The 135,473-nt window shown below is 40.6% G+C and overlaps 1 protein-coding gene across 2 annotated transcripts; it reads right to left on the bottom strand.

The window, feature by feature from the left end:
* Positions 1 to 30,610: 30,610 nt before the first annotated feature.
* TLK2 (tousled like kinase 2) lies at positions 30,611 to 129,830 on the bottom strand. Of its 2 annotated transcripts, XM_033090905.1 has the most exons (22): positions 129,651 to 129,829; positions 128,084 to 128,166; positions 93,875 to 93,946; positions 92,986 to 93,055; positions 91,926 to 91,969; positions 91,119 to 91,214; positions 80,730 to 80,897; positions 72,876 to 72,971; positions 71,549 to 71,641; positions 67,139 to 67,249; positions 65,504 to 65,640; positions 59,924 to 60,076; positions 56,557 to 56,623; positions 55,461 to 55,558; positions 53,780 to 53,861; positions 50,014 to 50,105; positions 44,205 to 44,294; positions 40,837 to 41,006; positions 39,504 to 39,642; positions 35,697 to 35,808; positions 33,686 to 33,793; positions 30,611 to 31,708 (listed from the first exon to the last, which is right to left on the bottom strand). In XM_033090905.1, the coding sequence occupies exons 1-22, from the start codon at positions 129,784 to 129,786 to the stop codon at positions 31,535 to 31,537; spliced, it is 2,391 nt and encodes a 796-aa protein (XP_032946796.1). In that variant the 5' UTR covers positions 129,787 to 129,829; the 3' UTR covers positions 30,611 to 31,534. The 2 variants fall into 2 exon arrangements, with proteins under 2 accessions (XP_032946796.1, XP_032946794.1); XM_033090903.1 differs by lacking the exon at positions 91,119 to 91,214 and having other exon boundaries at positions 129,651 to 129,830.
* Between the last annotated feature and the right edge of the window lie 5,643 nt (positions 129,831 to 135,473).

The following is a 135,473-nucleotide window of genomic DNA, read 5'->3' as shown; positions in this document are numbered from 1 at the left end:
GGCCGATCATGGCAGCACACAGTAGCCCACGGAACACGGCAGCCCACAGCCGCTCACGCTGGCTGCCAGCCACTCAAGCTGGCTGTCGGCCACTCACGTTGGCCACCGGCTGCTCATGGTGGCGCACAGTAGCCCACCGCAGCACAGCAGCCCCTGGCAGCACACAGCAGCTCACGTGGACCTCTGGCTGCTCACAGCTGCCAAGCTCCAGGGAGAGCTGTTGTTCACAATCTTAGCTGTAGAGGGCGCAGCTCACTGGCCCATGTGGGAATAGAACCCAGACCTCCGGCATTAGGAACAGGGCACTGCAACCACCTGAGCCCACCTGGACAGGCCCAGAGATGTTTAAATGTACGTTTTGCAAATGTGATATGCTGTGTTCTAGGAAGATATTAAGGCAAACTCTGTCAGGGAATGGGTTAAGGGTGGGCTTTCACCTCCATCTAATAACTGCAAGAGAAGGGGCATGTGATGGGGTGGTGGGGAGTGGGAACGCGTGTAAATTCGGAAAGGTAACTTTCACCCTCCTCAGGGCTCTGCCTGGTTCCCCGGGTGCCCCAGTTAGTGTCTGCTGAGTGTGGCCGGCCCCTGGCGCTCTCTGGAACACAAATGCTCACCTGCCCTGACCTTCTCTAGCGATTTAACGGTGTTTGATCTCATCCCCTGCTGGCTTTTAAAATCTTCTCAGACAAAAACATCAGTCGTCTCGGTGTGTCCTTTCCCAGGCCTCATCTTGCTGGATGAAGGCGGGAAGCCGCCGAGCCCCGATGGAGAGGATCTCCCTTCTAACCTCTGGCTGGACCCGGCACCGTCCGCTCCCCGGCAGTCCCGCGGCCTCGCTCCCCTGCCCTTTCCCCACGTCTCCTCCTCATTTGCGCACCCCAGGGACAGGCATACCTTGACACCTCCCTACCTCACCCGTCCTCAGGACGTGGGGCGCTGGAACCCGCCTGTCCTCGGAGCTCTGAGGCTTCGCCCGCAGCTGCGCTTTCTGCTCAGTGCAGCCCCTGCTCGGCCATGCGCCCTCCCCGCGCGAGGTGGCACCCCTCCCCTGCGGCGCGCCCTCCCCCCACCGCGCCTGCTCTCGGCCGCACACCTCCCTCCCCTTCGGCCGCGCGCCCCCGCCTCGGCCATGCGCCGCCCTCCCACCCCGCCGAGCACCCTCTGCGGCGTGCCGTCCCCCACTCCCCACTCCCCCTCTCCTCAGAGCCCCGCGGCGTTTCGGCGCGAAGCCTCCCCCCGGGGTCCCGAGGTCCGCTCGGCTCCCCAGCTCAGCTCTGTAAACGCCGGGTCTGCGCGGCCCCCGGCGCCGTCTGCTAGCCCGCAGCCAAAATAAACAGCCCAAAGCCACTTCCTTCCCCGGGGGGCAACTTTCACAGCGACGGCCGGCTCCGGTCGCGGCAGGAAGTGGCTTTCTGAGCCAGCACAACCCAACCTCACTGACCCGACCGCGAAGGGCAGGACCGAGGAATCTGGTCCTTAGCTGGGCTGAGCTCTGCAGTTGCCACTGGCAGGGAGCGCGCGTGGGTGGAGGAATGTCCACGCCCAGGCGCAGAAATCACCTGCAGCTGGCAGTGACCACATCACCCACTAGGCCCACCTACTCGTTAAAGCTGATCCCGAAGGCCTCTGCTGAGCCACCCTTGTTTAATTTATCTGTGGGAGGGAGTCAGGAGCAGATTATTTCATAAAATCACAGACAGGAGAGTCCTCTGGGGCCCCCGCCATAGTACCAGATTAGGTGGTCCATACCTGGTTTATTGAGGATGGATAAATGAATGAGTGAGAGCATTTATTGGAGACACCTAGGCAAATTTAGAGAGAGCTTTTTTTTCTTTTAATTTAGTTTTGACAAAGTGGTTGAAGAAGTGGGTGGGGGAGGATGGGAGTAACCTAAAGCTAAAATATTAGAAACCCCCGCTACTGATCGCTGCCAGAGTCAACGGAAATGAAGGATCTCTTTTAGGCCTTTCTGTATTTTCTAATTTTCCACAGTGAAATCAGTATTTTTTTTTTTAATGTAGATACCCAGTCATAAAATAGAAATATGGAGGAGAGTATACCGAACTGGAATGATTTGTTTGTGAGAAATTGAGGTTAGAAGGATAAACATTCAATTCGAAACATTTTATGAACAATTTCAAGGTAACCGTCTTTCAAATAACAGAAAAAAAGGGTAGGTCTTCCCAACTCGCCGCACAGGGGTCCTCCATGACAAGCATCCCTTCAGGGCCCAGGTCTGTCCTCCGCCCCTCTATGCTCTGCTTGTTCACTGGTATAGTCTGGACTCATGGTAAATTTTTGTAGAATGATAGAATGAATATGAACTGAGGGATTTTAGACTTCATCTTGTCAATGCTTTATAACGTGGAAACTGAAACACAGAAAGGTTAGGTGACTTGTCCAAGAGTACTCCAACAATGGGAACCGAGACCTTTTCATAGTCCTGAACAGCAAAATACCAGTATTTGCTTATATAACTTGACCATATAATTTGTTGTCTCATATTGAGAATTAAAAGGGGAGTTAGTAGTAATAATCACACCACTACAAACTTGAACCAGAATTGCCCCAGGCAAACTAAGACATATGAGTTCTGACGATTAAGTTCGTGAACGTGTTGCAACGATGTTGCTAAACTTTTTTGATATCAGAGGGATTATTCATCATGAATTTGTACCAACTGGTCAAACAGTTAACCAAGTTTACTGCTTAGAAGTGCTGAAAAGGCTGCATGAAACAGTTAGATGAAAATGACCTGAACCTTTCACCAACAATTCATGGCTCTTGCATCACGACAATGCACCAGCTCACACAGCACTGTCTGTGAGGGAGTTTTTAGCCAGTAAACAAATAACTGTATTGGAACACCCTCCCTACTCACCTGATCTGGCCCCCAATGACTTCTTTCTTTACCCAAATATAAAGGAAATATTGAAAGAAGACATTATGATGACATTCAGGACATCGACGGGTAATACGATGACAGCTCTGATGCCCATTCCAGAAAAAGAGTTCCAAAATTGCTTTGAAGGGTGGATTAGACACTGGTGTTGGTGCATAGCTTCCCTAGGGGAGTCCTTCGAAGATGACGGTAGTGATATTCAGCAATGAGTTATGTAGCACTTTTTCTAGGATGAGTTCTCAAACTTAATTGTCCGACCTCATATGGTCACTGTGCACTTATAAAAAGGGACACAAATATGCTACAGGTTAATGTTTACCATGCCCTTGCTAGGTATGGATAGGTATGGACCAGGCACTGGATTCCAAGGCTTTCTCCTTAATCCTCTTGTTAATCCTCTCAGTGACCCTCAGAAGTAGGTAAAATTCCTATCTCCATTTGGTAGATCAGGAAACTGAGATACTCTGTAACCTAGAGATCAAACATCTGGATAACACAGTTAATAAGAGGCAAAGCTCAGATGGGAGGCCAGGGAGACAGGTTCCAGAGCTGAGCCCCAAACAACTGTTTCACATACTTGAACCTGATAACCCACAGGCAAGTTGTATTTGGCCATCACAGTGTGATGAAAATGAGCCAACATTTGAAACTGTAGCGATTCCAAGTAAAAATCTGGATTTCCAGCTTCTCCTGGAAATATTGGGGGGCCTAACAACATTAAGCCAGTGCGCCTACAGGGAGTCAGTCAGTTTCCCGGTGGAGGTGCCCATCTGGGAGGGAGCTTATCAGCTTTCCGCTTGCCCCAGTTCCTACCCAACCTTTTTGCAGCCCACACCCCAACACTGGGGTGGAATGAGATTGGCCATATGTTATGTTTGCACCTTGTTTTTATCAGAGTAGAGAAACATTCTTCAGTATTCTGATCTCTATTAAGAATGATCAGAGAGGGGTGGCCGGATGGCTCAGTTGGTTAGAGTGCAGTGCTCATAACACCAAGGTCGCCGGTTCGATTCCCACATGGGCTAGTGAGCTTCGCCCTCTACAACTAGATTGAAAAAAAAGAAACAATGACTTGACTTGGAGCTGAGCTGCGTCCTCCACAACTAGATTGACAACAACTTGACTTGCAGCAGATGGGTCCTGGAAAAACACACAGTTCCCCAATATTCCCCCCACCAAAAAAACAAAAATTAAAAAAAAAAAAAAAAAAGAATGATCAGAGGGCTACGTCTATTTTGAAACTAAAAAAAAGGGGGGATGAGTGCCTCTAAATTAGGCTTCACAATGTCCTTGTGACACACTGCATTCCTTTCACAAGATGTGTCTGAAACACAGCAAAATATGACTCTGGGAAAACATGACACGGTTCCTAATGAGCTTTTGCTCTGCTCACTGGCAATTCCCTGACCTTCTGATGGAGTGACATTCAAGGATGACTTGTTTGGTTCTAAAAGGAAAGCATGGCGCTCTCTGAAGTTAGCTGAACTGAAAATCTTTTTTGCTCGGGAACCTTCAGGATCTCCCTAAAACTATACGCCAAAGATTAAACACTTGCTGATCTCTGCAGTGACAGGCTAATGGGAACTTACACACACCTTCTCCAGAGGCACCATGGTGGAGGGTTGGGCAGTTGCTCTGGAATCTGGACCCACCCACATTCACGTCCCTTCTGGGGCCTTGGGCTGGCTGCCTCATTTCTGGGAGCCTCACTTTGGGAAAGACACTAATATGAGCCGTCTCATGGAGGATTAAACCAGAAAACATCTGAAAATGCCTGTAAGCACTCAGTAATGGAAGGCCACTATTGTTTTTTGGTATTTAAACAAGAGCCTTCGTCCTGATTGGGGCCCTGAGCTCAAGAATCTGTTTGTTTCACAGCAGAGAGCCTGGGAACCAGGCTTAGCAGACACTGCACTCTGGATAAAAGGAAACGATAAGAGGAAATACCGCCAAGGACTCAAGTGTTTAAGCTGCTCTTCAGAAGAATTAAAAGAAAAATAAATCACGGTCCAGATGCGGAGTCCTTCCCCCATTCCCATGGGTGCCTGGTCCCTGGCAACGATCATTTGTTTCTGGCCTCGGAACTTTTGGACCCCTCCTCAGGTGTGCCTGGAAAGGAGATGCAAGAAGAGGCCACGGGCAGTCCGTGTGTTAGGGAAAAGTTAGGAAATTTCCGGAGGGTCAGGGCAGCCTGGGGTATGCTGGTCTCCCTGCCGCATTCAGGTTCTGCAGAAGTAAACTCCAAGGGCAGCTGCAAAGGGAAAATGAGGTCACGAAATATGCAGCTGGAAGGGAGAATGTGAAAGGAGGTGGGGTAGTGCCTGGGCCACTTAGCATAGCAGATGCCCAGGAAAGGAGGAGGAGACAGAGTGTACATGGGACCCTCGCCGGGACTCAGGCAGTCACGCGGCATTGAGGTCCGAAGAATGGGAGGAAGGAAAGGGGTAAGCAGTACGGGCTGAGAATGGAGATCTAGCCCAGGAGTTCAGGTTCTGATTCTGCCATTACATCTAAATGACCTTAGGTGACTCTATTTTCTTACCTACAAACTGAATTATAAAATACCATCTCTGTTTCTTCACAGGCTCTTGGGGAGACAGACAGGGAGAGAGCTACGGAGAGAGCTACAGGAATACTAACAGGATCCTTTTACGGTCTCTCTCCCTCATTAAACGGTTCCTTAAGAGCAGGAGCTGTGTCTTACCCACTTCTCTCCCTGTTCAGGGCATACAACAGGTGCTTGATACATGTGTGTTGAACTGAACTAGACCAGGAGAGGTGGGAAGGAAGCTGCCCTGTGTCCTAAGGGACGGGTTTACCATCCTCTAAATTATACCTTCCTTTAAAAAAGAGATCTATGTATGGACAGTGAATAGAAGGGAATAAGGGAAACATGAAATTATTTCCTGTGCCAGGAGGTTGGGATTATCTGTAACTTTCTATTATATTATTATAATGTTTCTAGAGTAAATAAAACGGAGGGAAGGGAGACACAGGGGGCATCTTAAGATCTTTGAAGCAACAAAATCTCTCTGCATTTCCCACAGGAACCAACTCCGGGTTCAGTGTTTGTTGGCTGAGTTTCACTTGTTTTGCCCCCGAAAGCTACAAGGGGTCATAACACCCAGTGCCATCACCACCATTGTGATGTCACCCAGACCTACAATAGACTTGACCTACAAAGGAATGTCTGTACGGGTCGCCCCAGATTCCCTCTCTTTCCCCATCCTTTCACTCCCTTATCCCGATTTCTTCCATACATTTGCAGGTCTATATAAAAAAGTACTGCTCCCACAACCATCACTGTTCCTCCCTCTGATATTAGTTAAAAATCAATGTGGAGACTAGACGAATCGGGGGGAATCACTTCCTAAATTATAGAAATGTCCAACCACGATGCCATACACCTGACACTAATATAAAATAATACTGAATGTCAACTGTAATTGAAAAATAAAAATATTTTTAAAAAGTCAGTGGCCCGGTTAAGAGTGCGCAGGCTCTGGATACAAGGCTGGGTTTGAATTCCCCCTCTTGAACTAGTCATTGGACCTCATCATCCCTCCGTGGCCTCATCTGTTGGGTAGAGAAAATATTCCTCATGTTTACCGCACGTAACAATCACTGAGCACTCAGCCTGTGCCAGGAGCCATGCGGGTGCTCCCCACCCAGTGGGCACGCTGCCCCACACAGTGCGAACTCATGGTAGCAGTGTCCCCAGGGGGCAATCCTTCTGGAGGAGAATTCAACACCATATACCAAAAGCCTTCAAACACACACATCCTTTGACCCCAAAATTTACTTTTTAGGAGTTTAGCTTAAGGAAATTCTTAAGAATCTATGCAAAGACTTAGCTACACAGCATCCTTTACAGTAGCAATGACTGGGGGAACACGAATGTCCAACAATATGGTGTTGACTGAATAAACTGAAACACACTCATGTAATGGAACTCTCTGCAGACAACAGAAATTGACTTACAAGAGTGTTTAGACATGAATAGAGGTCCACAGTGTAACTTTTAAAAAAACTGAATGTATACTATGACCTCATTTCTATTTTCTGCTCTTTGTGTTTTCTACAGTTAATGTGTTTGGTAATTAAAAGAGGTATGACCTGAATGTCCACCAAGGAATAAGTTAGGGTATGTTCACGGGTACAGTGGAATCCTACACAGCCAATGGAAGCACTGGGTGGAAATAAATTGATGACATACTGGCTCATGAAAAAAGAAGGTTCGAAATCAGTACGAAAACATCTATGTAAAGTCTTACACAGGGCGGGGGAGAGAAAAGAGAGGAGACACAATTTGGAAGGATATTCTCCAAAATGTTATCAGGGCTGTTTCTAAGTGGTGAAGTTCAGGTAATTTTTCTTTTTCTTTCTCTCTTTCTTTTCTTTCTTTCTTTCTTTCTTTTTTTTTTTTTTTTTTTTGGTAACTTTTTTTCCATTATTTGAATTGTATACAGTGACTCTTTTTCTTACAATCACAAAAAGTGTATTCTTACCCTGAAAAAATACATATGTAACATTATCTTTTGGCAGCCTCATTCAAGTTTACTAACTGAAGCTCCCCACCAGCTCAGATGAGCTGCTGAGGGCTTAGGAAAAGGAGGGCTCGTCAAACAGAAACGTTGGGGGTGCATCGGAGGGAGAACACGAGCTCCCCATGAAGGGGAGAACCCAGTCCGACCCCAAAGGGCTTTGTAAACTTTACTAAAGAGGCAAAGTGTGTGGAGGAGGACGGGGAATAAAACCTAATAATTCCCAAATAAAAATTTTGAATGAACAACAAACAAGGGAAAGATATTTGTAACAACTATGGCAAGAAACTCATAGAAGCCAAGGAGAAAAATATAGAGACCCTGATCATTTTAAGGTGCTAAGACCTGAAGAGATAAGATAATCAAGGATACGAACAAACAGTTCACAAAGAAGAAAGAGCTACGTCTAATAAGCCCATGGAAAACGTGTAAAGGCACTTGGAATACTGGCAAAACTCTTATTTGCTGGATCTGAGTGTTGGTTACATGGGTGTGTCCAGTTTGTGAAAATTCACTGAGCTGAACATTTATGATGTTTTCACTTTCATGTGTTTACATTATATTGCAAGAATTAAAATCTTAAAAGCAAGGAATGGATCAACACAAAATAGAGACGGGCAGGGGGAACAGGGAGGGAGACAGAAGAGAAGTTGTGTTTACACATAAGTTATATTTACATTATTCTGTAGTTGATTAAGTGTGCAATTTCTTTAAAAAATGTACTGTACATCCTTAATTTAAAAATATTGCTAAAAAGGGCTAACCATAATCTGAGCCTTCAGCGAGTCGTAATCGTTTTGCTGGTGGAGGTTCTTGCCTTCAGGTTGATAGCTGCTGATTAACTAGGGTGGTGGTTGCTGACTGTTGGGGTGGCTATGGCGATTTCTTAAATAAAACAACAGTGAAGTCTACTGCATCGATCGACTCTTCTTTTCATGAACAATTTCTCTGTGGCACGCAATGCTGTCTGATAGCATTTTACCCACATATTTCTTTTAAAACTGGAGTCAATCATCTCAAACCCTGCCGCTGCTTTATCAACTAAGTTTACGTAATGTTCTAAACCCTCAGCTGTTATTTCACCATCTCAAGAAATCACTTTCTTTGCTCATCCATAAGAAGCATCTCCTCATTTGTGAACATTGTATCCTGAGATTGCAGCAATTCAGTCACATCTTCAGGTTTCACTTCTAGAGTTCTCTTGCTGTTTCCACCACATCTGCAGTTACTTCCTCCATGGAAGTCTTGAACTCCTCAAAGTCATCCATGAGGATTGGAATCAACTTCTCCCAAACTCCTGTTACTGTTGATATTTGGACCTCTTCCCATGAATCATGAATGTTCTTAATGGCATCTAGAATGCTGAATCCTTTCCAGGAGGTTTTCAATTTACTTCACCCAGATCCATCAGAGGAATCCCTACCTCTGGCAGCTACAGCCTTACAAAATGTATTTCTTAAATAATAAGACTTGAGAGTCAAAATTACTGCTTGCTCCGTGGGCTGCGGAATGGATGTTGTGTTAGCAGACCTGAAAACAACATTAATCCCATTTGTACATCTCCATCAGAGCTATCGGATGACCAGGTGCATTGTCAAAGAGCAGGAGGTCTCCACAGTGAGCTTAAAATATTCAGGAAACCATGTTGTAAACAGATGTGCTGTCATCCAGGCTTTGTTATTCCATTTATAGAGCAGAGTAGATTTTGCATAATTCTTAAGATCTCTATGATTTTCGGAATAGTAAATGAGCACTGGCCTCTTAAAGTAAGTCACCGGTTGCATTAGCCCCTAACAAGAGAGTGAGCCTGTCCTTTGGAGCTTTAAAGCCAGGCATTGACTTCTCCTCTCTAGTTATGAAAGTCCTAGATGGCATCTTCTTTCAATATAAAACTGTTTCAGCTACATTGAAAACCTATTGTTTATTGTAGCCGCCTTCATTAATTATCTTAGGTAGATCTTCTGAATAACTTGCTGCGGCTTCTACATCAGCACTTGCTGCTTCACCTTGTACTTTTATGTTAGGGAGACAGCTTATTTCCTTAAATCTCGTGAACCAACCTCTGCTAGCTTCAAACTTCTGCAGCTCCCTTCTCTCAGCCTTCATAGAAGTGAAGAGAGTTAGGGCCTTGCTCTGGGTTAGGCTTTGGCTTAAGGAAATGTTGTAGCTGGTTTGATCTTCTATCCAGACCACTAAAACGTTCTCCATATCAGCAATAAGGCTATTTTGCTTTCTCATCATTTGTGTTCACTGCAGTAGCACTTTTAATTTCTTCAAGAACTTTTCCTCTGCATTCACAACTTGGCTAACATATTTGGTACAAGAAGCCTCGCTTTCAGCCTTATCTCAGTTTTCGGCCTGCCTCACTAAGTTTCTGACTTACAGTGAGAGACCTCGGACTCTTCCCTTCAGTTGAACACTTACAGGCCATTGTAGGGTTATTAACTGGCATAATTTCAATATTGTTGTGTCTTAGGGGAAGGGAGACCCGAGAAGAAAGAGAAAGAGAAACAGCCCTGGTAGAACAGTCAGAACCCATACAACGTTTATCGATTAAGTTCTCATGGTTAGTGGTGCCCCAAAACAATTAGTAACATTAAAGATCACTGATCACAGATCACCATAACAGATATAAAATAATTAAAAAGTTTGAAATATTCTGAGAATTACCAAAATGAGACACAGAGACATGAAGTGAGCAAATGCTGTTTTGGAAAAACTGCACAGAAAGTTCTTCTCTAGACCGTGTTGCCACAACCTCCAATTTGTGAAAAATGCAGTATCTGTGAAGTGCAATAAAACAAGGCGTGCCTGTATACGTATTGCAATGTTCTCCGTCTTGGTGGTGGGTTCACAAATATTCGTCATATTATAATGAATACTTATTTGTAAAATAAAAGAAGACCACGCAGGGAACCAGACAGCTGTGGGCTATTATGAAGACCGCTGCTATGAAAAACTTGGCTTTTTAAAGAATATAATTTGGGTTCCTTAGATTGTCTACTAAATACAAAGAGGGAAAGTACCTAATTAGTTTAGTAGGGAAATCTGGTGAACGCTGCCTGAACCGAGTGATCAAAATGATCGTCACCATCCTCAAAAAAATTAAAAACAGAACTACCAGACGAATCACCAATTCCACTTCTGGGTAACTGTCGGAAGAAAATAAAAACACTAATTGGAAAAGATATATACACCCCTATGTTCATGGTAGCATGATTTACAATAGTTGAGGTGGAAGCAAACTAAGTGCCCAACAATAGATGAATGGAGAAAGATTTCCCCCCAGTCTGCATTATGTGTCTAAGATTCACCCATGCAGATGCACGTAGCTGAGGTTCAGTAGTTCACGGCTGCATTATATGTCATTGTGTCTACACTCTGTAATTTATTTATCCATATTTCTTGTGACGTGCATTTTTGTTTTTGCTTTGGCTATTATAAACAGTGCTTCCAAGCTCTTTCCAAACCACGAATGCTCCTCAGATCTTTCAGAAACGAGGTTAAGCATTTATGGGGTTATACCAGAAAATCCTTTCCTCAGGGGCCAAGACTGACAGCAAGGCTGTTTCCTGTTGAATTCCTACTCTACCAGGCTGGTTTGACTCAAGGCTGTTCTCTCTGCGGTCAGGCAGGTTCCCAACCCCACGTCTGAGATTTCAGAGCAGTCTATTGTTGCCATCTTTCTTTTAATGAACTTGAAAAATGGCACCTAAAATGAAATCAGTGAACCTTTGACTCTATTTATGTTGCTGTACATTTTGGGGGATTGCTCTCAAAATACAAGCGTTGGGAAGGCCTGGTTTTTTCACCACAGTGTCCTCAGCACTAAATACCATGCCTAGCACATTCTCAATGCTCAGGAAAACAAAAACAAAACTGAAAACAAAACAGTTAACTAAATGAGTATCAGTGACCAGGCATGCATTTTCCCTTCATTGTTACCGGTGTGTGCACATTACTTTGTGAGATTGTCTTACTGTCATAACTTCCTTCTTAGACATAGTTCCACATACTGATATTAGCTGTCTATTTGTTATGTAGAACTATGTAAATTGTCACGTTAAGATATCTTAGTCTGCTTAGCCATACTCTTACGGTTGGGTACTTAGACAGTTTCCAATTTGTTCTGCTACTACAAAGAGCACTTCTATAAACACTTCTTTCTCTTTGGGATTAACGCCTTATAAATTCCCAAAAGTGCAATCATGAGGTCAAAGGATACGAAGTCTTACATATCTAGTTTCTTACATATTGTCTGAAAGACTGAATCCTGAAAGACTGAACCAATTTATAGTGCGCCAGCGCTATAAACTGGCTTCCTCGGAGCTCGGCTAAGACCAGGTTTTCTGTTTTTACTAGTTCAATTATGTATTTTAAGAGAGTTAGTTTCTTTAATTTCTAGTGATCTTTGCACTTTCTACATGACAACTTGCCATCTGAATTTCCTTAAGTGTGATCACCTACAAATTGAAATCAAATTTTACATTAGAATCTAGCTGTTCAATAACATTTAAAAGTAAAGATTCCTTTTGCCATGAGCGTGTTTTTTCTGGTGTGTCTCACATTAAGTTCTTAAACAGTTTAAGTCCACTAGAATTTATTTCAGTCCATTGGACTTTTTTCTGTTTACTTTAATTCAGTGCCATATGTTTTCCATGACTGTGACATCATCTAAAACTCTGGAAGGATAACTCTCTCCTCACTGCCTTTCTACTACAAAGAAAAAATTCTCATCACAAGAAAAAAAGATTTTGTAACTATGTGAGGTGACGAATGTTAACTAAATGCATTGTGGCAATCATTTCACAATCTATACATATTATCAAATCATTATACATACTCCTTAAACTAATACAATGTTACGTGTCACTTAAGTCTCAATAAAAGGGGGGGAGGGGGCAGGGCGGCTCTTTGAAACACTTATCTACTCTTTTTTTTGTTTTGTTTCAGTATTTGTTAAATGCCACTGTGTTCAGGGCACTGTGCTGGAACCCACACAGGGATAAAAGGGCCCTGCCCCAGGGGTGCTTACAGCCCGGGAAGGGAGAAAGTAACTTCACCAGGTGGATGACAAAGAGATGAAATGCAAGAGGAGCTCTGGAAAGAAAGGCTTCCTCCAGTTGAGGGCAACTCAGGTATGAGCTGGGACGCAGGCAGACCTGTGGAACCAGGCGCTCCTGGTGGAGAGAAAAGCATGTGCAGAGGCTTTCCTGGGCAGACCCTGGGGCATCTGTGGGTGATGGCATGTAGCTCAATTTGACTTGTGGAAGGGGCTGGAGAGAAAAGCTAGAACCTGACTATGGAAGGCTTCAAATTCTCGATTCAGAAACTTCAAACTTTGTTCTGTTGACGCTTAAAGCTATCCTTCAGGATCACAAATGTGACAGCAGCGCTGGTTGAGGATGGAGGGGAAGACAGGAGGTGGAGACACGGATGCAAACTGCATCACAAAGGCCAGAGGAAGAGAGAATTTTCAAAAAAGTGCCCAAAGGGAAGCACTTTTTTTTTTTTCAAAGACAGTACATCCTTATAAGGAACACCGAGCACCATTAAGAATGTGGCAGCTCTACAACTTATCATGGAAAGATCTCCAAGAATATAAAAGAATAAAAATCATTTCTATTATACAGTATAAAATGTGGTCCTATTCGTCTGTGTGCATATGCATAAAAAAACCGGAAGGTTACTACTGACAGTGATTACTGTTCGGGGGTGGGTTGAGGTGAGAGGGGACTTCAAACTTTGTATTTTACTTCTAGTAAGTGGTCTGTTTTCTGCTGAGCACGCATTATTAAAACTGAGGCTATCAATAGCACCCATACACTACAAGGTGAGGCCTGAGTAGAGTCACTGAATTTGGTAATTTAGAGCCTAATCACTATGACAATTGGGATGCTAAGGTGACCAGTGGTCAGGAAATGGAAGTAATAGGACCAACTGCCCCCGTTTGCCTGGGACTATCTGGTTTTTCACATCCAAAGTTCAGAGTCCAGGAAAGTCTGCACTTCCTAAGTGAAGGTTAGCTAGAGAAGCTTCATGATGAAGAGAAGCGAAGAGAGAGGGTGGTTAAGGGTAAGGACAATTGAGTATGGGTTGTTTTGTTTTGTTTTTTCATGATTTAAATTTACTTCACAGAAAGGATGGTTACGTTTACGCACTTACAGTAGTTAGCCAAGTGTCACCAAGTGGTAGAGTTTAGACCTGCTTTGATTTTTTTTTTTTTAAATGTGGCTGTAGTTAGGACTTTGTATGTTGAGGACTGTGCTTTTTCATATTTATGTTAGTCCCTTGATATTCAGGTTTTCTCTTCCTAATAATAATAAAAATAGCAATTATTTAATACTACTTCCTAAGAAACGACGGTATCCAGCATGGTACCAGGCATGTATCTCAACCACATATTATCTCATTTTTGTGTATTTCTTACACTAATCCTACAAAAGGGTATTATTTTATTTTTTCCATTTTACAAATGAAGAAACTTGAGCCCCTGCCCAGGTCACACAGCTGGTGAATGGCATTAATTACTCCTGTCCTGATTTACATTTTCAGAGGACTGAGAGGAGACCGGGAACATTCCTGGCCACGCCCATTCCTGCCTCAGTCTACACTGGGGAGAACCTATCGCCTCCCCTTCCCAACACTTGCTCAGGATGTTGGGAAAGGCTGGGAAACTGGCTTCTTGTGTTTCCCTCAAGGAGCTCCAAGCCAACCATAGAAAAGCTTCTCCATGTCCTCCTAGAGGTGATCCTGGAGAAAGAGACAGATGTGTGACATCTAGGAGCTCATCTCCCCACAGTCCAGATGGGCCCAAGAGGCAGTGATCAGGACCCCTTGGTGTCCATCTCAGATCCTGAGTCTCGAAGGAAGGGGCAGAAGCAGCCAGGGAACAAGAAGGGAAGGGCATCCCAGGCAGAGGAAACAGTGTGTACACAGGCATGGAGGTCGGGAGGCAATGAAGGTTCTGGAAGGATGGAGCAGAGCATGCGAAGGAGAACAGGGGGAAGGCGTGGCGGCTGGGTCACCTGGGAAGAAGCTGAGGCTTCATAGCCGTCTTCTAGCAGCACAACCAGAGCTTTGGGGGCAGAATGTACAGAGGAACTGAAGTGGGGGGAGGGGCAGGGCTGAGGTGAGGCAGAGACCATGAGCCCAGCCCCTCGGATGGGAGGGGTCTGCACAGTCAGGGGCTCAGCGGAGGGGACAGAGCTCTGAAGAAGACGAAGGGCAGGAACTTAACCCCTGAAGTTCCACCTGGGGCCATGTATGAAGTTTGGGAGAGAGGGTGGCCAACCTAACCTGTCCCCTAAGGAGCCGGAGCTGGCTGATGCTGGCAGGTCTCCGGGGCCACAGAAGCCACCATGAGGCCTTTATCCAGTCTGCCTGTTTACTGACACAGCCCCTCGCTGAGGAGTAACGGGGAGGTGCAGCACCCAGGGTGAGTTCCAAGTGCTGGGTCACCACTCCGATGGCCCACCCCACCCAGATTTATAGGGTCCAGTCATGGGAAAGTGCCCTTCCCCATCTCATGAAGGACTAACCAAGGAGAGACACTTCCTGTCAGCAATGCCCAGGCCCTCCAAGTGCAGGGACGCCCTTGGAGGTACAGGGGGAGGTGACCTCCAAAGAACGGGCCACCATCATCCTTGCTCTGGGCCCTGCGCAGGCTCAGGAAACAGCCACTGCCCGACTGAATGAAGGATCATATGTATCCCCTGACCTCAGGGACGCAGGGATGCCAGGCTGGCTCCTCCTCTACCGGGCGCCTTCAGTCACTGGTTCATGCACGCCTCTTTGGGGCAGCACTTCAGATACCATGAGGACAACTAGTGGGGCTCTGTCCCTGCCACTTGGGCCCACTGGACTGGGGGAGAGACAAGCACCCAGACAGCGGGAGTGTAACAGAGGGCTGCCCACTCTACCCTCTTCCTGGAGCTCCTCTCAGGAGGACACAGCAAGATGTTCCAGAGGGCTTGGAGCTATGGGGAAAAGCCCATCAAGCAGAACGTTCCAGCTTTTCCTCACACACCCATGCAGGCCGAATTTTACGGAGACATAGTGTGGCCTGGTACTGAAGTGTTCAAGCTCAAAAGCCACACCTGGGCTCGAATCCCGCTTTTACCACTTCCGAGTGGTGTGGTCTTGAGCAAAGGACTTACCATCTCTAATCTGTGTGTAAAACGGGTGAGAACACCCTCCGAGGGCGGTGAGAGGTGTCAGAGCGGCGCTTGTAGGCAACTGGCACAGCGCCCCACACATGTTTTATAATGGTAGCCATGGCTGCTACCCCTCCCTCCCTCCGCGGGGTGCAATGGGGCTCCTATTTAATGCTTAAATTAGTGGTGAATCCAAATGAACACCCTTCTGAGAATTTCAAGGTACTTCTGAATTCATCTCATCCTCCCAAATCTCTGTACCATGCAGGCCTCAAAGGCAAGATTTCTCTAGTGTGAACAGGTGGGGACCAAGACCTGGGCTTCGTCCTTCCCAGCCTATACCCTCACCTTGCCCAGGTGAACCTGGCGGGAGGGCTAGATCCCAGTACCAACCATAGCTCAGCTGGGCACCACCCCGGCCCTGGCAGCTCACAGAAGGTGAGCGGGTTGGAACAAGGAAGATTGACTATTAGGGGTGGGGGTAGGGGGGTGGGCGGGGGAGGCTGGTAAGAGAGCTCTGAACTCCTTGACTCACCAGGAGCTGGGCCAGAAGTGCAGGTGATTTTTCTGGCAGATTCTGGCAGTAGCAGCAAGTACCTGATGCGCCTCCCTGTCCTTTAGACAGCAGAGTCTGTTCCCACAGGAAGGGTTCCCAAGTTTTCTCACACCTTGACCGCATCCCTGGGGCTCCTCGCAACCCTCTTTCCAACCCACACCTCATTCCTTTCCTCAGAAACCCACAGGGGTTCTCCAGGGTTCCCCACCACAAACTGGCAAGTCACCCTCCCATTTTGACCTCTCAGGAACCAGGGCAGCTTCCTCCTCTCAAATTACTCCCAAACCCACTCAGGAACTCTCCATGCCAACGCAGCCAACATCCTCATAATCCCCACAACAACCCAGCCCACCTTGCTGGTCTCACCCTCTCTGTTCCCCTCCTGTTCCTCCTCTGCAAAGCCTGGTCCCACCCAGCCTCCCTCCAGAGAGCCTTGGTGACTCTGCCCCAGTTTCTCCTGCCTCCAGCCTCCAGACATTAAGTATCCACAGCCCCAGACTTTCACTTACTAGTTGCATGACCCAAAGCAAATGATCAAACCTCTCTTAGCCTCTATTTTCTTATCTGCAAAATGGGCCCAACATTTTGTGTTCCTTGAGTTATTAATCAGAAATAAATAAGAAATTGCACATAAAGCATTTAACGTGGCTCTTGGCCATGAGCAGACCCCCCACCAATGGAATCCTGCCTCCCCAGCCTGTTAAGTGTTTCATGTTTCAGGGCCTCCCCCACCCCAAGGATGCATCTTAACTCTTCTGTACCTTCCCTCCTCCCCAAGTATTTGGCTCGGCATTGAACAGTGAATGTTACAAAAATGCAGTCAATACGGCAATTAACAAAGAGGTCTTCTGGCCACACACTTTGTAGGGCACCCCATGGAGGTGGAGAAAAACATGGACTCTGCCATCCCCACACCACAAGGACACCGCTGCCCCCAAGGGGCGCTGCGGTGCCGCATCGTTTCATCCCACAGGGCTCCCTATTGTTGGTCAGGAAGCCAGCTACACGCACCCGTGTCCTAAGGGTAAGTTTCATTCCAGCAGCGCTGGCCTGCCAAGCTGAAACGTATCTCCCACAAGCATTTCCTGGGGCCATTCGGCTCCTGCTGCTGGTAAGTTCTTCCCAGTGACTACCTAATTCACCAGGTACAGGAGTGGCCGAGCATTCTGGGCGGAGGGAACAGAGATGTGCTGGACAGGACCTTCAACAACCCCGCCCTCCTCTTCCTCAACTGCTGCCATGGAGACCAGGCCACCCCACCTCACATCTCAGCTTCTTCAGGGGTGATCGAAGCAATGCCCCTGGGAAGGGGGGCTACCAGTGTGCAGGGGCACAGCCTGAGGGAGGCACAGGGGGCCCTCCAGGCATCCTCCCTGACAGGGCCTCTCGCCAGGGATTTCCAGCTCCCTCTGTCAAAAGCTGGGGGGAAGGGGAGAAGGCCGAGTCAGCACTCTGGCCTTGACTGTCCCTGGGCCTGGCTTTCAAGTGTGCTCTGGGGCTCTGGAATGGCGGTCCTCCTCCACCCCACCCTGCCTGTCTTCCCAGTTCCTTCACAGAGGGGCAGGACAGAGACATGCAGGGGCAGCCTGTGTGCTTTGTCCTGCAGTGGGTGGGGAGTCACTGCCTGGTTTGTGTTGGTCCACACTCAATTCCAGGTGGGCCTGGAATTCAGCAGGGAGGGCTCTGCTTGGGGTGAATATGGGTCACACTGGCCTCCACCTCTCAATGGGGGCAGATAAGTGTTTTGGTGGCTTAAATCACGCCTGGTGGGCGGGCCAACCCAGCAAGCACTGGCTGTGGCAGGAGGCCCTACGCCCTCCTGGAGGCTGTCTGGACTTTGCACAAAATTGCAAACACTGCACCGACTGTCGCCTCTCACTCACCCCATCCCCACATTAAACATAAAGCAAGACCCAGGCTGGGGCTGTAAAGACCACACACCTTGGCAATTCCAGCTTTGGTTCCTGCAAGCCCTCCAGGAAGTGGATCTTTCCCTTTAACTCACAGATTCTTGGTGAGGGGTCCGTCTGTCCCCACACTTCACTGTTACTCTTTAGAAAGAGCAGCAGAAAGAGAAGGTACAGCTTAAGGGTTTTTTTTGTTTTGTTTTGTTTTCTGTTGGTTGGGTTTTTGCATCTTTAGCAGCTCTTTGGCAGCCCCAGATCTGTCCACTCTGGAGGGATGCCAGTTTGGTCAGAGCCGCCCACATAACACACACACACACACACACACACACACACACACACACACACACACGCTGGCCAGCCTGTTGCTGCATCCTGGTGGCACAAAACTGCCCCACAGAGCTCTGTTCAAGCAGTGAGGATGCTGCATGCCACAAGCCGTCCTTGAAGACCAAATGTGGAAAAGAAAATATAAAAACCCCGAGATGCCAGGAAGGGCACACAAGCCCTGGCGAATAATTCGAAAACAATCACAACGCATCAGTCCTGGGGAGAAGCAAGGAGACCGACCGGCCTGGAGTCTCCTGGAAGGAGCCTCCTGTTCCCCCGGGCGCGCCCTGCAGGTCCCTGGGCCCAGGGCAGGGCCGGCGCCGGGTGGTCCGGGAGGGCGGGCGCAGGGGTCCTCCCGGAGCCCGCCCTCTTCCTCCGAGGCGGCTCGAGACCCCTGGGCTCCCCTCCCCCGCCTCCCGCCACATCTGGTTCCACTCAGGTCCTCCCACACCTCCAGGCGCGCTCCTCCCCCTCTCCTCCCCCGCTTTCAGAAAAGAGATGATTTTTAAAAACCCAGTCACACACACACGCACACGCACACGCACAAGCACACACGCTTCGGGGGGTAAAAAAAAAAAGAGGGAAAAGGCGAGAGAGAGGCCCATTCCCCGGCGCTCCCCTCGCCCGGCCCCCGAAGTTGGCCAACTTGGCAGCGTCTTACCAGGGAGGGCGGCGGCGGCGGCGGCCCCCGGGCGGCCGAAGTGCAGACCCCCGAGGAGCAGGACGTAGCGCAGCAGGTGACCAAGCCAGGGCGCGGGGACCGGCCGGCGGGGCCCCATGCCCGCGTCGCGCCGCGCGGGAGACGCTGGGACCGAGGGCGCGCGGGTGCGGTGCGGGGTGGCAGCCCGGGCGCTGGGCTGTGATGACCGCCCGCGAGGGGCTTGCCTCTTCCTCCGGGCGGGACGAAGTGATGCCTCCCGGGGAGAGGAGGGGAGGAGGAGGGAAGGAGGCAGGCCGGGCGGAGGGAGGGCGGAGGGAGGAGCGCAGAACCCGGGAGGAGGGTGTGAGGGGCAGAGGGGATGGGAAGTGGGCAGCGTGGAAGGGATGGGGGAGGAGGCGCAGGCGGGCGCCGGGCTGGGCTGGAGAGAGAGCTCGGAGGGGGAGAGGGCGGGGAGGCGGAGAGCAGGGTTCGCGGGGTCGAGATGGACCCCGGCGTGCGGCTTTCTCTCGTTTCCCGTTTCCCTCTCACCCCGCCTCGCCTTCCCTCTCTTCTCGGCTCGGGCCCGGAGCCCCAGACGCTGCGTCACAACTCCCCGGCTGGCGCGGGCGGGGAAGCAACTGCAAAACTTTCCGCAAACTTCGCGGCGTGGCGGGACGTGGGCTGCGAGGCCGGCCGATCGGGGCGGGGGCGCGCAGTTGACCCAAGCAACCACACCCGGGCAGCTGGCGCCCCCTCTATCCCGCCTCTTTTTGTGGACGTCTCTAGCCGCCGAGCATCCGCTACCTTCTCGCCTGGGAGGACCCCTCCCTGGGTCTGGTGGGGAAGGGGCGGAGCCGAGAGCTCGGCCACCAGGACGACGATGGGGTGGGGGGTGTGGGGGAGGCAGGGCCCCTTTGCCATGTGCGGAGCGCAAACATTTGCAGGTCTCGTTTTAGCATTTGCGTGACCCCTGTGTCAGCGTCCCTGGCCCAGAGGGGTGTAGCGCTTTTGCTAGTTGGGGCTGTATCCAAAAAACTAAGGAAAATCTGTCCACTGGATGTCCCAGAAGACGGACATCATCACTCTCACCAGCAACCCGGCGGCTGGATGGTCGCAAAGAACCAAAAGAAAATCTCATAAAAGGGAAGACAATCCAGTTAGTCCGTCTTATGCAACAAGTCACTGCAGCGCAGAGCATGGATCCGGAATCAGCCTGGTGGAGTCCAGCCCCAGCTCTACTTCTGATTCCCTGAGCTTTCTTGGAAAAGTCGCTAGAGATCTCGGGGCTCAGAGCCAGACTGAGACATTTTAGAGACCCTAAATGCTGAGAAGATTCACATTCTCCCACCACGAGTAATCAAATAAAAACACTATGAAACTGTAATATAAATTTTATTGTTTCCTGTGCTGTCCACCTCGGTGCTATTTTTGGAAATAACAAACTCATTTTTTTTCTCCCCTTTTGTACTCTTCTTGCCTTGGGTAAATCTTTCCCCATCTCTGCAATGAGGGTTAGGGGTTAGAGATGCTTGCTTAGCTCTGTCCTTGTCTGCTGGGCTGAAATTCTTGGCAAGTATCAGCCCAAAGGCTGTCCAGCCCCCGAGTGACCCCTCAGTGAAATCCCCTCCGGTCCCCTGGAAAGACTCCCACTGTCTCCATTTGTCCTAAAAAATGGTTAGCAATCAGGCCCCAGAAGCCCCTGGCACCCCACGGCTAGTGTGGGCATGTCTGACAGAACCATGGCCCTTCTGGTGACTACTGCTCCACTCACTGCCCTCTGGGACACACCTTCTTGGGGTAGCATTTTCTGGGACCCCACAGCTCTGCAGTCTCTGACCACGCTGCCTCAAAGGTCATCCTCTTGGCCCCCTTTCTCAGTCCTGTTTTCTACAAGGGGTTTGAGGATTTGCCAGCCTCAGCTAAGCTGCTCACTTTCTTTCTCCCTGTCTTGAGCAGCCAAAACACAGGATGTGTCTTCTCAAAGTCAACTCACAGGCTTCCATCCGCTCGCTATCTCTGGATGTGCTGATCAGTCCTCACCAAAGGGACCCCTTTCCTCGGCAGGGCTCCCAAGGAGCCCTCCAGGTTCTGGAACAGGGGTGGATGGGCCTTCCCTACCAGTCTGAGTAGGTTTTGGCATTCCTCCCACCAGCAGGGCAGAAGCCAACTACCTGACATCACCAGTGAATGTCGTGGGTCCAGCAAGTCCACCACTTGCCGGGCACGCAGATGCTCATTTCTTCATTCACCCATTTAACAACCACTGATTGCTAGCTCTGTGCTAGTTGCTGGGGAAACAAAATGAGCAAACCAGGTCTCAGAAGAGTTTTGTTTAGTAGGGAAAATAGACACAATTTTGCCATATTCCAGGCAGAGAAACTGCCACTCAAGGGCTGAGGAGCACGAACCGTACGTTGTGCTAGCAGCGACGGACGTAGTGCTAGCAGGGACTGATGGACGTTTGCTCCTCTGAGGCCCTGATCTAGTCTCTGCCAACGGTGAGATTTCCTGCTCAGCATGCCAGGGCTACACATTGTATTCTGCTGATTGTCTGGGCCCATATCTGCGGCCACCATCTGTCTTAGATCGTGGGCTCACAGGGCTGAGAGCTGGGCCACGTCTGGGCCATTCTCCCTGTGGAGAATTCAGCCCAGTCCCCCACTGCTTAAAGATTACGTGTAGGAGCAGTGGGCACAGCCTGTTGACGTGTTGGGTGTTGGGAGGGCTGGGGCTTTCAGAGGGACCCCCACCCGACCTAGACTCGCATCTGCTTCCAAAGAAGGGCCAGTGTCCTCTGTACCCACAGCCTCCTCACCACTCCTGTTAGACTCCGTTGAACAGCCATTTATTAGTATCACTATGGGCCAGGCACCAGGAGAGGTGCTGGGGACTTAGTGACTCTATGGCCTGGTCCAGGGAATTTTTGCCAAGATCGGATTTGCTATGGTGGAATCGGTACCGAGAAGTACCTCTCCTTCACACACTGACCGTTAGCCAGCCCAGGTACTGCCCATCTGCCGACTGCAAAAAAACCAAGTTTAGTGGAAGGCGCAGACTTTGGAGTCAGAGATCCCACTTGGAATCCTGGCTCTCCCACTTACCAGCTTTGCGATGTTCGCTGAATTCCTCAAGCTTTGTCTTGCATTCACAATTCCTATTTGTAAATGAGACAGTGATGTAGGTGGTTGGATCTGCCGGCAGTTTCTGAGTGTGGGCTGGGATCGTGTCTCGTGAAGCCGAAGAATGGAAACACGGACCAGGGAGAGGCAAAAAGTTTTAAAAAGAGGATAGTTTGTTAGAGGCAAGAGAGGAGGTTGCAGCTCCAGAGAGGGATGGGGGTGGTCCCGTGACTGAGGCAAAAGCTCCTACTTTATACCTTCCCTTGCCTGTTTGGGGAAGGGGAGCTGTTTGGAGAAGGGAACTGGCGCCTTTTAATGAAATTCGTCTACCAGGTTTGTTCTGCTTGCCCATCCTAAAAGAATTAGCAAAATAACCCACTCTTATCTATCAGATCTGCTCTGTTTTTCAGGCCAAAAGGAATTTTATTTTATGATTAATCTCAGGGCCTTGTTACATTATGTCCTGGAGCGAAGGAGTGATTTCAAAATCTGGAGTTTTAGGATATGGCAGTCTTTTGTTTATTCCACCAGGGGCCTCCCTGTCTACCTAGGGATATGCTAACTCTCCTGTATCAGCAGCAGTGGAGAATTAAATGGGATGTATAAAGGGACGGCATGGCCCCTGGATAGAGCTGTTCAGGAATGTCAGGCTTCCCATCTTCTTTTGCCGTTTGGACATCAGGGTGTCTCCCTTGCCCTCCATCCTTCGCCCTGCCTGCCTCTCCAGCCCACCCCCAACCCCACTGTCCAGTGAGCTGCTCAGGCCACACTGGCGTTTTTCTTTGCCTGAGCGAACAACACAGCCTGCCCTCCTGTCTGAACCTCGCCAGGTCTCACTGTACACAGAAGCGGTATGCTGCAGTGTAACCGAATCCAGGTAGAAGCTTCTCAGTGCTCACTTTGGCTGGTGAATGAACGCATGTCTGTAAATAGCCCAGCATAGGGCAGTGGGAGGAGTCCAGGCCTCGAGGCTGGAGTTGAGTTGCAACTCCAGCTCGGCCATTCACTAGCCACGTGTCCCCAAGCGAGTCACTTCCCTTCTGAGTCTCCAGAGCCGTTTACCGTACCAGTTTGCTGTTACTACTTACTGTGCTTAGGGTTCCTCTCACATTAGTCTCCTCTTCCCTGGCTCTGGGCTTGGCAGCCTCTCTGGCAGGAGGGTGCCCTGGGGAGCAGAGCAAGGCCTGTGGACACCCCTGGCAGTGCAAGCCTACAACCAAAGCTTAGGACAGGAGAAAACAAGACAGGAAGAATGCAATCTGGTGGCCTCGTACTAGGGTAGCTAGGGTAGCAGTCAGTTCTTACCTGAGGCAACTAAAGGAGGGAGTGTGAACTCCAAGGGGTCTCTAAGATTTCCCCCACCCTCACCCTTTCCAAGCTCAGGGCTGGCTGGGCAGATCCTACCCTCTCTCCCCTCTGGGCTCGTGCAGCTCAAATCCTCAGCTCTCCTCCTCCCTGTGAGTCCATGTGCCCCCCCCGCCCCGCCCCCATCCTCTGAAGCACTGAGGATCCCAGAGAGACTGGGCTAAAGAGGGAAGGAAGAAGGCAAGCTTGGGATTCAGACAGACCCAAGTTTCAAAGTTTGGCTCCACCTCTTCCAGGTTGTATGGCACTGGGACAGTCAGTTAACCTAAAGGAGCTAGTTCTCCAGTCCACATTACTAGGGAATTTTATGGCTGGTCTGCCTTCTGCTGACTGCTCTGCCACAAATATTACCTCAGAAAAATTCTGCCCATTTTCCCTAGGTTGTTCTTCTCCCTTTTGTTACAGAACATCTAGAAGCTGCCCCCCCCCCCACAAGCCCCTAGAGGGCTGCTGAGTTTGTATCCACTCACTTTCAATCCAGGGCGTGTATTAGAAGGCTTCTTTTAAAGTCTTTTCTTTCCCAAGGAGTAGGAGAAAATGACCTCAGGACCCCTTCCGGGAAGCAACAAGTGCTGACTTCTGCCCCATGGGTCTTGGAGTTTGGACAAGGGCTCCCGGTTGGAGTCACACAGTAACATCTGCCACCGTCAGCAAGGACAGCCCTAGAGTAAGCTCAGAGCCACGGGGGCTCAGGACAGCCCAGGCTGCAGCAGGATCCTCACTGCCTCCCGTCTCCACTCGGAGGTTTTAGCAAGCTGGCCGCCACAGGCTCGGAGATAGGCAGAGGTTGGCCTGATGCACGGCAGAAGAGCAGACAGCAGAGCCAAGCTGAAGAACCAGTTGCAGTTGGGTGGAATGTAGTTCCCAGAACCTTCTAGTGCCCCACCCAACTTGTGCGGAGCTTGGGGAGAGGGGTGTCACATCGCCCTGTCTGCTGGATGGGGCCACCCCCAACCTGGAGTTGCAGTTCTGAGCCCATCCTTGCACTGAGGACGGGACTGAGCCAGGAGTCAAGGCCTCCTCTGGTCCACAGCTCTGGCTGGGCTGGCACTTCTGCCTCTCCCTCAGATGTCATCTGAGGCTGCTTCCTGGTCCCTGACTGTCTCCTCAATTCAGGAAGGGCAGGCAGGATGAGGTTTTCTCTAGTCTCAGTACTTGATCAGTCTTGCCAAGAGCCTTCTGTGGCTGACTGTGGCCTGACGGCAGGACGGGCAGGAGGTGGCGGTTCAGATGCAGAACCTCCCCTGACCCATCCTTCCCACTCTAAGCCCCTGCTGGAATGGAGCCCCTAACCAGAACAGGAGCCAGGGGCTGCATGCAGCTGGCGCCCCACCCCACCCCAGCTCCAAGAGGCTGGCCAGACCTCCCACAGCCCCCAGTGAGGCAGCAAGAAGTGGACTGGGGCACCAGTGGGTGGTGACCAGCTTTTTAAAAATGAAGTAAAACAAATAGCAGAGTGCATTGTATGTGAGCTAAGTTCTATTCTATGAAATATGTGTTGGGTTGCGGTGTTTCTTACCGTGGATTGTCATGAAAAACACGGCTGTTGAAGACCTGGAACCAGCTATGCAGGCTTCCTGGCTGTCCCTGAGCAAAGCCTGTTTCTAGGTGACTGCCCCGACCTACTCCTGTCCCACATCTAAAGTCCCTCACTACCGTCTGCCCGGCCCTACTTCTCCTTCTGGGCACCACGCTTCAGCAGGCCAAATTACTTGTCCTTCCTTCAGTTGGGCCCTGGGCTTACCCCCTGGAGGGGCCAGGTTTCGCGGTGCCATATAACCGCACACAAGTGATAAGGCAGAAGGAAAGGAAAGGTGTACAAGGCACTGTCAGAGCCGAGAGGCAGGCAGACTGCAGATGACACTTGAGTTATTTTCAAAGACAGTCAGATGGCCAAGTCTTGGAGGTGTGAGAGCATGGAGAGGTCTTAGTGTGACAAACACTTCATATAGGAAGAGCACAGCAAGGGTAACGGACCCGTGGCTGCAAACACTGTCCCGTCTCATTCTAGTTCATTCTGCCCATCTTGCAAAATCCAGGCCCCAAATCCCCAGGCGCCTCATCTCGCTTAGGGAATTAATCAGCTCCCAGCTTACATTTATTACATTCAGTTTCTAACTGATAACCTTCTTTAAAGCAAGAGCCACATCTGATGTACCTTTTTACCTCCCAAAGAATCTAGCCCAATGTAATATAAACAGAAGGCTCTCTATAGATGTGCTTTGAGTGGATGCATGAAGTTTACAGACGTGGCGACTGTAGCTATGAGCGCCTGGCCCAAGGTCACACAAGTTAGAGTTGTGACCTGAACGTAGTCCTCACTCGGGGCTCTCCTGTCATCTTGTTCTACCAGATTCTGACACGGGGCAGTTTTGTCCAGTGAATGTGGGCTGGGAAGCAGGGTTAGTGTGAAGGTTGTGAGTAGGATTCTGAGAATCTTGTAGATACAAAGAAGCAATGGCTCCAGGAATTGATTTGTAGGGAAGGACCTTCGCTTTCACGCTTGTCGGTGGCGTGCCCTTCTCACAGGGCACAGGGCTCAGGCCACGGCCACACTGGAGACGTCTCCCCAGGGGCCCCTGTGACAGGGAGGCAGCGTTAACTATACCTCTGCCATTTACTTTACTTTTTCAGCTTCGGAAAATATCCTTACATCTCCCACCCCCTTCAAGCCTTACAGCAATCACGATGAAGTTAGGACACACGAACAGGAAGATACAGAGCTGTCCAGGGCTGGGGTGGGGGGACATTTTAGCTTTCTCATCTATAAAGCAAGACGACAACATCAGATGGCTTAGAAAACCTGAAGCAGGAATGTTCTGGGAAGCCATGCCCCCGGGGAAGCCATGCCCCCATCTCCCAGCGAAGTTCAGTTCTAGCCCAGGACTGCTGCCCAGGCCAGCTGGGTCACCGAGTAGATTTCTAAGGGCTAGCCATGAGGCAGGGGAGGGACAATGACAGAAGCCTGGGGGAGTGAGCCCTAGATTAGGGCAAGATATGCCTCCAGCTGGGACCCCAAGTGCAGCCTTTTCCCACAGCAGTGTCTATACAAGGATGGCACTCAAAAGAATACACCTCACCCCATCCCCATTCAACCCTGCTTTACCTACCACCAGGCACCAAATCTCTCTGCGCCTATTTCCCCCTCTGTAAAATCAGTGAGATGTTTCTACCTTGCCTATACCTAGGCAATGAAGAGACGCAGCTGAGAATCTTCTCTGTGAAGCAGTCATCTAGAGCCCCTGTCCCGGCAGATGCTGCCCTCTGCTCCCCCCTCCCCAAGCTGCCTTCAGGGTGAAAAGGCTTGGGCAGAACAGGCCACCAAAGTTGCAGGCTGTGCCGGAGGCCCAAGGAGGCTGAGCTTACCAGTTCTCCAGGCCAGACCCATGGCCAGGGGTGGGTGGGGCCCAGTGCGCCAGCCAGTTGCTCTCTGACCCCTTTGCACCACGGGGTCTCCAGCCCAATGCCTCACACATACACACACACCCTTATGCTGACTCCAGCCTGTCTCGGGCCCCTGCTGAGCTCCCTGAGCACAATAGGGCCTTGTATTCCCTGCCCCCACCAGGTCCCAGACCTGCTCCCTGGCCTGTTTTCCCAGCCTCTGGCAGGTTCCCCCAACCCACCAGCAGAGCTCAGCAGCAGCCAGAGTCCCTAAGTACTCCCTCCTTAACCCTCCTCCTCTCCCTGCAACCTCTCTACACTCTCTCCTCCCCCACCCCTACCGAAGAGCTCCAGTCCAGCCCCAGGCTCTCTTCACCCCTGATCCAGACTGCCAGGCTGGATTCATAGCTCTCCAGTGAAAGAAAAATGTGATAAATGAATTCATGAGAAGGTACTGGTGAGTTGTTACATACTTTAAGGCCAAAGGTAAGACGCATCTTGAGTATATTGTTAGGTACCAAGGCACTTGTTTAAGGGATGTGTTGTAGGGACCCTCCTGGGGCTCCCCATAAAAGAGCTTAGGTATGACATCAGTCCTAGGACAGCCCAGAGCTTACATTTTCAGCCCTAAGACAGAAAATAAAACAGTCATCTCTCTTCTAGCTGGGTGAGTTTAAGACACGGCCCGATAGCAACCCTCTCCAATTGTCCCTCCCTTGCTGCAGTGGCTGATAGGAAGGTCACCAGGACTTGTGACTGACCTTCAGTGCTCAAGCCACTTGGGAAACAAGACAGCAGGGTGGGGCGGGGTGGCGTGGGGTGGGGGCGGGGCTGAGAACGTGCGTTTCTAACTGGGTCCCAGGTGACGTGGCCTGGGGCCAGCCTGGCCTGTAAGATGCTCCTTCCAGACTAGGCCGGAAGCAGTCATGGATCCAGGTAAGTGGAGACTGCTCACTTCATCAGACAGAGGTTGGCAATGAATCCCAAGCCAGAGGGGTAAGGCTCCCGAAAAGTCTGCATCACCTACCCAGGGCAAAGGATCTCCTGACAGCCTGGCAAGGAGAAAGGCTCTGAACCTCAACCAGCAAACTTGGGGGTTCCAGGACCAGCAATCTCACTTACTGGATCTTGTGATCTTTTTAAACCACATTTTTTGATTCCCTTCTTATGTGCCAGGCACTCTACATACCTTATTTCCACTTTTTACTACAACCATGCAAGGAACAGAGGTGGGATTTGAACCAGACCTAATTTTAAAGCCCAGGCTCTTAACGACTAGGCGATTCTGCCTTAAGAAGATAAGACAGAACAGCTAATTTTAGGAAGAAGGACTGCCCATACCCCAACTAGTAGTTTGTGTACCATGTCTCTCCCCACTTACCCCAGGCAGATTTTAATTACAGACAAAAAGAGCTTGGGCAATTAGAATGATGAGTAAGGGGGAAAAGATTCTCAGAAAGCAAAAAAAAAAAAAAAAAAAAAAAAAAAAAACACCAACAAACTTTGCCTTCTTAGAAGCAAGGAGCTGGACCTGCAGCTTGCTTCGAGCTCTAGGATTCTAAGATAACTATGTTTAAAGAGAGCTACTTGCTAAAGAAATGCAGTGCTCCTTGACTGCTAAGCTTCTCAGCTGGCGGAAATCCTGTCCCTATAGAACTAGTAGGAAAGGGAGACAAACCCTTCTAAAGAAGAGAGCAGACATACAGGGTGGCCACAGAAGTGGGGTGCATATGGCTCTGAATGGAGCGTCTCCATTTACTGCTGCCCATGTCACAACGGAGATTTCGGAGCCCATTTCCTTCCCCTCAGACCCCCATATTCCATCCCTTCCTGGGGCCCAGAGACTTCATCCCTGGTTGTGATGGCTGGGCCTTCCCTGTCCTGTTCATTACTGTATTCCCACCCACAGGCATAGTTGTTGGTACATGAGAGGTACAAAAGGTGTTGCACGAATCAATACTTTCTCATTAAGCCTGCGGTCCACTTGGACTCAGCCGCTGCCAGGACTCCCCTATCTACACCCCAGATGGTAAGGGCTCTGTTTGAAGCTGTAGAACTAGAGTAAAATCAAGAGGCTGGGAAATTCGCTTCTTAAAACTTATTTTAATATCATCCCCACCCCCCAAATTGGGACAGGCCAAAACAGTCTGGCTGGATTTAATTACAAATTAATACACATTTTTAAATCATTGTTTAAAGTAAATCAACATTGTGGCAATAAGGGATTATTCTTGGAAAAAGTGAAACCCATATTAACAAAATATGTTGTAGAAGAACCCCACTAGTGATTTCACTGGCTATTTAAAAGTCTAGTAAAGGTCACCACCCTGCATGTTCTCCGGGGCTGGTCCATGCAGTGCAGAGGCCTTGCCCAGACAGTTGAGCCCAGTCAGCTCCAACTTGGCCCTAGACCCAAAAGCAGCAAGGAGCGGGGGCACCCCTTCTTCAGGACAAGGGTAGAAGGGGTAAATCAACCAAGTCCTGCAGCTTCACTTAGGCCATGGGATAAAAGGAGGCAGGAAGCTTTAGAGGGAAGGCTTAAAGATGCAGCATTTAACTGTTAAAAAAATTTCAAAATAATTATACTAGACTATTTATTGAAAGAGAGGGAGGAAAAATAAGGAACAGAACTTAATATTTTGAGTAAGTTTAAACACGGTCTCAACTTCATCCATCCCTCTTCATGTGCAGACACCACCATCCTTTCGGCATTGTGCTCAATTGACCTTTGAGACCCCATGGGTAACCTGTGCTTAGCAGCTTGGTTAAAAAAAAAAAGCTGCTGCACACACATACACATGTATCATGTGTGCACATATATATTGCAATAAAATAGCTTCACAAAGCTCAGGGGCACCAAGGGTCTGGGGCTAACTTCCTTCCATTCAAAGTTCCAGAAGACAGAACCGACCCCCAAACTTCTCTTCGATTTGGAGCACACTATTCTCCCCTAAGATCGCCTGAAAAAGGGGAGGGGCAGATTCACAAAACAAACGAAGGTCCTAGCAAATGTGTCACCAGTGGCATTGTTTCACATGTAAAAGAAACACTAGAGTCATGAGTTAGTTGAGAGCTCTCTACCCTTCCTGACTTCCCTTCCCTGCCCAGGAAACTCGCAAGCCCGAATGCTGCATCTTTAAATATTTCTGGCGGAGCCCTCTTGCCACATATGTCAGTAACATTCCAAGCTGGCTACCACATGTTCAGGCTCTGGCCTCCTCTCTCTACTGCCGAGTGCTCTGCTGTTTCAAGGCCGTGGTGGGGCCACGCAGCTCCCATTTCAGCTTCATCTTCAGTTGATCGTACATCTTAGAAACAGCCAAATTTTTTTAAAAAATTAGTTCCAAAAAATGTTCATATTTGAAATACCTATTTCCCTTGAGATTATTTTTTAACTCCACTTAGTGAATCTATAAAGTGAGTGAGATAAAGTGCGTGTGCACATGCACACACAGACGCACACACCAGCACACACCCACAACACGTAGAGGACTGGAGGTGGTTTCCTGCCAAAAGACCTAACAGAGGAAAGCTTATGTGCTGATCGAGTTTTAATATCATGGTTAACAGAAATGAACACCGTTGAGCAAGCACACAGAGCCTGTGGGCAGGCACCCCTGACCCTGGAGCCGGGGCTCCCCAGCCCCTTTTCTGCCTGCCTTTGCAGCAGTTTCCATAGTTACTACATTCAGAGAATTCAAGAGGACTGCATGGACAGATGAACCTTTATTTAAAAAAATAGCACTTCAAATAAATTAAAAGGGACAACCGTCAAGTGTTCAAATTGTGAAGAAATAGTTGAAAACCTAGAGAGACCCAAGCTGCAGTCTTCTAAGCTCATTCTTTGTCCAATGGCAAAACCCGCACACCTCAGGATTCCCACTCCACGTTTTCCCTACGGAGACAAGGGAAGCAACGGCAAACGGGAGACCAGACGGAGGAGAAAGCTGCGTCTGACTGGAATGAACACCGCCCCGTACTTGCTAATACAGGTTTCACCTTATGACCAAATGTATTCTTTCAAAAATAAAAAAGGGGGGGAGGGAAGCTGCATGTTTTTAAAAATTGAAATTATTTAGGGATAAAACACTAACTCTAGTGCCTTTAACGGGCAATAGCAACTTTTTTCCTCTGAAGTCAAATACCATCCCCAGCTGAGCCTTTGTGCTACAAGCTTTTCAGGAGATGTTACCTAAACTTTATTAAAAGAAAAGAACAAGTTTAAATATAGACACTGGACTAGCCCAGTCTGTATTTTCAAGTCCACATTCTTCATCTGAAACACTGCATCAGGGACCCCCCTGAGTCTGCATGTTTTCAAGTTCACAGTACATGGAACCAGTTTTTCTTTTGAATTTTTTCCTCACTCAGAGCAGCCACATGCAGTGGCCGTTGACGCCGGAACCTCGGGCGGGGCCTTTTCCTACGAGGCCTGGCCAGAGCTGCCCAAGGCTTCTCCTCAATGAGAATCGATGCTGTCATGCTCTATGGATGGGAAAAAAGCAAGAAAATAAAAGCACCTGGTACAGGTTTCATGAGATCCATTCGGATTCGCTATGTTCCAAACCCGCTGCTGAATGCCATTTGTCCACTTTGTGTGCATTGAACAGTTTGTGGCCTAGGAGTGGGTCTCAATTCGAAGAACTGTTATTGGATGCCCCAGAGGTTGACGCAATAGCAGCTCCAGCAGGGCTACTTGTGGAGACCGACTTTCGGATGTGAGGCAGCAAGTAGGGGTCACAGGCCAGCTGCTGGACATCGATGCGGTCCTCCTTTCGGTAGGCCAAGCATCGTCGAATAAACGCCTGAAAGGAAAGTTTCTTGAAGAAGCCTGAAGCAGACAATCCTGGCGCCCCAAGAGGGAACCCTGAGGCTCTACAGCAGCTGCCAAGGTCCTTCCCAGAAACCACCAGGCAGACCTGGAGCAGACCAGGAAAGGAGACGCGCTGGCAGCAGGACCTCTCTGTGGCCACTGACTCCTTCCCAGATGGGGACGGCTGAGCCACTCCTGAGGGGGAATGGGGCATGGCTTCTGAATAGCTCTGCCCCCAAAGCACAAAGAGCAACACAAAGAACTCTCTCTTTGCCTTGGCTGGTTTGCATGGGCACAGTCTTAACTTCGTGGTCCTTCACGGTCCAAACCATGGGCTCATAGGAGCTTCCCAAGGAAGAGGGAATTGTAACGACAAACTACCACCACATGCAGGTGAGGAGACCGGCACTGACTAACACCTCAGTGTGTCACAGGTTGGTAAATGCTTTCCCTGTGTATCTCACTCGTCCCTGAAAGATCATTAAGCAAATGAGCAGGCACATACCTAAGTAGTAAAGGAAAACCTGAATAGCACTTATCACCCCAAGAGTATCACAAACTGAAGACCCACTGAGCGTGGGGTTTGATTCGGAATCCTAATTTACTACCAACACGGAGGTTTCCTTCACGCTGGGTATGAATGGCTATGTAGTCGCAGTTTCTACAACTCTTATCATAAAGGCCCTTAAATACATGGTCTTTTTCGCCAGACAGTTCTATTTAATCAAAGCCTTGTAATATAATTATTTTAAATAAATGAATCCATTTTAATCATCTAAAACATCACTGTCACCCAAAGTCCACACTTTACATGAGGGTGACGGTGACACCTCCATGCAGGCTCACTGATTGTAACAAATGTACCACGTTGCCGTGGGGTGTTAACAGTGGGGAAGGCTGTGTGTGCTTGGGGGTGGGGAGTACATGGAAACGCTGTACTTTCCACTCAATTTTGCTGTGAATCTAAAGTTACTCTAAAAAGTAGCCTATTTTACAAAAATCTAAAACATGAAATACTTTTCTCTGTTTTTCTGTGTTTAATTAACAAAACACAAAAGCATAAAACCAATCCTGGTTTTTCAAAATAAAAGATACCTACAGGGAGTTGCTTGATTAAGGCATTTGGAAGATAAAAACAAATTCACAGAAATGAGCACATTGATCTTTGGCCTTTAAAAACAAACCTTTCTTACTGAGATACCTAGAACTAGAGTTAAACAGGTTTCCTTGGGTTGGATATCGGTCAAATCAACTCCTTTTACCTTGAATTTCTCTCCACACAGCTGCCAGTACAGGCTTTTGAACCAGCAATCAGATCACACAGCTGCCCTGGTTAAAACCATCCACTGCTTCTCATCCCAGTTTACAGTCTGTCCTACCATTCTCCCCTCTGCTCTGCCCGCTCTGTGGACCTGCTACGCTCACACTCACATCTGAGCTTTACTTACGTCTCTCAGCTCAGAACATTCTTCTCCCAAATGTATGCATGGCCTCCACCTGCACATCATTCAAGAGTGCCCCAAACCTGACTTCATCACTGAGGCCTTCCCTGACCGTGCCACCAGAAAAGGGGTTCCGACCACTCCACCCCCTTATTCTGTTATGTACTTCATGACATTTATCACCATCTGAACTGTACCCATTTTTCGTTACTGTTTGTCTCATCCAGTGGAATATAAAGTCCTTACAGGCAGGGACCTTGTCTGTATAGCTCATTGTTACATACTCAGAGTTCCTCCTTCTCCACTCTCTGGAACAGTGTCTACTGCTTAATTGGCACTCAATAAATATTTATTGTGGGAGGAGAGGGGGAGAACAGGGTAGGGGCTGGAGAAATACACATTTAGAAGGAGGAAGAAGTTTTTAATGACTCCTGATTTTTGTACTGAATAAACCATCCACTACTACCCAGAGAAGTAACACAAAACCCAAAGCAGTCGTTTGTGTTGGCCAATGGATCAGAACTTACCTTTGCTTCAGGTGTTACTACTGGCTTTGGCGGAAACTGCACTTCAGTAGCTTTAAGAATAGTATTTTCTTGCAGAATGTCTTGCTGGGACTGGTTATGACCAAAAGGCTATCATATAAAAACAAAACAAACAAAGACTAACTAAGAACACAATTCAAAACCTCAGGGAGGAAAAGGAGAAGACATGTCTCAATGAGAACTGCTAGAAGGAGCTCCGGAGATGATCTCCTCTAATTCTCTCATTTTGCAGATAAAGAGTGGAAAGGCTCAGAGCTTAAGTAACTTGGTGACAGTCCAACATCTAGGTTAGGGCTGAGCCGAGAGCAGAAGCAGCACCTGCTCTAACATACCCCTGCTGAGCTTTGCTTACAGCAAAGAGAAGGAGATTTAGAGCAGGAACCTCTTCTGCCCTGAGTGGTACCCATGGGCTTAAGCAATACATATAGGTGCCATCAGCAGACACAAAACACACATAAAAAGAGATGGAAAAGTAAGAGTAAAAGGGGTACGGACAGAGTGGGAGAAAACTAGAGCTGGGGCTACTTGGTAGCTTCATCTGGGCCCCAAATAGCCATTTTCTAATAAACTCTTAAAAAATAAGTCCAGGCCTAATGTCATCTCTCTAGTGTTTCTACTGAGAGATCACAACCAATTCTTTCTAGATAACTTCTGCCACCACTATCAGCAGCACTTTCACATTATCAGAGAGCATAAACAATAATTAACTCCTACTTGTTCTGAATAATACCCCATATGAGAGAGGTGGGCTACAGAAACAAAGGAGGGGCAGCCAGATGACTCAGTTGGTTAGAGTGCGAGCTCTGAACAACAGGGTTGCCATTTCGATTCCCATATGGGCCAGTGAGCTGTGCCCTCCACAACTAGATTGAAGGACAGCGAGTTGGAGCTGATGGGCCCTGGAGAAACACACTGTTCCCCAATATTCCCCAATAAAAAATTAAAAAACAAAAAATTAGTTAAAAGAAAAAAAAGAATCAAAGGAAACAAGGGGAAGTGAAAGAGGAAGCTGAAATCTGAATTAACAGGTCGGCCGGGGGATTGTGATCAAAATATTAAGAGTCCAGGGGAGTTGCAGAACTCCCAAATAGCTTATACTCACAGCCTAATGGGGAGCATTGAAACATACAAACACACTAACAGCAGAAATATGTATATAAATGCACAGCTGGACCCTAATACATACATTTATAAGGTATTATACTCACAAGGAAAAAACAAATGTGAAAATTCATTAGGTATAGTTTACTACCTACGTTATTACTTGTTCTAATGATGTATCACCTTGATCAGAAGTAACAGACAATGAATACCGCCCAGTGTAGAAATATAAAGCATGCTTTTACTACTACTGTATTTCCCCGAAAATAAGACCTAGCCGGACCATCAGCTCTAATGCGTCTTTTGGAGCAAAAATTAATATAAGACCCAGTATTATATTATATAAAACCTGGTCTTATATTATGTTAGATAAGACCTGGTCTTATATTATAATAAAATAAGACCAGGTCTTATATTAATTTTTGCTCCAAAAGATGCATTAGAGCTGATGGTCTGGCTAGGTCTTATTTTCAGGGAAACACGGTAAAAGTTTTAACTAATGGGGTGGTTGGGAATAAAGAATACTACAGATGTTTCAAGTTTGGGGACCTTTAATAATGGCTCTTGGGAAGATTGTATACTTTAATAAGCTATTTCATATAATTCTCCATAACATATTATTAGAATCAAAACATATCCTGGATCTAATTGAGAACAGCAAAAAAATGTATGTTTTCCACAACCCAGCAGAATTCATTAGGTGCTCTAGAGTTGAAAATTTCTCCTACACAAAGCTTTTTATTAAGTCTATATTTCTTCATACCATTACTCTCAAGATTCCATTGTGTATAACCCAATGATTAGACCCCAGAGAACAGTCTACCCCATGCCACTGAGTACATGTGCCACCCAAGGTGGCAGTCAAGACACTGCATGCAACCTTCTCCCTTACCTTCCTTCCATAGAGACATTGGTAGAAGATCACACCCACTGACCAGACGTCAACTTTATTTGAGATCTTTGGTGGTTCTTTCCCAACCACAAAACACTCTGGTGGTAAATACCTGGGACAAAACGGAAATAAAAATCCTTAGAAAAATGACCGTATAAACCTAAGACATGAACAAAAAGGCAAAGAAGACAACCTTGTTGGAAATAAAAATATATGGATTTTAACAGCTGTGAAAGCAACTTAGACCTAATTGGAGAAAGCCAATGAAAAGACACTAACTTAAGGACACAGCAATGTCCTGTGAAGCCTTAAAACACATTTCTCAGTTCACCGAGAGAGGGGGATGTTCTCCCTAGTTCCTACATCACCCACCCCAGACTCCTTCCCCTGGGTTGTGCCTAATCTGTCATTCAACAAGTTAAAAAAAATCCAAAAGGTGTGGGGGGAGGGGAGCAAAAAAAAATGTGCATTCCCTTTTATGACAGCTGCATGAACAAATATTAAAATATAACCAGAGGTGATGTGGTTTTCCTTTCATGTTGGCTGAAGAAGATATCTGTGGAACAAATAACTATTTTTAAAGTCCCAATGATTTCAGGACCCAGTAGAAAACTAAGGGGAGCGGTTGTTCTGTCTTCTTAATGTAGCCTCTTTTGGAAATCTGGACTGAAAGTAACTACAACATATAATCAATGGTGACATTAAAGTCCATATTATCAAAGGACATTTCCCACTTTAAGGGCGATCAGGGAGTTATTAGAAGACTAACCAATAGTGCAGAGAAAGCTAAACAAACCTGTTAGCACAACTCAATCCTCATCTGAAGTCCTTCCTCCCCACCCACCCCTGCTTCCAAAAAGATCAGCGGACAGCCAACCAAATCAATTGCAAGGTATGGAAGATAAGTGCCTCCGGCATTTAGGAAACCAAACAAATACACTCTACTCATTGTGTAGAGTCACAGCCATGGCACAGCTGGAAGGCAGAATTCTGAAGATAACAGATCGATTTCTGCAGATTTCATGCTGGCAAAACCAATTCTGTGAAAAATTCTGTATTTTAGACCCTGCTGTGCTTTTAGTACAAAAAGCTAAACTTATAGCTTGAAGGGGACAACAAGAGTTGAGAGGCAGAAAATGTTCGGATGATGGGCTTTCTTCTTTTTTGTAAAAGAAATTTAGTTTCATGTTCTTATTTCTTATTAATTTTAACAGATATTTTGGATGATTAAGACCATTGAGCTAGATTATTTCACAATAAATACTTTCAGCCAAAACACACACATTGAAAAATGAATATATAGACACAGAACACACAAAGAGGGGGGAAATGGCAAAGAAATAAAAAATAGGAAAAATAATCTATTAAAAAAACAGCTCTTCCAAATGCCACTAAAACCCCCCTGAACCCTAGTTTTCATGGTTCTTTAATATATATAACTTAAATATGACCTTAGATATATAAAAAAATCACTTTCTAGGTCTCAGTTTGCCCCATCTGTAAATGAAGAAATAAACTAGTTCTTCACCCAAATAATGCTGAAAATAGTAAGCACTGTAATTCCCTATGAAGAACTTTGCGAGGAAGACTAGAAGCCAGGTCTATGACACTACACTAAATTGTGTTTAAAACACAAACATAGTTGCATGTTCCATCACGATAAAATCCTCAAAGAGAAAAGTGATTCTCAAGGCCTAGTCTACAGATCACTTACTTAAAGATAGTATTCAACGTAGAATAATTCTGAACAACCAAATACTGCAAATAGTCACTGAGAATTTGTTATGACCTCCTGTCCTATTTGTATCTCTCTGGGGCATCAGAAGTGGATGATATGTTGACGATGGTGATTATGACGTTTCTATCAATATGGAGACTTTTTAAACCTTCATAGAAATCCATAAAATTTAATTTTCTCAGGAGCCCTTCTCTACTTTACTTTTTACTATACAAAAAACCCCCAAAACCTTCAAATATAATCGAAAGTAGAAAGAATAGTAAACTGAAGTTCCAAGTAATCACCTAGCTTCAATATCTATTAACACTTGGGGAATCTTTATTCATATACACCCTTCTCCACTCCCCATAGATTACGTTGAAAAAAAGCAAATCTCAAACGTCACATAATTTTTATTTAAATTCCAACCACTGAATTTTTATAGCTTAGTAAATACAGCAATAGGTAGCAATGAGAAAACCAATTACACATGAAAAAGCTTCACCTCTTGAAAAGATCAAACTATCAAACAAAAAACTCAAATCCAAGTTCCAGCGAATTCATAGAGCAGAGGTGTAGACCTGTTTCCAGAATTTCCAACAGCGGATATTTCTGTATCATTTAGTGACAGGAACACTAACCCACAACAACCACCATAGTGAATAAAACTGTAAATATAGCATCTATTTTAAGCCTAGAATCTCAAAGTTTTAATTTAGTGACTGACTTTCACTATAGGTACTATCTCCATAAGCAATAAGGAGCAATGGAAAATAGCAATTTTGTGTGTTTTTAACAGGATTTGATCGATTTTTTAATATATGTAACTTAAATATGATGGGGCTGATCTTGTATGTTGTGAAAGACACCCCCTCTTCTGTCTGCTTCAGATCAACACCCTCATTCCCAGACAGTCACTATTCTACAGTCTCAAACATAAGTGATCTGATCATCTGACCCTGGGGTATAACGGAATGTGCCACACCTCCCTTAGTGCTCCTGGAAGCTTTCTTCATGTTCAGAACCACACTCCATGTGTGGCTTTGTGTTACCACCTCAGACGTGCAAAGGAAACTCTGTTAACACACATATTTGCAACCACAAAGTTAAATGCCTGAACTGCAGGTATCTTTTAGGTTTCGCACTGTCAAAAATAATACTCGGCAGAAGTAGAATAGGTCATAGAACAGGCAGGTAGAGCTAGCTGGGGAAGAGATGAGTGACAATAGATGGGAAGAAATGTGGCTCAAAACCTTTTAGAACATGCTGAGATGGATGGATAAATTTCTTGGCAAACTGTGCAAACTTTTTCCTGTTTAGATTTCAAGGGATGCTTTTTACATCCTGATTATTTTACATCCTCAGAACTCCTTAGTTCTTGAGAGTCCATCATCCTCAGGCAACTCTAGAAACAAATCCCTCATCCCATTAACAAACACATCAAGACACTTGCATTTGTACTGAAAAGAATTTAGAGCCATTCTTTTTTTTTCCTCCCTTTCTTCTGCCTCCAGTTCAAGCCGCTGTTTCTCAGTCTAATTGTGTAGAATACAGCTCGCTGTCATCTGTCTAATTGTGTTGGATACGGCTCTCTGTCATTGGCTGCCCACAGCAGCCCAGCTCCAGGGAGAGCTGTTGTTCACAATCTTAGCTGTAGAGGGCGCAGCTCACTGGCCCATGCGGGAATCGAACCGACGACCTTGGTGTTAGGACCTTGGTGTTAGGAGCATGGTGCTCCAACCACCTGAGCCACCGGGCTGAGGGCCATTCTTTATATACACATACATGAGCAACCTCGTTCTCTACCTAGTTGGCAGGGCCAACCCTATGGAGGAAACACTCAGCTCAAATACCTGGCCACACATAATCTCTCTTTCAATGGTTTTCAAGAAAGGAAAGAAAAATGAAGACAGATTACTATAAAGAGTTACTGCTAAAAGAGTAACTATTTGGGGAGGAAAATCTGTTGGGGTTTACAGCATTACTGCCTAAGCAGACAGGATGTAGATATTAATTATTAATTACCAACACTTCAGTGTAGCACAGCCACATATCCACCAGCCAACCTGGCAGATCTCCCGGATACCTACCAATAAGTACCAGCACCTTGTGACGTGAGCTCCATGCCATCCACTGAATTGTAGCTATCATCATCCATGATCTTGGAAAGACCAAAATCTGTGATTTTTATCTCTCCACACGCTGTACCATTTACTAAAAGAATATTACCTAAAAAGATAAAAATCTTCATGAGACTTACTAATTTCAGAGAAAAAGCCAAGGTAATAACAGACAAGAATGGGACAACTGAACTCTTGCACATGGTAGCAAACATCTAAATCCCTGGACTCTGATGCTGAGGGAGAGTCCTCAGTGTCTGGCTGCAACCTTCTAATTTCCAAGAATCACCTGCTTAATGTGCCAAAACCGCCACTATGAGCAGTGGAAAAAAATCATAACTCGCCAAAGTAAAATATCACTTGAACACTTGGTCAAAGATGGTGGGAAAGTTTCATCTGACCTTTCAGTAAGGATCTCTAAACCACCGTGTTCAGAACATTAGTTTCAGGGGAAAAAAATCAAAAGAAAACACAAGGGAATCCAAGATAGCACCACAGTGCCCCCTACAGCTCCTACTGCAGGAAAATGTACTGGATTCAGTGATGGAAAACCCAATCGTACAATGGCCATCCATATCTTTAACAATCACTTCACTGGAATGACATTTTGAGTCATGTGAGTTGCATTAGAACATTAAAGAAAAATGAAGAGTGAGATTTAATACGTAGCTACCAGAGGAGGAAAGCAAACTTAACAATTGTGCCTCACCAGGCGGTAAGCGGGTTCACCTTCCTAGCACCACACCTAAGCTGGTTAGAGCTGCCTACAGGGGTGCACACTCCCACAAAACAGCTGAGGGTGACAACAACAAAAAGTAGAGGGAAGAAGTCTAACTGCCCTCTAGTTTTTGCTGATGACTATCTAAGTTATACAGTAACCAAAAAGATGAAAAACTCTGTTCGGAATTTAATGAAATGTGAGATATACGTGCGAAATACGTCATTCATTTTGGGGCACTTATCAAAGAGACCTGGAGTAGAGGAACTGCTACGGAGTGTGAGTAATGGGAAAAAAACAAAACCGAGCTTGCCAGAACAGTTATTTCTTAATTGGACTGACATCATGAATTGTCCTGGCTCTAAAGACAAAGATACTGTTTCTCCAGAGCATTTACTGTGATCCACCCTCCTAAACCCAGCACTGCGTGGCCAGGACTCATTCCCACACCCACTCAAACAATCTGAAGTCAGATGGTATTAGGCCTTCTTGTCTCCTGCCAAATTCTCTAACTTTATAAAATTACAAGTCACTTATAAGACCACGGAAAAGCCACCAACAGTGTCTCCTAAAAGTTAGACATACCTGGTTTGAGGTCATAGTGTATGATGGGAGGTTTGATTTCATTTAAGTACTTTAAAGCATTCACAATCTGCATGATAATGGATCGGGCCTCTTTCTCCGACATTAATTTGTGCTGTTTCAGGTAGAAGTCCAGATCATTCCCCTCACAGTATTCTAATACCGTACAAAACCTAAAGACAAATAAACCAACATTTGACTGCGGGATGAGAGCAAGTAGATTAAGACTAACTAAACCAGTCCCACTGAAAACTTCAGGTAATTGGCTTCTCACTCCCTTCTTCTTTGTTCCTTAAAATACTCTTCTGTTCCTTATTCGCTAATAACTACCTGAGTGGTTTACAGGAAGAAAAGTGCTTCTTCGCTTGGTGAAGAGTTTCCACACCCCCCACGCGGGAATCTGCTGTGCTACAATACCTCTTCTTGAATCCAGACTATAAGAACTCTGACAAGAACTGGAAGGGTCTCCATTACATATCCACATCATGTTCCATTTCTAAACAAGTACACAGTTCTCAGCAAATATTTTCTACGCCCCTGAGTGCTGACAGTGAGGACGCCGCTCGGTTTGCCCAGGTCCCATGGACTGGTGGCATACTACATCCCCTGGCATTTTCCACAATATTGTACTACAATTTCTCTGCTAAACACAGATGTGAAAGAGCTTTTTAAAGTACAGTATCTGTGGTTCTAACAAATGTGTAATTACACAGTATGGATTTCCTTCCTTTACTTGTATCAATACATTAAACAGACCCAAATTTAACACTACACACCATTCGTGGCATTAAGGGTCACGTGTATCTTCCAAGGCAGTTATAAACTAAAGTTAGGTCCCTGAACTGTTTTGAGTATTCCTGAGATGAATACCTTTTAAACTATTCTGTTATGAGAATATGGGCGTATCACCCAGGGTCTAGCCAGGAAATAAAAAACACTTGAGTATTTAAAACAAAGAGGCTTTAATTCAGGGAACTGAACACATAGATGAGGAAAGATTTGAGAAGACAATGGCCAGAGATCATCTAGAGCAGGAAGCCATTAGCACCCTAAGGCCAGAGGGCCAGAGGGAGGAGATGGTGCAACCAGAACCCAGGGTCACCCAGGGAAACTGGAATCCTGGTGCGGGGGTGTCCTCCACCCACCACCATCTCTGTCTCCCCATTGGCTGAACGCAGCTAAACAACAACTGACACAGGAGCCTGGGAAACACAGTCTGGGAGGGCCAACTCATCTAAGATGGGGAACAGGGGGAGGTGAGGAGCAGACCCAAGAGCAAACAAGCTCAGGACTACCACTACGGGCCTCCGGCAATTTGAGGCCTTCAAAATACACTGCAAGGAAATGTGGACACTCAGTCTTATGGGACCCAAAACTCAACACAGCGTTATGCTTCCTATGAGACATACTAGGGCATGCTAGCACCATGTATGAGAATGCATGTCTGAGGTGTATAGACTCTGGTCTGAGATGCTGAAATCTGAGATACGGACTCTCATGCTTAGTGGATTTATTCTTTGACCCAAGTGCAAGCTGAAAATAAAATCTCACTTTTAATACCCAAACAACTCACAGAAGACTTTCTAAAATGATGGTGTGACTTATTGTTGATGAAAATACATCATACAATAGGAAGAACAATACATCAAAAATAGTACAGAAGCAGCTAATTTCTACAATTCGAAACAACTGATCATCTAAATCACTATATTTATCTTTGAAATAGTTTTTGCACTTATATTTTGGGGGATGGGGGTGAGGGTCCTACCTAGTGTTCAAGGAATTTCATCAAAACAAAACAGTAAAGCCACCCTGTGGAGAGCTGTTCTCTAACTAGATACTTTTCTGAACTCTACTCCATGCTAAACATACATGGTTATGCCTGGTGCAAGGGCCACCCTAGCAGATGGAAGAGGAGATAGTTCACATTTCCAAAGGGAATTACAGTCTCCTTTGGGGGTCATTTCTAAATGTGGGCAGTTCTCTGTGTAGCAATTTCTGAGACAGCTGCTGCCTGAAACAGGCCAAAATTCCTAGAATCTTCTGGAACGCTAAAAGGAACACTTGTAGACCAGACCCAGAGTATGTTTTCCTGACTCAGTTCAGACTCCTACAGAGAAAACATTTCCAATGCTGAACTATTTCTCAACTCCTAGATAAACCCAGCAGTGCTAGAGCTTACCTATACCTGGTAATGAAATACAATAATACCTACGATTATTAAAGATCTTAGCCAAGTCATTTAACTTCTCTGGTCCTCATATCTCTACCTGTAAAATGAGAAGGTTGGACTGAGATCCCCTCCAATTCTAACATCCTATAAGCCTATGACCTATATTTTAACACGCAGCGTTGGGGAATGCCTTTATTTATGTCACATTCAGTCTCATTCTATGATAAATCACAGTGCTGGTTCCTCTTTAAAAGGCCTGTCAGTGTTCATTAGAGTCTCCAGGGTGGGGCAGAGGCTCTCTTGAACAGTCTGCACTCACTGATGCTTGTCAAGTGGTATGCTGGCACCCATTTGTGCCAGTTTCTGAAAGCTGATAATTTTCAGGAGTTTTCTGAGCTGGTCATGAAGCCACTGGTAGAATGAATGGATAAATAAAAGGTGGTACTTCCATATAATGGAATATATTTGATCATTAAAAAGGAATGAAGTACTGATCTATGCTACGACAAGGATGAACCTTGAAACAAACCATCATGCTAAGTGAAGGAAGCCAGTGACAGAAGCCTACGTACTATATGATCCATTCACTGTGAAAGTCCATAATAGGAGATCTATGGACACAAAAAGTAGATTAGTGGTTGCTTAGGGCTGGGGTGAGGGGTGGAGGAATGGGGACATGACAGAAAAAGATATGGGGTTTCTTTTTGAGGTGAGGAAAATGAGCTACAATTGACTATGGTGATGGTTGTACGCATCTAAATATAGTAAAAACCACTGAACTGTATACTTGAAAAGGATGAACTGGATAATATGTAAATTGTATCTCAATAAAGCTTTTTAAAAAAATTAGTAGCTTGAAATTGGACATGTTGAGAGTATTTACGCCACAGAAACTGGCAAATACTACAAATTAGTCCCATCCCTCTCCCTACTATACTGGATGTTAAACATTTACCAGCACACATCCTGTGGCCAAGAGATGTCTTGCTGGCCCAAATCTGTATTCACACATGATCATTTGCCCATAAATAAATATATACGGTCCAGATTTTAAAGTTCTCTTTGCTAAACTGCACTAGTTAAATCATTATGCAAAAAGTAAAAGGGGTAAACTTTACTATTTTTTATTCTCCATGAGTAGTCAACACACTGCAAGAAAACAGTATTAACTGCTAAGCTAAAATGGCACAGCACTTACGAGTCAGTGTCCAGTGAAAAGTAATCATACAGCTTAACTATTCTGGGATGATCCAGTTCTTTGTGAATCCGGTATTCCCTACATGCATGCCTGTAAACAAAATGGAAAATTAATATTTGTATTTTGGCCTGTCTTTTGAAAACTCATCAAGGATACTTTTACATATTCTCTCATTTCTCTATTGTTTCCATCTACTCATTCTATTCATTCCATTCAGATCCACTCGGTCTCCTTATCTTTCTTCATCCTATTTTCTCTACTAGCATCTACCACGCTGTTCAGAAAATAGTAGGTGCTCACATATTTGTTGAATGAATAATGGATTTTTATCCCTTTCAAGTGCATTCTATGACAATCTGACCTCTTTTATATTTATACCAAATATCAGAGCTGTACAACAAATTATAAAGACAGATTTTTCTCTCTTCTGAAGCTAATACTTCATATCTATAAATGTTTATATCCTAGGGTTACATCAAGGGGATCAATTAGCATACAAACTCCTTGGATAAAGGATAAAGGCTATATAAGGCAAGTGCTTTGTATTTGTTTTTAAATCCTACTGCTTACAAAAAGAATTTAAAGGGCTATCAGCTTTTCTTTTTCCCAAGAAAATGTGAAATTGATAGAAAATTTGAAAGTATGGAAACCCTAGTTTTCTTAGAACAAGAATTTAAATACACGTATTAACTTTTTTTTTATAGTACTTTTCCAACTTAAAAGCATTTAATAAGATTAGGAACAAAAAGGTACTATATAACCTGATATTTTCATATATTAAATTTCTAAAATAATAATAGAACATGTTTATACAATATATTCATCAATAATCTTTTTTTTTAAACTTCCTCTTTTTTAAAAGAATTTAATTGGGGAATACTGGGGAACAGTGTGTTTCTCCAGGGCCCTTCTGCTCCAAGTCGCTGTCCTTCAATCTAGTTGTGGAGGGGGCTGCTCACTGGCCCATGTAGGAATCGAACCGGCAACCCTGTTGTTCAGAGCTCATGCTCTAACCAACTGAGCCATCCGGCCACCCCTCCGGAAGCTCAGCTGCAGCTTGTTGCCTTTAATCTAGTTGTGGAGGGCGCAGCTCACTGGCCCACGGGGGAATCGAACCGGCAGCCCTGTTGTTCAGAGCTCATGCTCTAACCAACTGAACCATCCAGCCGCCCTAATCATCAATAATTTTTAAAGTATGTAGTTCTTATTTACAAAGAGAGCAACAGGAAATTATACTTTAACTAACCCAGCACCATTTAGCTTGGGGCATTTTGTTATAAAACAAAAGTCAGAAAAGAAACTTTCCATAATATGGTAAAATAAAACTAAAAGTAATGTTTTCTGAAATTGGTGTATTCCAGCATATTAAAAATACACAGAAAGTATTCAACTAACAAAGCTGAGGAAACAATCAGGGGAAGGTGGAGGGAGGAATAAGAATCTAAAAGTAATTACATGTATTTTTCTCCAATGGAAACTTTGATTAGGCTTATTGTTCAAGCTGCCACTTTGGCAGTTTTTGCTTCTTTTTGATGCTTCATTTCATCAACTTTATGTCTTTCTGAAAAGACAGACTTGCCAGCACTTAGGCAGAGCGGTGTTAGAATACAAACTGTACTGGGACCAAGAAACCTGGCTTCCAGTCTGGGCTTTGTGACATCACCTCACTGGGCTTCACCATCCCTGCACTGGATTGGCAGTGTTAAAGGGGGCTCACTGGAGAGCCACGCCTCCAGAGCCCCTGTGGAGACACTGAGCAAATGTAACTTTGGCCTAACCCCCCATTCCACCAAAGCAGCTCCACACTTGTCCTTTTTCATATATCAAGATTCTGGGCTGGCCCGGTGGCCCAGGTGGTTGGAGCACCGTGCTCCTACCCCCAAGGTCGCCGGTTTGATTCCCACATGGGCCAGTGAGCTGCGCCTTCTAAGCTAAGATTGTGAACAACAACAGCTCTCCCCGGAGCTGGGCTATCGCAGGCTGCTGTGAGCCCCCGTGAGCTGCTGGCAGCCAGCATGAGTGGCCGGTAGCCATCGAGTGGCCGGCAGCTGACAATTGTGGCAACCGACTGCCTCAGCCGAGGGGGAGCGCAAGCTCATAATCCCAGCATGGGCCAGGGAGCTGTGTCCTACACAACTAGACTGAGAAACGACTTGAACCAGGAGGGCGGGGGGAAAGAAAGGGAGAAAAAAAAACCCATGTAATATTTCATTAAGTAAAATAAAGGTGATGCTGTTAAAAAAAAAAGTTTAGAAACCTATGGACTAAATAGATAACTGTTCCAAGTCATTTTTTTACTCTAGCATGCTATAACTCTGTAATTCCCTGCACTTTTGTTTTAACTTTTTGATTTTGTGCATTTCAGAGTAGAGACCAATTTCTCTGTCAAGGTACAGAAAACAGAGGAAAAGTAAAGGAGGTAAAACTCGAGAATCAAAGGAGGTGTCATTCAAACTCCTCCCCAACTAAGGGAATGTGTTGTGCATCCCTGAAAGCGCTCCCTCAACATCAGGCTCTAAGCCTCCTTCTCATGTTGCCTTAAGGCAAGGCAGGGGCCTGCCATGTCCCTCGTATGTTCAGCTTTCAAGTTGGCATCCAAGGGATTAACGTACTATACGTACAAAAACTTTAAGAAGAAACTTATTCTAAAGTATTAATCTTTTACTCTCTTACAAGTGGATACATATTTAGACTTTCAAGATGATTTTATCCTAAAAAGCAGAAAAGAGTATCACATAAGAGTATACTACCTAATTCAAATGCAATTATCTCTGCGGAAAGCTTTCTATGAACTTTTTCCTACTGTAGAGTTTTTATAACATGTTATTTTGGGGAGTTAAAGAAATCTAGTAATATCTATTAATGTTTTAACAATGCAAAAGTAAAACAATCAGTTTACTTTTTGTTTGTTTGTGGAAGAAGGAGGAAAGGAGGTGCAGAATAGAACTCAAAACTAAATAAAATAACAACTTTTATTGTCTTTAACCTTTTCCTTATTTTTTACCCAAATAAATGTCTTGATTCTAGATGGGACTGGAAACTCATCCTCACGAAAGGAAAAACAATCAAAAGGCCTTACTTTGCAGGGTTGGAGTAGCATTTTCATATTTTATGCTACCGCAAAGTAAAGTATACTACTTCTTAGTTTAATACTGAATTTTGAAAGCACTTTCTAAAATATGTTATGTGCTTCATATAAACCTCCTTTCAGTTAAAAGGAGTTAGTGACATTTTGCTAATTCACTATTACCTATAGCCTGAAATTCATCAGTATGATTTCATATCATTTAGCAAGCAAAATCTATCAAAGAAAGGTGAGAGTGCTTGACATTTCCCCAAGGATGAATGGAGGTCACAGTAACTTCGCACACCCACTCCCGAGGGTCAACTGGGAAATGGCTACTGTCCAGATGGCTCCACAGAGGAGCTCAGGCGCCCTGATCCCCACCTCGGGAGGAAACAAAGTAGGAAGGCACCACTGTGAACGGGAGCTGGGCTGGTAAAGAGCTCAGAAACATGAAGCAATCCCCTCCACTTGCTCTCTGACTCTGCCAGGTAGAGAAATGTGAGACAGCACCCAATTCATAACACTGCCCTGGCTTCCATCCCTCACTGTTTCAAACCGCTGGGGTGAGCAGAACACCGACCTGCAGTTACTACAGTATCATTACCAGAGTTCTCCTTAAGGTCAGCCTAACAGCTGGATACTGAGACTAGGCAAAATATGTATAGATTCTGGAACAGGAACTATCTTCTTGAGAAGATAGTCTTGGTTGACCTTGGTCTCGGTTGACCAAGGTTGAGCCTTCCTAGAGTCAACTGGTTTAGAGTGGTCAGTGCACACGATATGCAACAGGCTCCAGGGCTAGTGGGAGGGCGTTTTTAAAGAGAAGCATGCACTGCTCCAATACCTTTCGGCACCCTGAGAGTCTCAAAATAATGGGGACATTTCTCATTTACAACTGATCAGAACAACATGTGATTTCTTTCTCTGAAGTGCTCCTAGCATTCACTGTGGCCTGCCATTTGTCCCTGCATGTCAAGTGACCGGAATGCGCTTATAATAGTGTAACTGCCACTCAAGCATCTGGACTGCAGCTGCCTGTCCCGTAAGACACACATGCAGGACGCCACGCATAAACCGCATCTCAATTCCTTTTCCTACCTCTGCTGAGCCCTATTTCTCTTAATGCCACTGGAGCCTTCTCTCCCCGGGTGCTGAGAGCCACTGCTAATCGGCACGGACTAGGAAGAGTCCCTGCGTCCCTGGTGAACAATAGGTGGAAAGCAAGAGTTGCCTTGGTCCATGTCCCAATAACGGGTGATGATGTAGGAATGTTTTATTTTCCCCTTGAGATTAGAAACCAACTAAAAGGCTACTACATAGTCCACTGCTTTTTTTCCCTCCAAAGTACTATTTATAAGACAAAAACCAAAACTGCTTTTAGAGAAAGGAGGCGGGTTGCTTATATCAAAAGGGGTCATCTCCCAGCTGAGAATTTGTCAGCTCCCCAGGCTGAGCGGGTGGGGCTGAGTAAATGCCGACTTACCATCTCTACCACCATCCGGTTTAGTCATCCAACAAAAAGGAATGAATATGAAATTCCAGTAATAAAAAATGAACAAAAGACTAGAGCTGAAGTGCTTGCTTTCTGCTCTTTGATCAGATAACTAGAACTATTTGCATTATCTATGCAGCATAGGGTTTTTATTTTTACCTAAAGATATCTCTTTTTGGTAAAGACAAACGTGACTTTAATTTAAAAAAAAAAAAGCTGTATTTTCTCAATACACCTTTAAAATTTTTAAATTGTTTCATATCTGGTCAAGTTGAGATTTTTAAGAACTTCCTTTTTAATTCATAATAAAAGTTTACAATTTGATTTTTTTCAAAAAAGTCAACAGATTTGCAAGCACCCATTAATAAAGGTCCTAAATAATTGAGGGGAAAAAAGGAGGAGGCCGTTTCCTCCTTTCAGGGGTAGGACATGTCTAAATCAGTACTTGTACCTACAACAAGGAAACAATATTAAGCCCAGTGGGGATCCTAATAGCAAATTGATTCTGTGTGGCCTCCAAAGCAAATGAGCCATGAACTCCAACGGTGTGAAGCTTGGAGGGAAACAAGCAAGACCTGACATTAGTGGAACAAAGAAATTCACACTTTTCACACTTGCACGTGTGTCATAACTATTCATTCTAAATAAGTCCCCCTCCCACCCCCCTTACAGACGAGGGCTGCTACTAGTGGCATTTGAAGAGAGGCGAGCACAGTGAGAGGGACACTGAAGACCGAGAACTGTGAGAAGGGCAAGCTGTGCCGGAGAGGGCAGCATAGCCCCGAGGAGCTGGACAAGTTGAACAAGCACCACCGAGGCACACTGGTGCCTCCCCAGTCTCCTCCGTAATGAAATGACTGAAGCAGCTAACAAAGCCCCACCTGACGCCCCCCAGGGTCCCCAGACCACTGAGGAACACTCTCATCTGGTTTCTATAGACAAGCCACAATGATTTCTGAGGCTCTGTTTATTGTAGCAAATGCTATACACCCAATGGAAGGGGAGGGTAAGCGCATGGGCTTTAGATTAAGGGAAGTCTGGATTTAAACAGCAACTCAGCCATTTCTTAACTGTTACTCAAATTCTCTAAGTATCAGTTTCCTCATCAGTAAGATGGAAAATGTATTCACTCTCCTAGGACAGTTATGAGGATTAAATGACACAACAACAACGCATGGAAAGCTCTAACACAGCGCTCAAACTTCAACTATTACTATTAAACTTTGAAAAATCACTCTAGTATCACTTACTTGTGGTAATTCTCCTTTTTCTCATCTCTCCAGTTTTTATTTAACTGGTGAATTTTCACAGCTACATATCTTTGTTCTGTTAGATCAAATGCCTATAAAGAAAAGGAATAAATTATATTCTGGATAAATGTTAACAAGAATTACAGGTAACTGACTTGAAGCTTCTATTTAATAGATCAACATACTCAAAGTCCAAAATGCATTACTCAATAAAAACAGCAGCGGAAGACAATACATCACATACTTGTTTCAGAGTACCAACCATTTTCTTGAAACTTGTGATCAGATAAATTTAGAAGTCTCCAGACGCACTCGTACCAAGGGGTTTAGAAAATAAATCCAAGTATACACTACAAACAGATAGGTAGCCCTGCCTTAACAATCACTTCCAAACAATTCTCTTTCTGGACATCATCTACCCTTTGGGACCTTTCTCCCTTAGGTTGTCTCGTCTCTCGTCCCTCAGCTGACACTGAGACAGGCTTTAACAGTAAGTCTTGCCATTTTTGAAATGCTGAGGACACATAGATGTATTCAAAGAGAATACATCTCTTTGCTATGTTTGTTTAGAAAATAACCTTGTGATTTGTTATATTGTGTTTATTAAAAGTAAAAACAGAAACAGAACCTCCCAGAAAAGCCTTGCTTTTAGTCCCACTCATATATATGCCAGGTAAATCAAAAGCAGTTTTTGATCCCAACAGTGTCTGAAGTTAGTTACACCGAGTCACTTCTCCAGCACAGTCCAAAGACGGGACACGTTTTCCCCAAAGACCACCACTGTTGGCACATCTGCTAGGTAGTGCTATAACATGGGAGTAACCAATGTTTTTTTGAGGATGTTGGGTGTAAATCACAATTTGATAAAGTAAGTAGCATTTTACTACAATAGACTATTTCCCCTATACAAAAAAAATTTATTGAGGAACTCCTTTAGAATGAATAGTTTTTTTGTTTTTAAAGTTCAGATTAAAAACTTACTACTTCAGTTCCAACACTGTTACCACCCATTCACCAGTTTCCCCAAGTGTATGAACTGATAAAGGCAACAGGCACAGGAAACACAGTCCATGAATAGTGATAACTGGTCTACAGATCTTTTAACATGGAAGCTACCTCTAGGAAAGCACTGCATGCATGCAAGAGAGGGCTGCTTATAAAAGAAACTTCTAATTTACACCAAGTATAAACCAGTATTTTTAAAAATATAAAAACCACTCAATTCAAACAGAGTATCTTATTTCACAGAAACGGAAACTTTTGAACTCTATTTTTCTTACAGAGTTTGAAGTCCATCAGTAAGCATGTATACCATCATGCCTTTAGAGAAGAGAACCACTTCAAGCCATTAAAAACCAGATTAAATGCCACTTAATTTGTAAGGACAGTCATGATACCACAAGTCTCATTTTCTCCAACTACCACACCATATTTCTGAATCCAAGACACTGATCCTCCCTTGATTTAAGAAGGGCTTTTGGAGAGTGGAGAACAGCAAAAGAGTAACTACATCAAATGGATACATCACTGGAAGTAGCATTTAGATTTCAGAAATGTTAAAATGTTTAAAGACTACATAAGGAAAAAATGGGATAAAGAAGTCACTAACAAGTAACTGGGACGCACCAATAACCAATTTTGATGATTTAAAAGAAGGAATAGTGCCAGTTCTGAGTATATAGCCAAAAGAATTGAAAGCAGGGTCTCAAAGAGATGTTTATTTGCACATGCATGTTCAAAGCAGCACTATTCACAACAGACAAGAGGAAGCAACCCAAATATCCACTGACAGATGAATGGGTCAAGAAAATGTAGTACATTCATACAATGGGATGTTATTCAGCCTTAAAAAGAAGGAAATCCTGTCACGTGCTTCAATATGGGTGAACTTTGAGAACATTATGCTAAGAGAAATAAGCCAGTCACAAAAGATAAACACTGTGATTCCACTTATATGGGGTATCTAAAAATAGTCAAATAGAAACAAAAGGTAGAATTGTAGTTACCAGGGGCTGGGGGACGGAGAGTAGAATTATTGATTAATGGGTAGAATTTCAGTTTTGCAAAATCAATAATGTCTGGAGATCTGTTTCACAAAACCATGAATATACCTAACATATTGAACTGCACACTTAAAAACGGTTACAATGGTAAATTTCATGTGTTTACCACAATAAAAAAAATACCAAAAATAAAAAATAAACTAAGCATACGATTCAAGAATGAAAACAAAGAAAACCGAAGGATTCAAAGCAAGTTAATAAAATGGAAAACAAATCAAACAGTAGATCTGATCAACGAAATAAAAGTTGATTCTTAGAGGAGGGAAAAAAAGCATTGCCTAACCTCTGGTCTACCAGTCAAGAAGAAAAGAGAAATAACTAAGGTACGGATGATATTTTTAAATCAAGAGGAAATAAAATATTTTCCAGAAAAATTAAATTACCAACACTGACTTAAAGAAGGGAAAGAAAATCTGAATAGATCGATATTTGTAGAAGGAATTGAAAAGGTGATCAGTTTTCTTCTAAAATGACACCTACCCAGGTGATTTTATGAGTTTGCTCTAATAAATTTTCACGGAGCCAACAATTCCTATGTAATGCAAAGCATCCCAGGGCACGGGAAAAGAGAAATTTCACAACTCATTCTAGAATAACTATGACATCAAAGCTAGACAGTGCTACTAACGCACAAAAGACGACTATGGGCCAGTCCCACAGATAAAAAATATGAACAAAATACCAGAAAATCAAACCCAGCAGTACACTAAAGACAATAGTATAGTTCTGGCAATGGTTAGTGATAACTGCCCAACACTGGGAATGTACTTGATGCCACTGAATTGTACACTTAAAAATGATTAATTAAAATAATAAATTTTACGTGTATATCACAATTTTAAAAATTAACATAAAAAAAGAAGGGAAACCAGTAGACCTAGTTTTTACTATTTTTATCTGAAATGAAAACCGATTATCTTACACAAAAGAGTTCCCATATATAAACTCATAAAGTCATAAAATAAATCCTCACAGGGAAGGCTCCACCTTAGAAAAGAGAATTAGTAGGGCCATGCAGTAAAGACCACTTATAAAACCAATCCTGCATTTAAAGCCAGGTGCCAGAAACATCTAGAGAAATGTGAGGAGGCTGTGGCTAGGGAACATGTTCTGGGTCTGCAGCTGTATTTAGAACCGGCTGAAGTCCTGGTTTAGTACAAATCAACTGGAGGCGCCGCGGACTGCTTCGCTGGCCCTGCTGAAGCAAAGCACTCTGAGCCGGGCCACTCCTACAAAATGCCAGCGCTACTAAACACTCTGATTTAAAGATGGGAACACTTTTAAAACATAAAGCAGGTTTTCAAGTAAGAATTAACGGTAACATATCTATTTTCTTTAAAAAAAAAACTTTTTTATGAGAATAAAAGAAACACATGCTCATTTCTAGCAAATGCAAATGAGGCAAAGTACAGACCAGAATAAAAATCACCATAATTCCACTACCCAGAAATTAGTGGTTTTTCCTTCCTGTTTTTAAAAATTTAGTTATTTATTTTTCAACTCGAAAACAGGGCAAGATATTGTACCTTGCACAGGCACTGACGTTTATTAAAAGCACTTCTCCCAAAGATATAGGTTCTTCAAGTTTTTGCATTTCAACCAATAGATACCAACCCACATTTACCACTACTCTAAATGTTCTCCAAGTTGGTAACGACCAATAGTTTAAGTCTCAGTCTTTGGACCCGGTTCCTCATACTTACCTTGTAAACTTCACTGAAACCTCCTCTACCCAAAAGATGTAACAACAAATATCGGTCATTTAGCGTTGGATGATCTTTAAATCTGTGGAAACAGGGAATATATAACATCCGGAGGTCAAGGACTACATGATCTTCTGTATTTGCAAAATTTCCAGAATATCTAACATGTTACACATGCTTATAGGTGCTGCTGCTAGTTTGGCAATCAACACCAATATCGCTAATTCTGAGCACAGAGGTGAATTATACAATTCAAAGAGACAGCATAATGGCAATGAACAGCACTAGCTGTGGAGCCATGAGACACAGGTGCCAGTCTCAGCGTCACCACAATTAGGCCTGTGACCTTTGTCAGCCTCCCCTTTCTGCCCTGCTAGAAAGTGAAGGGAGTAGACTACACCAGATCAGGGATTTTCAAACTGTGCTACTCAGTTCCTCTGAATCATTCAAGAGCCACACTGCTCCCACCATTACTTAACTACATACGATAAAATTCAAAGATATTTTACATGGCCTTTAGAATAGATTTGATTATAAAGTGAGTCACAAGTTCTATGTGCATTCGCTTTCTCTCTGTAGGACAGAAAGTCTTCATGATATAACTGTTTCCCCATATAGGATAGTACCTTGCGCTGTTTTTCAGTAAGACAAAGAAATGAGAGATTCTGGTAAAAATAACTTTAAAAATATTTCTACTTAGCTCCTGATCTTCAACAGCCCCACTACTAATCCTGAAATTATTTTGATTTTAAGACAGTGACATGCCTGTGGGGAGAGACGACATGACTGTGTTGTAAGTGGTTAGCTCAGGGATCAGACAGATCCAAGTTTAATTCTGTTTGGTCCACTAGTTATGGGTCCCTTGTCAAGGTAACTGAATTTCTCTAAGCCTGTTCCAGATCCATGTATCAAAGATAACCTACTTCACTGGGTTATCCTGAAGATTAAATGACAGAACACAAGGGTACTTAACACATTAAGCCTGACACAGAAAGAGTGCTCAGTAAGGTAACAGCTGTTGCCAGCCACATTATAGAAAGCAAAGTCCATGGCTCACATTGGCCAAATAAAAATACACAAGCTGTACCTAAGTCAAAAAACTCATGTTTCTGAGTGAAAAAATTAAAAAATAGGAAGAAATGGATTATGGATAGAAGACACTTCCCACGCGCAGCCTACTTTTCAGTTTCAATCTCTTAAATGACTTATAAACACAAGTGAGCATTTATTTAAATTAATGTGCTGAACTTAAGAGAGTCTTGCTTAAACTCTCAACAGCTGAATGGCCTTTAAAGGTCATTCAGAAACTGGTTGTCATCTCAACCCAATAACCTTTCCACAACACTCCACTGTTACCCAGGCTTCTCTTTAGTAAGACTCTAGATAAATCTGAACATACAGGTATCCCAACCATTTACAATTACAAAACTACATTGTTTTAGTGACCTCTACACTTGGGTAAACATGTTATATGTATAGATATATATTTAATATATAAACCTAACGTATTTAAACTAAAGCAAATCATAATTTTGTTGGTAAACCGTATTACACCCTATAATAGGACTAAAATGCACCATGGAATTAATTTCCCAAATTTATATTAAAACAAAAACATCATTCAATTCATATCAGAAAGTGCTCATCAATTTTCAACCCAACATACCCCCAAATTGCTTACTGTGAATTATCTTCATTATGTATCCTTTTTAGTTCCCTGATATGTAGATTTCTAACCCTTTCTAGCCTTTCCAGCTCTGCCTGGATCTCTGCTTCTTCCTAAAGTGAAAAGGAAAGAAAAAGCTCAGAATACAAAAAATCCATTTCAAAAACAAGAGCAGATATTTCTCTCGTGAAGAACTAAAGGAAGATGTTTTGCATTGAAAATTTTTTTTAAGAACTAGAATTTTAGTCATAAAAACCAAGCTCACAACAAAATAATAAACAAAATTCAAACCATACAGAGGAGTACAGTGGAAAAGTAACAGTCCTCTGCTCCCCTGCTTCCTCTTCTCCATATCCACTCCCCTGATGTAACCACTGTTAAGTTTCGTGTCAAATTTTCCAGAAATGTTTTGTTATTTACATATAGGATGCAATCAAGTTTTTACAAAAATCAGGTTCTCTAACTGGTTCTGTTCTGTAAATATCAATTATACGTGGTGCCTTAAGTTCCACTCAGTTAGCAAGATCTGAAAACTCAGTGGGAAAAAAATAAACACACACCAATAGCAGTTTATTAAATGCTTATTGACCATCATCACTATAAGCAGCATCCACCAAAAATGTTTGAGCTGCTGAGTTAGAGATGAGCAGTCTACATGCAAGATGCTTCTGTGAACATTGTCAATAACAAATTCTGTGTAGGTGCCTGTGTGTTACAATCTGGTTGATTGATATAAGACCTTTCCTTCTTAGCCAGAGTTTAGGCAAAAGATAAGAGCTGCTATGTGATTTAAAATAGCATGAGTTTTAATAATTTCGGAACCATCTACTCTTATTGTATATTTGATTTTTACTATAAGGATAAACACTTGTGAAGCCTAATGAGGTCTACACAATTATCTACTGGTACATCACTGATGGGAAAAATACTCTTACTGGGTAGCTGTTGACTTGAAAATTGAAAGACATGAGTTCCACTATTAAACTACAAGATGTGACAGAGTAACTACTCAAGATTTCTGCAGGTATGTGAAACTATTATATTTGCCCAAATAACCAAACTACTTCAACACAAAATGTAAAATAAAAATTGCATTTCTCATTACACTTACCTTTTTAAGATGACCTAATCTGAGTTTGAAGATTTCTTCTTGTTCATGGTATTCTGCTAATGTTAACCTGGGAAATAATGGTAGAAATTTCAATAAATTACTTGAAATCACTGTTTAAAGAGAAATGTCAAAGCATGCTATATGGTATTAATATATTCAGTCTTTTAGTAAAAATGACTAAAAGACAGATTATCTTGCAGTCCTTTGACACAAAAAAACTTCTGTGATTTATCAGATGTGATATGAAAGGACTTAAAGCCAGAAGTCTAATTTGTAAAGAATGAAAAATGAGCTTATATTTTTACATTATTTATGAAATTAGTTTTGTCCCAAACATTACTCAAATGAAAATCCATCAGGAGAGGTGGCCAAAAATTATGTCTAATTCTTTTCTAAAGGGCAAAATAATAAGACAATGGATTTGATTATTTTTGATAACACTTAGACCTTGATACTATAATAACAAAAGAATGACATAGTGGAAAGAGTCCAGGATCTGGAGTCTGAGGAGTAGGGTGCAAAGTGTTACTTGGGCCATGAGACATTGGCGAAGCAACTAACTGCTTAAGTCTCAGTTTCCTAAAAATCCAGCAATACCTATCTAACAAAGCTGTCATGACTATTAACTGAGAATGTGAAAATAATCTATAATTTGTAAAATGCTATTTAAACATAATTCTCAAAGGACTGTTTTGATGGATAATCACTCATTTCATGTTCCACCAACCCCAATCACATGCTCATATCTCAAGTATGAGCATGTAAGATACTCCACCATCTTCTTCCTTTTCACATTCTAGAAGCATACACATAAAGTTTCAGATGTCCCTGTGTAGATTTATTCTAAATAGCAGGAGAAAGAAGAAACAGCTATCCTATCAACCAGAAAGGGCTACAAAATAGAGCCTTTGAGGTCTGACAAAAAAGAAAGTAAAAGGAATTAACAAGAAGAAATACATCCACTAGGGCTGTTATACCTATCCCTTCATAGTTGCAGAAATACTTATATCCATTACTTCATTATCACATCAGTAAAAATGGAAGAAATGAAAAATCACAGTTAAGAATTCTCTCTTCCTAAAATAGGTTCCGTACCAGGCAAGAAAAATGTGATTTCCTCCAATATTCCAGAAGACTGTCTCTGGCTTCTGGCCAAAGGAATGAGCCAAGTCACTGATACTCTAATTAAAAACTGGACCGAATGCCTTCTAGCTTGGATTTTACACAGCACTCCAGATGGCAACTACTTACTGCCACACTACTGGACTAAACTGAATTCTAATTATTGTTCTATGGCAAGGAAACAACCTATGCTTTCATTATTGCTCCTAAGCCAAGGGTTTTATGCACTGGCTTTAAATAATTTTCAAGTAATACTAGAAGGAGAGTCTCTTCACAGAATACAGGTGTCATGAAAGAAGGCGAGATCAGATTAATGTATACAACATTTGCCTGGAGAATCTTTTCAAATTTGGGCTTCTACTTGGATTTTCTGAAAGGAAGTATTTTTTATTTAGAATCTAGTTTTAAAATATTCAGGCTGTAAGAGTGAAGATGTTTCCCAAGGTTATTCACTGTGTATAGTTTTATCACTATACTTAACACAATCACTAGTTTATTCATTTGTGCTTTTCCCCTAAGTAAACTGTGAGCTCCTAAGGCTGGGGTTGTATCCTTCCGCTTTGTATCCCCAGTGTCTAGAACAGAGCTGAGTATATAATAAGCATTTAATATAGACTTACTAAATGAATGTCAAGGAAAAGGCTCCATATACCAGGTATGTATGGGGTGAGGATTGGTGTTAAGCCATGTCTCACTGGAATGAAGAAAGATACATTTCTGGAATGTAATGGACTTTTTAACAATGTGTGTAATACAAGTATTATTTTACTTGAGGTGGATTGTGTGTTAACACGTTTTTGTGAACTGATATGAAGACATAAAAAGCAAAAGATGTACTAGTCAATAAATTATACATTATTATTATGTTTTATTTGTGGCTATCTTTAGACCTGAAACTTATTTTCAATTAAAGCATCCCATAATGACAGGTTTACAAAATTTCTTTTTCCCTTGAAAAACCAATGTAGCCACTATAGATATACTGATTAGATATACTGATTACAATACCAATGACTGTTTCTATTAAAAAAGGTTTTTAATTTCAGATATCCAATTCAGAAACCAACTTAATGGCCAATCTCAATTCTTTACACATTGCCTACACTGTTATCTACAGAGCTTCCCCCACCCCCCTTTTAAACTTGAAAGCCTCTTAAAGACAGATGATGGCTTAAATGTCTCCAGGATATGCGTAAGAAATATTGTAAGTAGGTACATAATATATAGGTTTTATTTCCCATGCCAATTCTAACTGTTTGGCAGTTTCTGTCTAGTTGGCAAACGATAGCCAGTGGATCATTCAGCTCAGTCTGTTTTTTAAATAAAGTTTTATTGGAACACAGCCATATCCATTCATTATGTATTGTCTATGGCTGCTTTCGGGCTACAATAGTATAGTTTGAGTAGTTGCAACACAGACCCTCTAGCCTGTAAAATCTAAAGTATTTACTAGCTAGTCCATTATAGAAAATTAGCTTGCCAACTCCTGTCCCAGAGGAAGATTCTCTTAGGGGTCAAGAATTAGATGATCAAAAAGGGAACTTTGACATGGGTGGCGTTGGAAAGGGAAGGCATCTGTGTCTACCCTGATATTCTATCTGATATTCTACCCTGGCTGTTCCTGGTAGTGATGTAATGATTGCTGATGGGCAGCGATAAAGATGACTATACTGCAATTTAAGATGCTGGTATTTTCCTTACGTCCCTCAGAACAGGAGAAAAACACTGATGTCAAGATTGGGCTTATTGGGAAAACGTCCTTTTCCAAAATAATACCCATTTTTTTCTTAGCTTACTCCTAAATTTGTGGCTGTTAACTAAGTGCTCTTGAAACCAGTAAAGAAAGAGCATTCTTCAGTTGTACATTCCTCAGTCTGAGATAGCAGCCAGGTAATCCCCATAAAATGATACCAACATGCCATAACCGAGAACCACACATAAGCAATTATATCCTTTGAATACCACAGTGACATCACACTTGTTATAAGAGTAGCCAAAGAGCATGACACTACTTCTCCCTCTCATTCAAAACTCCCTAAATAAGATCAGGGCTAAGAAAATGAGTTAACTGCATATGGCTTTTATATGAGTTGAGCAAATCCATTAATGTAACTAAGAAGAGAGGTTAGTTAAGCTCTAGAAATCTCCATAATTTGTCTTTTTTTTCCCCAGTGGCATTCATTAGGACATTTGTGTTTTGGGGGAGAGTGTGTTATTTCATAGTTCACATCAATAGAGAACGTACGTTTCATTTTCAGCTCCATTGGTCTTGCTTTTCCGTTGTTTCTGCTCATTGGTTGCTGGAGGGGCCTGTCCCATGGCAGGAGGTTTCCGCTTTGCCAACATTTTCCGTTGTCTTTCTATCTCTTCCCTCTGTGAATTTATCCTTTCCTGTTGCCTAGAGATGTAAAAGATGTTGCACAAAAGAAGAAGGTCAAAACATTTTAACATGGCTATAAAATAAACACAAATACCTTTGTCGCCTGCATACTTGACAGACTTCAGAAAAAATAAGTCCTTTTAACTCAAGTAAAAATTTGACTTTAATTTCAGGTTGGAAGAGAAAAATAATTGGTGTAAGAAAGATTTTTGGGAATGAGTCCGTGCTTTAAGACACTAGTTATAATTATTCTTAGAGTAGAAAAGTGGTCAGGAAGGAACAATATCAAATTTCTACTGTGACCTTATTTTCTGATGAAAAAAGAAGAATTTTCTGATTCCTTTTTAAAAGTTAAGAAAACAACTCGCTGGTATGAATCTATTCAAGTAAAGAACTGTATTTATGCACGAAAAAAAGTACAAAAGGATCGAAGTGCCTTTTTATTTATTTTTGCATTAAAGTTTCCTCAAATTATATTTAAAAAGATACAAATTTGAAGGATGTGAAACAAAGTTAAAGATTTTCATTTATTCTAGTCTAAGTGAGCCATTACCATCCCAGGTCACTCTCGCTCAGTGATATGCTGAAACCTAAACTAAATTTTTTAAAAATAAGCACTTTCAGAGAAACACAATGAAGCCTTGCAAGCAGTAAAAATTCCTTAAGGAATGGTACATTAAATGAATTAATAAAAAACATATATAAAGACTCTTCAGACATCTAACACCATTACCAGTAGAGTATTTCCTAATAAGATGTCCAGCTTTTCCATAATAAACAAGTTTACAAATCAGGAGTCAATAAAAAATACCAATATAAGAAAACTACTTTCTCTCATGTATCCTACCACCTAACAGATAGTAAAGGTTTATAGATTTGGTATATAAAAATATACCCGAAAAAAATGGATGGATCTTGAGATTATAATGCTAAGTGAAGTAAGTCAGAAAGAAAAAGTAGAGAACCATATGATTTCACTGATATGTGGTGTATAAAACTGAAAACAACAAAAGAACATGACAAATAAATGAAGAAACAAAAACTCACAGACACAGACAATAGTGGTTACCAGAGGGTAAGGGGGGAGGGGTTCTAGAAGAGGGAAAACGGAGTCAAATATACGGTGATGGAAGGAGAACTGACTGGGTGGTGAACACACAATGTGATTTATAGATGATGTATTACAGAATTGTACACCTGAAATCTATGTAACTTTACTAACAATTGTCACCCCAATAAACTTTAATTTAAAAAATGTATATATACATATACCATACATATTCCCGGAAGTTCATTAATATCATTGTAATAGACTGAATTCTGGGAAGGAACATGCGTAGTCTAAAAAGATGAGGTAAAGCACCAATGTGCCATCAAGATGAGTAAACCACCTTGAAAGCAGGTCTCCTAACCCAAATACCTTAGGATGACAGCATGACAGCAACTCTAACCACTATGTTGATAACAACCACGTGAGAGACACTAAATCAGAACCTCACAGCTAAGCGTCTTCTGAGTTCCTGTCCCACAATGTGAAATAATATTTATTTTTTTAAGCCATTAAAATACATACACACACACACACACACACACACACACACACACACACACACACACACACACACACACCCCCAAGATTTGGGATTAACCATTCAACAGATTAAAATCTTTAAATCACCTATCATAGTTGACAGTCAAATGCTAGCTCCTTTTTCCATCTCTCTCTAACATGCTCCCCCATTTCCTTTTCTTGACCCAATCTTCATTTTTGTAGAATGACAGAATCTATTATTTTAAACTTATTCTACTCTCTTTCCTGAACACTGTAGTTGTCAAGCTCTAGATCTTTTTCACATTGAGTATGTCTTTCTTGGAAGAATGGCAGCCAGAAAAACAAGACTATATTCCAGAGTAGATGCCCATAATACAATTTATGCTGCCATATCTATAAGGGCAACACTGTAAGCAAAGTTAACTTTATCTGAGTACTGCAAATAACTAACCATTCATCTGATAATACAATTTCTGTGGCTTCAATATGAGCTGGGTCACTGACTAGATGTCAATTTAAGAGTAAGAATGGAAATTTTAACTTAAGAGTTTTTCTGCTTGTCTGAAAAACCTTGTAACTATCATTAGAGATATGTCTCACTCTCTAAAATATACGTATAAGAATAATTCATGGCTTAAAAGAACTCTGAGTTGAGACACACAATCTTTAGGTAAAATCACAATCTTTCTGATTCAATAAACGTTCCTGAGGAAAAAAAATTTACCTTCTCTGAACATGAGTTTTCCAATTAAAAATATTGGTAAAAAATGTTGTTAGCTCATTCCTACCCTTTCAGGGACCATGAGTACAAGGCATTCTGAATTGTCTGGAGATAACCAGAAAACACACAGTTTAAACTATAAGCTGCAGTAGGCTAGTGATGTGCTTTAACATTTTGTCTTTGAAGACTAACTGCTTTGGAAGATTGAGATTTTAGCAATCACCTTTATTAAACATAAAGGGAGAACCCATACATTTAATCTCACAGATTCACCAAGAAAATGGCCTCACAGCCAACATACACATATAAGCCATAAACAAAGGGTATACCGATGCAAAAACATCTTTGGGGAAATCTTAATCTGTACACTCTAAGAATGAGAGAGTTTGCTTAGACCTGAAATCTGATGCACCAGAGATCAATGCTGCATAGAATAAGGATTCCTGCATTCATTCCTGATATTCTTAAAACTACTTAGCTACTTATACTTACCAAGAACAGTTATCTAAAGATAGTCTAGCAGTGATACTTCATTACAGTTTATTTTGAGAGTACAAAGTCTGGATTATGTCGATAACTAACTTCTCTTAGAACAAGAACCGTGTCTTATCAACCCTTCTATCTCCAACACATATGACAGTCCCTTTTACACTACTGAACCTTAAATATGTTTTGTACTCCATCCTTCATCACCCATGGAAAAAGTGTTTCTATCTTTTACAGAAGTACTAATGACCTGATAAATCCATCTCACTCAAATCTAAATAACCCTATTTAAAAAGTCATCGCCTGCAAAAGAAAATAAACAATCAGTCTTCGGTACCATTACAGGTTGAACTGTATCACCCAAAGGATACGTTCAAGTCCTAATCCCCCAGTACTCAGATTCAGACCTTTGTAAATAAGGTCATTAAAGATGTCATTAGTTAAAATGAGTTCAGACTGGTTCAAACACACTTTGGAAAGGAAAAATTACTAACCTGGCCAAAAAATATTACAAATCTGATATGATTTTCCTATTAAACAGTCAATCTTCTGTTTTAGGGGATTAAAATTAATTCCTAAAAGAGCCAAGGAACAAAGTGAAAACAAAAGAACTGAGTTGAGGCTCCAGTTGAGACTGTATTTGATTCTCTGATTAAATTTTTAAATGTCTTGAGGTTTGTCTCTTCTAAGAAAATCTAGTACTGCTGCCTTGTATTCAGCTAACCCACCCACCAAATTATGTGTCATGGAGTTTCTTATATACAGAGAATTATCATTTGTGAGAATATCAGATATAGCATTTTACAACAAAAGAATTTCAATTTCTGCATTAAAATTGAGAAGGGAAATTAAAGCAAAACATTAGAAAATAAAATACCTATAACTAATAGACATCGACCAGAAATAGCTTCCCAAGAGATGGATATTCTACAATTTATGACTTAAAGTCATGAAAAAATGCTATCTACCTAGAAGGCGAGATCCTGGTTAGGAACCTTGTTTAGATTTCTCTGATTTGATGGCTCTACAGCAAACTCATCATTTTGTACTCTAACTAAGATTTCCAGAACCTTCTGAGCATCAGGCTGCTTATAGAATAAAAAGATAAAACAGTGCTAATATCAGCAAGAACTGTAACCACTTCTTAAAACTAATTACATTTTACCTCTCTATGCAAACCCACTATCCTTCTGAACCAAAGTCTTGACATTTTAAAGACTACCATCTAAGGAGTAACTATTGTCAAGGGCTGGGTCTGGGACTCAGTCTGAGCACTATGTGACTTTGAACAATAATGGGAATGTAAGTTATATCTTCTGATCCGATTCTAATGGAAATCAGATGGTATACCACTTCCAGGGCATTTGCACAACTTGGTCAGGGTGTTCTGAAGGGGGTGTCATATCCCCGGGAAGCACCCATTTCCACTGCCCTGGTGCACTTCTGCCATCACCAGCCACGTACGTATGCTCAGATCTCAGGGTGGATGCTGCTCTGGCAGCCTAACTCAAAAGGCTTTGGTTTCTTCCAATGTATGTATCGACTGGATAGCCTCTCATCACACCAAAATGCACATTCTTGAGGTACATTTGTGAGGCAAAAACACACCTAAACCAAGTTGGAGGTTCATGTATCACATATAAAGCAATGACTACCTATGTGTAATCCAAAGGTTTTAACAAAGTATGATTAAATAACATCAACATCTGCACTTTTCTTTCAGGCATAAATTTGTTATTTATTTATGCTTCATTACCATTCCAAACTAGTCCTATGGTCTCCAATGAGTGCTCAATAAGTTATTTCAGCCAAAAAAAAAAAAAAAAAGGAAGGAAAGGCAGTCTATGAAACCCTCCAACTCAGGACGATCAGCAGATCTAAAGTTTGAGGCCCCGTGATTAAAAATACAATGCCCCCAACCTGTCTCAGATGGAACTGACCCCCACGATTAAATATACAATGTCCCCCCATCCCCGTCTCAAATAGAAATGATGTAACAAAATAAATAAGATACATCAACCTGAAGATATTTTTTAAAGTCCTGAGTTAATTTCTACAGTCGGAATTTTAGGATTTCAAATGTTAATCCCCTCCTTGGGGTAAATACTTGAATGTTTCAAACCAAAGTCGTGATAAAGCCAAAGAGCCCTCGAGGTTTCAATTTTCCTAATAGGCACAGACAGTAGGGTTGGTCACCAGCCTGACCACTGGCTCAGTCTCCGCACTCAAGGAGGTGACTATCTCTGATGTAGGAATACTGTCTCCTTAGAGAGCCTCCATGACATCTCCTCTAAGGTTCTAGGGGTTTAGTTTGTTTCATACCTAACTCAGAGCATCCTGTCTTAGGTCCTTGCCATTTCATTCGTCTGTGGCCCCAGAAGAAGGCTCATCTGACTTCTCATGAAAATCCATTACATAATTAATTAAAAAGATAGCAAGCCAAGTCCTACATTTTTCTTCCTTAACTTCAGCCAATTCTAATTCTTTTAAGCGTTAATGTCGAATTTGTTTTTTAGTCCTCTGATTATTTCTCATTTCCCAGGACTTCACTTCATTCACTGCATTTTACACGTGTGGTGACTAAACCTGAATGAAAAGATGGTTACTACTACTAGGCTTATCAGTGACTACAATTACAGAAAACTTAAGAAATCCAAACCAACTTTTCAATTTTCAATTAACTTACTTGATAAGGTTCTGGAAAGCATAACCATCTGTCCACTGTTCAGTAAAAGAGGCCCCATGTCGGACAGTGGTAAAGTGGCCCAATCTCAAGCGGTCTTGCATGCTCTTATCTCTACACGCCATCTTCTCTTGTTTTGACTTAAGGGAAAAGGACAAACAGAAAATAATTTCATTTTCCTCTGAGAACTCAGATACAGCATTATGTTTATTTTCTGTACTATATTGTTCAAAGTGAAGTACAACTGGCTAAATCTACACTGATTTGAGGAAGTACCCCCAACATGTTAAATAAATTCTCTGTATTAATATCTACCTTATTTTTGTGATAAAAAAATGGAAAAAGGTGGTTTCATTCCTATAAAATTAATGAATTAAAAGATGAAGCAAAATTCCCCTCAGTATCTTTGACGTCAATAAAATAATCCACTTTACTTTCATCAGTGTTCCCTGTCATTTTAACAACATTCCAAAGATTTTAGCACAAGTAACCACCAGTCTGTCTCAAACCTCTAGCTTGTAATAATTTCATTAGGAAGTACTGCCATCTTAAAACTTTCAATATAAGATAAATAAGTATTGAGGACGTAATAAAAAAATCTTTCAAGAAATAGTTACTAATAATTATCAAAGGCAAGCTGCAACTAATCAATTTTACTATAAAGAAGATACCCGCCAATTAAAGTAATTGCATACAAGTATATAACAACTTTATTTTACAGCACAAAGCACTTAATTATCACATTATTATATACATAAATTATTCCAAATACCATTTCTGAAATGGAAATGTTTAACTACTGCTAAATGCTTGTAATAATAATAGAATACACACTTAAATTGATAGGATAAATGTAAGAATTTAGGGGTGCAACACCCCAAATAAACTCAATTAGGACAAGCTGTCTCTGTCCAATCAACACAATGTACAAGCAATGCACAAGCAGAAAGAATGTTCCAAATTATCACTCTGAAGGCTTGGTCCAGTTTCCATGCAAGAAAGAATTCTAATTGTCAAACCGTCAAAAGTCCTACTGAGACAGGTTAGTATGGTTGCTAGGTAGATGGGGGTCCCTGGTGGAATAAACAAAAAAGCAGCCATATCCTGAAACAGGACAGAGAGCTGGGAATACGCCTTAACGTTAACAGATAATCTCAAATCCCTTCTGGCAAGTTCCTTCTGGCCAGACAAAGGAGCAGATCTGATAGATAGAGATGGGTTGGTTGTTAATCACTTCAGGATGAGCAAACAGGAAAAAACCTAATAGATGAATTCTATTAGAAGGCTCTATCCCCCTTCCCCAAGCAGGCAGGGGAAAGTATAAAAGTAAAAGCCTTTTGCCTTAGCCAGTGGGCACCCCAATTCGGAACCCCCTCCCGCTCAGGAGCTGCAACCTCTTCTCCTGCCTCTTAATAAACTATTCTCTTTTAAAACTTTTTGCCTCTCCCTGGTCTGCGTGTCCATTCTTCAGCTTCACGAGACACGATCCCGGCCCACACCCAGAAACTGCCAGCAGATCCAACATCATTTACATCACTACTCTGAAATATTTTCCTCTCTGGTAAGGTAAGGAGCCACGACAGTGACACATATTAATCATCTGGGGATACAGAGTTCAGGCCACCATCCATCACTCACCTTTTCTATAAGCAGTTTCTTGCTCATTGTTACACATCGATTTAATCGTTCTTTGTATTTCTCTAGCATCTTTTGCTGTTCATCAATCTGCCGTCTCAAATCACAGTTGGCCTTCCATGAAAAACAAAATTTTAATTAGCTCCAAGGAAGACAGATTAAAACAAAAGCAGTTTCTAGGGGGTCCGAGAATCATTTCTGTTGTTAAAACAAAAACTAAATTAAGGGTCAAAGAAGAGTTAACTATATCTTTAGGAAAAAGGGTAAATATTTTATTCTCTAATAAACTTACCAGCTATTTGTTAAAGATGAATTCTGTTACTAGAAGTGAGCTTGTTTTTCCACTGATCATATTTTACTCCTCCTCAAAGCCAGTTACATTACAGCTCAATCTAATACATCATATATGCCTAAATTGCCTCAAATTGAAAGAAAACCCTACTATAAATAAGATGTTTAAAATACATACAAAGGGTGATTAAGCACTTTACAGCACTTACAGAATTAAAAAAAGCACATATATATAGTTCTTTATGTTCAATTGTTCTTTGTTTTTCTATTGTTTCCAAAGAAAGAGACATGAATTTACATGTTTCTTACCAGAGAAGCCAGGCACACCCATGCCCACATAAGACAGAACTAACAAACAAGTTGAATACAAGAGCCTGATTCGAGAATGCCAGAATGTAAATACACAGTTAATTTAGCTGTAGCCAGAAGGATGAGCTCAATACTTTGAAAAATTCAAGCCTTCTACAATAACAGAGAAGGAAAGAACCACTAACCCAAGGTCAATTTTGACTTGCAACTCCTGAATTTATTCTTGTGTTAAATAAAAGATCTCTCCTCTTTTGGCAAATAAACGCTACTTTATAACAACTTGCTTGAATTATGAAAAAAAAAATCTGGTATTTCTCAATCAAATGAAATAAGTGTTTCTGAAACAGTAAAAAGCACAAATGGAAGATATTACAGCACACTCAATTTTTGAGACTTTTCAGCTTCATTTTTAAAGTGACCGGAGTACAGCTGCCTCCATCTCCGAACTTCTCCTCTCCCCATAGGGATAGTTTCTTCCTATTAATTCTTCTTAGAGTTCTGTGGACCACAGTGTCAAAGGCAAAGGGCAAGTACCTCTGGGTAAATGTGATTAATTCACATTAAAGGATCTACAAGCCAAAGATTATGGAATGTTTATGTGGAATTCAATCTCCTTTTGAAAGGTGAACATTCCCTGGAAATTTGTACTCAAATGTATGGAATGAATCAATCAATCGCTGGCAGCTTATTTAAAATTTTAAGAACTCTAAATTTTTGTGGTTTCTAACACTAACAATTTTGTGTTCAGGTTTAATAGCAGCTGGCTAGCAGCTTCTGACAGCCTTACCCAACATCTCACCAAAATAGCAAAACTCAACGAACAATCAATCCATGCCTGCCTGAGAAGAGATGTAAAGCCCAGTGGTCATTGCCCCTGTCCCTCCACATCAGTAACACAAGTTCTAATCAACATGAAAAAATGGCAGCTGTCTTTCTGTGTTGTCCTTTTTGATATCCATTCCTTTGGTGCTGCTCAACATCAAAGAAAGACTACAACCTTCAGAAAATAAGGGAGCAAAAGGAGGATAGTGGTGAATAAAGGGAACATACTGCTTCCTGGGAAATGAAAGCAGACATTTTTTTTAAGCCCAAAAAGAGTACTAAATTAGGGTTCGAGTTTTTCATATACTCTATCTTCTCGATCTTAAGAGTCAAGCGATAAAAGACCAAGATAAGCCCACAATCTTTTTTCAGTCCAGCAGAGCTACTCTGGGCAAAAACCTGCTGGTACCGGAATTGGGCTAGGAGCATTTTAAACCCAAAATATATCTAATTGTAAATCTTGGCAATTCAAAATGCATCGAAGTGAACACAAACAGGAATCAGAGCAACCCAAACAGGTATATATGCTAACAGTGAAAGATGGAAGATTAAGTACTAACTCGAAACATGGTTCTCCTGATTCAAAGATAGAGGAAAAGAAACAAACGAAAAACAGGCCTAAGGAAAAATATTTCTAAATAAGGGAAGATCAGCTTGAAAATGATGAAAATGATCTCCCTACAGAAATCAGAAGAACATTTTAGAATACCACTTAACATATTCCATAAAATGCAAAAGGACGTGGTGTCTATGAAATAGGAGTCAAAAACCATAAAGACTGTACAGGATAGGATAAGAAAGTGAATTAGATAAGGGAAAAAAGCGGGTAAATTAAAAATGTAAATAATAAAATCAAAACTCACATGAGCTGCAGTAAACAGAAAACATATGAAGGACAAAATTAATGTTTAATGAGATTCAGAAGAGAAGGGTAGTCATATTAAATGAGACATAAAATGATAGAAATAAAGGTTAGAGATCAGAGTCCAAGCCAGAAACCAAGGTAGAGACCAATAAAAGATGGAAAAAGGCAAAAATTAGGTATAACCATACATTTCTAGAAAAAAAAAAAGAGAGACCCATATATAAATATGCACTGGCAAAATCTTAACTACAAGAATAAAGGGGATGGGATGGCGGAAGGGAAGAACCTATAGTCATCATGGAAAACAGAATACAGTGTTTGTTCTGGTGGTCATGGCCTTCTCTGAAACATTAAATGCTAGAAAAAATTTTTGACAAGGTGTGTGTGTGTGTGTGTGTGTGTGTGTTAGGAGGAGAAGGCCAACAGGTTATGACACAAAAATCGTACACACAGTGCAATCTATTATATGGGAAAGGAAGAGAAAGAATCTCAGCTCTACAAGGACATAGAAAATTTAACACTGATACAGCCTTCTTGAAAAACTGCTTAAAAATGTGTTCCAGTCAAACAAGAGATGAAATAAGACAAAAACCGATTAAAAAACATAAAATACTGATAATGAGCTTCGAAACCAGTTCAACAAACTTGTAACTAATTATTATCAATTTGGTCATAAAACTACCTGTAATTATGAGAATTATTCTTTTTTTGGTAGTTCTCATATAATATTTTCATCACAAGTACCTTATTGAGATAATGAATATTTCGACAGTTTCACTGACTTTCCAGTATAGCATAATATATGAGTACTCAAGAACAAGAGCAAAAAATGAACACTGAACATGACAAGTTATTAGAGGAAAATGAAGTAAAGATAAAAAGGGGAAAGTGAGATATCACTGGGGTGAAAAAATCAAAGTCTAGACGGTTGGAAGAAGACAGATCAAATATGGATTTCACAAATCAAAGCTTACAAATTCAATACTATACAAATCCTTTTGAAGGTAAAAGCCAAGTTATAAGAATTAGTCTTATATAAAATATTAAAAAAAATTTAGTGATAAGTCTAAAAAAATCAGATTTTACTAATGAAGATCAGGCTTATGGTTTAGGTATGTACAGTATTCCAGGTTTTACATAGGAGGGAGTCAAATATACTATTTCCTATTATGTTTTGATAATTACAGAAATAAAGGTAAAATTTTTTTTGCAGGGGAGATAATCACAAATAGAGTGACTTATTATCTTTACTATTAAACAGAACCCTTTCTTCAAACAATGTGTTACCCGATAAGAAAAACTGAAAAAAGCAAGGCTACAGACCCCTACCCAGCTGTGTTACGGGAGCCCTAGAGGTTCCTCTACAGAGCAGTCAGGGCCCCGTGGGGGGCAGTTTGAAAACTACCACATTAGTATAAACAAGATCAAACCTACCCCTTCTAAATCACCAGAGAAGAGAAAAATGGTAGCCAATTTTATTTATAAATCAGCAATATTTATGTATATATGCATTTATATATATGGCTCAAAAAATTACTAAAGAAAATGTACTAAATGTTTTATCTCGGTTACTGTAATGATGGGTGCCATATTTTTCAATATTCTCTAAATCTTTCATAAAGAGTATGTATTATTGTTCATACCAAAATTTTATTTTTAAAATATCATGGTATGTTTTCAAGTGGTTTCTTTTTAATTCCAGATTTCAAGTTTGTGTTGTAAGCACAAAAATCTTTAGATGAGTAGGGTATAAAAGATATAAACTACAAAACAAGGGTTGTGAAATAGTTTTAAAAATTCAAGAATATTAAAATAACTCCTTTGGAATGGAAAAACATTTTATACTTATTCCCACAGTTCCAGATGAAATATAATACTCTGCACATCTACATCACTAGTATATGTCTAGATATCAAAATTCTACAATATAAAATTTCCAATTTAAAGACAGTGCTTAGAATGTAGGTTTGATCCTGATTGCTACTCAGATTCCTTTAGATTAAAGGAAAATATCAAAATGTTTATTGTTTAACTTTGTTATTTGACCATAGTAATCATCTCTATGATATGCATATAATGTCAATCAGTGCTTGTTATAAAGTCTCTTACCACATTTTAATACTTACTCTTAACAAATCATCTATTCTTCCCTCTTTCTTCTCTAAGTCAGAATTCTTACTGTTTTCTAGTGCAGATATTTTTTCTATTGTGAGGTCAGACTATCAAGACAAAAAGAAAACAAATTTCGGATTAGTCTCAAAATACTACATGTCATCATATTTTTTTCATTACTTTTCTAAAAAAAAAAAAGAAAAGAAAGAAAGAAGAAGCACTTGCTAACACAAAGCAGCCTGGAATCATACGGCTGAAGCAATTAAATCGTCTTTCCTCACCCCATTCTGTAAGCCTTATATTCTGCTATAACTGCACTTCAAAAACATGTTAACACTGGAATCAAATATATGAATTCTTAAGCTACTGTGCATTGAATACAGAAACACATTACTCTAGAAATGAAAGTAACTTTGAATAGAAAAGGACTTCAGGAGACATGACCAAATTTCTAAAGAACAAACACGCCACCTAGTGGAAACAGAGCAATCAGAAGGGAAGGGAAGAAGTTACTACCCAAATGCTCATCTGAGTGTGTTCAATTGCACAAAGACTGGCAATTCAAATAAAATTAAAATCTGCTCCTGAGGGTTGTGCAGCTCTTGAGATTTAAGAAATCCTCCGAGATTATCAAGGCCACATAAGTGCCAAGAGGCTTGCAGAAAAGCCAGTGTACTATTTGGCTAGAGCAACATCACAAAACCAGTGATATATATCCACTATCCTTTTCAGGTGTTATCTTTGAATGTTCACAACATTCCCTAAATTAAAAAGAGTTTCTGAAGACTGTTTAAGAACAAAATTCTGTCGGTGTGGCACATGTTAAAGAAGTTTAGGTAGGTCTTGCCAAACGAGCAGGTACAAGGAATAAATGAACTCCTTTCATGAAGCAGTGAATGAACATTCAACGAAGCCTACTGTGAGCACTGTCCTAATAAGCATTTTGTATACATTGCCTGAGATAATTAGAATCAACATTTTACAGATGATTTGTACTCAAGAAAACCAAGGCCCAAGAAGATAAAGTGTAAGTTGCAGAGCCTGAATTTGAACCCAGACCTAGAGCTCTCCAAACAAATGCTCTTTCCTCAACACCATGCTGCAGTAAAAGCATTTCCACTGCAACATATCAGAAAGGGAAAGAAATACCTCAAAAAGTTAGAGCACCTTCCGAAAGACTTTAAGTACTCACAGTACACGTTTTGAATATAATAATACCTATAATGAGGTAAAGTCAGCGACATAAAGGGAAGACAATGAGAGGACTCGGAGATTTTCTATGTGCTTAGCATTTATTCCTAAGTAGATCTTTCCTTGTCTGTTTCTCAATCATCGACCTACCTGGGTCTGTCTGTGCTGGATGGAGATCTGTTTCTGGGAGCTGCAGGAATGCTCTGTGTTACCAGATCCTGTAGAAGAGGGACTGTTTTGTTGAGCCTGTAATAAAGGTATATCACCAATCACAAGAAAGTTTTGCATCTCTCTCAACATTTGTATGAATGCAAAGGATATTAACTCTATATAAAACAAACTCTATCTGATGAAAGGTAGAAGTCAGGGCCATGTAGCCAAAGAGAAAGGAAAACAATTCAAATGAGAAGCAAGGGCTAGACATGGTGGCTTGAACCACGTTCCTGTAAATAGCTTCAAGTGTCAAATGCTTATAAATGAATTTTTAAATATGTAAATTAAAGAAAATTAAAAGTTATTCCTGTAATAACAGGCCCTTTTTATTTATTTCAACATGCGTTTGTCAGAAAGACTGGCGAAGCATCCAATGCACAGGGCCTGCTAGTGACTCTAGGCAGAAAGTACTGTGCACTACTACTCAGAATATAGTAGGCCCCCGTCCACAGTTTCAGTTACCTGTAGTCAATCGTGATCTAAAAATATTAAATGGAAAAGTCCAGAAATAACCAATTCATAAGTTTGAAATTGCACGCTCTTCTGAGTAATGTGATGGAATCTTGTGCTGTCCCGCTTTGTCCTGTTCAGGACGTGAATCATAGTTTTGTCCAGCATCTCCATGCTCTACCCACCTATTAGTCACTTAGTAACTGTCTCGACTGCCCTGGTATTGGAGTGTTTGTGTTATTTTACCTAATAATGGCCCCAAAGAGCACAAATAGTGATGAATGCAATTCAAATATGCCAAAGAGAAGCCATGAAGTGCCTTCTTTATGTGAAAAGGTATGTTATGTATAAGAAAAAACATAATATCAGTACTATCAGTGGTTTCTGACATTCACTGGGGGATGTATTCTCCACAGGTAAGGAGGGACTACTGTAGTCTCCTAAATTTGCAAACATTATCCATGAACACACTGGTTCAAAAACCCAGGTTGATTTCCAATATTATCACTTGCTGTGACTTTTACATGCAATTGATAGGGTATTCTAAGGCATTTTTAAATTTATAAGGTTTAAGATTTAATATGATTCAACCATTCAGGAATATGTAATCATTATACTTCTAAAAGTTCTTTTAAAAGCAAGATTGCACCTAGCAACATAGTACAACCCATCACAGACACAATTAGGAAATACTGGATAAAACAATGAGTCAAAAAGAACATGAAAGAAAAGTTAAGAAATATGAACAGCCACAGAGACTCCAAAACTAATAGGCTTTCCAGAGGCAAGAACAGTAAAACAAAGTTTCCCTGAGGTAAAAAAACAAGTTTTATGAGTGAAAAGGTCTACCATATGATAAGCAACACTAATGGAGAAAAAAACATCAATAATGGCTAGACTTCAAGAACAAAAAAATATCATACGATCATCTCAATGTAGAAAAAGCATCCGACATCCTTTCATAATAAAAACACTCAACAAACTCAGAATAGAAGAGAACTTTCTCAACCCCAAAAAAGCCGTCTCTGAAAAACATTCAGCTAACATAATACTGTCAAAGATCATAGGCTTTCCCCGCTAAGATCAGAAACAAGACAAGGAGACCCACTTGAACCACTTCTATTTAACATGGTAATAGAGTTGCTAGCCAGGGCAATTAGCCAAGAAAATAGAAGGCATCCAGACTGGAAAAGAAGTAAAACTATCTCTATTCCCAAAAGACATGATTTGATATACAGAAAGTCCTGCCAATAAACTATTCGAACTAAAACACAAGTTTAACAAGAGTGCAGGGTAGAAGATCAATATAGAAAATCAATTGTATATTCTAGCAATGAGCAATCTGAAAGTAAAATGTAAAAATCTATTCTATTCGCAATAGATTCAAAAAGAATATTTAGAAATAATTTTAACAAAAGAAGGGCAAGATATGTACACTGAAAACTGTAAACATTACAGAAAGATATTAAACAGACCTAAATAAATGGAAAGGTATCTCACGTTCATGGGTTGGAAGACTTAATATTTTTATGCGGGCAATACTCCCCAGCTGGTTTGCAGAAATTAAAAAGGTGAACCTAAAATTCATACAGAAATGCAAGGGATCCCGCAGCCAAAACAATCCTGAAAAAGAACAAAGTTGGAGGAACCACACTTCTTGATTTCAAAACTTAATTACTACAAGGCTATAATAATTCAGACTGTGTGGTACTGGCGTGAGGATAGGCATATAGATCAATGGAGTAGAAATGAGAGTCCAGAAATGAACTCCTTACATGTACAGGCAACTGGTTTTTGACAAGGGTGCCCAATTAAATGGAGAAGGAACAACAGTCTTTGTCCTAGGACAACTGGATATCCACGTGCCACAGAACAAAGTTGGAGCCTCTTCCTCAAACCATACACATAAAATTAACACAAAATGCATCACTGACCTAAGTATAAGAGCTAAAAGGACACTTAGAAGGAAATATAGATGGCAGTACATTATCATGACCTTATGTTAGGGAAAGCCTTCTTAGCTACAACACTAAAAGCATGAACAATAAAAGGAAAAAACAGATAAATTGGACTTTTTCACAATAAAACTTTTGTGGTTTTAAGACCACCACTAAGAAAGTAAAACAAGAACCCAGATAGGAAAATACTTGTAAATCATATATTTGATAAGCTAAAATATATAGAGAAATCTTACAACTCAACAACAAAAAGACAAATAACCCAATTTAAAAATGGGCAAAGGATTTATATAGACATTTCTCCAAAGAAGATATACAAATAGCCATAAGCAAATGAAAACTATGCTCAAATCATCAGTATTCAGGAAACACAAATCGAAACCACAGTGAGATATCACTTGACAGCCACTACTAGAATGGCCACAGTGATAACAAGTGACGACGAGGATGTACAGAGTATTCACGTGCTGCTGCTGGGCTCATAGAATGGTGCACCTCGTTTGGGAAACAGTTTGGAGGGTCGCAAAAACAGTTTCTACATAACCCAGCAATTCCACCCTTCAGTATATACCCGAAAGAAATGAAAACGTATACATGTACAGAAACTTGTACATGGATGTTCACAGCAGTATTACTCCTAATAACCAGGAAGCAGAAAGAACCCAAATGTCCATCAACTGATGAAGGATAGATAAATAGAGCTGTGACCAACTGTGCACCAAAAAGAGTGATTATATTTACTGATACACATCCATGAAAACCCATGAAACTATAATGATAATCAAAGACGAGAAAGCTGTTTGTCACCATTTGATACAGCTATTACTCCTTACTTTAAAAATTAAAATTTTATTTAAAAAATTAAAATTAGTAATCATAAGGAAAGAAGTAATAAGCATTTAACCTGCCTTTCTAGTAGAACCATATGTTGATGTAGCCCAACAGACCCACAATATGAGGACCTATTTTTACATAACAATAGACACTAATAAAAGATAAGTGTGATAATGTTAATTTCACTACCTAGGAAAATGTTTTAAGAAAATGCCTGTTAAGCTACTTAGAGGTAGGTGGTCATGATTTCTGAAATGCACTTTATAATATTTCAGCATTAAAAAATGGCAAACTAAACCTACATTTAAAAAAGAATTCAAGCTTTTAAAAACATCTTACATAATGTTCAAAGACATAATTTTCAAGGAAGTGATAGACGTGGCATTAAAAAAAAAAGATTCAGTAGACTTTCACAAGTAGAACTGTCTCATTCAATACAAACTATTTCAACGACCAAGGCTGTTTTCTTAGTGAACCCAATAAAATCATTTGGTTTTACAATGGCTGATAATGAAACAATCATAACATTGTAAATGTTCCTTAAGTGTTTTCAAATTTTAGAGTAATTTATAAAGCAGAAAAAACTCAATTATAGTTAAAATAACAAACTATCACACACTTACAATGTAACAATAACTACATTAAAAGATGAGAAAGCTGGGTGATAGTTCTGAGTATGTTAAACTCATCTCTTAAAATGGGAGCAAATAGGTCGTTTAAAGTTGATTAAATAAGAGATGTTATTTGAAGCTAAAATGGTAAACAATAGGAATTCTAAAACAAACTTAACAGTGGTTCTCTCTCTGAGGGGTACAAAGGAAAGAATTTTACTTTTTGCCATCACTTTAATTTTTTGTTGGCCATGTGTGTGTACTTCTACAATTAGAAAATTATATGCTTATAATTAAAAAAATCAAAGGTTGTATGTTAAAACATAAAATTGTGTAACAATATACATAACATTTAAAAGATGAAACATAACATTCTGCCACATGCTATTTTTATTTATCAATATATCTAAAGATCTTTCATTGTTAGCACATATATATCTCACTTTTTTTGTCAACTGTATAGCATTCCACTGTATATATGTATCATATTTAATTAACTAGTTTCTATATAAAGGATGCTTTTATTAACTCATGCAACATGTAATTACAATTACTAGTGTCTATTAGAGCAGATCCTGTTCTGGCATTGGAGATATAAAAGTGAACAAAGCAAAGTCCTTGACCTGAAGAAACTTATGTTCCAGTGTGGGGCAGGGGTAGAGAAGAAGGAGTCAGACAAAAAAAGTATATTATAGCAGGTCAGCTGGTGATAAGACTAAGGAGAAAAACAAAGTAGGGCATAGGAGCTAGATAATGTGTGGGGTGAGCAGGGAGAAGTTGCTATTTCATAGTGTAGTCAGGGTAGGCCTCTTTAATAGGGTAAACAGGCAGAGACTAAAGAGAACTAGGCGTGCTGGTATCTGGGGGGGAAATGCAGAGGTAAGTGCAAAGGCCCTGAGGTGAGCATGACAGATAGTATTTGAGGAAGCAAGGCAGCCAGTGTGGTGAGGAGGGAAGATGGTAAGTAGCAAGAGATTATCAGGGTGGTGGGAAACAGACCATGCAGGGCCTTATGTGTCATTTTAGGCACTTTTGAGCCTAAGAAGTGGCATGACTGGACTTACGTTTCAATAGAATCACTCTGATATGTTCAGAACAAATTAAAAGGAAACAAAGGTAGAAGCAGAGTCCAGTTAGCAGGTTACATCCATTACCTCAGTGAAAGACAACAGTTTCGATTTGAGTGGTACTAGTGAAGGGGGTCTGAACATATATTGAAGGTAAAATCAATGTGATTTGCTGATGGATTTTGAAATGGGGTATAAAGAGAGGAGATAAGAATGACTCCAAGAGTTTTAAACAATCAGAAGGAGAGAGTTGACAGTGATTTAGATGTGGAGGGCTGTGAGAGAAACGGGTTTGGAGTAGGGGGACAAAATAACGAGTTCCGTTTTGGACATGTTAAATTTGAAGTGTTTCTTAGACATGCAGAGAAAATGACTCCATAGGTCTGGAATTCAGGGCAGGGCTCTGGGCTGGAGATATAAACGTGGAAGTCCTCTGCATATGGGTGGTCATTAGCGCAAAGAAACTAAATGAAATTCTGTGGAGAATAAAGGTAGACCAAAGAGTCTGAAAACAGCCCTGCGGCACTCCAGTGTTTAGAGATGTGGGAAATGAGGAAAAACCGCAGAAGTGGAGGCCTAGAGAAGAGCCTGTGCTTGGAGAAGGGAGTGATCACTGTGGCAGTGAGTCATGCTGGGTAAGTTCTGATCACTGGGTTTAGCAACGTAGAAGTCACAGATATCCTCCTTCTAAGTTCCTTTGAAACACTGGTGGAGTGCAATTGCTTCCAGATTTTTGCAATTATAAACAATACAATACACATCTTTGTGGAGTTTTACAGGAATGGAATTTTGGACCTTAAGGATACGTATACTTAACACTGAGCTGCATTCCCAACGTGTCCAAATGACTGTACCAATTTATAGTCAGCACAGAACTACATGTGTGTATAAACTATCACCTACATTTAGAAGTGCCAAATTTATTATAATCCTTGCCAATTCAAAAGGTCAAAAAAGTTATCGTGATTTATTCTGCATTTCTCTATGGATGAAGTTAAGCATTTTTTCATGTTACTAGTCCCTTGTCTTATTTTTTCCCCCCTACAAAACAGCCTGCTCATAGTCTTTGCTTATTTTTTTAGAAAACTGCTTGTCTTTGATTCACAACATTTGTTTTATGTAATGGTAAGTCTTGCTTTTCTCTTATTTTGTATTACTAAGCTTATAGCCTGGCTGGAACTGCAGAAAAGCAGAGAAATAGAACTGTACCAAAGCACTTAGGGCTTTGGTTTTTACACTGTTCCCATGTTCCTTCTTCACATGTCATTTTCTTACTCCTCTGCCACCTCTCTTCCACATGAGAACAATCTGTCTGCAGCAGCTGCCACTCCTCTGACAGGCTGATGTACAGCTGACAGGACCGAGAAGGTGGTGGTCCTGCGTGTGCATGCACCCCAAGCCTGCGTGCCCATACCTTTTATGTGACGCTTACATTAGAGAAACGAGTTCTTGCTGATCGAAATCCTGTGAATTTACTATATGCCTGGCACATAGGGGGTGTTCAGTAAATATCTGTGGAATGAACAAAGGGAATGCCCCTCAAATGAAAGGAGGTAGTTTTTAAGTCAATAAAAACAAAAGGACAAATAACCCCAATTATCCAAGGTTTTGCCTGGGAAAGTTAGATCTAAGATGAAGATTTAACTATCAGCAAATAGTAAGCGCACAGTGAAATATATACAAACACAGAGAGACAGACAGACACATTCTCTAAACTAACACTATAGAGAACTACTGCATTCTCATACAATCTAGTCCCTACTGATGACAGGCACACCCACAATATTATATTGGGCAGTTCTCCCATTTTATGAGATGCTTTCTTAGCCACCCAGGGATAAAATTATACTGTTTTCACACAACTTTCTCCATTCCTTTGATGATTAAAATATTCTGTAAGTTCTTTCAAAGTTGTATTATCTTCCTTGAGGGAAAGCAATAACAACTTTAAGAAAGTGTTTCGAATAATGCTCAATGATTCTCCATCTCATTATTTTGTTATTCTTATTTCCTTTCTTTAAGACACCCACCATTTTCATGGCCTTTTTGAATACAAATGCATGTGGATTAATGATTCACAATCCATAGAGCCAATAAAGAGGAAACATAGACCGCAACTGGAGAAAATGAACCAATAAGAGGGAAAGAAGTTTAAATCAACAATGACTTTAGCTCTGAAAGAAGCCCCTAAAAACAGAAAAATAGGGCAATGAGGCTTTCTCTTGCTTTATACCATCCTTGGCCACAAACAGGTACTTGGTAGGGGACGAAACCAAGAAAAGTGGAAACTTTTGAGTCAAACTGCATTATAATTTGGCAAATAAAAGTAGGATCAAACTTTCTTAATATTCAAGTTCTTGTTCTTCAAGGCGGGAGAAAGCAACAACCTAAAAAGAGCAAACAGGTAGCCAAACATTCCTGGTAATGGTAACCATACCACCACTCTGAAGAGGTGGGAGAAGGCAGTGCAGGTCGCCCAAATACTGGGGGAAATGACTGGTGAGCACGCTACGGAATGCCTGCTTCCACGCTCGAATTTTCCTGACGTGAATACTGCTAAAAATAAGTGACGGCTGGAGTTTGCAGATTTTGTTTTTAATTATACAAGTACTTTGGTTGTAATGGAATTTGATCTGCACTTTTTTTACTTGTCAACCTGAGATTGTTTTTTCCTTTCCATGGTGTGCTCAGACATTGAGAAAGCAGTTTCTCTCAGCCCCTTGCACCAAGGGGACTGAGAAACAGCATACTCCCTTCAGAAGTGACACCGACTTAGAGATGTCATCATCTCTCTACCAAAATAATTACTCCAGCTTTATCAAGGAGCTCCAGGGCAGCACAGGGCTGCATACATTTAGCCTTAGTACTCACAGAAACAAAAGTGAAGCAGAGGCCAGCTCCCCTCTGTGCCAGCTGCTCCGTGTCAAGCCGGGGTTTTGCCAGCATCACTGACATCAGGGTTGGCAGAGCAGACTGCTCCTCCGACACCTCCTTCGCAACGCTGCCATCTAAACCATAGAGGGGCTGTTCTACTCGCCGCTGGAAAACATTAGAGAAAACACACAAATTACATAAGAAGGTAATCTGATACTGCCAAAACATGCAACAAATTAAAATAGTTATCAAATATAATGATTTTTTTAAAAAAAAACCTTCCCTGAAAACAAATACGGAGAGCATAACAACATTAAACTGGATTATAATCTAGCTGTAAACCTGAGTTAACAGCTCACTCAAATTCTGCAAAATTACATTTTAATGGTTCTATATTTACATAACTCTGAATTTTCAGGTTACTTTGTAGAGTTCAACAAATCAACTTCGTAACACCCTCATTCCTACAAAGGAAATGTTATTTCCATCCTGTAGGTAAATGAAGTAAGACATTTGTTCCCTACTTTATAGGTAGATCTTATTTCACTCTCCATTCTGTTGTCACCATACTATACTTAGATACAAAAAGCTAAAATAAATACAAGCAAAACAAGTTTCATAGTACACTAAAAGAATAATATATCACAATTTTGTATGATTTGTTCCAGAAATGTAAGGATGGCTCATTATTATCCAATTTACTAATGTAATTCATTACATTAATGTTAGGGGAGGAAAAAAAAAAAATCAAGACTCTTCCCTTTAGATGCCAAAAAGGATTTGCACATTATTGGGCAACTTAAAAAAGAACAACTAAAAAATAACCAAAAACTCACAGACACAGACAATACTTTATTGGTTACCAGAGCGGAATGGGGGGAAGGGGGAAAACCAGAAAAGGATAAAGGGGGTCAAATATATGGTGACCGAAAGAGATTTGACTTTGGGTTGTGAACACACAATGCAATATACAGATGACGTATTATAGAACTGTACACTTGAAACCTATATAATTTTATTAACCAATGTAAGCCCAATAAATTTAATAAATAAATAATCAGTCTGTTAATCACCCCAAAAAACCTGGAAGTATCCCTCTTTATTATAACAAATATCTTCAATACAACAGATTATTTTTTTCAGAAATTAACATAAATATAACTAATGGTACTATACTAGAGACACTTTCATTAAAGTTAGGAACTACAAAGGGGTTAACATTAATATCACAATCAATAAACATTTTTATAGACGTTTGGTCAAGGTGATAAGGAAAAAATATGAGGTATAAACACTGGAAAGTAGTAAAGATTAAAAAGTGTCATTTTTGGATGATATAACTATTCACAAAAGAAAGCAAGCAAATCAATTAAAAAACAAAAATAAGAGCTCAGTAAGATGGCCAAATATAAAGTAAATACACAAAAATCAATAGCTTCCCCATATACCAACCACAATTGATTATAATCAGAACATGTAATGGAAGAAAAAGCAGATACAAAATTTCAAAAAAATCTGTAAAATACTCAGAAGTAAATGTAAGAAATACACAGATTACATATAAAGAAAAACTATGGCTTCACTGACAGATATAAAAGATGAACTAAGTTCAATGGCGAAACCATGCTCCTGGATTCAGATTTTATAGATGTCAAATTTCTCTAAAAGCCAATGCTTAGGTCTTCTTATTTTTGGTTTTGTTTTTCTCTTTTTTTTTGCAAAAGAATGTTGTAGTGATAAGTGAACATCTAGGTTCCCTCTTGCTCTCTTCTGGGGGGTTATTTTTGTGGAACTTCAAAAATGAATTCTAGGGTCGGCCTGGTCGCTCAGGCAGTTAGAGCTCCATGCTCCTAACTCCGAAGGCTGCGGGTTCGATTCCCACATGGGCCAGTGGGCTCTCAACCACAAGGTTGCCAGTTCAACTCCTCGAGTCCCGCAAGGGATGGTGGGCAGCGCCCCCTGCAACTAAGATTGAACACAGCACCTTGAGCTGAGCTGCCGCTGAGCTCCCAGATAGCTCAGTTGGTTGGAGTGCGTCCTCTCAACCACAAGGTTGCTGGTTCAACTCTCGCAAGGGATGGTGGGCTGTACCGCCTGCAACTAGCAACGGCAACTGGACCTGGAGCTGAGCTGCACCCTCTACAACTAAGATTGAAAAGACAACAACTTGAATGGAAAAAAGTCCTGGAAGTACACACTGTTCCCCCAAAAAAGTCCTGTTCCCCTTCCCCAATAAAAAAAGAAAAAATCTTTTAAAAAAAAATGGATTCTGATGTTCACTTAGAAAAAGAATCAAAATTTGTCATATAATTTTTGATAAAGGATATCAGGAAAACTAGAGTAGCAATTAAAATATATACAAAGCAACATTAACGAAGTCAGTATAACACTGGTACAGGGGCAGATTGATCAGTGGCACAGAATAGAAAATTCAGAAAGAAACCAAGATGGATGTATAATTTATGATTAAAGTGCATTTCAAATTAATGAGAACTTATTAAAAAGATGATAGGATATTTACATAGGTATTAGAAAAAATGAAAAGTAGATTGCTTCTTTATATCATACATAAAGATTGTAATATAAACAAATGCTTCTATGACTTTCTAGTAATGAGGGACTTTTTAAACATGACATTAAAAATACAAACCATATAGAAACATCTAAGAAAAACACAAAGCCCATAAGTAATAAAGGAAAAATATTGGTAAATTTGACTACTTCAAATTTTTTAACTTCTGAATGGTGAAGGTCAACACAAAGTTAAAAGACAAAATTACAAACAGTCAACAATATTTACAATACAAATAATGAGTTAACAATCTTAATAAATAATGTGCTCCTACCCATCAGTAAGAAAAAACAAATACTCCAATAAATAAATAGGCAAAGGACCTGGACAAGCATTAAAAAAGCAATCCAAAGGCCATTAAACACATGAAAAAAATGTTCAATATCAGTAATGAAGAAATGCAAGCTAAAACAAGGTATTTTTCTCACTGGCAAAGATTACAATGATAAAATTCAGTATTAGAAGGGTATGTAGAAACTGAGACTCTCAAACTGCTAATAATCAGCTAGCAATTATGTAACGACATTTTAAAATAAGCATATTCTTTGATTGGGAATTATACTTTGGAAATTTAGCCAAAGGAAAAAAAATACGTAAGTACAGATGTATACATACAAGGGCATTCATTATAGCACTATTTATAGAACATAAAATGTTTATAAGATATTGGTAAAATAAATTAATTACAAATGAAGTAAGAAAATTGATCATATGAACATACACGTATACATATATGGTCATGGAACTCTTTAATAATAGTGCTTTTGGGGACTTTCTATTTTACCATTTCTGAATTATTGGACTTTCAAAATATGTATGTATCCTTTTATCAGGAAAAAACTATTTAACATTTTTATTTTAGGAAATAAAAATAAAATAACCAAAGCAATCCTGAAAAAAGATCTATGCGTCCACCTCCTTAAAACCAGCACTCCTACCTCACCAAATGCAACGGTTTAAATTCAGAATCTAGAATGCTTGTGATATTCATTCACTCATAACAATATTCTCACTACTTGGGAGAATGTATCTCTAAAGCTGCAATGCTCAAATTAATCATTCTGTTATGTATTTAATAAATATTTGCCAAGAGCTGATAGATTTAAAAATATTTCTGGAAACAGATCAGGCTAGGATGTTTGAGCCAACATTCCCTTAAAAAGCAGGACAAAATACCCCCAAAAAAGATATTAAAAGCATCAAAGAGTTAATAAAATGGTAGGGATCAGCCAGAGCAAAATCTAATGGAAATCAGAAACACAAGACAGGTAAAAAAGTACCAAAGCCACATTTGCCCTCAGGGAACCTGCACATCTTGAATTTTTATTTCCAGAGCATCACAGTGACAAGTAAGCAGTCACAGGCCAAAGACCAACCAGGTTCAACAGGAAAACCTTTCCACTTCAAGCTGGGCTTCCAAAGGGCTACACACTCTCAGAGAAAATGTAAGCCAAAAGAAAAATTCTCCCACCCTCAGGGAGCTGCAAAGGAGTTGCTTTGGCAATGAGGGGGTGGAGCTCCCCTGAGAAACGTTAACATAATTCAAATTAATATTGCCTGGGTGGTTGAAACAAACAAAATAAGTAAAACAAACAAAATGCAAGACATGAATTCAGTAGTTTAAAGTAGTGTTGGATTGGTAGACTCTCTAGGTACTTGGAAGAAGAAAATAAAAATTCTCTCTGGAGGAACATATCTTTATCCTAGATTTCAAAGAAATTTCACAAATAATTTTTCAAGAACGATGGGCAGCACAAAGAAGAAGAAGAAGAAGGAGGAGGAGGAGGAGAAGGAGAAGGAGAAGAGGAAGTTGAAGAAGGAGCATTAAAAAATAAAGCCCTGAGCAACAACTAGGAAAAACAAGAGAGAACAGAAACAGATGCAAAAAAACTTCAAATACCAGAATTATCATCAGATACAGATTATAAAAAAGTTATTTCTACTAGATTAAAAAAAAGAAAAGATAGGCTTGAAAATATCTGCAGGGAAATACAATAACAAAAATTAAGAATTCAGTGGGTTAACAACAAATCAGATACAACAAAATAGAAAATTTGAGAACTGAAAGGCAAGAAAGTATCCAGAATGCAGCACACAGAGACCAAAAGAAGCTAAGAGGCATGGTGATAAAGTGAGACAGCCTTAACATACGGTTAATTAGAATTTCATAGAAGAAGGAAAAAGAGAACAGGGCAGAGATGACATTTGGAGCGACATCAGGTAATAATTATCCAGAAATGGTGCAGAACACCAACCCAAAGATACCAGAAGCCCAACAAATCACAAGTAAGAGAAACAAAAGGATGCATCATAGTGAAACTGCAAAATACTACACATAAACATTTCAAAAGCAACCAGGGAATAAAGAGCAAATACTTTCAAAGAAATAAGTAAAGGAAAGCTGTTTTCTCGATAGTAACAATGGGAGCCAGAAGATGATAATTATATACTCAGTTGTTAAAAGAAAAAAGTGCCAATCCAGAAACATACACAGCAAAAACCTCTTTCAAGAATAAGAGGGAAATATGGGGGCCAGCCCAGCGGCTCAGGTGGTTGGAGCTCCATGCTCCTAACTCCGAAGGCTGCCAGTTCGATTCCCACATGGGCCAGTGGGCTCTCAACCACAAGGTTGCTGGTTCAACAACTCCAGTCACGCAAGGGATGGTGGGCTCCGCCCCCTGCAACTAAGATTGAACACAGCACCTTGAGCTGAGCTGCCGCTGAGCTCCCGGATGGCTCAGTTGGTTGAAGCGCATCCTCTTAACCACAAGGTTGCTGGTTTGACTCCCGCAAGGGATAGTGGGCTGTGCCCCCTGCAACTAGAAAACAGCAACTGGACCTGGAGCTGAGCTGCGCCCTCCACAACTAAGACTGAAAGGACAACAACTTGAAGCTGAACGACACCCTCCACAACTAAGATTGAAAGGACAATAACTTGACTTGGAAAAAAGGCCTGGAAGTACACACTGTTCCCCAATCCCCAATAAAATCCCGTTCCCCTTCCCCAATAAAATCTTTAAAAAAAAAAAAAGAATAAGGGGGAAATAAAGGTATTTAAGCAAATAAAAACCTAGAGAGTAAACCCCCAGACACATACTAAAAGAAGAATAAAGGAGTACTTCAGACAGAAGGGAAAGACTTTAGGTGGAAGATGCCAAAAGAAGTACAAAGAAAGAGGTAAGTACATAGATAAATCTAAATGATTAGTGACAGTAAAAAATAATAATGTTTTGAGGCTTAAAAAAAAAGCAAAATAGAAACATACACCAGCACCACAAAGTCAACAGCAAATAAATTGAGTGAATGTTCTGAGGTCATTTGTTTGGGAGCAGGGTAAAGTTACTAGTAACATCAAACTTCAGCATGTTAAAGATGAATGTGTTAATTTCTCAGAGAAACACCAAACAGGGTTTAGCTACTAGTAGAGGAGAAAAATCTGAAATGATTAAAAAAAAAAATCAATCCAAATGAAAACAAGAAAACGGCAGATACACATGTAAAAATGACAGACCAGGCAGCATAAATAGAAAATACATTAAGAGATGATATATTTAAATCCAACATAATGATAATTGTATTAAAAATAGGAAAATGTTGAGGTTAACAAGATGTTAGACTGAATAAAAGAAAAAATTCAACTATATATGTCGGATACACTGAAAACATAATAATGAAAAGTTAATTATATAAAAATGGAAGTACTTATAACATACAATGGCTGGATATATTAAATATCAGATAAACTGTATTTAGAGCAAAAAGCATCACAAGAGATGAAGTCACTAATATACAAAGCAAAAATATAAATACAGGAAGAAACAGACAACTCCCAAAATCATGACAGATAGTAACTGATAGAAGAGAAAACCAAAAATCAGAATACAGAAGATTTAAACACTGTGATTAAATGTCGTGATTAATAAAACTGACTGAATGACAAAAACGAACTATTCTGTTTGGGGATGCATACATGGATGGCCAAACTGTAAGGAAAATAAGTGATATTCACAAAAACTAGTACAGTGGTTGTTTCTAGTGTAGAGGGAGGGAGTTGTGATTGGCGAAGAGCATATATAAGTTTCCAGGGAGCTGGAAATATTTTACTTCTTGACCTAAGTAATGATTACGTAGAGTTAACTTTATAATGATTTCCTGTAAACTTTTTGTGAAAACACATATTTTAGGCTTTTCAGGCCACATATCCTCTCTGCCATATAATTCTTTGTCTCTACAATTCTAAAAAATCTAAAAATCATTCTTAGCTTGACAGCTGTGGGCTATAGTTTACCAACTCCTGCATTAAAATACTCATGATTTATATAATTTTTGTACTTAACAAAAAATACAAAAGAATCACTTAGGGGTTAAAAAGCTAAAGTTATTATTTATCCATCTATTCTTCCCTTTTCAATAAACAGTCCTGAGCACTCGCTGTGTGCCAAGCATTGTTTTGGGGTTTTAGAGACTGAAAATTGAACAAGATATCATCTTGTCAAGATAGTCTATGTCAAGTGGGGGAAATAGTTACAATAATTACATCTTTATGTAATAAGTACTGCGAGAGATAGGACAGCAGTAAACAAAACAAAGCAAAGCCCTTGTTCTCATGGGATTAACAGTCTAGTGGGAGAAGATGGGCGACAGATTAATTGTACAGTTAAAAATTAATATACTTATATAACATATTAAATGAAAATTTATTAAAACTATACCACACACCAATGATGATTAATGAGCTACAATAACATACATTATGGATGAATCTCACAAAAGTAATGCTGAAAGAAAGAAACCAGACACGAGAGTATATACTATATGACTCCTTTTATACAAAGCACACAAACACAGAAAAAACTCATCTGTGTTGTTAGAAGTCAGGATAGTAGCTATTCTAGATGGCAGAGAGAAGGCTAATAACTGCAAGGAAGCATAAGAGTGATTTCTGGGGGGGCTGGTAATATTTCATTTCTTGTGCTGGTACAGTTTTTGAAAATTCATTAAGCTTTAGACTTCTATGTGTACTCTTCTATATGTATAAATAGGATCAATGAGAAAATTTAAATATATATCAAAATTTAAATATATGTCAGGTGGTAATAACTAAGACTTAAAATAAAGCAGGATTAGGGACACAGTGACAAAGCGTGAGGGACTGCTTATTTTCAAGTTGGCCAAGGGAGACCTCTCTGATAAGGTCAGTTTTGAGCAATAACCTGAGGAAGAGATTGCTACTCATTCTGTTCCTGGAAGAGGGAATAACAAGTACAAAGGCCCGAAGCAAGAGTGCTTCGCCGTGTTCAAGGAACTTTAAGGAGGCTACTAGCATGGCTGTGGTGGAGAGAGGGAGAACAGCTGACGATGTCAGAGTCAGGGGGGTGGGGGAGCAGATCACGTAGGAGCTTCCAGAACACGTAAGTCTAGAGCATTGGGCAGTTTTGAACAGAGGAGTGCGCGGATCTGTTTACACTTTTTAACAGAAATAGAAATCACTCTATATTGAGAATAGGTGAGACAGGGGCAGAAACAGGGAAACCACTTTGGAGGCTGATGCAGAGAACCAGAAGAATAAAAAAGTGGTCAGATTCTGATATATTAAAAAAAACAATAGGATTTACTGATGGATTAGATTATATGGGGCATGAGGTTATGACCCGAAAAACTGGATGGAGTAAACTATCATTTACCAGGACAGGGCAGGCTGCAGGAAGAGTGGTTTGTTGTTGTTGTTTTAGAGGTGAAGGGGAAACAGTTCCTTTTTGGACATTTTTAAGCTGTCCATCAGATATATAAGTGGAAATGTCAAGTACAGAGGTGCACATCTAATGATCAGGCAGGCAAGTTCATTCATTCTCAAAGGCAGACACGGCTGCTGCTGCGAGGAGCTCGGTAGATTTGGTGTGGGAGCATGTGAAAGCTCTCTCCTGATTGCTTCTATTTTCTCAGTCCAATAAAAAAACCAAAGCTATCAGCTGAGATAGTGGAGGGGAAGGAAGTGTTGCTGGAGGCTTGCAGGAAATGACAAAACTATGATATATTCATATAAACATTCATCTAGGAAAGGGAACTAACGAGGGAGATACAGTAGGATTGGCAGGCAGCTAGGAGTGCACATGAGGTGAGGTCTGTCAGCATGTGTGTTTTCCTCTAAGCATGCTGAGCTGCTTAGAGGCAGGCAAGGAAAAGGTGGAGAAGAATTAGATTTAACCAGGGTTGGGGTTTTTCAGGCAGGTATGATGGAAAGAGAGGGAGAAAGGAAACGAAAGGGCATACACCAATCAGTGATTACAACAATGAAGCACAGAATCAACTGAGAGGATAAAGAGCAGCTCGGTGCAACAGAAAAGGCAAGTCACGGTTTGGTTCCTATTTAGATTTGCACGATGATAATGCGGCCCAGCCACCATTCACACAGCTGTCAGAAATGTCTACAGATCACTGAGTACATCTCTTTTATCTTCAGGTAAGACTTGACCTAAATTGACAAATGAGACGGGTGGTCACACTATTAAAAACCAAATGAGAAAATACATACTTCAGGGAGAAAAGAGTAATTAACAGACAGCAATCTTCATACAACGTATTTGTCCCAAATAGGTAATTCTGCAATCTCATTTAACATTTTTCGTTAAAAATTAACAAAAATAAAGACACAGACCTCCTAAACAGTTATCTAACAAACCTCAACCTAACCAGACTTATACATCAAACACTTTTAATATTTTAAAGTATAGCAAGGATGACAAAATAATAGCAGAAAATTCCAAGTTGAATACACTTTTATAAGTGCTTTAATAATTACAACCACCCTAATGAATGCATGTTTTTAAAAGACAGTAGGGGAGAAGAGCATTTTAAAATACTTTAACAATACAGAAGACTAAATCACTTAGGAAAAGAGCAGTATTAACCAACTCTGCTGAGACAGAGGGAAAAAACCCACTTTCCTAAACAGACAGATATCTAGGATAAGAACTCCTGATCTTAGGGAGACCCCTTGTCCCCCACGACCCCACAGCAATACCTGAGGCATCAGTGGCTAACACATTCTTGAGTACAGAGATACTGTATTGTATCCATAAATTATCCAAAGGCACTCAAGCAGACTGACACAAAATCCTACATTAGCTAACTCAGGGATTCTCAAGCTCTGCACTAGTGACATTTTGGACCAGAGAATTCTTTGTTGTGGGGGCCTGTCCTGTGCATTGCAGGATGTTTACCAGCATTCCTGGTCGCTGCCCACTAGATGCCAATGGCACCAACCCTTCACCCCTAGTTGGGAATAAAAATGACTCCAACATTGCCAAATGTCCCGAGGGACAAAACTACCCCACTGAGAACCACTAACTTAGCCCTAATGGTTTTAAGACCTTCAGATCTCACAGGCGGGAAACAAACTTATTTCAAATTTGTATAGCGTTAACTTCTTTACTACATCACTGATTAAGCCTTGAAAAGTAATTCAAATGCCAGAAGCTAACCAACTTTTTTAAAAACAGAATTTAGTTATAGGAACATGTAAGTTTGGCAAGGATAAAAACCTACTGTTTGGATTGGAAATCACTACCTCAACAGGACACTGAGCTGTAGGTTTAGAGGCAATTTACTATACTGAGAAAATAGGGTTAACGCTTGTACAACGTTAATTTACTGACATATAGATTTGAATCCAAGTGATTCATACATAATACCAAGAACTTTTCTCCTTAATGCCTCATTCCCATTGGGTAATTAATGGAAGAGAAACTGCTTGAGTGTTCCTGGGTTTCTTGTCTCCTATAACAGGTGTCACATTTCTCCAGGTGAATGCTTACCGGTAAGGGATTGGATAAGGAATGTTGCGGTGAGGATCGTGCAACTGGTGGAACACTTCTGCCAGGGCTGGTTCCTGGCCCGCTTCCCCCAGCAAACTGGCCAACAGGGAAAAATGGATATGAATAATTCAAAATAGTACTATGCTTCAGATAAGGAGAGTAAAAGATTAATACACAAACAGCTCTTAATTATATATGGCCCCTTTAAGTCAATACATCTTATTCTAGAAAAAAAATGCCATGTAAGTCAAATTTTGCTATCTTTTCAACGAGATTTTTTAAGGAGCAACAGCAGAAATGCACCAAGATATAAAGAAAACATGGCTAGAAATGGTTTTGAAAAACAAGAGAAGAATGTTTTCCCTTCTTGTCTCAAAACAAACGAAGCAGGAAGACAATGGTAGAGTGGGTGCTAGTGTCTTCTTTAGTAACCATTACCGATGGGTCAGTGAGCTCACTACAGGTTCCACTGGACTAAATAAAGGTAAGAGGACAAAAGAAGAGTTCAAGTCATTCAACTTCAATCTGTGTAAGACACGAAACCTAGTCTGGCCAAGAGAAAAATCACCTCATTTGTGAATTTTTATATCATCACAGACAAGACACTTCATAATCAAATGTAAATTTAGGAAGCAGCAGTTTCCTCTTATAGAGAGATTGGGCGGCATTTGACTGATGAAGATGGGAAGAAAGGAGAGGAAGGCACAGTGAAAGCAAAATTTTGCTTTCTAAAGCCTTAAATGAACGCAAGAATTTAGGTTTTAAAAAAAAATCACTATAGTTTCCCCCCCCCAAAATTTAACTTACCTCAAAGTAATCACTAATTTTATGTCCCCTAGGAGTTCCTTTCCCTGAAAATGAAAGCAAAGTAAGTATAGTTTTTCCAGTAACACATGTAAACCATCATTCACTAAAAAATATACTGTGTGTTCAATAACTGTATACATTGTTATCATTTCAAGTGCCAGCTTTACTTTTTAACAAACGAGCCAAAATACCTATGTTCGAAGAATAGAGACAGTTCCCTCCACATAATAAAAGACTGAATAACCAGTGAAAGACTTATTCAGAGCTTGTTTTCCTTTAAGATTTGCTAATCTTTCTTTTATAAATACACCAACAAAACATATGTCACAACGGTGAATCAAAATAAAACTAATCTATAATCCATGCCTCCAAATAAGAGAACAAAGAATTCAAAACAAACTCATCAGAGCTATAGGGTTTATTCCATTTCACAAAAAACTTTACGTGACCATGTCACTTTGGGAGAAATCCCCCCTCCTAAGGTAAAAAATGATTTGTAGATTTGAAAAACAAGACAAATGTAAAAAAAAGACTGACTTCCACCTCTTTGAGGCGGAGAGGGGGGCAGAACCAAACCATTTATTCTTTCTTTAATTATATAGAGATATTTGGCATTAGAACTGTCATATTTATAGATTTATTCCATTTGGGTGCCAATGTTCAACTAAATAATTAACAAGGAAAAAAAGAGTAGGTGGAAATGACAGCCAGGTAAACAAACCATTTCTGGTCGCCTATTATTAACAAATCACTGATCTAATGCAAGACATAGTTAAAACTCCAGTGTAACCTCTTTTCTGCACAATACATGCTTAGTCTGAAGAAAAACCTGTGGTGAGATTGTTAACTTACAACAGGGAAAACAACAGTCCCCCAAGAACTGACACTTTTGTCAAGTGTATATCAAATGGCACATCTATAATAAACAGCCTGATATTCCCTTAAGGTACACAAATCTCCTTTGTTAGGAATCCCTGTATACAAACTAATTATTTAGTGTGAGTTGGAAAATTCTAAGTACATAAAAATTTAGTATTTTTATTGGTGAAATTATTACTACCTTGGCTAGTTTCATATGGTTCAGCTTTTCTTTTCCGGTTTCGCTGGTCATTCTGTTTTTTCTCAGGAGTCTGTTAAATACCACATACATCACAATTAGCATTCTGTCAAATTTTTCACATTATGAAAATCAGAGAGTATGTACAAAATATCAAATTTATAAGGAGATTTAACTGGCACAGACAAATCCTAACTCTGTATCCCACTCTTAGAGCAGGGTTATAGGAAGAGTTCAAGGTCTGGAACCAAATCATCTAGATAATTTTTGACAAACTTCTTAAAATACCAGAGCTTCAATTTATTTATCTGTAAATCAGCGTTGCTGCAAAGCTTAAATAAGATATTCTATAAAGCACAAATGTAGTATAATTATCTAGCATATATAGTAGGCTCGCAGAAATATCCCAACAGCTGCTGTCTACTTTATAAGAACTTAAATCCAATTCCCTTTTTCCAAAAAGAAAAGATTTGCATAATCGATCAACTGGCTCTAACTTATTGAAAGTTTTCTCGAAGTGTAAAATAGGTGGCTGCAGATTTGGACCTATATGCATGCAGCTAGGTTATACTACTGCACTGACCCACCCAGCTGACATACTGACAAGTGTTAAAATTCAAGGGTACCTTAAGCTAATTCAGTTTCAACAGCAGATTTTTGTCCTTTATTGATGACAACTAAGCAAACATTTTTTAAAAGAAAAAAAAAAAAGAAAGACAACCCAGACATGATAATAGCAAAACCCATCAGAGCCACCCAACAGCTGTACAGACACTGAGAGCACACAACTCACACTGCAGGGACCCTAACAGACCCCTGCAATTATGCGATCGTTTAACCTAGACTCCAAGTGTGGGAATATGAAAAGTCTTTCAATGGATATGGCTCTTACCTCTACTTCTTTATCACTCAAGGATCCCACGCTGCACAAGCTCTGGTTTGAAGACTCACTATTGAGCGGCCCCTGGAAAGGAAAAAAAGGAATCAAAAGAAACTGATTTGAGATGGCAGCAAAAGTGAGGAATAAGCCTGTTGACTTTGATGTCAAGGCCAAGAGGTCAGAGGCCAAGAGGTAACAACTGCAACACCTCCAAGCCAACTTGCAAAGCACTCCACCAGCTGAGGTACCCTCAAGCTAAAATGCTCTAGCTACTATTATTTTCATTTCCTTTACAAATCCTGTACTCATGTGCACATTTTCCCTTCTAGAATACTTCCACACGCAGGGAATTCATTCTTGAAGGAAAATAAGCAGGCCAAATCAATCCTCTTGGCCTCTTGTATCATTCAGGTACAAGTTGAGGGCTCCTTAGGAGGGGGTGTCAGGGACCATAATGAAGGAAATGCTTTTCTGAGTCATGTTTAAGGAAGCATGACTGCTGCTAGCTCAAAAAACAGTTACAAGGGATTGACTTCTGGTCTAATAGCATGAGCTCTGCTAGCCCGCTACTCAGTGAAACTGGTAAAAATTATTTAAACACACACACACACACACACACACACACACACACACTCAAATTCAAAGCCCCTGGAAATGGTCCCAAAGGACAACAGCAAATGAACAATTATTCAATAAAATCTATGAAGATTCAGTCTGATAGGTGAAGTCTGTGTTCCCTGCTGCCCAACCCTCGCTTGTGGAACAGAGGCTCTATCTCAGGTATGGTCCACTGAGAATACTGGGGCCCCAATAGCCCTTTCACCCAGCTCATGAGGGGGTGGTTCCACACCAGGAGAGATAGCTGCTGTGTAAGCAGCACCCCCACCCCTATCCCGGGGCCAGGGCTCATTCGTAGAGCGAAAAGATCACTCACAGAAAAGCTCACCACTGTCCCCACCCCCAGCTCCAGAACCCTGGCTCAGATATTTTACCTCAGGGGGTAAAAGCAGAAACCGGTAGCACCAAATCTCTTCCAAGGGCCCTAACTTCATTCCCAAGGATATGGACTGGTTTACATCTAAGGGTGTTTCTCAAGAACAGTGGAGGTTGTAGTAAAAGGCAACTGGAAGGAGATTCTTGAATGTAATGAAAATACAGCCTCAACTGTAGGCCAGTTAGTTTGCAGGAGAGAACCAGGGAATAAGACATCTGGGAGGAGTCCTCCAGGGGTCAGAACACACAGCAAACACTGACCTCAGAAACTCCTCCTTCCAAGGAGTCCCACTTTGATTGGATTAGTGTGTGGAGGAATGTGTGCCTCAGGGCATCGTTGGAAATAGAACAATCTGGGCCATTAGCAGAGTTTAGCAGCTGGGCTGGTCAGGGAAAGAGAGGCCGACCAGTACCAGTCATCCCAGGGTGGCTGAGGCAGATCTACAGCTGTGCCTCCCTGGGGAACACCACCGGCGGCTTGACGCCGTGGAGATGGGGTCGTAGAATAGACTTCACTAAAATAACCCAGGCAGTCATTGAACAAATAAACAAGCAAATAACAATAACAAGTCCCAAGGGATGGGATGAGAAATCAGTACCCAGAGCTGCTGCAATATGTCATCTAAAATGACCAGTTTCCAACAAAAAAAATCATGAGGCATACGAAGAAATAGGTAAGTAACACCCATATGGGGGCAGAAGGGAGAGGGAGAAAGCAGACAAAAGACACTGCCTGTTAGAGTGATTAGATGTTGGACTTAACAGAAAAATATTTCAAAATAGCCATTATAAATAGGTTCAGAGGAAACCATAATTAAAATTAAACAAGTAAAGAAAGATATGGATGACAATGTTGCATCAAATAGAGAATATCAATAGACATAGAAATTACATATATTAAAAAACAAAACAAAAACAAATGGAAATTCTGCAGTTGAAAACTACAATAACAAAGTTTAAAATGCACTAGAAAGGCTTAAGAGTAAAACTGAATAGGCAGAAGAAATAATCAGCAAATTTGAAGATAGATCAGTAAGAGATTATGGAAGCTGAAAAACAGAAAATAGAAGAAAAATAAACGGCACCAGAGAAAAGTGGGAAACTGTAAAGTATATTACCATGTACATAACTGGGTAACAAAGGAGAGAGCAAGAAAAGAACAGAAAAAATATTCAAAGAAACAATGGCTTAAAACTTGTCAAATGTGTTAAAAAAAAGTAACTTACACATCCAGGAAACTTAGTGGACTCCAAGAGCATAAACACCGAGACCCACAAACAGATACATCATAAGAAAAATATTCAAAGGCAAAGACAAGGAGAAGACAGTGAAAGTAGAAATAGGACACATCATTTTCAAAGGAATCCCAATTGAGATTAACAGCTGACTTCTGAGGAAAAACAATGGAACCCAGAAGACAGCATATATTCACAGTATGAGAAGGGAAAAAAAATCAACCAAGAATCCTACACTGAGCAACATAATCTTTCAAAAATGAAAGCAAAAAAAAGACTTTCTAAGATAAACAAAAAAGGAACTTATTCAACCTGATAAAGAGCATCTACAAACAAAAAACAAAACAAAACTACAGTTAACATCATATTTAACTGTGAAAGACTGGATGCTTTCCCCTAAGATCTGGAATACGAGAAGAATGTCTGCTCTCACCATATCTATTCAACATTGTACTAAAGGTTCTATTCAGGCAAGAAGGGGGAGGGGACGCAAAGTGGGGAAAAAAAGAAATACAAGATATTCAGATTGGAATGACAGAGGCAAAACTAACCCAATTCACAGATGACATGATCTTGTATAAAAACCACAAGGGATCTACTAAAATACTAATAAATGAATTCAGCAAGGTTGAAGGATACAAAATCAATATACAAAATCAATTTCTTCCTATAAATTTGCAATGAAAAATCTGAAAGTGAAATTTAAAAAAAAACACAATTCTATTCACATTAGCATTAAAAAAATACACAGGAATAAACAAAAAATAGTACAAAACTTATACTCTAAAAACCACCAAAGGCGGGGGAGAAGGGGGCACGAATGGCTCAGTTGGTTAGAGAGCAAGCTCTTAACAACAAGGTTGCCGGTTCAATTCCCGCATGGGATGGTAGGCTGTGCCCTCTGCAACCAAGATTGAAAACGTCAACTGGACTTGGAGCTGAGCTGCGCCCTCCACAACGAGACTGAAGTACAATGACTTGGAGCTGATGGGCCCTGGAGAAACACTGTTCCCCAATAAAAAAAAATAAACACAGATCAATGGAACAGAATTAAGAGTCCAGAGATAAATCCATAATCTACAGTCAAATGATTACTGACAAAGGTACCAAGACCAATATGGGAAAGAATAGTCTTTTCAGTAAATAGTGCTGAGACAACTGGATAACCAAAGATAAAACAATGAAGTTAGAGCTTTATTTCACACCATACACAAAAATTAACTCAAAATGGTTCAAGGACTTAAACAGCAGAGTTCTAAAACAGAGGTAAACCTTCATGACCTCTGGGTAAACAGAGGTAAACCTTCATGAATGGGCAAAGGCTTCTTAGATATGACACCAAAAGAACAAACAAAAGAAAATAAACTGAACTTTTTCAAAATTAAAAACTTCTGTGGTTGAAAGGACACTATCGACAAAGCAAAAGGACAATGCACAAAACGGGAGAAGATATTTGCAAATCACATACCTGATAATGGGCTTGTTATGCTGTATAAAGAACTCTTACAGTTCAATAATGAAAAGACCAATAATCCAATTTAAAAATGGGCAAAAGATATCTGAATAGACATTTCTCCAAAGACGACGTACAAATGGCCAATAAGCACATGACAAGAAGCTCAACATAATTATCCAATGGAGAAATACAAATCAAAACCACAGAGATTACCACTTTACATCTGTGAGGATGTCTAGAATCAAAAAGACAACAAGAGGGGACGGCCAGTTAGCTCAGTTGGTTAGAGCTGCTCTTAACAACAAGCTTGCCAGTTCAATACCCACATGGGCCACTGTGAGCTGTGCCCTTCACAACTAGATTGAAACAACTACTTGACTTGGAGATGATGGGTCCAGGAAAAACACATCTAAAAAATAAATTTTAAAAAAAGTTAAAAAAAAAAGAAAAGACAACAAGAAGAGCTGGCAACAATATGGAGAAACTGGAACCTTCACATAAGTACACTGAACATAAAATGGCACAGCTCCTTTTGGGCGGACGGTTGGCTCAGATGGTTAGAGGCAAGCTCTGGGCAACGGGGCTGCTGGTTCGATTCCTACGTGGGCCAGTGAGCTGTGCTCTCCACAACTAGATTGAAGACAACGAGCTGCCGCTCAGCTCTCCAGGTGGCCAGATGGCTCAGTTGGTTGGAGCGCGGGATCTCAACCACAACATTGCTGGTTGGACTCGAGTCCCACAAGGGATGATGGGCGCTGACCTCCGCAACTAAGATTGAACACGGCACCTTGAGCTGAGCTGCCGCTGAGCTCCTGGATGGCTCAGTTGGTTGGAGTGCATCCTCTCAACCACAAGGTTGCCGGCTCAACTCCCACAAGGGATGGTGGGCTGTGCCCCCGGCAACTAGCAACGACAACTGGACCTGGAACTGAGCTGCACCCTCCACAACTAAGACTGAAAGGACAACAACTTGAAGGTGAATGGCACCCTCCACAACTAAGATCGAAAGGACAACAACTTGAAGCTGAACGGTGCCCTCCACAACTAAGATTGAAAGGACAACAACTTGACTTGGAATAAAGTCCTGGAAGTATACACTGTTCCCCAATAAAGTCCTGTTCCCCTTCTCCAATAAAATCTTTAAAAAAAGAAAAAATGGTACAGCTCCTTTCAAAAATAGGCAGTTCCTCAAACAATTAAATGACCCAGAATGCTACTATTAGGTATACACTGAAGAAAAATGAAAACGTGTACACACAAAAACTTGTTTATAGCAGCATTATTCACAAAAGATGAAAACCCAAATGTTCATCAACTGATAAATGGAGAAACAAAATGCAGTATGTCCATACAATGGAATATTATTGGGCAATAAAAAGGAAGTCAGTACTGGTAACATGCTATAATATAGACAAACCTAGAAAACATTTTGCTAAGTAAAAGAAGCCCTCACAACAGACCACATATTAAATGATTCCATTCCTGCGAAAATCCAGAATAGGGAAATCTAAGGCAGAAATTAGGGCTTGCTTAGAGTAGGAGTTGGGGGGATATGAGGTGATAGCTAAAGAATGTGGGGTTTCTTTTTGAGTTGCTAAAAATGTTCTAAAACTGTTGATGGTTGTCTGTATATATGAATATACAAAAACCCAATGAATTATGTATTTTAAATGGGAGAATTATATGGTATGTGAATTATATTTCAATAAAGCTGTTAAAAAACAACAGCTAGGCTTAGTGTCAGAAATAATTTATATTCTTATTAGGGTGTATTAGGTGTTCTTTTCACTGTATCCTAAAGCACTATTTTTAAACTGTAATTTACACAATATACCAGAGAGCTTCATAGTGAGATACTTGTGAGGTTGCAAAGAAAAATAATAAAGTGAAACTAGGGAGAAGAAATAAAATCATCTATTTCCAGGGACATAAATCAACAAAAGACCTACTCCTAGAAAGATACAGAGTCTCATGATGTTTTAAATGGGAAAAAAAAATTTTATTTACATAAGAATTCTATAGCAATTTAAATTGAACATTTTTATGCACCAATTTTAAAAATATTCTTTCATGAATTATCTTTATTGTAACCACTATGAAGCATTTTCCCCCTTGGATAGTATAAAACCATAAGCTGTATTTTAACTGTCCACCTTACCCACCAAATATATCCCTCACTTCCAGACGGAAATGGCAAGTGATAAATACAGACAAGGGAGAACTGAAGAAACTTTTTTATTAGCAATGACGAATAATGAAATAAACTATAAAGTATATATAACAGTGGTGTGTACTTGTAGTGTTTGAAATATCAATCAATGCAAGAGGCACAGGATCTCAACTAAAAGGTCTGTCCTTTTCTGAAGCGCAGTATCCCAAACTATAATAAAATCATTAGAGTAAATTTAATTAGCAAGGATACCCTGCCTGTTCTAAAACAACATACTCTCTAGTAAGAGAGCTAACCAAAGGCTTTTAGGCAAACTGAGTGTTATCTTTTAAAAATGTCACTATCATTTAAAAAACAAGGAAAAAAGGCAGAAAAAACCACTAAATTAGGGGAAGATAAAAACGCATGACTAAATTCAACATATGATCCTGGATTTGACCCTGGATATCAAAACAAAGCAAAACCAACAGCTATAAAAGTCATTACTGGGACAAAGGCAGAAACTGAATATGGACCACATATTAGACAATCAAGTCCTTTTACAAACTAGTCTATTACTATCAGTTCCTCAATTGTAAATTTTCTCATTTATTGCATCTTTTTACTAAGGTGCTTTGTAAGTTTTGTATGAGTTCATATTCAGCTTTGGGAGAGTCTTCAACGTTTCAGGTGTTAAAGAGCAGCCCCAAAGGCATTTTAATGGTTGACTCTGCCAGTACCCTGAACACTCATCAATTCCAAACGCATTAATCCATTCGTTTTCCTACCCAGGATTTCCACACAAGGTTGGAGTTTCCATTTCTTATAGGTGACTTTTAGCAGCCACAACCCAAAGTTAATTGGCTCAATTCTGTCCTTTGTCCTGGACTGTTAGGCAGTTTTGTCTAGTTCATAGACAAGCTTGCCCCTTCCAATTGCAAGCGTAATACAGTCCCAGTTCTGGCCTTTGACCTCAATTACTATCCCCAGAAGTAAATTAAACCCCAAGACATGAGAGCTTATGGGCCATCAAGAATTAACTCCCTCCCACGCACCACTGTGATTTCTTCACATATTTGAAGCTACCTATAATAACTGAGATTTGATTTTTCCTATTTTTCAGATACTGCTTACTGCTGAAACTATAATTTCCATGTCATTTAGCAAGTCACTCTACTGAACTATTATTCTTTCTAACCATCTCTCAGTTTGTTCCTTTTGATTTAGTTGTCTGAACATAAAGTCATAGCATTTATAAAAAAATAAGTTTATATCTGCCTTTCCAGTTTTATATCTCTTATCTGTTTCACATTTTACTACATTGAATAAAACATAATCATCATAATACTGTTTTGCTTTTTCAAGATAACTCCTCTAGCTCTTTACCATTAAAAATTCTATTAAAGATCTCAAATAACCAAAACAATCCGGTAAAAGAACAACAAAGTTGGAGGTATCCCACTTTCTGATTTTCAAACTTATTACAAAGCTACAGTAATCAGAACAGCATAGCACTGGCATAAAAACAGACATATATACAAATGGAATAGAATAGAGAACCCAGAAATAAACCCTTGCACATATGGTCAAATTATTTTTTTTCCATTTTTGTCTTTGCTGATTCTCCCCTGCCCCCCATCTTGTTGAAATATAATTGACATGTAGCTCTGTATAAGTTTAAGGTGTACTACATAATGACTTGACATAAAATGATTTTTGACAAGGGTGACAAGTCCTTTCAATGAGGAAATGGTATTGGGAAAACTGGATATATCCACATGCTAAAGAATTAAGTTGGGCCCTTACCTTATACTATACAAAAATTAACTCAAAATGGTAGACACCCAAAACACAGTCCACCAACCAAAACAACAGATAAATTCGACTACATCAAAATGAAAAACCTCTGTGCATCAAAGGACATGATCAACAGAATGAAAAGTCAACCTAAGGAATGGGAGAAAATATTTGCAAATTATGTATCTCATGATAAGGGGTTAATATCCAGAATATACAGAGAATTCTTATACATTAACAAGAACAAAACAAACATCCCAATTAAAAAATGGGCAAAGGACTTGAATAGACATTTCCCGAAAGATACACAAATGGCCAACAAACACATGAAAAGATACATCACTAATCATTAGGGAAATGCAAATCAAAATCAGTGAGATATTATTTCACCTCACATCCAATAGAATGGTTGCTATAAAAAAAACCCAGAAAATAATAAATGCTGACAAGGAGGTGGAAAAATTGGAACTGCCGTACACTGTTGGTTGGAATGTAAAATGGTGCAGTCACTGTGGAAAATAGTATGGCGGTTCCTTAAAAAATTAAAAATAGAACAATCATGTGTTATAACAATTCTTTTGGGTATACACCCCAAAAAATTGAAAACAGGGTCTCAAAGACTTATTTGCAAATCCATGTTCATAGCAGCATTATTCACAATAGCCAAACGGTGGAAGCAACACAGGTGTCCATTGACATGTGTATGAATGAATAAACAAAATGTAGTATACAATGGACTGTTACGACTATTATTCAGCCTTAAAAAGGTAATTCTGACACATGCTACAAAATGCATGAACCTTGAGGACATTATGCTAAGTGAGAAAGCCAGTTACAAAAAGACGAATACTGTACGATTCCACTTACATGAGGTACCCAGAATAGTCAAATTCATAGAGACAGAAGTAGGATAGTAGATACAGTGGAAGGAGGGAGGAACGGGGAGCTGTTGTTCAGTGAGTACGGAAGTTCAGTTTTGGAAGATGAAACCAGTTCTGGAGATTGGCTGTACAACAAGTAGTAGTTAACACTACGGTACACTTAAAAATGATTAAGACGGTATATTTTATATTATGTGTATTTTACCACAATTAAAACTTAAAAAAAACTATTTTTTAAATTAGAAAGTGTATGCAAATGCTTTTTAAAAATTATTTATTTGCTATTGTAATAATTATAATGACCAGCACTTTTGTAGCACTTTTGTGGGCTGGGCATTCTATATTAGCACTTTAATTCTCATAGCTGATAAAAACAGATTTAGACAAATATGCCCCACTGATTTTTGACAAAGGTACAAAAGCAATTCGATATTCTTTTCAACAAATGGTGCTACAGCAATTAGACATTCCTAGGCAAAAATACGACCTCAACTTAACCCTCATACTTTATTTAAAAAATTAACTCCAACAGGATCAAGAACTTAATATGAAATATAAAACCATAAAACTTTTAGGAAAAACAGGGAGAAAAATCTTCATAACTCAGGACTAGGTGACGAGGTCTTAGAATTGCAACCAAGAGCTTGATTCATAAAAGAAAAAAATTAATAAGTGAAACCTCACCAAAATTAAAAATTTTTACTCAGCAAAATACCCTATAAATAGGATGAAGAGATGTATCACAGACTGAAAAAAATATCTGCAAACCACATAGCTGACAAAGGACTTGGTATTAAACTATACAAAGAACTCAAAATGCAAGTTTTTTTTTTTAAATCCAATTAGAAAATGGCAAAAGACACGAACAGACATTTCACTGAAGAGGATATAAAGATGGCTAATAAGCATAAGAAAAGATATTCAACATCATTAGCCAGCCATTAGGGGAATACAAATTCCAACCACAATAAGATTTCATTACACACCATCAAATGCTAAAATAAAAATAGTGACAACCCTAAATGTTGGCAAGTATATAGAAAAACAATCACTCATACATTGCTAGTGAGAATAAAAAACGGTATAGCCAATTTAGAAAACCGTTTGGCAGCTTCTTTTAAAACTAAAAATGCACTTAACACTTATCATACGACCCAGCAATTATACTAATGAACATATGTTCCAGGGAAATAATGTACATGCAAAAATCTGTACACAAATGTTCACAGCAGCTTTCTTCATAATAGCCCCAAACTGAAAACAAACCAAATGTCCTTCAATGGATGAATGGTTAAGTAAACTGGTATAACCAGACAATCTCAAAAGGATGTATACCATATATACCTCGAAATAATGAGTTTATGGAGATGGAAAACAGATTAGTGTTTGCCAGGAGTTAGGGTTTCAATGAGGGGGCGAGGTAGGGTGGCTACAAAGGCGTAGTAGAAGAGAGCCTTGTGGTGATGGAACAGTTCTACGTCTCGATTGTGGTGGTAGTTACAAGAAACTACACAGGCGATAAAACTGCAAAGAAAAACGTACGCACAAATGATGCAGGTATAACATGGAATTTGAATGAGTTTTGTGGATTTTACCAACGTCAATTTCCTGGTTTTAATACTGCATGAAAATTACACAAGATGCTCACATTGGGGGAAAAGGGGTGCATGGAACCTCTCTGTACATTTTTTGCAACTTCCTTTGAATATAGAATTATTTTGAAACAAAGTTTTTTTTAAGTTTTTATATTTCATGTATTCTTTACTTGCTATATTATTGTTTTACATGAGAATTATGAATTCCTTGAAAGCTTAGGGAGAGACCACCAGTAACTAGAGAGTAGATTTTTGCCCCACTTCCAGGAATAAGAAAGAGGAGGAAGTAGTTTTATAATCGCCTCAATTTTTCCTGGGTTATATGAGTCGACTCTGATTTTTCACATCTTATTTCGCACACGTTAATTCCTACTAGCTTTGAGTGAAATTATCTCCTTCACTGAGACTTTCATATTAACATCATATGAGTAGAACTAACAGCACCCATTTCCAATTTTTTCTTTTTACAGGTCCTTAGGATCTTTTGTTACACCCAATTTACTCCCTCCATTTTTCTCTTAGTTTCCTAATTTTCCAACTCTGGATTGATTAATTCCAATTCTTCTGTTTTGCAGTGTATTTATTTCTTCTTGTAGTTTTATTATTTTTCTTTTTTCTTTTTCCTGTAACCTTAGAATTGAATGGCAAATTCAAACTCTTGTGTGTTAAGTACTTCTTTGTCCACATTATATGTTTAATTACATGGTATTTTCATTTATTTTATTTTCTAAGTAAAATGGCCTGTTATTTGATATCTGATATACAATAGCTATTTAGGAGAATACATACTAATATCTACGTAAGTCACTGGGGAGGAGAAACTGTCCCTTAAGAAGAGTCATCTCAGGCTCAAAAAGAAGCCAGTAAGAATTTTTTTTAAAAAAGTATGACAAGTTTTAGACTCCTAAGTAAAAAATAAAAAAGCTCCATTTTCTATGCCAACATTTAAACTGTTTACCCTGTTTCCTGCTACTAACGATTTTTTAAAGTAAAAAACCAAATGGACAATTTAAAAAATAGATGAGAGTCAAGTTCCTTGTTTTAAAAAAAAACTATCGTTTCCAAAAATAAAACACATTTTTAATATACTTAAAATGCACTTTTTGGGGGTGGCTTTAAAAAAAAATATGTCAGTTACAAGCCTAAAGAAAACTTTGTAGGTAAGTTATAAATCATGAAAACTAAGGTCAAGATACAAATGTTGACAACCAGCCTTTAACACATAAATGAAGCTCATGTAAACCAAGGAAAATCTGTGGAAGTAAGGGCCAAAGGTTAATCTTTCACTCCTGTAAAAGTTTAAATGTCAACATTTATTGAGTTTCTAAAGTCTTCATTTCCTCCTTGGATTAAATAGGCATCTTAAAAGGGATTGACAACAGTGGACAAAAGTTAAACTTGATTAAGTATAAAGGAGCACAGCTGACAACAGAGTTAATCTGCCTCAGGTAGTAAAGACACTCTATTAAAGGCAAGACCTAATGGAAAATTAAAACTAAGTGTGTCTATAATTTTTTTAGTCATTAGTAGCAGCACCACTTTTACACACCATAGCAGAGTCAAATCATCAATTAAAACTGTCTCACTCCCAAAGACCTATGACACTGGCTAGTAGATATAGTGTTCTTAACAGTGAAGGAGATGGGAAGTCTACTAAATTTTTACTTGACTTGTACAAGCAGAGCTCTAGCTCAAATGAACAAAAGCCTAATTTGAGTCATTAAAAAGAGAAAGTCATGGCCCCTCAATCAATCCCAAGATCAGAGTCTGTTTACAGACGCAGAACCCATTGAATGGGTCTCCTTGAGGAAGGATCCCACTACACTGCCAGAAACTTAACACTGTCAGTCTTTCACCAAGCCTTCCTCCAAAAGGCTAAGGTCTTTTACAAGGGTGACGGTGCACTGGGGAAAATGAAATAATCATAGACTTTTCGAGGATTACTAGACACTGGCTCTGAACTGACATTAATTCCAGAAGACCCAAAACATCACTGTGGTCCACCTGTCAGAATATGGGCTTATGGAGGTCAGGTGATCGATGGAGATTTAGTTCAGGTCCGTCTAATAGTGGGTGCCTTTACCCATCCTGTGGTTATTTCCCCAGTTTCAGAATGTATAACTGGAACAGACATAGTCAGCAACTGGCAGAATCCCCACATTACTTCCTGAATGTTCCCAATTTAGCAGACAGCACTGCACCCCTTTGACTTATAAAACTGTCTTCAACAACACTCCTCTTAAGAAAACAATTTTTAAAGAACAAATGAACTTTGACTTATTTAAAAACTGCAGTACTATCACAATCTAGTCCAATACAATTTTTATAACTGTAAGCCAAGCTAACTGAGGTAGCTCTTTACTATGATAACCGACCTTGATATTAAGTGAAGCTAACTAATCTAGAAAACCAGAAGAAACGTTCAATGCAATCAACTGGCTTACCTCTTCTAACGATAGTAGCAAACATACTTGGGTGGCAAAGATAAAATGATAAGGTCCATTTCTGACTTCCATTTAATTTTGACCAAAAGTGGGGTAATTTTACTGTACACTTGAAGCTAACATAATGTTTTATGTCAATTATACTTCAATTAAAAAAATAAAGTCTCAACACCCCCCCAATAAAAGATGGGGTAATTTTAAATGTATTTTAGTAAGCAAATGTATTCCAGTATACTGTCAAGAAAATCCTTAACAAACATAAATGATTTTTTAGTAATATTTCAGTTATGCCAAATCTTAACCATGTGATTTAGTAACATCCAATTCCAAACAGCAAGCCCAACAATAAGAACAGTAAGAAATCTTTTAACTGTCTTCTCTTCTGGACACCTGCCTATGGAAGTCTATGTAATTCACTCAAGACCTGGTGCGTGTAATCAAAAAGACAGATAATAATGCGTTGGCAAGGATATGGAGAAAGTTTAACCCTCACACACTGCTAGTGGGGATGGAGCACCTGCTTTGGACATTAGTCTGGCAGTTCCTCAAATGGTTAAACTAATCACTAAAAAAGTATAGAGATTTACATTAGGTTCAGCCTTGAATGCACTTATGTCTCAACCTTTCGACCCAGCAATTCCATTCCTAGGAATATACCCAAGAGAAATGAAAACGTAACTGTACACAAAGACATGTACAAAACAATTCACAGCACCATTATTCATAAAAGCCAAAAAATGGAAACAACCCAAATGTCCACCAACTGAAGAATGAACAGATGAACAAAATGTGGTCTATCTATACAACGGAATATTATTTGGTAATAAAAAGAAATGAAGTTGGACACATGCTATAACATGAATGAACCTTGAAAACATGATGGTAAGTGAAAGAAGCCAGTCACAAAGGACCACATATTATTGTATGATCCATTTACATGAAATGTTCAGAATAGACAAATCTATAGAGAAAGAAAGTGGATTAGTGGTTGCCCAGAGCTGAAAGGGATAGAGGTTTCGAAGGTGACAGCTATGGGTTTCTATGGGATAAGGGTTTCTTTTTGAGGTGACGAAAATGTTCTATAATTTACTGTGGTAATGGTTGCACAATTCCGTAAATACACTAAGCCACTCAATCCTACATTTGAGTGAATTGTACGATGTGTGAATTATATCACAATAAAGCCGTTAAAGGAAAAGATCCAGTGCAATTTTGCGGAACACAGGAAGTGTTCCAACCATGGGACTGTCCGCTGTCCGGGTGAGTACCAGGCGAGCAGCAGAGATTCCTGCCCTCCAGCGCCTCCTGATCGGCCATGGAAACGATTAGGTTACTGGTTTCTCCTCTAATTTTCAAATCCTTCATTTCATTTAATATTTCTTATAATGAGTGACAAAACCCTGTTCTACAAATGTATTTACAGGATGACTGTTTAAAGAACAGTGATCAAAACTAGATCTACGTACTGCAACATCTATAGGGCAGATCTCAAAATCATCTGCTGAGTGAAAAACAAGCAAGTGGCAGAACAATAGTGATTCAATTTTTGTAAAAATCACATGCAAATGTCAGTATTGTATGTTTTCTAATGGGTAAACGTGATGCAGGTGGGTAAGTACAGTATTTTTAAAAATAGAGACGTACCAAACTTCCCCGAGCTATTACAGTATGCAAGCATTCCTTATATAACTGAAAATTAATCACTAAAAAAACTAATACTAAGGAAAAGAGCAGGGCTTCAATATACATACAAGCAATAGTCATGTGGATGGGCTACTATACACTTCACTAGAAAGCTCACAATTTAGACTTCAACTTTTCTCCTTACGTTAAACTCTCCTTTTATAGATTAAAAACTACAAATTCAATATTTACAAGTGGAAAAAAGAAGCTCTGTGTAAAATCCTGGGGCATATTCCCAGTAAAGACAATATAGAAGAAATGGTCATAAGAATAAGAACAAAAACATAAACACTGACATAATCCGGATTTAATATATCCAAGAGATATATAACACTGAAGAAAGTTTGATCACAACAAGTTTAGCTTCCTGGCTTTTACTGTTTTGAAGAGATAATTAATTAATCTGTAAGAAACACACCTACTGCCACCTCCTATAGAAAACAGTACAACAAAATTCCTATTGCGGAGCCCGATATGTCAGTATGATGACAGGGGGCAGGAGTCTTAAATTCCAGTTCTGCCACTTAATGCTTGTGGCACAACAAAAGTCAACTGCTCTCTCTGAGCCTCAGTTTACTCATTTATAAAAAGCCAGGAAGACATCACTAATGCTCTTTATGCCCCTTCAAGGGCTAGAATTTAAGATTAGAATTTTAAATTTATATAATCAATGACGACCTCCCACACACACAACTTAGCTGTTTCCAGTGTCCACTTATGTGGATGGGGAAAGACAGTCGGGAGATTGTCCATCAAGGCACGGCAATCTTACCTGCTCACCTTCCAATTCCAAAAATTACACTGCTATCCCATCATCAAAGATGGCAGCACATTTGGTATAACCCATGTAGACGCTTAGCTAGGTTACTGTTACTTATGCCAATAAAGAACAGTGTTTCCCAAAGCACATGGCCTATGGCTCAGACTTAAACCAGCATGGCGGTCTAAACAGATTGACAATGACTCGGATTCAAGTGTATTAAAGTCATTTTAAAAATGGTATGTTGACATATCAGCTGTGAGGAGTATCATTAATCATATCACCCGACTGTTTTTTCTTCAGACTTACTTTTAAAATAAATAGATTCAAAATTAGCACTATAAAAATTAATCTCACTTACTTGCATTTCCTGAATGGGAAACAGTGGGATGGCCCAGGGGTGTGACCAATAGAAAAATGATTGAGAACAGCTGGTAGCGACAGTTTAAAGTCAGAGAAGTGTGGAACTGAACCACTGTATGAAACTGGGCAAATCACTTAAGCTCTATGAGCTCTGGTCTTCTCATCTGTGATAAAAGAGGAAAAACCACCTACCTTAGGGATATTGCAAGGATTAAACAATACTGTATGTTGGGGAAGGGGTAAAACACGCCTGAACTACAGCTGGTGCTCAGTGAAGATCAGTTACCTCTTTTCCCCTTCATGGGAGTATGGGAGGATATGCATCCTTACCGTGAAACTTGAACCAACCAAGCCAAGCAGTTTTAACCACCATACAAACTGCTAAGCATGTATTCCAATAAAATACTTTGCTCCACATAGAGGCCAGATTATTCAACAAGTCACACTATTTACAATCTAACGAAAAGGTAAAGGCTTTGGACCACTCATCTTAAAAAAAACAACAACAACAAAAACCCCCTACTAACTAGCAACGGCAACTGGACCTGGAGCTGAGGTGCGCCCTCCACAACTAAGACTGAAAGGACAACAACTTGACTTGGAAAAAAGTCCTGGAAGTACACACTGTTCCCCAATAAAGTCCTGTTCCCCTTCCCCAATAAAATCTTAAAAAAAAAAAAAAAAAAACCCTGCTAAACCAAAGCTGGAAACTGAGCTCCCTAAATCTATTTCTCTCTTCGATCTCCACTAGATTATGAACTCATGAGGGCAGGGAACCACCTTTTTTATTCACTACTACATCCCTAGAATAGTATCTATTACACAATAGGTGTTTAATAAAGGTTCACTCATAAACAAATGAATTTTCTTTAATCTTTTGTACCTCAATGTCCTCATCCATGAAATGGGAATACAAGGTAACTTCTATTACAAAAACTCTAAACAAACATTCTCGCTCTTCTGTTCTTGGGAATGTTTTTTATACTATTTGGCACTACTGTAAATGGTACTGCTTTTAAAATTTCAATTACCACCTGTACATTGCTAGTATACACAAATACAACTGATTTACATAAACTTAAACTCTAGTACTTTTTTATAGTTTAAGTTTTCTACATGCACAATAATGTCATCTACAAGACATCTAAAAAATAAACTTAATTATACTTTTCCTTCCCAAACTATAAGCTTATTCCTGTACCTGTCTCAATGCACTGGCTGCCACCTTCAGAACACGTTGAATAAAAGTTGTGAGAAGGAATATCCTTGACTTGTTCTGGACATTAGGGTGAAAGCATTCAGTCTTTTATCATTAACTATTAGGTTCACTATTGGTTTCTCCTAGATGCCTTTTATCATCAGGTGGAGGATGTTCCCTTCTATTCTTAGTTAACTGAGAGTTTTTACCACAAATTAGTGCAGAACTTTGTTCACATGTTTTTTATGCATCTATTACAAGGTCATTTAGCTTTTCTCCTTTAGTCTACTAATATGGCGAATTACACTGACTTTTTTTTTTTAAGGAGGGCGCAGTTCACAGTGGCCCATATGGGGATCGAACTGGCAACCTTGGTGTTCTTAGCACCACGCTCTAACCAACTGAGCGAACCAGCCACCCCATACATTGACTTTTAACATTAAATCATCCTTGCAATTGGGATTAAACCCAACTGGTCATAATGTGTGTATACACGCACACACACATTAACATACACACATATTGCTAGATTCAATTTGCTAATATTTGGTTAATGATTTTTGCATATATATTCATGAGGAACACTGAGCTATAGTTTTCTTTTTTTCCTAACGTCTTTACCTGGGTTGATATCAAGGTAATGCTGCCCTCAGAAGTGTTTTCTGAAATTTGTGAAAAACTTGTGACTATCTCTTCCTTAAATGTTTGATATAATTCATCAATAAAGCCAAGTGGGTATGGACTTTACTTTGTGGAAAGGCTTTTTATTACAAATCCAGCGTCTTTAATAAATATAGTTATTCAGACATGCTTTCTACTTCACTTATTTCAGCTCTTCGTTTCTCTCCTACTTAGTTTGTTCTTTATTTAGCTTCTTAAGGCAGAAAGCTTGGGTCACTGATTGTTAGACCCTTCTTTTGAAGCTATAAGTTTCCTTCTAAAGCACTGCTTAGGCTGCATCCCACAAATTTAATACGTGTATATAGTGTTTTCATTTTCATTCAGTGCAAAATATTTTCTAACTTCCCTTGTGAATTCTTCTTTGACCTAAAGGTTATTTAGAAGTATGTTATTTAACTTTCAAATATTTGAAAAATGTCCAAATATCTTTTTTTTTATTTCTCATTTAATTCCGTTGTAGTCATAGTAGTACTCTCTATATAATTTCACTCCTTTTAAATTTGTTGAAACATGTTTTATAGCTCAGCATATAGTCTATTTTGGTAAATGTTCCAGGTGCACTTGAAAAGAATGTCGGCATAGGCAGTGTTCTGTAAATGTCACTTAGGGATGACAGTCCATTGACAGTATTGTCTAAATCTGTACCTTTGCCAATTTTTTTGCCTACTTGCTCTATCAATTATTGAGAAAGAATGTTGCAATTTCCAACTCTAATTGTGAATTTGTCTATTGCTCCTTTCAACTATCAGTTTTTGCTTCACTATGTTATTAGATGCATAAACATTTAGGACTGCCGGGCCTTATCAATAAATTGATCCTTTTTTCATTATTAAATGTGCTTCATTAACCTTTTATAATATTTTCCTTGTTCTAAAGTCTCCTTTGTCTAATACAAATAGTCACTCCAGCCTTTTTATACTTACTGTTTACATAATATCTTTTTCCATATAAATATAAATATAAATATAAAGATGCAGGGTAAATATAAAGTGCGTTTCTTATAACAGCATACGAGGTCTGACAATTAAGTTCATGAACTTGTTGCAACGATGTTACTAACCTTTTTTGATATCAGAGGGATTATTCATTAAGAATTTGTATCAACTGAACAAACAGTTAACCAAGTTTACTATTTGGAAGTGCTGAAAAGGCTGGGTGAAACAAACAACCTGAACTTTTCGCCAACAATTCATGGCTCTTGCATCACGACAATGCACCAGCTCACACGGCACTGTGAGGGAGTTTTCAACCAGTAAACAAATAACTGTATTGGAACACGCTCCCTATTCACCTGATCTGGCCCCCAATGACTTCTTTCTTTACCCAAAGATAAAGGAAATATTAAAAAGAAGACATTTTGATGACATTCAGGACATTAAGGGTAATACGACGACAGCTCTGATGGCCATTCAAGAGAGTTCCAAAGTTGCTTTGAAGGGTGGACTAGGCACTGGCATTGGTGCATAGCTTCCCTAGGGGAGTACTTCAAAGGTGACCGTAGTGATATTCAGCAATGAGGTGCGTAGCATTTTTTCTAGGATGAGTTCACAGACTTAAATGGCAGACCTTGTTGTACAGGTAGATCATACAAGGTGTGATCAAACAATACAGTGAACGTTTAAATAAAAAATAATTTATTACAGTAAAAGACACATTTCCATTAATCCCCCTCAAAATACTCTCCCTCACTTCGAACACACTTATCCCATCGTTCTTGCCACTTTCTGAAGCAGTTCTGGAAGTCCTCTTTCCTGAGCGTCTTTAGTTGCACTGTTGTGGCTGCCTCCATGTCCTCAATCGATTCCAAACATTTACCTTTCATGATCATTTTGACTTTGGGGAAGAGCCAGAAGTTGCACGGTGCCATATCCAGTGAATAAGGTGGATGCGGATACACTATAATGTTTTTATTTGACAGAAATTTCGATCTGTATCAGAAGCGGTATGTGACATGGAGCCTTTTTTGTGATCAAAGAATACAGTGAATGCTACTGTCGAGTGCCATCCAACGGAAAGGCAGGGATCTTCATATGGGAAGTGGCATGTCCAACCTTAATAACAGCATGTGGAAAGTTTCAACTTGTTTGGTGCAGTCAGGCATGAGCTACGGTTGAGAGAAGCTGTGTTTTAAAGTGTGCCATAAATCATCCTCCATCATGACAACACTGTGTCACACATCCGCTTCTGGTATTCCGCAATTTCTGTCAAATAAAAACATGACGGTGTGTCCTCATCCGCCTTATTCACTGGATCTGCCACTGTGCAACTTCTTGTTCTTCCCAAAAGTCAAAATGATTCAGGACATGGAGGCAGCCACGACAGCGCAACTAAAGACACTCACGAAAGAGGACTTCCAGAACTGCTGCAGAAAGTGGCAAGAACAATGGGATAAGTGTGTTTGAAGTAAGGGGGATTAATGGCAGTGTGTCTTTTACTGTAATATTTTTTAAAATTTAAACATTCACCATATTGTTTGATCACACTTCATACACAGTGATCTAACCTGACACTCTTTTAACAAGAGTGCTTACACGATTTACAATTTATTTATCAATATATCTGGGTTTAAATCTACTATATTGTTAATTATTTTCCTATTTGTCACATCTTTCTTTGTTTCTTTTTCTTCTTTTCCTTCCTTCTTTAGGACTGACATGTTAAATATTCCATTTTATTTCCCCTAAGGAATATTAGCATAATATTATCGCTTTGTTTTGTTATTTTTCTAGTGGTATGCTTATTTAACTTATAGTCAACCTTCAAATAATCTGAATATTATCTGAAATCAATAGCATAGGGATCTTAGATGTTCACTGTAATCAAAGTTTGTAGTAAAAGCAGAATCCCATTATAGCAAAAGGCACTATAAAGTCCTAAGTATAGCCCATAAGAATTTTGTTCTAAGCTTCTATTTCCGAAATAAAACTTTAGTAATAACTAGTTAAAATAAGTTATCTACAACAAATAATTCTGTACAACAACTGGCTCCTCTGGTTCTTTTCCAGAATATGTAACAATCTTTTTTTTTTTTTTTAATTTCCTATTGAGTGCTATTAACAGGTAAGACCTTCTAACTTTTTCTCCAGTATCTAGAATGACATATAATTTCACCTCACTTTTCCCCACAAAGATATTCCAAATCATCTCTAGAAATATCCTCTTTCAAAACAAGCCATCAAATAATAATACAGTATTTAAAAAGAGGGCTTTCTATAACACCATCTCTAAATAAACTGTCTCTAAATAAATTAAAACTTTAACTTTCTAATTCATTATACAGAACTCCTGTTTTCCTCTCCAGAACCTCCAGAATTTTGACTTTCAATAATCTATATAATATCATAAATTAATTCCATTATCCCAAAATATGAAAGTCTTATGGAATCTGTTATGGTAAGAGTTTATCTGTAATAGTACTTGTAATATATATTGACACACACAGAACCTAAAAAGGGCCTTGGAGATTAACTGGTATAGAGATTCCTTAGATCCCCAATAAGTCTCCTAAAGATCATTATGGGGGTATCTGAACTGTTTTTCACCTACACAGCCTATTTAGAATACCAAATTCACTTGACTTTGGCTAAAATTTTATCAACTCCATATAAATAAAAAGATTTCAACTCCTTATAGTAAAATTCATCTGATACTGCTCTAAAGCTCTGTTTAACAAAATTGGTGAAATAAAGTATTGCTTAATAAATTAAATTTAATAGGAAAAAAAGGCCTTTTAAAACATAGCTTCCCAGGGAGTGAAAGGAATAATAATAAAAGGTTGGGAATTAGATTTAGTCCAGTCTCCTACACAATAACTCTCCATATAACATCTCTAATAATTATGTACTTACACGCTTATGCTCAAATTCTTCCTATAAAAGAGAAATACCATACAAAGCAATGTGTTCTAATTTGAGGCAGCTAACTGCCAGACAGTGGTTTTTAACCCTATTTCAAGTCACAGATCTTTTTAAAAAAGCGTAATGAAAACTGTGGACCTCTCCCCCTAGAAAAAGATAACCTTGACATCTGTCCAAGGACTCTCTTACCATAGCTGACCACAGGGAAACAAATGCTCTCATTCACAGATGGAGAAATATGGTTCTATTCCTCACCTCTATGGAGAGGAATGTGGTTAGAACTACCAAAATGACAAATGCTCATATCCTTTGACCCAGCAATTCCATTTCTAGGGACTTACCCTATAAATATATGTAAATGTGTGAAATGACATCATGTACAAGGCTATTCTCTATAGCACTGCTTATATCAAAACACTGCTGTCCATCTAAGTGTCCATCAACAGGAAACAGGTTAATTTATGGTTCAGCAGTACAATGGAATATTAAGCAACCTAGGGAAGAAAAGGACAAGGAAGTACTATATGCACTAATATAAAACAATTTCTAAATTATTTTATGCACAAAAAGCAAAATACACAGCTGTATATGCTTGTCCTTGTATTTTTTTAAAATGGAGGGGATGACTACATAGATATATATATATGTATTTGCGCAAATATACATATCACATATATATCAAGTATTTATGATATATCACATATATGATACATATGATATACATATATATATAAATTTAGAAACTGCTCATAATAGTTGTGTCCAGGGAGGGAAACCAGGTGGATATAGAAAAGGCATACAAGAGCTATTTCATTGTATATTTGAAATCTTTTCAATTTTAGACTATGTGACTATATCATGTAATCGAAATTAATTCTTTAAAAAAGAATCTCTGCCCCAGACCCTAAGAAGTTTTGCTAAGCTTCAAAACCAATCTATTCTGTACTAGCATTCTATGACTTATTCATAATATTTTATCAGAATTTTTCTTAGGTTGTTTATCTACAACACAGAAAGTCTCCCCCTTCTACACACAACCTGACCCCTGAGCAAATTAATTACACTCCCTTCTTTTAGGCGCATACCACCTTCACATCTCCATATCCACCCTGTGCTGTGTGCCAGACATCGGGGTCCATGTCTGCCCGATTATAAGTACCTCAAGAGTATACAGTGCAACTGGCTGATCTTTTTTTTAATTCTCCGTAACACCCAGTGTACAGACTCAATAAAAGTTGGTTGATCTCAACTGCTGAAAATTTGGGCACTAAAATTTCAATATAGCTGTATATGTATCTTTTCCTTCATCTTATCCAGATTATCCTACAAGCAGGCCAAATGAAACTGATGGAACATTTTGTCCTGGTTCTAGCTGGTCAATTGTTAATATAATGAAGATTGGCTAAGTCAGCTTTGGTTTGATGCTACTAGCTTCTGCTAATTTTGAACATTATATCTGATTGCTAAAGTTAATTAAGATATCCTGAACTAGAGGTACTATCTCCAGAGATAAACTGGCCCTTCAGATTACATTTTAATTTCACAATTAATCCTTAGTATTTCTCTGCAGTCTGGCAAAACAGGAACTAAATTAACACCAACTCTGGCAGCAGTTCATATGATAAAAGTCACATATTTACTCTTTATATAAGGCAAAATTATCAGCGATATGGATCACACCCATTACAACAGACACCATCACTTGTGATCTTTATGTGGGCAACATGAACAGTCTTCATAGGACTTACGATGTGAGACAACACTGGTGAAAATAAAATTTTAATACAGCAACTTTGGATAGTCACTCGTTGTTATTCTAAAATTAACCTATGCTTTAGTTAAAATAAAAGGCTATCCTATGTAACTCACCAAGTTACATGATGGCTTAGTTCTTCAAGTTCCTAGGCAAATTAGACTAGTATTTTACAAAAATAATTGCCATTTGAGTATTAGTACTAGTTCTACAGATGTTAAAATTTCTAAGACTTCTAAGGCTTTCACTGAATGTGAACTAAAAGAAAAAGAATCACCATTTGCTGGCTGCCCTTTGTCGATAAGGAGTGAGGGGAAGTCAAGCTTTAACAAAAGAGTGAAGTTTTAATATGATCCAGCCATTCACTTCTGCATATACACCCAAAAGAACTGAAAGCAGGGACTCAAACAGTTATCCGTACACTCATGTTCACAGCAGCATTATTCACAGTAGCCAAAAGGCAGAAGCAATCCAAGAGTCCATTGACAGATAAATGGACAAATGAAATGTGGTACATTAATGGAATATTATTCAGCCTTAAAAAGGAAGGAAATTCTGACACACGCTACAACATGGATGAACCCTGAAGATATTCTGCCAAGTAAAATTAGCCGGACACAAAAAAGACAAATACTGTATGACTCCACTTACATGAGGTTTCTCGAGCAAATTCATAAAACAGAAAGTAGAATGATGGTAGCCAGGGAGTGAGGGGAGGGGTAAATGGGGAGTTATTGTGATAAATAAAAGTATAATTTCATTCATGCAAGATGAAAAAGTTCTTGAGAGGGATGGTGGTGATGGTTGCACAACAAAGTGAATGTATTTAATATCAATGTACACTCAAAAATGGTTAGAATGGGGCCGGCCCAGTGGCTCAGGCGGTTAGAGCTCAATGCTCCTAACTCTGAAGGCTGCCAGTTCGATTCCCACATGGGCCAGTGGGCTCTCAACCACAAGGCTGCCGGTTCAACTCCTCGAGTCCCCCAAGGGATGGTGGGTTGTGCCCCCTGCAACTAGAAAACGGCAATGGACCTGAAGCTGAGCTGCGCCCTCCACAACTAAGACTGAAAAGGACAACAAATTGACTTGGAAAAAAGTCCTGGAAGTACACACTGTTATAAAGTCCTGCTCCCCTTCCCCAATAAAATATTAAAAAAAAAAAAAAATGGTTAGAATGGTAAATTTTATTTGTGTTTACCACAATAAAAAAATAAAGTTAACTGACCAATCTCTTTCTTTATCTCCCTCATCTAATTAGGATTAGGAAACAGACATCATCCTGCCTTTGAGAATATATATTTTTTAAATGTTCTACCTCTATTTTCCTTGACGCTGTCTTCAGAGTACACTTAGAACAAGATACTTTTCTTGTTCCTAAGATATTTGCAACCAAAATTCTCAAAAGCCTATATATACATAATGAAGAGCTTAATAAGGAAAGAATTTTGGGAAGATTTTGTTCTAGCCTTTGTTCCTGAGGGTTTTGTATTTTAATACCACTACTCATTCTTTGATAGTATTAATACCTAAATGAAATTTTTGAGTTTTACTTTCCCCTATCTCAACTATGGCTCCCTCTTTTGGTATAGTTCATCAAAAATAAATTTTTTAAATCGGAAGTGCCAGAGGTAAACTGTCTTCCAAGTCATATAGCTAGTTCATTTCTTAGACGGTACTAGGACTAAAACTAGATTATCCCTATCTTGATATATTTTGCAGTATCTGCTGTAAAAAAAAAAAAAAAGTATGTTAAGAGCATCATATGACTATAATAAAAATTCCATTCGTAGCTTTGTATCTCAAATTGCATAGGAACTTACCAATTAAGTTTTTAAAACTATCAAAAACAACCAAAATTCCCTCTTACTGTGAGCCTTTACTTGACTGTGAGCACTCCACAGCACAAGGTACATCTGTGAAGGGAATAGCATCGCATATCTGATGGCTAACGTAGACTATGATCTATTGCTAAACAGCAAAGATAAGATTCTAGAAAACTAATGTATTGGGAGTGGTAAGAAAGCCAAGGACCAGACTTAGTCATGAGAATCTTAGAAAGCAGGCAAAACTAATAAACCAAGTGGGAAGAGCTTTTGCTGATACTCCAAATCCTTCAGACTGCTCTAACATGCAAGAGTGTTCCTTGCGTAGAAAGAAAGAACAGTCCAAATTATGAAACAAGATTTCCCATGAAAGTCTTAATAAAGACAAAAAAGCTGACCAGGGAAAGGGACAGGCAGGTGCTAGGAGAAATAAGCCTATAATAGGGGTTCTGTGGCCCCACGTTTAGCCAAAATGCTACCCTCAAACTAACTAAAGAGAACAAAAATATGGGAAGGTGAACCCTTCTGCAGGCCAAAGTCACCAAGCACTCCAGGAATGTTTGTTTCATTTCGCTTTGTTTTGTTTTTTAACGGCCCAAAGTCTAAGGAAGGAATATTTGAGACTAGGAAAGCCAAATCTCTTTCTGGATTAGAAAAACAGAGCACCTGCATTGCAAAAGGTCAAAAAGAATAGTGTTAAGAAGTGTTTAAGCATGGCTAACATACTAAGAAGCAGATGCTAATCTAATCCATCCCATCACATCTAGTAGTAGTTAGGAACAAGTGAAACTTACCACCAAGAGGGACCTAGCAATTTGAGACCCAGACAAGGCAGAGAGGAAGAAAACTGACCAAGCCAAATCATCCCTAGACTCAGCTTTGAAATAAGAAACCACTGATAATATCCCTTATTTGCTTTCCTTCTCCCTGCCTTAAGTTTTAAGAAATATTTCAATTTAATCTTTAACTAAAAGTAAACAGAATAAGAAATGACATTAATGGCCAGGGGTGATGATAATAATACTGACCAAATATAGGAAGGAAGGAAATAACAGATGAGAAGTGAAAAATCACATGGGAAGAAACTAGATATGGATTCTTTACATACTGGTACACAGAGTTCATGCACACTTTATAAGTGCTAAATAGTTTTATATTACTGACTATAAAACAGTCAAATAAGGAATTACTACATCAAAATCCATGAGAAGACAAGAATTAAGAAAGGTAAGCTCAGTACTGAAAAAAAAAATCACTTCTATTTGAGGGCATTTGCTGATTTAATTCTACAGAAAAAGCTTTGAAACTGAGTTGTACTATAGGAGGCCTGGGACTGTGGGGAGAGAATAAAGTCAAAGCCCAGGACATGCCCAATGAGGGGAGTCTGTGAAACCCATCCCATATTTTAAACAAGGAGCACAGGGCTATCCTCCCAGGATAAGAGCAACCCAGAAATAAAAGAGCCCTCATGAAAACTGAATGGATAAGTTTATGCAGATTACAAATTAAAAGAGAAAATAAAGAAGTGGAAGGTAGGTCAGAAGAAACTACCCAGTATTCAGCCCTGGGAAGTAAAGGAGCAATACAGAAGACAGGATAAAAAGAAGAGAAAATACAGTAAGTAAGAAGGTCTAACATATGTTTAAATGGAGTGGAAGAAGACAGAGAATTTGACAGAGGCCATCATATACGAGGTCTGACAATTAAGTTTGTGTTTGTGAACTTGTTGCAACGATGTTGCTAACCTTTTTTTGATATCAGAGGGATTATTCATTATGAAGTTGCATCATGTGGACAAACAGTTAACCAAGTTTACTATTTGGAAGTGCTGAAAAGGCTGGGTGAAACAGACAACCTGAACTTTTCGCCAACAATTCATGGCTCTTGCATCACGACAGTGCACCAGCTCACAAGGCACTGTCTGTGAGGGAGTTTTTAGCCAGTAAACAAATAACTGTATTGGAACACCCTCCCTACTCACCTGATCTGGCCCCCAATGACTCCTTTCTTTACCCGAAGATAAAGGAAATATTGAAAGGAAGACATTTTGATGACATTCAGGACATCAAGGGTAACACGAAGACAGCTCTGATGGCCATTCCAGGAAAAGAGTTCCAAAAGTGCTTTGAAGGGTGAACTAGGCACTGGCATCAGTGCATAGCTTCCCAAGGGGAGTACTTCGAAGGTTACCGGAGTGATATTCAGCAATGAGGTATGCAGTACTTTTTCTAGGATGAGTTCGCAAACTTAACTAGCAGACTTCGTGTGAGGAGACAATGGCTGGGGATATGCTCTACAACTGATGAAAAACCAGCAATCCAGATTCAAGAAGCCCAATGAATCCCAAGGAGAATAAATAAATCCACCATTCACAAACACCTGCACGCAGATGTGTACAGGAGCTATATTCCTAAATGCTAAAGCTTGGAAGCAACGAAGATGCCCTTCAGTGGGTGACGGATACACTGGGTACATCCCGACGCTGGAATGTGATTACTCAGTACTAAAAGGAAATGAGGTAACAAGCCATGAGAAGACATGAAGAAAACGTAAGTACATTATTACTAAGTGAAAGAAGCCAACCTGAAAAGCCTACATACTGTGTGATTCCAACTACATGACAATACAGAAAAGACAAAACTATGGAGACAGTGAAAAGATCAGTAGTTGCCAAGTGTTAAGTAGGGATGAACAGCTGCAGCACAGGTTTTTAGGGCAGTAAAACTACTCTGTATGATACTGTAATAGATACATATCATTATACATTTGACCAAACCCATAGAACGCACACCACCAAAAGTGAACCCCTAATGTAAACCATGGACTTTGGGTGACAATGATGTGCCAATATAGGTCATCAATTGTAAAAGGTGTACCACTCTAGTGAGGAATCTTGGTAAGGAGGAGGCTATGCATGTTTGGGGGGCAGGGCATACACGGGAAATCGCTGTACCTTCTACTCAATTTCGTTGTGAGCCTAAAACTGCTCTAAAAACAAATATCTACTTTTTTTTAAAGTGCATTGAGCATGCACTCATGTTCAGATAAAAATATTCAGATATAAATAAAACACAGGTAAATAATAAAGAAAAAAAGTAATCCAACCTATAGTTCCCATTGCCACATTACAGCACAGAAAATCAAAAGACAAAGAAAATCTTGGAAATGGGCAAAGAAAAGGTGAATTACCTTCAACAGAATGGCAATGAGATAAAAATAAAAAGGGTGTAATGGAAGCCCGTGGACAACAGTGAACAATGTGCTGAAAGAAAATAATAGCCAATCTAGAATTCTAAACCTAGCAAAATTACTATTCAAGAATAAGTCAAAAATAGACATTTTAAAGCAGGTAAAAAGGGAAGACAGACTTTCACTGACAGACCCATAGTAAAGGAATTCCAGAGGACATATTTCAGGCGAAAGAAAAAGTATTCCAGATAGAAGGTCAGAGATGCAAAAAGGAAAGAAGAACAAACAAAAGGGTAAACATGTAGGTTAGGCTAAATGGACATTGACTATATAAAACAAATTCAGTAATATCTGTGGACTCTTAAAACTATGTATACAAATGGTGGATGCATGACATTTTTTGCATTTATCAAAACCTGCAGAATTGCACAACACAAAGAGTAAAGCCTAATGTTAAACTACAGACTTTAGTTAATAATAATGCATCAATGTTGGTTATCAATTGTAACAAATCTACCACACTTAACTCAAGATGGTAATAGGGGAAACTGGCTGGGTGGGAGGCAGTATGTGGGAACTCTGTATTATCTGCTCAATTTTCTGTAAACCTAAAACTGCTCTAAGAAATGAAGTCTATTAATTAAAATATATATATGTGTGTATATACATGTACATATATGTATATACACACACATATATACATATATATACATACACACACGTGTATATATATACACACACATATATATACATATATATAATTAAATATAGAACAACAGCATGTGAGTTGGGAGAGGAATAATGGAGTTAAACCTCCAAGGTCCTGGTATTGACAAAAAGGAGGGCAATGGTATTAACATTTATCTTTGATAAATTAAGGACACATGTTGCAATTTCTGTGGTAACAAATAAGAGTCCATAACTTTCAAACTAGAAGAGGAGAAAATGTAATGTTAAAAATAAATAACAGACAAAAAGAAAAAGTATGAGAATGCTTATTCCTTTATCTTTCATAGTAGAGAATAAATGGAAAAAATAATTTCAAAAGAAGGTTAAAAAAAAGCACAAAAAGATTTTAAAAGAAACAAGGAAGATTTAAATCCAAATATATGTTACTGCAATAAAGGTAAATGAACTAAATCTTCCAGTTACAAGGCAAGAGTTTAGAGATTGGATTAAAACAAAAAGCTAGAGTGGACCATGCCTGTATGGGTCACCACCAACTCTACTTTCATCTTCTCAATAGTCTTTTCCAATTCAACAAAGATTTATTCAATGTATATAATGTGCTGAGCATTTGAGTAGTCAGAGATAAAGATATCATCCATATTCCCAAGGAAACTAATGGGGAAACAAATGATGTGTTATAATAAAAGTAGGTTATCAAGCGCTAATAAAATAATGCAACTAGATGGGTGGAGGTGTCTGGAAAAGCTATGAAGAGATATCTGGATTATGCTTTGAAGAATAAACTTGGGGCAGCACAGCGGCTCAGGTGGTTGGAGCACTGTGCTCCTAACGCCGAGGTCGCCGGTTTGATTCCCACATGGGCCAGTGAGCTGCGCCCTCTACAGTTAAGATTGTGAACAACAGCTCTCCTTGGAGCTGGGCTGCCGTGTCCTGGCAGGAGCCGCCAGTGGCGGGCATGAGGGCCGGCAGCCGGCAAGAGCTGCCATGAGCTGCTGTGAGCAGCCCACCGACACGACAGCCTCAGCTGGGGGAGTGCAAGGCTCATAACACCAGCGTGGGCCAGGGAGCTGTGTCCTACACAACTAGAGTGAGAAACAACGGCTTGAACCAGAGTGGGGAGGGGGAGGGGTGGAGGCGGAAGAAGGGGAAAAACAAAAATAGAATAAACTGAAAGTTCATCAGGCAAATAGAAAAGGAAAGATAAAGGAGACAGCATGAGTCTGTTCGCTAACATTAGATCAGTCATGGTTTGAGGTAGCAGAGCACAGCAGTCAGGGAATAGACAAGTGGCCACAAAGTTGAAAATTTAGAATAGGGAGTTTTAACTTTATCCAGTAGGCAATAGGAGCCTTTAAGCAAGGGAGTAAAACAATAATCCTGGGATTTTGTTGAAACATAACTCGTGGCAGTTTATGGAAAGATGAACGGGCTAGGAGAGACTGGCTATTACAGTCACGAGTGAAGGTCTGGATGAAGGCAGTAGCAGTGGGGGCAAACAAATGCTTGAGAAATGTCAGAGAAAGAAGAGACATGAGTTGATAACTTGACTACATGTGAAATGAGAGCATCAAATAAACACTGAAGTAAATGAAAAGAAGACAACATAAAGGCAAACACAACAATATATTTATCAACAGTTCCTTTAAATTCACCAGTAGAAGTATAGACTATTTTTCAGCATTTATGCTTACTGAGCATTGTCAAACTATGTATTAAAACATCTAAACATACACAATTTTTTAAGTTATTGGCATTGATATATAAAACAGCTAACACCAGATATCCATAACTGACACCTTCTAATCGATGCAATTAACTAAAAGATAGGAGAGAAAGGTAGCAGTTGGTTACGTATCTTTTCAGAAGTCAAATTTGATCATTTAAAGTGACTGTGTATCAGACTCTTAAAATTATAAAAGACAGGAAATGAGATTTTTCTTTAAGACATCAAAAATCTATGTGGTATTAATTAAAAGTATATGGTCTTGCTTCAGGCTCTGTGAAAGTTCTTATTGTGTCAAAACAAATGGTCCCATTTTTTCATGGCTTCTCATTTTGCTTTTCTTTTCAATACCATCCACATACTGCATAACCCTTTTTATCCAATACAACTAAAACCAATGACATTAGACAAAAAAGTAGGTTACAGTGTGGAATCTAAAAAAAAAGAAAAAGGCACCTTAAACATTTTTTTTTAACTTATACAAATGTATACTCTCTTGCCAGTCTTTTGATGCAGGTCTTTTGAGTTATAAATCCACTGACTGCAGTTCTACACTTACACGAACCACACCCATAATGCATCATCTACAATTTCCAGTTTCGATTTCTTTAAAAGTGAAGGGAGAACTTAAAAGATGCTTGGCAAGGATCTAAATGAAGAATTCTTCCAGATTTAAAAACAAAGGTAATTTATACATTTTTATAGATAGCACTTTATATTGTGTCTTTCCAAGGCAGTTAATTTAGTTTTCTTAGAACCAACAGTTCTTTCATTTTAAAATATGTCATTAGTTCACGTAATTTTGTATTAAATTATACTACAAATGCAAGTTGTCATAAAGTGATCCTTGGTAAGTCTATACTTCAACTGGTAGGAATAATGTAGTGGGCATTAGTTCGCATGTCTTATAAAAAGAGAATGGAGGTTTATTGACTAGTATCTCTGTTAAGAGAGATCTAAATTTACTTCTTATTGCTTTTACTGTACATGGAACAGTTCCTGGCATATCGTAAGTACTATATAAGTATTTGCTACTATATTAGCATTAAAATTCAACTAGGTACAGTAAAGAGTGCATGCAAGGGTGAAATTCCACCTACTTTACACAGTCTCCAGAATCAGAGACTACCTATACTTAAATTGTCAAAAGGGAGTAGAGAAGGGAATATAAACTGCAATGGTCCGCACTGGAAACATATCAATACAGGGTATAGTCAGTTTCACATTACTGGAAGTGGGTTATCCAGTGCTTAAAGGAACAGATCTTAAATAAGAAGTAGGCTAGCTCACATATCGGGTCAACAAGAAATGAAAAAGTAGGTTCATAATTCAATTTAACTTTACCACCTCAAAAAGGTTAACAGAATGGTCCTAGGTCTTCCTAAAAAGTGGCAGCTAGACCAGAGGAGAAAAGACAACTACAGCTTCTTGGAGCACATTAGGCTACTTTCCTCTATCATCAACTCACTAATGACAGAAAACATCAATCTCTTAAATAAAAAACGCATAGTGCATTCCAAAGCACAAAACAAGTGCTTTTCGTGCAACAGTTATTATAAATTAAATATGCTAAACAAGGAGAAATTCAATGCATATAAATTCAATATGCAAGAATATTTTAAATTTGCAAATAAAAAACTTAAATACAAATAAAGAGCAACTTAAATATAAGGAATAAATGCAGTGGCTTGGCCATTTCGGTTTAGTGTAAGTTTTGTAATGCGTATCTAATTTGCAGGTGCAAAAAAAAATTGAAGCAACATGACAGAAGATCTATAATAACCAGGAAGTTCAAAGACTGCAGCTATTTCAAACACTCCTATCCGCTAGGAAAGACTCTACAGTAGCATTGACTTTCTTCCTTCTATGGACATCAAAAAGGACTGAAAATGTCATGAATAGTTAGGAGAAACTCAAGAGACACCCCGTGCGGCTGCACGAGCCCCACTAGATGGCACTATCACAGGAAAGTCACTCTGCTCTCCCTTTTGGAGTAAGGGCTGAAAGCTCTCTTGATTTTTGCAAAACTGAAAGCTGTCATCAACACAGTGACATCCTTACTAGAAAATTATGACCCATAATGAGGAATTCAAAACTCAGAGGAGTTTTTCCAAAAGCACCTTTCTTCTCCCAGTACCATGGCCTCCTCTCCACTCCTATTTCAAATCAGTGGTATGAGAGAGACAGTGTCTTGCAGGCAAAAGAAGTTGTACAAAATGGAGATTTTCTTTTCCTCTTCCTAACTCTGCAAACTACAGAATAATTTATTTGTTTTTTTTTCCTTCAAGTTTCTTTGCTATGAGGGAAAAAAAACACTCCTTTGCTAGTCCTTGAATAATGTATTTATTGTAATCAATATACTTACCATGACTGGAAATGTCAAAATAACATACAATTAATGCCATAAAAACATTTGGATAGAAATGAACTTCTTTCTCTAGATATTAAAGGTAGAACTTTCTATTAAACAGATCATCAGATTACATTTTCTGACACATTAGTTACATGACGTCAAGTTGGGTCTGAACAGCAAAATTTACAATGTCCCTCATTCCCATCACTCATGCTCTACGCCATCAAAAGTATACTTGGATAAGCTATCATGAACCCGGAAAGAAAAGCATACTAACAACCAAGTCCAATGAGTTTAAACTACCTACAACTTGAATACAAACTTACTTTTACTCAGTAGGTGACCATTTGAACAGATGAATTTGGATATGAGCCTTCTGCTGAATTCCCAAGTTAAAAGGCACATCAAAGGTGCCTTTTGATTGATCAACTGAATCAGAGATCAATTTAATACTTAAACATAGTGCTCACTTCCAGTTGAAGCTAGTTCACCTAGATCACATAACCTCAATATGTAACAACAGTCAGGAGTATAGCCCTCCAAAGTGCCACAAAGTCAGTTATTAAAGTGGCCAAAAAAACCAAGTACAAAATGTGTAACAAATCCTGTGTTCCCATAGCCCCATGTCACAGCTCTCATCATCTCTCTTTGTCTGTGTCTCTCACTTTCTGGGGGCTTGGCGGCACTGGGCTGCGGTGTCATCCCTAACACCCTGCACAATGCCAGTATGCAGTAGGCACTCAGCATTTGTTGAATGAACACAAACTATCAAGTTATTCCAGCTCACCAAAATTATGAGATTCATCAAAGCAGCTAGTTTTTTCAACTAAAACTTGACAAACACCTTCTTTAAGGAGCTACTAACTAAAACAGGAGACTGACATCTAGGTCCCCATGAGAAATAAGATTTCCTGAATAGCACAGAAAGAAATGTATCACATTAAGTCAAATATGCTTTACCTATTGTACTAAAACCATCCTATGAGAGCAGAGGGGTAAAGTGGCAGGTACATAAGGATGCACAGAAAGCCCTAACATTGTTTAACACCTGCCCGTTAATGGAGGCTTGATCTTATTTTATGCTCCCAGGACAAAAATAAAAACAGTGAACAAGAAGGAAAAAATATGAAGAGAAAGAAAGCAGTCTGGGGGTGCAACCTGGAGGAACCTGCTGAATTGCAGATTTGGAGAACCGACAAACTTAAGACACAGAGTTTTCAAACTCTACCATATAACTACCCAAAAAGTCCAGTGTAAGGAAGCTATGCCAATACCTTTCAATTAACAGTTTTCTTCTGAGTGACTGCGGAGTTTTGACCAAATATGGCCTAGACTACACACACCATTAAGTATCCTTGCAATAAAATCCACGGGAAACCTCTCCCGAATCAGAGGGGAAAGAGCATATACTCCCATATAGAATACCTTCAAATGTACTGCTGAATGATTGGAATGACTGGTAGGATTTAAAAGTTCATTGGAACCATTAGCTGAATCTTCTCTCCTACCACCTATCAGTATGGCCCACCCAAACTGCCCTTAATTGATTTTTAAACGTGTTTAAATTAGACAGTGTTCACTATCATTTTACTCACCTTACTAACACCAACTCCAGTAAATCTGGCCTCTAGTAATTCTTGCCGTCGTGGGTCCAGGCTATGCAGTTCTTCCATCATTTCTACCGGGGGAAAAAAAAAAAGTAGGTTGTAAGACCACAAAAGCTAAAATGTGAGGAGCCAATTTTTAGATATAACAAAACTCACAGGAATTATTTCACTGAATGGTCCCATACAGGTAAACCTCAAGTAAATATAGCATACAAGTAAGCAATGTGCAGCATCAAATAGTAATACATTTAAAGTTATAAAGCGGCTCAAAAGTCCTCTTCTGAGGGTCTAGTTCTGATTTGATTTTAACAGCAAAAAACCTCAAACTTCAAACGCTTCATATAATTTCTGTAAAAGTTGAGAAAGGAGAGTAGCTTGCAAGAAATAAAATTCCTTCTATCAACCTCTGAATTTAGCTAAGTACTTTTGGATAGTTCTTTCCCAAACACACAGGAACTAGTTCTTAAACTAAAAATATGAATCATTAATAATAATTTCATTGTACAGCATGAATCAGAAGCTACAAATAACTTCGAAATTAACGCTATTATATAGCTTCTTTCTCTGAAGAGCTCACAGCGGCTTATGAAAAAAGGAATTAGTTATTTTAAATTTAACAGAGAACCCATGGTAAAACCATCAACCTGCATTCACTCAGGAAATTAGTACAGCTCCATAACCATCCCTTTACTGAAATCTTTTTCTGACCACTCCCTGGAGCAGTAGGTTTCTCTAGACATCTGCTTTTAGCACTCCTTCCAAGCAGGGAGGGGCAGGAGGACACCATTTTTAAACTCCTTCCATGACCAATTAATGCACAGGCCACTTTCAGCAAACATGTCCATCCTTCGCAAAAGATCAACTTTTGCAGAACCCATTGGAAACCTCTCTGTGGAAAAGGAGCACACAGCATTCCATAGACCCCCTTTGAACATATTATTAAATAGTATCGGAATGATTGCCATGATTTAAAAGTTCACTGAAAACATGAATTAAACATTCTCTTCTGCAATCTAACAACTCCACAATTTCCAGTAACAACCCCTACAAGTCCTCCAGTTTCATTTCCTTCCTGGATTGAGAGCCTGAGGCAAAGAGGAATGAAAGGGTGACAAATTAAAGTTTCACCCACACATACAAGTGCAGGTTAGAGAAGGAATTAGAAAATTCAAGGAAGGGTAGAAAGGCATCTTTTAAAATGGAAAAGAAAGACAGAGAAAGGAGAATGAGAGTTTCCCTTAAGTGGCCTTCCTCGCGTGTCGCCCTGCCCTAATCGAGGCCGGAATGGCAGAGGTTGCAGCCTCCCTCAAACCCCAGGTCTCTCGAACATTTCCTAAATCTCCATCCCCCGGCCTGGCTCGGAAAACGACACCCAAGCGGCTATTTCATTTAATGTCAACTCATGTTAAGGAAATATCCACTCAGTCTCATTCCAGCGGGGCCTTGGACTGGGATCCTCCCTGTATACCCGAGCCGGGAAGCAGGACCGATGGGGCCTGGTCCCGGCGCCCCTCGCCTCCCGCCGGCTCTAAACTTTCCCCAACTCCAGGCCCACCTGTCACGGAGGGAGGGCGGGCCAGCTCTCGGGGGCGCCCGGGAGACTGCCAGGGCCTCCAGCTGCCCAGGCGCCCCTCTCTCCCTGCCGGCCGCGGGCTCCACTCCCAGGCCGGGGCCGCCTGGGCCTCCCCCATCTTCCGCTCGGCCCCTCGGCGACCCACAGCCCTCGGGGAGCCCCTCCTGCCTCAGCACCGAGGAGCTGCGGCCCGGCGCCGGCCCCCGAGTGGGCTCGGGTCGCAGCCTCCTCAGCCGAAGGGGTCCCCGGAACGGTTAATGCCTCAGGCCCGGCGCCCTCCCCCGCCCGGGGCTCAGCCTCTCACCTGCCGCTGCCGCCGCCGCCGCAGCTCCACGTTCCTCCAGGGAGGGGCCCCGACCCGACCCGGCTGCGGACCGCTCTACTCTCCCCCTGGGCAGGCCCGGGGCGGAGCCGGGGCCTCTCCTGAGCGCCGCAACCCCCCGCCCGGGTAGCCGCCGCCGGCGTCGGGCTCCACGAGAGGGCGGGCGGGGGAGGGGGGCCGCGGAGGCCGCAGATCCCCGGGCTCGCGTACAGAGCCAGGCGCCCGACGCGGGCCCGGGCCCGGGCGGCCACGGGGGGCGCGGGACCGGCCTCCTGGCGCCGGACAAAGGCCAAGGGAGGCGCAGGAGGGCCCAGGCCGGGCCGGGAGGTGGGGACCCGCTTGGCTGGGGGCCACTCGGGTGCGGCGCGGAGGGCGGGGGGGTCGGAACCGCTGGTGCCCAGGACCCGCCTCCGGCCCCTTAATCCGGATCGGTTCGGTCCGGATTAGTAGTGATCGGTGTAAACACACTAGTGAAACCGCGTGTTTCCTCGCGAGATTTGCACGGTTGGGAGGCAGGGGGGGTCCTGGGGGGGTGGGGGAAGAGCAGACAGTGGGGGAGGAGGGGGAGGGGACGAGGAAGGTGGGGGTCCCCGCTGCCCCGGGCGCCCCGCCTCCTCCAATCAGCGGCCGGACTGGCGGGCAGGGGTTAACTAGGGGACCCCGCGTTGGTGGAGGAGGCCGCCGCCTCGCCTGGCGGGAGGGCGGGCGGAGCCGGCGGACCGACAGCGACGCGAGGGGAGGTCGGGCCGCCCAGAGATCGGCTCCGGCCGGAGTCCCGGAGCCTCTGCTGCCGTCTTTGTATAACCGGCCCCCGCCCCACGGGAGCAGCCCCGGCCAAGGCGGTTGGGCCGGCGCCCTGGGCTGCGGACCGGCGCTGGAGGGGCCTCGCCGCCGGGGCCGGGCGCTTCCAGGATTCGCCTCGCGGAACCCCGCGCCCGCCTAATCCCTCGTCTCCACGAGTTTGGGTGAGAAGTGGGGTGGCTCTGCCCAGGATGGATTCTAGAGGAAGAAAGCCCGTGAGCCGGCGTACCCCGCCCGAACTTCCCCGGGGATGTTAAGTGAGTGAGTTCGCGGTGCCCACCGGTGTTCGCTGGCTCTCACGCCCCGCCACTCTCCAAAGCGATGGTCTTGCTCCCCAAACCCACACTTGCCGCCCTGGAAAACGGAGAGCACTTTTCCTCCACAAACCTGGTTGGCAGGGCGTCTCCAGGGACAAAAACGGTGCCCTGGGATCAAAGCTGAGCCCCCACCCCCACCAGGATGTTGCCCTCCAGAAGCCGGGGGAACCGCTACCCCAAAGGGACTGTCTTCGGGCACCCAGGGGGAGGTTCTATTTCAACCTCTGATTAAAAACACGGCCCTCTTGGGTACTTAGGAGGGACTGAGGGTAAGTGCTAGGATGGAAAAAACAGGCCTGCCCATCACAATGTCTACTGAGGAATGAAATATGGAAGGGAGTTCTTATGCACAGTAGCTCCTGCAGCAAGGAGGGCTTCCTTTTCGGGCTCCCACTCTGATCACCCTGCACCAAAGAAAAAATATTCTCCACCGACCCCTCCGAGGCAGGGCGCTCGCTGACTTACCAACTTTGCAAATACCCAACTTTTTATTTTCCTCTGATGCTTCCTTGATCAGATGTCTGAAGATGACTTAAGGACTACAAGCGAATCACAAGGGAAAAATTCAGACATTGAACAATAGCCTTGAACTTTTCCAGGGATCGACAAGTACTTTAAATGGAGTTTCTGCCTATTTTTCTTCCTTGTTACTTCTTAATTCTTCCATATATTAACAGAACATAGACCTGCTGAAAGGGCAAAGGATGGCAGTTTCCTGTTAGTTGTCCAAACGTCCAAACCCTTGGGCAAAATCAAGCACTGGAAAAACTCCATTAAACCAAAAGTCACCTTGCTCTGGATCCAAGCCAGGTTGGGAAGTGCAGCACACATTTCCAAAGATAACAGTGTTTGAAGGGGAGGGGGAGAGCAAGTTGGAGGCAGAGGGTAGGAAAAAAGGGCAAGGTGAAGGGCTTTCAAGACAGCAGAATCAAGAGGCAGATAGTGTACATATGACTTGCCTTCCACTCCAACACAGAAGAAAAGCAAATGAGCCAAGCTCTTTCGTTACAGTGAATGATCAAGAAAGTTAACTCCTTAAAATGACACTGGCATGTCTTCAATGAGGAGAGAAGAGTTGAAGGAAAGAGCACTGAACAGTCAGCTGAGTTCCAGCCCAGCTCTTCCACAAACAAGCTGCATGGGCCTACTTCCTAACATTTTCAAGCTTCGCCAACCTCACCTGTGAGGGAGGATTTCCAAAGTCCTTTCGAATCTAAAAGCCTGTAATTCCATTTTTAAAATGAATTATTTAAAGTCATCATTGGAACACAGGAAGAGGAGATTTTTAGTTTCTCTTTCCTAATGTGTTTTTCTCGGCATTGCAAAGAACTTACACTGTCATATGTCTATTCACAGTCCCCCTCCAGATTTAACACTCATCCCATTAGGAACGCTCATCGGAATTTAATGTATTTGCTTACCACAAAGATTGGTGCTTCTATTTATAGGCGTCATATAAACGAAAATACCAATAGTAAGGAGAAAAACAGACAATAGGGCTCACCTTTCCCAGAGAAAGATGGATAATTTCAAAATAAATTCTGTTGTGAAATGGTTCCTCTTACAAATGTGATTTAATCTTGGGTTCATGAACCAACTTGTTTAAAGTGTTTGATCACATGGCAACTCACATGACACTCAACTTGTCATGTACTGGCAAATGGTGACCTGCCCCATGCAAAGGCCCAATTCCCATCAGCTACAGAAGGCTCAAACATGGATCCAACTAGAAGATGAGCACATTGGTCATCTGGTCCTTCGCGCCTTTCAGGGAGTATATGACAGCCCCTACATGTTCACATTCCCAGAGCGAACCACTTCTGGGAATATGGACACACCTCAGACTAGTTCTGGTGTTCCCCAAGGTGTCCTCTGCAGGTCTCAATAGGTTAATATGCTTTAATATAATATGCTATGTATGTAGACATTACAATGGTCTTTGGGAAACTGGGTTAAAGTTAAGTGGGATCCTTTATTTCGGTACTAGTCAGAGCCTAAAATGTGTCATGTGCATATGGCAATCTCCAGGAGGGAGACTGGGGTATTCAGTGTTTTCCTAATTGATTTTGGAACCACCACCCTGGTTTTTTGTTGATTGGTTTGCTGTTTCAGGGTACTCAAGGAAAAATTGTTCTGAGGAAGACACTGGGGACAACTCGAGTAGTTTAACCCCTTTTGCTCATTCATGTATACCACACTAATGATTGTGCAGCATATTCTTGAATGTTTCATCATAGCCACCGTCTTCAGCAAAAGATCGTGGCGTATGAAACTGAGCAGGTTGAGAGTGCTCAGGAATCTTAACTTGCGTGATTGCAGTTTTTCTAAAAGGAGCCTAAGGATAAACTTTCCGGTCAAGGTCCTTGGTTTTAATCCTGGCCCTGCCTCTTACCAGTTGTGTAGGCTTTATGCAAGATAATGAACTTCTCTAAGCCTCGGTTTCTTTATCCATAAAATGGTGTTAAAACCTCACAGGACTGTTGGAGGATTAAATGAGATGATACATCTGCCTGACAGTAATTCCTGGATAAATGGTCCCGGACTTCACATTTCTGCCAAGGATTTATACATTTGTCATTAGATTCATTTGGTAGCACACAGTTTAACTTCAGAAACCAGGCTGCCGATGGACTGAGTTCCCGTGGTACTATTTTCTTCAGAACAGAAAAAGGACTTGATGTTTCTTTAATGAAAGCATCGCATTTGTTGGGAGGGGGGAAAATAGAGAAAAACAAAAAAGTCACCCGGTCTGTTTATATTCTTCCCCCACCTCTGAGAACCAAGGGTTGCTACTGTTAGGAAGGAATAGGAATTTCATGAAGGCAGTATTTCCACTATAAACTCTTGGTGGGGCAATATAGAACATTAGGGTATTTGTGGTCAGACAGAAGTAGGTTCCGATCCCGTCTCTTCACCTCCCAGGTTCCTCATCTGAAAGCTGTGGCCAGCATACCTCAGTCCATGAGCGGCTCTAATTAAAATGGAAATAATGATGGGAAATGCCTTGTAACCGGTCCTGACATACGTAGGCATTTAGTCAATGTTATTTCCTCTCTCCTCCCTATTCCTAACATAATGGGAAAGTGTTTGGTTGCCATGAAAGCGCAGTACAGATTTTAAAAATTCAGCTGTTGGCCTTTGGAAGATGCTGTGCCAATCACTCTCATATCTTTGTTTTTCATATCCTCCTGCTGCCCAACTGGCTTCAGAAACTTCTTGAGCAAGTCTCCTTGACACAGTTTGCTTTCTTTATCAAGTCGTGCGTTCAGTCCCACAGCCCACTGAAGCTGGAACAATCGTCTTGTTCTCCTGGAGAGTACCTCCCTTCTCTAATTTCCTCTTCCAACTCCCTCCCCAAATGTTACTTCTTTTTAATAATTGTCTTTTTCCTGCATTGTGTGCTCCTTATTTCCAGCAGCTGAAATGTAAAATGGACAAATAGAGGGGCCAAGGAGAATAAATGCCCCTCCCCTTAGCTATTGAATCCTCCATATTGGTCTTTCTGAGAAAGAAAACTTCAAGGTAGGAAACAACAGCAAATACACTGTATTTGTGGAAACTGGCAAAGCATATTATTAAAATCTCAGTTTTCCATTGACTTTTCATATTAAGCAGCAGTAATCAACCTTCAGATACACTGACCCAGGCCAGGAGAGAAAGGGGGCTTGAGCCTCTTGCTCACGAAGGGGATCACCCATAGGGAACAGGAGCTTGGGGATGGTCAGCCCAGAAAGGCAAGTCAGAAGATGGTTGTGTTTTTATATAACCTCAGACACGTGGAAATTAATTAAAATTCTGATTTTGGTGTCCATAAATAAAGTTTCATTAGGACACAGCCATGCTAATTCCTTTATATATTGTCTGTGGCTGCTTTTGTGCTCCAGTGGCAGGATTCAGTAATTCTCACAGGCCAGCAAAGTCTAAACTATTTCCTATCTGGCCTTTTATAGAACAAGTTTGTGGACCTGCTCTAGGCCAGAACTTCTCAAATTGTAACAGGCGCATGTATCCCTTAGGTATCTTGTTAAAATGCAGCTTCTGATTTAGTAAGTCAGGTGGGGCCTGACATTCTGCATTTCCAACATCTCCTAGGTGCTGCTGCTTCTGGGCTGCAGACCCAGAACTTCTGGGTACCAAGGCTCTGAAACGCTTGTCCGTCACATCAGTGGTATTTTTGGTGAATGATTTCTAAGTAAACAAATGTTAGAAAATATGAAAAGTTGGAGTGTAACCCATGATTATAACCTCAAGCGGATTTTCCATGTTTCCTCCCATTGTTTTGGCATCACAAGACAGCCTGAATGGCTGTGAAACTGGATATGCATGTCTGAGCCTAGGGGGTTGCGGCCCCAACACTCCTGTGAT

This window comes from Rhinolophus ferrumequinum, chromosome 21, assembly GCF_004115265.2.
Source record: "Rhinolophus ferrumequinum isolate MPI-CBG mRhiFer1 chromosome 21, mRhiFer1_v1.p, whole genome shotgun sequence".
Classification (NCBI taxonomy): domain Eukaryota; kingdom Metazoa; phylum Chordata; class Mammalia; order Chiroptera; family Rhinolophidae; genus Rhinolophus; species Rhinolophus ferrumequinum.
The sequence above is the reverse complement of the archived record's forward strand: the minus strand, read 5'-3'. Positions and strand labels throughout refer to the sequence as shown.

Excerpts from the sequence above, each read along its gene's own strand:
- TLK2 (XM_033090905.1), bottom strand. The coding sequence starts at position 129,786 with ATGGGGGAGGCCCAGGCGGCCCCGGCCTGGGAGTGGAGCCCGCGGCCG. Across the intron at positions 71,642-72,875 it reads TCCAGCACAGACAGACCCAG|TCTGACCTCACAATAGAAAA; the intron begins GTAGGTCGATGA and ends TTGTCTTGATAG. Across the intron at positions 53,862-55,460 it reads CATAATGAAGATAATTCACA|ATTTAAAGATCATCCAACGC; the intron begins GTAAGCAATTTG and ends CTGTTTCCACAG.